Source organism: Capricornis sumatraensis, chromosome 7 (genome assembly GCF_032405125.1).
Source record: "Capricornis sumatraensis isolate serow.1 chromosome 7, serow.2, whole genome shotgun sequence".
NCBI classification, from domain to species: Eukaryota; Metazoa; Chordata; class Mammalia; order Artiodactyla; family Bovidae; genus Capricornis; species Capricornis sumatraensis.
The window spans coordinates 27643764-27783192 of record NC_091075.1 but is presented as its reverse complement, the minus strand read 5'-3'; the positions used below and the strand labels follow the sequence as shown (position 1 = coordinate 27783192).

The following is a 139429-nucleotide window of genomic DNA, read 5'->3' as shown; positions in this document are numbered from 1 at the left end:
AAGATGTTTGTTTATATACTACATTTCTAGTCTTGGGCTACTATTAATATTAATACATAAGCATTGGACTCTGATACTAGAAAAATCATCCATAATCAGAATTTAGGCAATTTCAATTCAACACTACCCCAAACTCTGATAGAAAATCAACAATAATAAACAAACTGAATTTTAACATCTGAGCTACTTCTTGCAATGTACTGTGTTCAATAATATAGGACTATTGAAAAAACCATTTGTTAAACAAATGTCATAAGTTAGGAATAATTTTTCTTTTATGAGGAGGTGAGCCTTTTTCTAATAGTCCAACTTACGAGTCAGAAAGGAATTACTGCTGCTAGTTCCTTTCTATTCACTGCTAATTGTGAATGATATTAACAACGTTTCCCAATGTTGAACTTTTGGTATTTTTAAAATAAACCACTCTAGGGCCATGCTGACCTGCCTCTTGAGAAATCTATATGCAGGTCAGGAAGCAATAGTCAGAACTGGACATGGAACAACTGACTGGTTCCAAATAGGAAAAGGAGTACGTCAAGGCTGTGTATTGTCACCCTGCTTATTTAACTTCTATGCAGAGTACATCATGAGAAACACTGGGCTGGAAGAAGCACAAGCTGGAATCAAGACTGCTGGGAGAAATATCAGTAACCTCAGACATGCAGATGACACCATCCTTATGGCAGAAAGTGAAGAAGAACTAAAGAGCCTCTTGATGAAAGTGAAAGGCGAGTTGAAAAAGTTGGCTTAAAACTCAACATTCAGAAAACTAAGATCATGGCATCTGGACCCATCACTTCATGGCAAACAGATGGGGAACTAGTGGTGGAAATAGTGGCTGACTTTATTTTGGGGGGCTCCAAAATCACTGCAGATGGAGATTGTGGCCATGAAATTAAAAGACACTTACTCCTTGGAAGGAAAGTTATGACCAACCTAGACAGCATATTCAAAACCAGAGACATTACTTTGTCAACGAAGGTCCGTCTTGTCAAGGCTATGGTTTTTCCAGTGGTCATGTATGGATGTGAGAGTTGGACTATAAAGAAAGCTGAGCACCGAAGAATTGATGCTTTTGAACTGTGGTATTGGAGCAGACTCTTGAGAGTCCCTTGGACTGCAAGGAGATCCAACCAGTCCATCCTAAAGGAGATCAGTCCTGAGTGTTCACTGGAAGGAATGATGTTGAAGCTGAAACTCCAATACTTTGGCCACCTGATGTGAAGAGCTGACTCATTTGAAAAGATCCTGATGCTGGGAAAGATTGAGGGCAGGAGGAGAAGGGGATGACAGAGGATTAGATGGTTGGATGGAATCACTAATTCAATGGACATGATCTTGGGTAAATTCCGGGAGTTGGTGATGGACAGGGAGGCCTGGCGTGCTGCAGTTCATGGGGTCGCAGAGAGTCAGACATGACTGAGTGACTGAACTGAACTGAAGGCCATGCTATATTCTTCTTCCAGTGTATTGCTGAATTCTACCTAGCAATTAGCCAATCTTTTGTTTAGAATGTTTGCTGTGATAGTCAAAACAAAAAATATTCTTATAAATTTTGTGTGTGTGCATGCATGCATACAATACTAACACATACCACACTTACTGTGTGTCAGGAATCATTCTAAACACTTCAGTTATAGTAACTTACTTAATTTTCACAGTAACTATTTGAGGTAGCTATTATTGATATCCTCCCTTTTTTTTCTGAGGTAGATATTGATATCCTTCCTTTTTTTTTTTTTAAAATAAAAACTAAGACTCTGGGAGTTGTACTCACTGGAATGAGACAGAACAGTTGTAACAAATGTCATCATTCAAATACAACAGAGGTTTCTTCTACATGTAAGTGTCTGAAGTGTGTGTTTTCAACCAGCAGATGACTTCACTTTACTTGGTGATTCACAGGCCCTTGATCCTTCCATTTTGTGGCTCTACCATCGTCGAGGTTTCACTGTTAACTTCACCTTCCTGGAAAGAGAGGAAAAAGTAAAAGTGGAAGAAAGTATTAACTTCCAATAGCTGCTATAGTAAATTACCACAAACTTAACTGGCTTAAGCCAACACATATTTAAATTCTTAAAATTCCAGGGCTGAGGTCCAAAATAGATCTCCTTGGGCTAAAACCAAGGTGTTGGCAGGGCTTCACTTCTTTGGAGGCTTTAGGGGGGAATCTGTTTCCTTGCTTTTTCCAACCTCTAGGGGGTACCCACACTCCCTGGCTCATGACTCCCTCTGTCTTTAAAGCCAGCAGGGGCTGGTTGAGTCTCTCTTGTAACATCACCGATACTGACTCTTCAGCTTCCCCCTCTTCCACTGTTAAGGATCCTATGGTTACACAGAACCTGTCTGCTATCCAGGTTATCCAAGATAATCTTAAGGTCAATTGATTAGCAATTTAATTCCCCTTTACCATGTAACACCATAGGTTCCAGGGATTAGGATCTCTGGGGGAACATTATTCTGCTTCCACAGGGAGGGGGCATCTACTTCATGTCTTGGTCTTGAAATGGGAATTGTCACTTCTAGTCACCTTCAATGGTTGAGAATTAGTCTAGCTGAAAGGAGGCTGAGAAAATCATTAAGCAGGAATCGTATTTCCAGCTACAACTATATTCTGTGGTGGACAGTTAACTCTGACACAAAAGTGACTGGTTTAAAGTGTAGCTGGAATCTATTTGCTTAACCACTAGGCACTACTACTATGTATCAAGACTATGCTCCTTCATTAAATTCATTTCAAAGCTTGCTCTCTCTCTCTTTTTCCTGTCAGGGAGAGGGTGCAATAGCATTGTAGATTCCTTTTCCCTGCAAACTTAAGTAAAATATGGGCTTCCCTGGTGGCTCAGAGGGTAAAGAATCTGCCTGCAGTGTAGGAGATGTGGGTTCGATCCCTTGGTCAGGAAGATCCTCTGGAGGAGGAAATGGCAACCCACTACAGTATTCTGCCTGGAGAATTCCATGGACAGAAGAGCCTGGTGGGCTATAGCCCATGGGGTCACAAAGAGTCAGACACAACTTAGTGAGTAATACTTTCACACTTTAGTAAAATTCACCTATCAGACCATGTTGGTTTGGTGTCTTGGGAGTGGTAGTCCTTTGACAATTATATTTCTTCTGTGATAACTGGTCAGATTATATTTTCTGTATTTCAGAGAATCAATGTAATACAGCACATTAACAAAAGCAAGGACAAAAATCACACCATTATTTCAATCAATGCAGAAAAAAATTTAACATAATTCAACACCTTTTCATGATCAAAACATTCAACAAGCAAGGTATTCACGGAAAGCTACCTCAACATAACAAGCCATATGTGAAAAGCCCATAGCTAACATGGAATTCAACAAGGGAAAGACTGACAGCTTTTCCTTGAAGATCAGGACCAAGGCAAAGATGTCCATTCTCACTATTTCTATTCAACACAGTCTTGGAAATTCTAACCAGAGCAATCCAGACAAGAAATAAAAGGTATACAAATTGGAAAAGAATAAAGGGACAAATATAATTAAAATGATTTATTTGCAGATGATATGATCTTATATGTAAAAAACCTTAAAGATTCCACATACAAAAAAATCCCTATTAGAACTAACAAATTCAGCAAAGTTGAAGGTGCAAAATCAACACTTAAAAATCAGTTGCATTCTGATACACTATAATGACCAAATCAAAAAGAAAATTAAGGGAAAAAAAATCCCACATCCTATAGCATTAGAAAGGATAAAGTACTTAGAAAAAAAATTAACCAAGGAAGTGAAAGACTTATACACTGAAAGCTAAAAGACAATGCTAGGAGAGATTAAAGAAGAAAGGAAAAAATGGAAAGACATTCCACATGCACTGACTGAAAGACAATAATGTTAAACTGTCTGTACTACTCAAAGAGACCAACAGATTCAGTGCAATCTCTATCAAACTCTCAATGACACTACTTATAGAAATAGAAGAAAAACTGTAAAATTCATATGGAATTTTAAAGGACCCTGAATAACCAGAACAATCTTAAAAAACAAAAAAAAGGCAGCTAGCAAGCCTCACAGTCTTTGATTTCAAAACATATTACAAAGCAACAACAGTTAAGAGAGTAATACTGGCAAAAAGATAGGCATACAGACCAATAGAAAAGAATAGAGGGTCCAGAAACAAACTCTTGCATACACGGCCAAATGATTTTCAACAAAGGCGCTGAGACTGCAATGGGAAGAGGACAGTCTGTTCAACAAATGATGCTGGGAAAACCAGATATTCATATGCAAAGGTATGAAGTTACCTTATACTTTATAAAAAATTAACTCATTTGATTAAAGACCTAAACGTGAGACCTAAAACTATTAAGCTCCTAGAAGAAAACAGGGGAAAAACTTAAGAACATTCAATTCAGCAGTGATTTCTTGGATATGATACCTAAAACACAGGCAATAAAATTAAAGATAAATGGAACTCCATCAAATTTTAGAACTCCATGGCACAAGAAACAACACAGTGAAAACGCAACCTATGGGGTGAGAGAAAATATTTCCAAATCATGTATTTGATAAGGGATTAATATCTAGAAAATGTAAGGAAATTTTATAACTCAATGATAGAAAACAAACCAATTTTAAAATAAGCAAAGGACTTGATTAGACATTTCTCCAAATAAAATTTTACAAATGGCCAATAAATGTGTGAAAAAATGTTCAACATCACTAATCATTAGAGATGATCACAATGAGATATCCCTTCATACCCATCAGGATGGCCACTATCAGAAGAACAGAAAATAAGTTTTGGTGAGATACAGAGAAGTTGGAATGCTCACACATTGTTGATGGGAATGTAAAATGGTATGCCTATCATGGAAAATAGTATAGATTCCTCAAAAAATGGAATTAACATACAATTCACTAATCCCATTTGTGGGCATATATGGAAAAGAAATGAAAGCAGGATTTAAAGAGACAGATGTACACTCATGTTCATCACAGCATTATTCAAAATAGCCAAGAGGTGGAAGCAATCCAAATATTCATGAACAGATGAATGATAAAGAAAATGTATTACAATGGAATACTGTGCAGCCCAAGAAAGAAATTCTGTCACATACTATAACTTGCATGAACCTTGAGGACATTATGCTAAGTGAAGTAACCAGTCATAAAAGGACAATATTGTATGACTCTACCATATGAAGTACCTAAAGTAGTCAAATAATAGAAAGATAGTTACCAAGGACTGGTTGGAAGGAGGAAGGGAAATTAGTGAGTATAGAGTTTCAGTGTTGCATGATGAATATGTTCTAGAAAGCTGTTCCCAACAATGTGACTGTACTGGGTTGGCCAAAAAGCTCACTAGGGTTTTTCTATATAATCTCACTAAACTGTACTCTTAAATTCGATGTTATGTGTTTATCATAACAAAAACCTAAAGTGGAAAATATATGACTTGAACAGCATAGTTAACAAACTTCATAAATTGAGCGTTCCCTCATTTTTAGTTCTCTACAAAGAATCTGTGTAAAATAAGTATTTGCTTTTGGTATGTCTCACAGATATGCCCATAAAACATTTGGTCCTAGATTTTATAATACTAAATCAAATTATTTAGAATTATAAAATTCTTTAGGGTACTAAATATTTTTTGGTGATTTTAATTTTTGTAAGCCGTTTCACATAAACTTTCATATGTACTGACACAAAGTAATTTATAATTCCCATCTGTTTACAATTTAATATCTCCATCATTTCTATATTGTCTCATCTCCTTAAAGTTTTCTTCTTTAAAAGACCATTATTTTTTTAAAAGAATGGTTGCCTTCAGCCTCTTAACTATATGTTTGTTTTACTTTTAATGCTGATTTTATCTTGTTTCCCTCTTTCAACTTTGAATTTTATTCTGTTCTTTTATAACTTAAATTAAATGCATGGCTCAATAATGCTAGTCCTTCTTCTCCTAACTTAATGGGCTATAAAGTGTCCTCTAAACTGTTTTACTAAATTCCACAAGTTTTAATACACATTGTTTCATTAAATTTACTTTTAAATATTTTCTAATTTTTTCTTCTGCAACCCATAAGCTGTTTTGATATGCCTTTTCAAAAAAAATTTCCCCAACATATGCTTTTTAAACTTGTTGTATTTTTTTAATGATTTATAATTTAATTGCATTGTGATCAAATAATATGATAGGCAAAAATGATCCACAAAAATTTTCTTGTGGGTAGCTTTGAGGGTTAGCATATGGTCAATTTTATAAATGTTCCATGTGACTTGAAAATAATGTGAATTTTTAAGTTGTTAGACACACAGGTATATCCATTAAACCAAGCTTGTTAATTGTGTTGTTCAAATCTTACATATCCCATCTAATTTTTCTCTTCATGCTTATTTTCTAACTATTATGGTAGATGATGTGGTTCTGTGGTCTTTGTGATTTTGTTCACTTTGATTCATGTATTTTGAAATGATGTGCAAATGTAGTTTAGAATTTTACAATTAAGTTATAAGAAACTATCTCCAATATTGTTTTTTATGGTTCTAGGTTGCAAGCCTTTCCTCTTGTCCCACAAGTTTATTTTCTACTTTTATTGTTATTAGAGAAGTTGCCTATATTATTTTTACTTTTGAAATTACTTTCCTTTGTGATTTAACAGATACTTTTATGAATATCCCTTATGCACTGGAAAACTTTTCACCTATAGAACTGGATATATATCAATTATATCTCCTATTAATTCTAGCATTTACATCTTCGTAAATTTATCCTTTGTCCACCTGAGCTATCATGTATTGAAAAGAATGAATTAACTTCTCCTTAGACTACTGCATTTCTTAATATTTCATATAATTCTCAGTTTTCTTTCAATGAATTTGAATATTATGCTACCTGGTGCACAGATATTCATAACTATGATATCTTCACTAAGGATTACAGTCTTGAACACTACAACATGCCTTTCTTTTGCCTGTTTCACTGCAAAGTGTTGAATCTTCCCCCAATGTTAAAGCTGTGACTTCTGTCTTCCTTTTTATTATTAGCCTGATATGCTTCTATTTTAACATTGCTGAGTAAACTTACTTAAATACAGCATAAGTTTAGGTTTTGAGTTTTTAAAATCTAATCTGAGTGACTTTAGACTCTATCTGGTGATAGGACAGACAGATATTGTCTTGTGTGGTCCCTGTTTTATGTTAGTACTGTTTTTTCAATGTTTCCTAAAGGAATTCTGATTTCCATACTTTGATAAATGTTCGTTCTAATAATTTAGAAAGTTTGAATATTTAGAATCTTACCTAATTCACAATCCTTAAAGCAAAGCCTAAAACAAAGGGTTATACATTATTCCTTTTGGGGGCCAGGCAATGTCAAAAAGGAAGAGAGAGAAATGAAGAAAATGAGACAAGAAATGAAGGGATGTAATTACGAGAAGGTATTATCAAGTTAGCTGCTGTTTGGTTTCAAACCAGTTGACTGCTCAACCCTAAGGGATAGGCTAAATGGGATAACATTCCCATTTTACAAATGAGGATTCTTGAGACCTAGAAAGGTTAAATAACTTGCCCAGAGTCACGCAACTATCATGTGGCAGTGGGGAGATTTAAACCAACTCTTTCCACTAACTGTACTATCTCTTGATTCTGTCACTGGTTCTCCCCTTCCTATTTAAGTGCCTACTATATGTGTCTAGCAAGAAGCCAAGAAACCAGAGATAAACATCTCTATGCTAACTGCAAGAAATTTCAATGAGCATTCTAGAACACTGCTGTCATTAATTCTAATCCCTGCCATTCTTTTTTCTTATTAATTCACTTTTTACAACAGTTGTCTGTACTATTCTTGGCACTGTATGGACAATTCTTGCCTTCTATCTATATCATCTCAGTGACCTTTCCCAGCTACAAGGTGAAATAATGTATCATTTTACCTTCTGATTATAATTGGTGGGTTTCATAATTGTTCATTCACCTCCTAAAGTATTCCTAAAAAGAATCTTCAGAATTGCTTCCTTTTGGCTTTCCCAAGTATTTTAAAATTCTCCACAGTGCAAACACTCTGATCTCTGGAGAAACAGTCTCAACAATGTCCTTCCCCTTAAAAAGGAGCTTGCTTTATAAAGATCATGCATTTTTAAAGAAATGAAATGAGAAAGCAGCCACGATGGCAGAGTAGAAAGACCCTGCGTTCACCTCTTTTTAGGAGCACACCAAAATCACATCTGCAGAACAATCACTGATGAAAAAGACTGGAAGTTACCAGAACTAAAAACATCAAGAAGGAACCACAAGAGGAGCAGGAGGGGCAGATTCACAATATAATCAAATCCCATACCCCCCAGGTGGGTGACCCACAAACTGGGGAATAATTAGGCTGTATAAGTTCTCACACAGGACAGTTCTGAGCCCCATATCAGACTCCTCAGCCTGGAGTCCTGCACTGGGAAGATGAGTTCCCTGAACGTCTGGCTTTGAAGAATGAGCAGGGCATACAGTCAAGAGCCCTGTAGGACTGGGGGAAATAGAGACTTTACTCCTAAAAGGCACATACAAAGTCTTAAGCACACAGGGACCCAGAGGAAAAGCAGCAATTTGATGGGAGCCTGGGCCAGACCAACCTGCTGGTTTCAGACAGCCTCCTGGAGAGGCAGGGGTGGCTGTGGCTCACACTGGGGGCACAGACACTTGTTGATGGACATGCTGGGGAACATCCAGCCTGGTGAACACTCTTGCTGTTGACAGTTAACATCTCATTAGCACCAAGACCATCAGACCTATCCAATAGCCTGTGGACTTCAGGTCAAACAGCAAACTGCAGGGACACAGCCCCAGCCATCACACATAGGCTACCTAGAGAACAGTGAGCCCAAGCCTCTGGACTCACCTCTAGACACTGCCCAGCCCACCAGAGGGCCAAGACAAATCAAAATCAAACAAACAAAAAAACCCAATCAAAAATGTACATATTATCTAAATAAACACGTCTCCAAAGAAGATATACAATGGCCAATAGGCATGTGAAGAGATGTTCACATTGCTAATTATTAGAGAAAAGCAAATCAAAACTACAATAAGTTTTCACCTCACATCAGGCAAAATGGCCATCATCAAAAAGTCAACAAACAGTGGAGAGCATGTAGAGAAAAGAGAACCCTTCTACACTGTAGCTGGGAATGTAAACTGGTGCAACCCACTATGGAGAACAGTATGGAGGTTTCTTAAAAAACTAAAAAGAGTTACCTTAGAACTCACCAATCACACTCCTGGGCACACTTCCAGAAAAGATGAAAACTCTTAATTCAAAAAGATACATGCACTCCAGTATTTGCTGCAGCACTATTTACAATAGCCGAGACATGCAAGCAACCTAAATGACAACCGACAAATGAACAGATAAAGAAAATGTGGTGTGTATGTGTATATATATATATACACACACAATGGAATGTTAAAAAAGAATGAAATAATGCCATTTCTAACAACACTGATGGACCCAGAGATTACCATACTAAGTCAAGTAAATCAGATAAAGACATGTACCACATCACTTATATGTGAAATCTAAAGTTATACAAATGAATTTATTTACGAAACAGAAACAGACACACAGACACAGAAAGCAAACTTAAGTTACCAAAGGGCAAAGTGGAGGATGAGATACATTAGGAATTTGAGATTAACAGATACACACTACTGCATACAAAATAGATAAACAAGGACTTACTATGTAGCATAGGGAACAATATTCAATATCTTCTAATCACCTATAGTGGAAAAGAACCTGAAAAAGAATAAATATATATTTTATAAATATAGTGTGTATGCATAACCAGATCACCTTGTGATACACCCAAAATCTTGTAAATCAACTAAACTTCAATAAAAATAAACTTTTAAAAATTAAAAAAAAAGAATGAGAAAATCCTACTATTTCAGCAGACATATCTCCTTTTGATGCATTTAAGTACTAACTAAATTACCCACCTTTACTATGTTCCAATACAAGTGACTTTAATATTACTTAAGTTTTTAAATAAAGTACCTCAGATAAACTAAAACAATTTTGAGAACACAGTAAAATAAGAAAAAATTACAATTATTTAAAGAAAAACAAAATTTTAAATACCTCAGAAATTAGTCATTTCTAATTGTCATCTTCACCTTCTTGTCATCAGCAATCCAAATTAGATATGGACTTGGAGTGAACAGAATTGTATCTACCCAAAAGATATGTTCAAGTCCTAATATGTGGTACCTGTGGATGTGAACTTATTTGAAATCAGTTTTTGTAGATAAAATCAAGCTAAAATGAAGTCACAGTGGATAATGGTGAACACTAATCCAATCACTGGTATCCTTAAAAGGACACAACACAAGCACAAAAGAGAGGGCAGAAGTCCATGTGAGGACAAAGATTTAGGTGATGCAGTTTTAAGCCAAGGAACGCCAAGGATTGCTGGCAAGCACCAACAGCTAGAAGCAGCCAGGAAGGAATCTTACTCTGAGGGAGTATGAGCCGACCAACACCCTGATTCTGGACTATCAGTCTCCAGAACTATAAAGAGTACATTTCTTTTGTTTTGAGAATAAACTTCTGTTGTTTTTAAATAAACTACTGTTGTTTTTAAATAAACTACTGTTGTTTGCAGCCCTGGAAATAACATAGGGCTTATATAATTAGTGAAAATTAAACTACATGGTGCTTGTAATGACCTTTCCCCACTTTTCAGTATCAAACTGAGCCTTATTCCATATGGAATGATTTAAATTATAAGCCTAACATTCCATGCTACTAACCATACTTACTCAGAAAAACCTGTAACTTTGAAAAACACAACTTAAGACACAAGCTCTGTTCTTCTACAACTGTGGGGGCTTTTCTTTATTTACATACGTTTCTCAGAGACCTTTAAATGGGTTACTGTAATAGAGTACTAAGAATAAAGCAACAAGAGTCAGTGGACGTCAATATTAAATTCAGTGAATTTTCGATCAAATATGTATATAATCTGAGATGCCAGTAAGTAAAAAAAAACCAGAAACTTAATTTATCCAAACTTAGTTAACTAAGGCTTCTGAATGTTACTTTAGCTGTGACAAAGAATAATCACGTTAAATATAACTGCTCTACATTTACTGGCAGGAACTAAGACATCAACTAGCTCCACCATCTCTTGCCAATGCCCTCATATAAACGTTTAGTTATAGATATTTACATTTTATGAAATTTAAATTCCTTACTGTTTTTCAGCACATTCACACAAATAATATAGATATGGCAACTCAATCCTATCATCAATAACAGAATTATATATGATGTGGACAGACAGATATATATACAATTATATGCATATTTTCATACATGCTTATATTATTTACAGAAACATACTTACATTAGCTTAAATATTATTATATAATAGACAGATGCACATATAAAGTTAACTTTATTCGCTTAAGAACCAACATTATTTTAAAGAAGCACATATGGAAAGAAAAGGATAGCTGCTAAGGGCTACTTTTTTAAGAACGGTTTCTTTTTAAATTTGGGTAATGACAAAAATGGACCCGTCTATGCCTTTTCTAAAAGTAAGTTTATGTATTTATATTCAATTGGGCTGGGTCTTCACCGCTACGTGTGGGCTTTCTCTAGTTGCTGTGCATGGGTTTCTCCTTGCAGCGGCTCCTCTTCTGGAGCACGGGCTCTAGAGCACGGAGGCTTCAGCAGCTGCAGCTCAGCGCTCTGGAGCACAGGCACAGTCGTTACAGCTCATGTGGTTAGTTACCCCACGGCATGTGGAATTTTCTCAGACCAGAGATTGAACCCGTGTCCCCTGCACTGGAAGGTGGATTCTTAAGCACTGGACCACCAGGGAAATCCATCAAAAGCTTTTTAAAATAATCTAGCCTGAAAAACAGGTTTCCCTGGTGGCTGAAAAATTAATTTTGTAATCAAAATAATTTACCATCATTATTTAAATTAAGAAATTATATTAAAGTCTTAAGTCCTCAGTGCTTGCCTTAGAACCACAAAGGGCATCACACACACACAAAAGGACAGAGATGGATCCACATTCCAAAAGACATCAATGTTTGAATTTATCAATCAAACCCAGGAATTCTGGAATGGGTTGCCTTTTCCTTCTCCAGAGGATCTTCCTGACCCAGGGACTGAACTCATGTCTTCTGCATTGGCAGGTGGATTCTTTACCACTGAGCCACCACAGAAGCCCCTTATCAATCCAATACTTCTTTCTTCCTAAAATCACTATATTCCTTTGAAATAATTAAAGTGAATATAAAAGCTGTAAATAGAAGGTAACTTCCCATTCAGAAAATTCTGTTAGATTTAAAGGAGATTTAGGATACTTGCCTCCACAAATAAGCAGGCAATAAATCAGAAAGACACTGATATAAACATATAGTAATAAAACTGGAAGGTCAGAAGGCACATTCTGAAGAACACAATCTTGTAAATAAAAGAATATAGATTTACTAATAGGGTAATATTCTCAAGTAATGCTTGTTTGAGGCTTAGAAAATTATATTTTATTTTACATATTTAACTCATGCAAAATTAAAAAAATGCTTTCTTATGAGTACTTATCACTTAATTCAAAAAGTTTTAAAAAATTCACAACAGAAATAAAATGAAATTTCCTTCCAATTCAAATATTCTATGAAACATCTCACTTTCTCCTGATTTTTCCTTAAAACTAAGGAAAAAAAAAAAAAGATGATATTAGTGTGGCACAGAGTTCACTGTAGATTCAGTGCTGTTTTCTTTATCCTGCTTTTCTTCTTCATGTGTTGAATCTAGTTCATGCCTATTTTCCTCCTCACTGGAATCACTGTTTAATCCACCTTCAACTCTGGCGAATTTCTTGTCATGTGAACAACTTTCACAGGCTTGGTCTGTGGGAACAGCTCCTTTCCTCTGGGGTAAAATAGTGAAAAATGCTTCTTGCCAGTCTCTTGTCTCCAGGTATTCCAGAATAATCTCAAACACTGCAACAAAGACAAACTCTGTATGTTTCTTAGCCTAGCTCATCACAGTGCTGTATACTTTAAAATACATTGCTTTTGTGTTAAGAGTGCTAGTATGTCCTAATAACTACTTTGTTCTTATTACTTTCTTCTCTTGTATTAGCTGTCACAGCTATGTCCCAAGGCTCTCAAGGCTGCTACTTTGTAGCTTTTCCTCATATCCTTTCTTAAGCCCTCAGAAGTTTACCATTTTCCATTGTCAATTATAATTACTAGACAGAGGACCCCTCTTTTGTTTCCTTCTTATTCTTTATTCCTTCCGTATCTTTATCCTTTATATGCTAACAACCCCCCCCAAAAAAAAGTTGGGGGGGGGCTAACATTAATCTAAATTTCTTCTAGCTTTCCACTCACTCTGGGGAGTGTCTTGCCTTCTTTTTTTTTTTTAAATACTGTCCCTCCAAGTTCCTCTCACTTTAACACATTGATGAAAGGGTAAATTTGCATTACTTTATGATAGAAAAGGAATCCATTATATATCAAAAGTCTTGGAAGAGGTTCATTCCTTGAATCAATAAATTCATTTCTATAACTCCCTAGAGCCTGCTACAGAGAAATTTTTAAAACCCAATTAATAGTTGTGTACTAACAAAAATCTCTACTGAAAAAAATTTCAAAAAGCAAAACTCCAGGCAAAGACTTAAGTCTGAGGATATCTATTATAATATTTACAATAGTAAAAAGAAAAACATGTCAACAACTGAAGAATGGCTGTATTATTGTATTGATATATTCAGATGAAGAAAAAATTACACAGCCATTAACAGTGATTCAATAAATATAAATGGAGGGAAAACACCCCACATTTATAACATTTTATGTAATAGAGTAAGAATTCAATTATATAATAAAGGATATGTATGCATAGAAAAAGAACTTGGAGAAACACCAAAAACTTACTATGAAGTATTTCAGGGTAGTGAATAACACCTACTTATTTTTCTTTACACATTTTTATACCTTCAGAACTTTCTAAAATATGCATGTATCAAACAAATCATAAATGACTACATTTTAATTTTCCAAAGGTATATATTTTCTATTTTTACAAAATGTAAAAAGGAGGTTATTTTTTCACAATGTTCACTCAGGTAAATTTTTAGCTTATAAGCTTATAGCTTACCATGATTAACTGCCAAAACTTTTCTACTATTCATCTTCACAAAATTCCCAAGGGGAAGCTGTGCATGATCAATTCCATGATCTGATGCTTGTTTATACGTGAGTCCCTAAAACAAAGACATCATCACCTGGACTAGAACATTACATTATTTAAAGTTAAACTCTATGATAGAATAGATAATTTTTAGGAAAGACTTTAGTTCAGAGAATATAATCTGAATTTGTGTGTGTATATTTAACAGCTAATTTGAAAACATTCTCTTGATAATCAACATAGTCAGAATGTTGCTGGTATTTATTTTAACCAAACGAGGAAACCAAAGACATTATGCTGTCTATCCTGTCACAAAGTTTGTCAGTGGCAGAATCAAAGGAAAAACCTGGCTCATGCCTCCTGACTCAAGCAGCTTCTCATCACTCCACACTGCCTTTTTCTCAGCTTAAAGTATTCAAACTGAATTCTTATAGAAGCATCATCACTCTTCTCATGAATCTGAAAGAGAACTGTTTCAATTATATAGCACTAAGAGGCACAAGTGGCAAAAACTGATGAGATAAAAACCTGAATGAAAAAAATTTCCTATTGTCTATAAATTTTATTTTTTCATTTCTGTCAATTAAAAGAATGCTGAATTATGAAAAAAAACAAAAAACAAAAAAACCCAAAAAATCCCAAACCCAACCTTAGCATGGTAGCATGGGAGAATAAAAAGCTTTAGAAAGAAAATCAACTTAAATCCTGTCTTAGGACTTTGTTTTAATGAAATGTAAATATTTTAGAAATTCTATTAATGTTGCACTTAATTTATGTGTGAGAAACACAAAAGTAAGCAAATAATATAACTTTCAGTGGAATAATACTTATTGGATGCATGAATTTTAACTTAAAAAAAAAAAGAATGCTGAGTATGAATTTTCTTCTCAAAATTAAAATCCTTAAAGCCTGGGTCTAATCAGGACTAAAAGAGCCCAAAGACATAACACAGGAGGAAAAAGAGCTAAATTTCTCAACTAACAATTTGCATTTTCAAAAAATAATTATTCATTTATTGGCCACTCCATGTTGCACAGCTTGTGGGATCTGATAGTTCCCCAAACACAGATTAAACCCAGGCCCTTGGAAGCAAGAGCACAGAGTCCTAACCACAGGATTGCCAGAGGAATTACCAATAGTCTGCATATTTTAGAGGCCAATATTTGATAACAGATCAAGTCAGGTCTTTTTGAAAACAAAATTGTTTTAGTTCAGAGAAACATACAACATCAAAGAAAAAAACTGGTTCTACAGAAATAAGAAAATAGACTTTTTCTAAGAAAAAAATAAAAAGGCTAAAGATCATTCTGATAAAATTCCCTACGATGCTATAGAGCTGTACTGTCCAACTGTAGCCACATGTGACTACCTAAACTTATTATACTTTTTAAAAACTCAATTTCTCAATCATACTATGTACAACTCCTGCTCAACCAGCTAATGGGTTACCATACTGCAACACGATGATATAAATACTTCCAACAATGCATAAAATTTTCCTGCACAGTGGTGCTATATGAGAATAATGAATTACTGTGCATTATTCAGCTGACATTTTAGCAGATACTTAACTAAATAAGTTGAGCACAATGCAACATAGCTGGAAAAATACAAAATAATGTTTTCTTTTAGAAATTGTATTTCTGTAATTTTTCATTTGAATGAGGGTAAGGAGGTGGGAAGAGACAAAAGTACAAATTAAAGAGGACAGATAACACATCCCATATAATCACATATTTGAAAATGGGCATGAGTTTACCAATTTGGATATAAATTTTGGTATAATATAAATTTTACCAGCAGCCTAGAAATTGATTAGCAAAAGCAGCATTTATCAATACAGAAAATCATTTAAGCACATGGGCTCCAGAGCAATCTGGAGTTTCAAGTGTCTACTATTATTATTGATTTTAGATTTAATTTTTATGTGCCTCTGGTTCCTCATCTGTAGACTGTGCATACTAACAGCACTGACTTCACTGGGTTGCCATAAGGATAAAGCAAGCTAACATATGTGAAATGCTTTGCTTGGATAGAAAGGTGACTGAAATACCACTGTACTCAGTAAACACAAGCTCTCAGTATTTACTATCAAGAAAATTAACATTACTATCAAGAACACTGGTACAGTAATTTTTTCAAGTATCAGCAAAAGCAAAAATAAAAACTTAATAGTATGTACCTTGTGATGGTTGTGATCTACTAATCCTCCAATCACATAGGCCTTTGATTCATCTAATTCCTTTAATACATTAGGTGAATCTGATGTAAGATAAATCAGGTCTTCTTTCTGTATGAATTCACTATAGTGCTCTGGTTTGATATGGATATCCTTTAAAACACAAAGAGAAAGATGCTATTAATTAATAGGATTTTGTGAAAATTGGCTAAAAATGATTATTTTCTTTTCCCTAGACAAACCCACCCAAAAAACACACGACAGGAAGTCTGAAAGAATATTATAACAATGTATTATTTAGAACCTATCACTCCAACATCTTTTCACCTCACATCTCAATTATTTAAGTAGCCTCCTGATGCTATTTCCACCTCTAGCCTCAGATCCCTCCAATTTACTTCCTCACATGGCTGGGGGAATCGTTTTCTGAAAACACTACTCTCGATGTTTCATATTTATCTGTAGGTTAAAATTCAAGCTCCTTAACTTAGTAACTCTCACCTCAATATAGCACCAATCTATCTTGCTAACTTCCTGTTCCAACAAAACAAATGCATTTTTGTTATATATTTGCTCACATTGTTCTCCAGCCAAGAATGCCTTCTCCAATTACTTCCTTCTCCATTTATATGAATCATCAAAAAGAAAGGGCTTACAGATTTAATAATTTTCATGTATCTACTTCCACAAAAATAGACATTTGAAATCTTCTTTACCAAAACTATCAGGTCAGAGGTACAAGGCTGAACAACAGTAGGCAGAATTTTGCAAACTACACCAAAAGAAAAAAGGAAGATATATCACAAGGTTTAGATGGCACTTCTCAATAATTTTTGTGGAAATAAAAAAATGAAGCAGGAGACCTCTCACCTGAGTGTATATAGCCTATTGATTAACAAGCAGCCATTTTCTGGAAAATGATATATGACAAATATGATGCCTATGCTTAATAAAGGCCCCAAGAGGAATATGCATAATTAGAAACTTGTGAACTCATATGTCTCTGGAAAACTGGTGGTATAAAATAATAAATTCTATAAGCCATAAAATAACTGAAAGTATGCCTATTCTAACTCATTACAGTATTTCTTAGGAAAACAGGCATGAACATAAAACTTGGTAAATATACTATACTTCAGAACTTATAAAGACTTTTGAAAATGTTTTATACTATAGACAATAAAATTAAAAAAATGCAATCATTACAGGATTAATGAGTGAGACAGGGAAAGTCTGTCACAGTGAGAACTGGCTTGGAGAAAGGGGAAAAGTATAAGAATAACCCACCATTTCTCTGAGTAGAATAAGATTAAGGTTCCTTAGGGATTGGTACTAAAGCCCACCTATTAGTTATCTTTGCAAATGACAGAGTAGTTTAGTTCAACAGAAAAAAAAAAAGTGAGCCACATACGTAATTTGAATCCTTCTAGTAGCCACATTAAAAAATTACAAGGGGCTTCCCTGGTGGTCCCGTGGTTAAGAATCCACCTTGCAATGCAGGGTGTGTAAGTTTGATCCTGGTCTGGGAAGATCCCACATGCTATGGAACAGCTAAGCCCATGCACCATGACTACTGAGCCCCAAAGCTGCAACTACTGAAGCCCTAGTGCCGAGCGCCTGCGCTCTGCAACAGGAGAAGTCACTGCAATGAGAAGCCTGCACACTGCAGCTAGAGAGTAGTCCCCGCTCACCACAACCAGAGAAAGCCCGGGCATGCAACGAAGACCCAGCACAGCCAAAAATAAACAAATAAGACAATTTAAAAAGTGACAAGAAATGCATGAAATTGATTTTAACAATACATTGTATTCAACACAATAGACCTTAAATGTTCCCATTTCAACTTATAATAAATGCGTTTTTTTTTTCCATTTCAAGCAGGTATTTTACATTCTTTCTCTTTTTTGTACTATCTTTGAAATCCAATGTTTATTTGACATTTATAGTACATCTCAAATCAGACCAGTTACACTTCAAGAGTTCAACAGCCATGTGTGGAGAGTGGACACCAGAGGGTATAGAACCGATTTAGAAGAAAACAAGTACATTTCCAAATTTTAGAGTGACTTCACTTTTATAAATAATGTATAGCCAGTTTGCTGGGTTGAGATTGCATATAGACTTTTAAATTCTTTCCTTCTTTAAAAAATATGTTTAAAGTTGGCAGTAAAATAGCAAGTGAGATTTCATGAAAGAAGGTACAAACTATATCTCAAGTCTCTTAGCTTCTCTCCTTGGTAAACTTAGACTTAAGTACAGTGATACACAGGGTTTGGAGCTGCTGACTCATATTTGTTAGCACTATGTAGAACTCAGGTAAAAAATGTAGACCTTTAAGCCTAAAAATACTTTATATTATATGAGTTAATCGATTTTAGTTACCTTCCAGTTGACCCATCCTTTGTCATTTTCATCCATGTTCTTTTTCAGCTGGCCTCCATGACTTGTCAAATAAAACTGATAAAGAGATTGGGAGGCATAGAAAAAGAGACTGAAAGACTATTAAAGTCAATATTTTATTTCCTCACACACTAATTTGAATATCAATAAAACAAAATATTTTCGTTCTGGAAAAAATTTATGACATTAACTTAAAAATTAATTTATGGCTTTAAACATGGCAAGATTTATCTTTGATAGAAATGTGTATTTTTGTGCATCTCCTAACCCACTAACTTCTGTATTCCACCTACATTTTCATTCCGTTTTCTAAGGAGTTATAATCTGCCTCTTGGTTAATGATCACTTTTCTATAAAATTCCTGCTTCCATGTCAAGTTTCCCTTCCCCTTCTTTTGCCACTACTGTTATTTTTTACTAGTCCAAAGTCTTCATAATTTTGCTTTGACCTTAAACCCTGAAACCTATTAGAAATCTAATCAAGGGTGAAAATAGTCTAAAATATGAAAATATAATATTACTATCACTTGATAAAAAGAAAATATGTAACCAAAATTTTAACAAGATTTTCTAGTTTTTAACATCAGTGAGCCAGAGTTAATTTTTAGCTCACTTAGAATTAAAACAATAAGGAAAATGACCCTGCTCTTACAAGCAGTCAATTAGTCTCACATATCACTCCCTCAATCCTTCAAAATTATCAGTGACTCAAAATCCTTTTAAGTAGAGAAAATCTGGCCAACAGGCACAATGGCACGTATCAGCCAGGGGCAGTTCCCCTACTCCCCAGAAAGGAAGGACTGAGAGCTGAGAAACTGGTATGAAAATATGCGTGTGTCCTTTAATGATGATGTTCAACTACACAACAATGAACAGGTCAAGGTGTATAGGACTGATGATGACTGGATACAGTGTGTCTGAAAATAATGTATAAAAACATTTAAAATATTCAATTTTTGTAGAAAAATAGAACATTTTCCCAAAGAGACATTTAGCTCATTAAAAAATATTACCTGTAAGACTCATTCTTGTAAAGAAAATCAGGATTATCTATGCCTTTTCTGAAGGAAGATATAAAAGGAAATTGGAAGTTTGTTTAAATTCCTCAAACATACCTGCACAGGATGCAGTGCTCGTCGATTTTCTGCATAACATCGTTGAATCTGCTTATGAAGTTTTTTAATGTCCTATAAAAGAGTGCAATTTTTAAAGTAATATTTTCAAAATTACCTGTGGCCGTTTCATAATCCGAGTGGAACAGAATAAGGAAGGATAACTAGATAGGTACATTTCTTCTTTGGAAATACAAGTCCTTTCTGATTAATTTCCATTCAATTTCCTAACATTATTTAAATAATTAATATAAGTCAATACTCTGTAAGTGACCCATAATTTCATATTTTGTATCCACTTAAAATATTAAGTTCATGAAAACTTTCACTCTTCTTAGGAGACAACAAAAGAAAAAAATAAAACTCTAAGAGCCATAGTATTAAAATTTTCACAAGTTACAAAAGTTTGGAAAGTAATTAAAACATAGTAGCATTGTTTAAACAACCAAATTTCTCAAACTATTAATTAATCCTCTTAAGCCAATCATATTTTTCCCCCTCCTTTCAGTTAGGATTAATAACAAAACCCCCCACAGCTCTTTACGATTAGTATACAGTTACTGAGTTTCATAACCTATTATAGCACCTGTCTTTCCCTCTGTCTATACATATACATATAAATAAAAGCAACTTATTAGCTATTTAATACTTTAATATAGGGCCACAGATTTTGAAAAGCTTAATTTAGGAAGCATTTTTTAAGGAAAAATTAAAAAAACATTTTTTTTAATCTAAAAGTTTTTTTCTGGCCACTCTGTGCAGCATGTGGGATCTTAGCTCCCAAGCAGGGATCAAACCTGTACCCCCCACATTGGAAGTGAGGCGTTTTAACCACTGGACCACCAGGCAAGTCCCAACTTAGGATGCATTAAAGCTGGTTTGGTGGTGCTGACTTCTCTTAGCTTTTGCTTGTCTGTAAAGCTTTTGATTCTCTGCTGAATCTGAATGAGAGCCTTACTGGGTGGAATACACATTCCTAAACTCTAACAACAGAAGATGAGAAAGAGAAATCAAGGAAACAGTCCCATTTACCATCTCATCAAAAACAATAAAATACCAGGAATTAACCTACCCAAGGAGGGAAAAGACCTGGATGCAGAAAACGAGAAGATACTGATGACTGAAATCAAAGATGTGTGACACAAACAGATGGAGAGATAATATACCATGTTCTTTGACTGGAAGAATCCATACTGTGAAAATGACTACACTCCCCAAAGTAATCTACAAATTCAATGCAATCCCTATTGAATTATCAATGGCATTTGCCACAGAATTAGAACCAAAAAACTTTACAGTTTGCATGGAAAAACAAAAGATCCTGGAGAGCCAAAACAATCTTGAGAAGGAAAAACACAGCTGGTGGAATCAGGCTCCCTGACTTCAGGTTATACTACAAAGCTACAGTCATCAAAACAGTATGGCACTGGCACATAGACAGACATAGTGATCAATGGAATGGGACAGAAAGCCCAGAAATAAACCCATGCACCTATCATCAACTCATCTATGATGAAGGAAGCAAGAGTGCATGATGGAGAGAAGACAATCCCTTCCATATGTGGTTCTGGGAAAACTGAATAGCTATAAGAAAAAGAATGAAATAAAACACTTCCAAAAAACATACACAAAAATAAACTCAAAATGGATTAAACAGCTAAATGTAAGGCTAGGTAGTATAAAACTCCGAGAGGAAAATATTGACAGAACACTCTTTGACATAAATCACAGCAAGATCTTTTCCAATCCACCTCCTAAAGTAATGAAAATAGAAACAAAAATAAACAAACAGGACCTAATTAAACTTAAACGCTTTTGCACAGCAAAGGAAACCATAAACAAAAAAGGCAGCCCTCAGAATGGGAGAAAATATTTGCAAAAGAAGCAATTGACAAGGGATTAATCTCAAAAAAAAAACAGAACAGCTCTTGCAGCTCAATATCAAAACAAACTACTCAAAAGATGGGCAGAAGATCTAAACAGACATTTCTCCAGAGAAGACATATAGATGGCAAAAAACACATGAAAAGATGCTCAACATCACTAATTATTAGAGAAATGCAAATCAAAACTACAATGAGGTATCATCTCACACCTGTCAGAATGGCCATCATCAAAAAAATCTACAAACAATAAACGCTGAAGACGATGTAGAGAAAAAGAAATCCTCCTACACTGTTGGTGGGAACATAAACTGGAATAGCTACTATGGAGAACAGTATGGAGGTTCCTTAAAAAACTAAAAATAGAATTACCATATGATCCAGCAATCCCATTCCTGGGCATACATTCAGAGAAAACCATAATTCAAAAATATACATATATCCCAATGTTCACTGCAGCACTATTTACAATTTACAATAGGACATGCGAGCAACAGAAATATACATCAACAGATGAATGAATAAAGATGTGGTACATACATACAATAGAATGTTACTCAGCCATAAAAGGAAAGAAATTGGGTCTTTTGTAGTGATGTGGATGAACCTAGAGTCTGTCATACAGAGTGAAGTAAGAAAAAGAGAAAAACAAGTATTACATATTAATGCATATATAAGGAATCTAGAAAAATGGCACTGGTGAACCTATTTGCAGGGCAGGAATAGAAGACACAGATATGAAAAACGGACTTGTGGACACAGCGGGAAGGAGAGCGTGAAACTGAGAGAGTGGCACTCACATACATATACGACCACGTGTGAAACGGGTACCTGGTGGGACGCTGTCGTGTAAACACAAGGGGCTCAGCCCGGTGTTCTGTGATGACCTAGACAGGCGGATGGACGGTTCAAGAGGGAGGGGATACACATATACATATAGCTGACTCACACTGCTGTACACTAGAAACTAATACAACATTTTAAAGCAATTATACTCCAGTTAAGAAAAAAAAGAAGCACAGTATATTTATATAATGGAATACTACTCAGCCATAAAAAAGAAATCATGCTATTTACAGCAGCATGGATGGACTTGGAGAGACTATCATACTAAGTGAAGTGAGTCAGACAGAAAGACAAATGCGTGTCGCTTCCATGTGAATCTAAAAATATGGCATAAATGGACCTGTCCACAAAACAGAAACAGACTGACAGAGAATAGACTTGTTCTTGCCAAGGGGTGAGAGAGAGACAACTGGGAATCTGGGATTTAGCAGATGCAAACTACTACACACAGAATGGATAACAACAAGGTACAACTGTATAGCACAGCTAACCATATTCAGTATCTTGTAATAAATCATAATGGAAAAGAATATGAGAAAGGATAAATGTGTATATATATACATATATATATAAATGCATAACTGAGTCACTTTACAACAGAAACTAACACAACACTGTAAATCAACTATACTTCAATAAAATAGTTTAACAAACACACACACAAGAAACCAACAAAATAGCCTAGAGATGGAAGCAACATAAATGTCCACTGACAACAGATGAATGAATAAGCAAAAAGTGGTTTATATATACACTAAAATAGTATTCAACCTTAAAACATAAGGGAATTCTGACACACACAATGCAGGGGCTTCCTAAGTGGCACAATGGTGAAGGATCCGCCAGTCAATGTGGGAGACATGGGCTCCATCCTTGGGTCAGGAAGATCCCCTGGAGTAAGAAATGGCCACCCACTCCATTATTCTTGCCTGAGAAATCCCATGGACAGAGGAGCCTGGTGGGCTATAGTCCAGGGGTTACAGAGAGTTAGACATGAATGAACAACTGAGCACAGCACAGTGAAGACATAATGCTCAGTGAGAAAAAATCTGTCACAAAAGTAGGATTCCACTTATATAAGATACACAGAGTAGACAAAATCATAGAGACAGAAAGTAGAATGGCCATGCCAAGGGATGTGGGAAGGGGAATGGAAATGGTTGTTCAATGGGTATAGAGTTTTAGTTTTGCAAGATGGAAAAGAGTTCTGGAGATTGGCTGCACAACATAAGTGTACTTAGCACTACTGAACTGTATACTTAAAAGTGGTTAAGATGGTAAACTTTGTTATGCACATTAAAAACCACAATTAAAAAGAAAAAAAGATGCATTTTAGTACATAAATTATATCAAAGTAATATTACATATTAAAGCAAGAGTTATTCAACCTAGTTCAGCTACAGGATTTTTCTGACAATGATTCATGATACCTTTAATACCATCAAGCTGTCAAAACTGCAGTCAATGATAAGGCGGAGTGGGCTGTGAACAACATCTCTTCGAATACGTTTTCTGTCACTTCCATCTGAATTTGACTCAGGTTGACACTGTCGCTCTAATTGCTTTCTCTTGCGTTTTTCCTTCCGCTTTTGTCTAAAATTAGTAATTGAAAGCAACTTTTTATTATTTGGATATTTACAAAACTCTTCTAAACAAAGAAAAAATTATTTTAAAATCAGTAGGCTAAATCATAAAAAACTGCCACTTCTATGGATCAAAAATTGTCAAATACCAGAAATTTTAGATAGTCTAAAAGTTTTACATAATAAATGAGTCTGCAAAAGCAAAATTTTTTTACACAGATCTGAACTATAAGTTCATTTATTATTGGTAGCATGTTATATGGGACTTCCCTGGTAACTCAGCTGGTAAAGAATCCACCTGCAATGTGGGAGACCTGGGTTCAAGGTTCGATCCCTGGGTTGGGAAGATCCCCTGAAAGAAGACAGCATGGCAACCCACTCTAGTATTCTTGTCTGGAAAATTCCAATGTCAGAGGAGCCTGGTGGGCTATAGTTCATGGGTTCACAAAGAGTCAGATACAACCTGAGTGACTAAGTACAGCACAGCACACAGCCCATTATATGTACTTAGAAGACTTTTAAAATACTGAGTTTGAGAGTTGTAAAAAATTTTACTTTTATCATTTCCCTACATGATTTTCAAGCAACAATTATAACCATATATAAAAAAAGTAAAATTGTTATTCAACATAGATTCAGACATCCTAGCCATAGCAGGCAGAAAGAAAAAGAAATAAAATGAATCCAAATTGGAAATGTAAACTGTCATTGCAGATAACACAATGTTGTATACAAAAAATCCCAAGGATGCTAAAAGAAAATAACGAGCTCAACAATGAATTTGGCAAAGTTGTAGAATACAAAATTAATACACAGAAACCGATTGCATTTCTACACAACAAAACATCAAAAAGAGAAATTAAGGAAATAGTCCCATTTTACCATCTCATCAAAAGAATAAAATGCCAGGAATAAACCAACCTAAGGAGACAAAAGACCTAAACTCTGAAAACTATAAAACACTGATGAAAGAAATTGAAGATTACACAAACAGATACAAAGATATACCATGTTCTTGGATTAGAAGAATTAATATTGTGAAAATGACCATATTATGCAAGCAATCTATAGATTCAGTGCAATTTCTATCAAAATATCAATGGCATTTCTCACAGAACTAGAACAAAATTTTTTGAATCTTGTATGGAAACACAGAAGACCCTGAATAGCCAAAATAATCCTGAGAAAAAAGAATGAAGCTGGAGGAATCATCTTCCCTGACTTCAGACTATACTACAAAGCTATAGTCATCAATACAGCATCACACTGGCACAAAAATAGAGGCACATACATCAATGAAACAGACAGAAAACCCAGAAACATATCGATTAATATCAATTAATCTATGACAAAGGAAGAAAAGAGTACAGGAAGAAAGACAGTCTCTTCAGTAAGTGGTCTTGGGAAAACAGAATAGCTACAAGGAAAACAATGAAACTAGAACACTCCCTAACACCATATACAAAAATAAACTCAAAATGGATTAAAGACCTAAATGTAAGGCCAGACACTATAAAAAAATATAGGCAGAATACTCTGATATACATCACAGCAAAATCTTTTCTGATCCATCTCCCAGAGTAACAAAAGTAAAAACAAAAATAAACTTAAAAGCTTTGCACAGAAAAAGAAACCATCAACAAAATTAAAATACAACATATGGGCAGGGAGTAAATATTTGCAAATGATGTAACTAACAAGGATTTGCTTCCAAAATAAATAAAAAGCTCATACAGCTTAATATTAAAACAAAACAACCCAAATGAAAATTGAGCAGAAGACCTAAACAGACATTTCTCCAAAGAAAACATACAGATGGCCAATAGGCACATGAAAAGGAGCTCAATGTTGCTTTGGAGAAATGCAAATCAAAACTACAATGAACTATCATATCACCTCACACCAGTCAGTATGGCCATCATCAAAATGTCTATGAATAACAACTGCTGGAGAGGATGAAGAGAAAAGCAAGCCCTCCTACATTGTTGTTGAGAATGTGAATTTGTGCAGCCACTACAGAAAACAGTATAGAGATTCCTTAAAAAACTGAAAATAGAGTTACCATATGGTCCAGCAATCCCACTCCTGGGCATATAGCCAGAGAAAACTCTAATTAAAAAAGATACATACACCCCCAACATTCACAGAAGCACTGTTTACAAAAACCAACACACAGAAGGATCTAAATGTTCGCTGACAAATGAATGGAGAAAGAAGATGTGGTATATATACACAATGCAATGTTACTCAGCTATAAGCAAGAATGAAATAATGCCATTTGCAGCAGCATGGATGGATCTAGAGATTATCATAATAAGTGAAGTAACTCAGACAAATATGATATCACTTACATGTGGAATCTAAAAAAAGTGATATAAATAAAGTTATTTACAAAACAGCAGTAGACACACAGACACAGAAAAGAAACTTATGGTTACAAGAGTGGATAGTAAGGGAGTGGGAAGATAGGAGTTTGGGATTAACATACACATTCTGTGCTCAGTCACTTTAGCTGTGTCCAACTCACTGCAACCCTAAAGACTATAGTCTGCCAGGCTCCTCTGTCCATGGGATTCTCCAGGCAAGAATACTGGAGTGGGTTGCCATGTCCTTCTCCAGGGGATCTTCCCAACCCAGGGATCAAACCCGTGTCTTTCACATGTTCTGCATTGGGAGGCGGGTTCTTTACCACTAGCACCACCAACAAGGACCTACTGTATCACACAAGGAACTATATTCAATGTTTTATAATCATCTATAAGATGATTATAAAAGAATCTGAAAAAGTATGTATGTATATGCATATATGGGGCTTCCCTGGTGGCTCAGATGGGAAAGAATCTGTCTGCAATATGGGAGACCCAAGTTTGACCCCTGGGTCGGGAAGCTCCCCTGGAGAAGAAAACGGCAATTCACTCCAGTACTCTCGCCTGGAGAATTCCATTGACGGAGGAGCATGGCAGACTACAGTCCATGGGGTCGCACAGTTGGATACAACTGAGCAACTAACATTTTCACTTTCATATATATATAAATATATATGACTGAGTCACTTTCCTGTACACCTAAAACTAACACAACATTGTGAATTAACTATGAAAAATAAACTGTTAGTTGCTCAGTCGTGTCTGATTCTTTGTGACCCCATGGACTGCAGTGCGCCAGGCTCCTCTGTCTGTGGAATTCCTCCAGTCAAGAATACTAGAGTGGGTAGCCATTCCCTTCTCCAAGGGATCTTCCTAACCCAGGGATCAAGCCCAGGTTTCCTGCATTGCAGGCGGATTCTTTACCCTCTGAGCTACTAGGGAAGCCCATAAAAATAAAATGAAGAAAAAAGTGTTAGTCACTCAGTAGTGCCTGACTCTTTGCAACCCCAAGGACTGCAGCCCACCAGCCTCCTCTGTCCATGGAATTCCCCGGGCAAGAACACTGGAGTGGGACCCAATCCCTTCTCCAGGGAATCTTCCCAACCCAGGGATCAAACCCAGGTCTCTCACATTGCAGGCAGATTCTTTATCACCTGAGCCACCAGGGAAGCCCTTCAATAAAAATAAAAGTTCTTTTTTAAGAAAAGGCTGCTCCCTTTTTTTTTTTAAGTAAAATTATGAAAAAAAAAAAAAAACTCAGGTTTTTCTCTCATCTACATCAACAACTGATTTTCTAATAAATTTTGTCCTTCTACAATAACAGCTTAAGCCTAACTGCTCTTACCAAAACCTGCAATAGTTCTAGCAAAATCAATGTTAGGCCCAAATTTGACCTTTCTGAGATGATTATTTTTGTTCCATATCTAGGACATGGATGCTAACTATATTCTTTTTATAAACTGGTTACTTTAGAAATTGGGGTGCTACTCACGATAGGTGTGGGTGAGAAAAGTGTATTGTGTAAATTCAGCAACACTGCTAAAAAAAAAAACAACTTAAAACAGTTTTAGTAGCCAACTGACAAACTGAGCTAACAATATGTACAGTCCCAATTTAATTAACATAATTACTACTGCATAATTATGTAACTGCATAATTACTATACTGAAGGTCCAACATTCCATATCTCTAAATAGGGGTAGAATATATGCATTTTGATACATACTTGCGGAGTTCTCGTTGTTCTTCCCATTGTCTCTGTTTCATTAGCTTCTTCATTTGCCGTTTAGATATTGGTTGAAACTTTTCACTTAATCCTGGCTTCTGATTTTCCTCTCCATCTTCACTTAAGTTTTGCTGTCTTTCAACATTACAAGTCTCACTAAATGCTGGCAACATTTCAGATGACATTATTTGATGCCTCTGAAAAATTGAGAAGCAACTCTGGCGTGAACAGATGATTTACAACCAAAAAAAAAAGACCAAAGGATGTGATTAAAATGAAACCATATTAGTAATGAAAAAAGTGCAAATTTAGGCAATCAATCGTCATTTACTGGCAAAGATCATTTGATGAAATTGGATATTTTCATACACTATTGGCAGCATAGCACAATTTTTTCAGAAGGCTATGTTTGAAGAGATTTAAAATGTTGATACTCTTTCTTACAATAATTTATTTCCTTAGAATTCCTGTAAATTAATTAGAAATATAAACAAAATTAATGGAAAAGAATACATGTATTACTGCTATTTTTAACAATAAAAAGTTAGAATGTCACCAAATGGGGACTAAATATAAATTACAGTTCACCTATAACACTGGATTGGAATACTAAGCAGCCAAGAAAAATGTTTCTCAATACTATTTAGCAATAAAGGGAAATAATTGTTAAATAAGAAAATCAAAACAAAAAATGCTCAATTTTGTTTATATATATATATATACACACACACACATATATACACACGTTTTAATTCTGACCCACCCATGACTTTTTGCATTTTTCAAATATAATGAAAATATAGTTTTATAAAAGAAAAATGTATTATTTTTTTAAAGAGATGGAAAGCACATTTTTGTACTTGTCTTTAATACTGTCACACAGGAAAAATGCTAATTTCACTATCTGGGTGGACACTCAACAATTGGTTTTTGACAAAAGGTATGCTATACATTTCTAAATTTTGAACAGTACAGAAAACAAATTGAGTTGCCCCCCAACATATTTCATTATAAATATGTAATTATAAATTTTTCACTTAAGTCACAGCTGAAAAACAAAATATGTAAACTGACTCTCTAATCAGCTGTGGAATACTCAGGGCCATCTAAAACATCTTACTTAGATTTAACCACCCACATCTTTAAGGGTCTTCTCTGGTAGTTCAGTTGGTATAGAATCTGCCTGCAGTGTAGGAGACCCAGGTTTGATCTGTGTGTCAGGAAGAGCCCCTGGAGAAGGAAATGGCAACCCACTCCAGCATTCTTGCCTGGAAACTAAAGTCCCACGGACAGAGGATTCTGGTGGGCCACAGTCCATGGGGGCACAAGAGTCAGACATGACTTAGCAACTAAACCACAACCCACATCTTTACATCCACTGTCTAGAGCTAAACTTGCCTTTAGAGCAGGGAAAATGATAAAAATACTGAAATATCTTTTCTCTTTAATTATTAACACCAAAGCTTAAGAATGTGTTCTTTATCCCTATCAAAGACTAAGCATGAAGTCTGCAAATATTCTATCAGTCTTACACAAAAATGGGTAATTCTTCCCTTTCACAGAGATAGCTAACAAGTCTGTGCAGAGAAGCCAACATCTAAAAGGAAAAAGAACAACTGCCACAATTCAGAGACTGGAAAGAAAAAAACGTCACAGAACATAATTTGAGCAGCGGTTTTATTATATGGTTCTTGCCTTCTTTAAACATGCAATGATGTAATAGGACATATGGGGTGCCTAAGAAAAGTTAGAAAGTTTACCAAATTTTGACTGCAAGACAAGAAATTTTAAGATGTATGATTTAGGGTCCAGAGCAAAGCCCTGACATTTTACTACACTGAAAAATTACTAAGAGGGGAAAGAATCATCTAGGAATACAAGTAAGAGTTCACAAGTTTTCTTTATGCCACCAACCAAACACTTTTTTCCGCTGGATCATAGAAAAAACAAGAGAGTTCCAGAAAAACATCTATTTCTGCTTTATTGACTATGCCAAAGCCTTTGACTGTGTGGATCACAATAAACTGTGGAAAATTCTGAAAGAGATGGGAATACCAGACCACCTGACCTGCCTCTTGAGAAACCTGTATGCAGGTCAGGAAGCAGCAGTTAGAACTGGACATGGAACAACAGACTGGTTCCAAATAGGAAAAGGAGTACGTCAAGGCTGTATACTCTCACCCTGGTTATTTAACTTCTGTGCAGAGTACATCATGAGAAACGCTGGGCTGGAGGAAGCACAAGCTGGAATCAAGATTGCTGGGAGAAATATCAATAACCTCAGATATGCAGATGACACCACCCTTATGGCAAAAAGTAAAGAAGAACTAAAAAGCCTCTTGATGAAAGTGAAAGAGGAGAGTGAAAAAGTTGGCTTAAAGCTCGACATTCAAAAAATGAAGATCATGGGCATCCAGCCCCATCACTTCATGGGAAATAGATGGGGAAACAATAGCTGACTTTATTTTTCTGGGCTCCAAAATCACTGCAGATGGTGACTGGAGCCATGAAATTAAAAGACGCTTACTCCTTGGAAGGAAAGTTATGACCAATCTAGATAGCAGAGACATTACTTTGCCAACAAAGGTCCATCTAGTCAAGGCTATGGTTTTTCCAGTGGTCATGTATGGATGTGAGAGTTGGACTATAAAGCTAGCTGAGTGCCGAAGAATTGATGCTTTTGAACTGTGGTGTTGGAGAAGACTCTTGAGAGTCCCTTGGACTGCAAGGAGATCCAACCAGTCCATCCTAAAGGAAATCAGTCCTGGGTGTTCACTGGAAGGACTGATGCTAAAGCTGAAACTCCAATACTTTGGCCACCTGATTCGAAGAGCTGACTCATTGGAAAAGACTTTGATGCTGGGAAAGACTGAGGGCAGGAGGAGGGGGATGACAGAGGATGAGATGGTTGGATGGCATCGCTGATTCAATGGACATGGGTTTGGGTGAACTCCAGGAGTTGGTGACGGACAGGGAGGCCTGGCGTGCTGCGGTTCATGGGGTCACAAAGAGTCGGACACAACTGAGCGAGTGAACTGAACTGAAACATTTCTTTTAAGGGAGATCATCTCCTAGAAATGACAACTCAACTTTGACTCTCCACTGAAAACTCCACTCGGCAGGGCTAGCTAACATCTGCTTTTGCCCAACATTACATTGGCAACACTAACATAGTGCCGAGCACTTAGTAGATGCTTATTATGTATAGGTAGAACAAATAAATGAGTGAATATGATATTATAAAGGACTTCTAAGAGTAATGAAAATTGTAACATCAAACACTTATTCATTCTTACTATACTTAATACAAGGTTATTATCTAATTTACTCTTAAAAAACCCTGCGGGGTAGTCATATATGCCTACTTTGCAGAGGAAGAGGTACAAAGATTACTTGCCCAAAGTTACAAAGCTATTCTACAATTCCTAAGAAACAAGGCACCTACAGCAAACGTTGCACAAAACAGGTCTTCAAAATACTCATTGAATGAAATAATGGAGCAAAGATTCAAGCCCACATCCAACTCTACTGTGTTCTAGAAATCCAAAGTCTTATTTAGAAAACGGGAATTTCCAAACAATATTAAAGAGCTGTGTTGCTTTCACCCACCTGCTGTTGAAAGGCTCGGAGAAGACCTGTGTCACCAAAAGATAACGGAGGGGAAAAACCCTTTGGTTCTACTTGTATACCAATGCACCAAAAAAAAAAAAAAATCAGGAAACTTCCTAGGGATCACTGCCGAAAGTCTATGTCTGTGACATCCTGCCTTCCAAGCTTGCAACACATGACAATGGCAGATAAAATATTAAAAGGGGAAACAAAAAAAGTATACCCTTTCTCGAAATCAAAATTAAGAACAAGGTCTGCTGTGTAAAGACAGCTGAGAGTTTTCCTATCTTTAAAGAGAAAAATAATAATACAAGACAGAGGATGGGAGACAGATGGAAGGCAATTTAAGATGAACCCTTAAATTGGTGTTAGGGGTGAGTTTCCTCTTTCCAAGAAAAAAGCATAACAACAGGTAAAATTAAAGATAGCTTATACAAAGTTGACTACTTGGGGGAAACAGACACCAGCCTCTTGGCTACAACCTAGGCCCAGCTATGAGGTGACATATGAATGTACAATAATATGACTGAAATTCTCAACCACATATATAGGCTCTGCTATTGGCCTGAAGCACTGAAAAGGGTCATGGGGTGGAAGAAACCACAAAATCAGTAGTAGACAGAGGCAGTTTGGAAAGGAAAGCTATAATTCCATTCCAAATGAGTCTGCAAAGCAAAATTATAAAAGGACAGGAAATGAGGGGGAAAAAAGAGTTAATGAAGAATAATAACCATAAAAACAAAAATTGAGAAATTGATACACAAAAACGGGCATAAAAATAGCAAAACAAGAATTCATTAAAAAAAAAAAAGCCAATTTGGAAACCAGGAAGTGAAGTCATAAAAATTTCAACATATGAGGCAAACTCCAGATTACTTGGAGTCTAAGAGGTAATTGATGAATTAGAAGACAACCTCACAATCTGATTCAGAGTTCAGACAGAAAAATAAAACGAAAAAAATCGTATGTCTGAGCATTTAAAAAATGTAACAGCTTGAGAGAAACATAGGCCAAAAAGGTAACTGGAGGTAAATGTAGAACCTTGAGTGCATTCATTAACTTTTTTTAATCTAGAAAATAAGGTTACTATTCAATTTAAGAAACAGGAGACAGAGGGAACACAGTAAGCCTGAAAAGATAAGAAAAATTTTAAACATACATTGTGATTCCTAGGATCACTTTTATTTCCTTCCCCAAAATAAACACATGAATAAAAATTAGCAATGAATATATCCAACACAATATAGAAAACATAAGCTAAACCTGCCCATTAAGCTAAATGTGCGGGCTTCCCAGGTGGCGCTAGTGGTTAAAAAAAAAAAAAAAAAAAACACCTGCCGGCCAATGCACGTGGGTTCCATCCCTGGGTCAGGAAGATTCCTTGGAGGAGTGCATGGCAACCTACTCCAGTATCCTTGCCTGGAGAATCCTCGCACAGAGGAAACTGGGCTACAGTCCACAGGGTCGCAAACTGTCAGACACAACTGAAGCGACTTGCCATGGAGGAACACAAGCCAAACGTGCGGCCTTTAAGGCACAATTAAAAATCAGAGGAAACAAATTGCTTTCTTCATGAAATTGATTAATATTGTAGGAGAGAATATTTCTATCATCAGTGGCATCGTTTTTCACTAGTTTCCTACGATGGTCAAAAGAGCAAGTGTTGACTGGCTCTAGACTGAAAATTTTTAATATAACAAAGTACAGCAAAGTTTTACAACTCATGCACACCAGGGGGAGCTTTCGCGTTTCCCAAGAAGTCCAAGTTAAATTTAATTTGCTTATCACTGCATACCAATATTTTTTAAAAGCCTATCAAATACAAAGGTCATGAGCTTGTCAAAATCATTATCACTGCTATTTTAAAAGTTATTTCCAATTAAGAAAAAGGAATGTAGTAAAAGAAAATTTTTTAAAGCTCTGAATAAGCTAGATACATTGCAGGGAATGATGCAATGATCAAGCATCAAATGATGCTAGATTGAGATCCTTTCATTACGGCTTTCAACACACTTTACAAACACATGTACCAACTCCTGCTGCCTGTAACATACAGTAAGCATTTAACTATGCACTAGTTTGTTCAGATTAACCTGTTAAGTAAAATATAAACACCATGGCAGATTTGCATTCTTCCCTCACATGCAGTGCTATTCACAGCACACTTTAATTCATTCACCAGGTTCAACCAACTTTGTAGCAATTACAGAAATAATTGTGCCAAATTTAGTTTACTTGAGCACTGAATTGTTTTAAATGGTTCATTTAGTTAGATATAGATTATCTAGTGGTTTTATGAAACTAACTATGGATAAAGATGACTAAGGCAATTTTGTGTGGGATAGATAGATTAAAAAAATTGTATCTCTATTATCCTTGTATTTCCACTTCTTACCACAACTCCTGGCAGGGAGAATACACATCATGAGTTGTGACTGGCCGAAAGTTAAAAAAAACAACTCACAGCTTTATTGATTGGGCTAAAGTCTTAATAATTTATAACATAGTCTCCTTTTCAGAAACATCCAAAGGAATGTCGAAATAACCGGAGAACGGAATTAAATGACCTAACGGTGGTAAAGAAGGAATACCCTTTTTTAAAACGCGCGGGCCAGATTTGCAATAACGATCAGTTCAGCTGTGAGGTCCCTTAGGCAGAGGCCTGGGCCATGATGGGGAAAGGCGGAGGATTTATAACAAACAAAAAAAGCGAGAAATATGCCGTTGCTATCCTCTGTGTATCTCTAGAAAAATTCCTGAATTTAAACACAAAATGTTTCAGGGAAATTCGGTAACACCTCGGAATTCTTAAAACAGTCCTCAGCTCACCACGGTGGGGCCTACCAGCACCTGCGGCAACTTTCCCCTGGCCTCTTCCCACATTTCACAGCGCTGAGAGACATCAGCCCTCGTAGGAAAAATGAGGAAAATGAGGGAAAACGAGGTTTAAAGACGAAAAGCGACTTGCCCACGGTCTCTTGCCAATAACTGGCACAACCACAACTCGTTTTCCGGCCTTTCAGAATCCAAATTTCCCTCTCCTTTCATTCTTGGGTAGCGAACACACTTCACATACTAGGACCCGTATCTTGACCCCCAAACAGAAGTCGACAGCAAGAGGTCCTATACTAGTGAGCAGAGCCGAGCCCGACTCTCGCCTCCATGTCACACACGCGCGCGGACGCACTCCAGAGGCGGGGTTAATTTGCAGCCGACGAATCAGAAAGCTGTTTGGCGAGCCGAAGGGGCGCGCTCTCTCTGACGTCACTTCCTTCCGGAGCTGGTCTTTGCTACCATTTTCCATTATCCCACTTACCTCTTCCCCGGAAGCCCTATTCCTAGTGGAAGGCGGGATCGGCACGCGCTCCTTTTGCTCCCGGATTATATCAAAAGGTAGACGAGCGCAAGCCTCCGCGCCAAGAAACTTACCGAACAGAGGAGTTGTCGGGGAATCTGATAACCTTTCAGAAAGCTTTTTGTAGTGGTGTTTACCACTCTAGAAGGTCCTCTTTCGGAAACTTCAACTCCCAGAGGCAGAGCCGGTAGCTACACGTAGAAGGCTACGGAGGTTACGTCTTTCGTCAGCCCACTGCGCCAATTCCGGACCCGCAGTGGGAGAAAGGGGCGGGGTTTGTGTGGGGCGGGGTCTGGTGTTAGGTTTTCTGGAGTGGGAGGTGTTTGAGTAATAATACCTGTTTTTCCAATTCAAGGCAGGCATACACCTGCAGGCATTTATTCATATGTCCTCGTGGGCGTGGAGAGGGATGTTAAAACATTCCTACTCTTAAAAATGGCCAACACGAATAAAGGGCTTATAATTCTTCCATGTTTGAGATGAGAGGAAAGCATCTCTTGCCTGAATTATTTGTATTTCTAATACAGGAGGTTTTCAGTATCACATAATTTTACACAACTCAAGTGGAAAATTAGATTTTAAAAGTGAGTCAAGCTCCCAATAAGAGGTAATTAAATCTAGAATGTTTACGCCTTTTCTTCCATATAACCATAAGTCTTACTCTCCATTCATTCCTTGAGCTATTTTTCATATACTGTTTTGTAAGACATCGGGTGACGTTTCATTGTTTATAATGCCTGACTTTACTATGTAACCTTTTTGATATATATATAGATCAAGTCACCTAAGGGAGAGCTGTAACATAATCCGGTTGATGGTCATTTTCTATTTAGTTTTTAATTTGGTCCTACTTCTAATAAGTGATTATTGCAGAATTCGAAGATAAGAGTGATGTTTGAATCAGTGAATAGAAGACTGCCGTCTCAGTATGGAAAGAACTCTGGAGTGATTTATACTTGATATTTGAAAACATTCTAACATGTTTAAAGGTTTCTGTGAATAGGAAATTCCAGACTTGACTTTTCTGAAAGAATTAAAATGTCTGTAAATTTAGTTACAAAACTGAAGTCACTCTTGCTTTAAAGAGTCGAATTTTACTTGAAAAACTGTCACTGCAACATGGTTGTAGGCCACTCTCTGTTTCCTCATTATGTCAAGTCCAAAAGATCTTTTAACTAAGAATTGGCAAGGAAGTCTGGATCCATTTCTGATCTGTTAGTAGGGCATCTTTTTTCAGCTACCATATCAGGCCAAAGAGTAGCTGAAGGAGGATTAGTAATTGGATATTTAGCCCTTCACATGTAGGTCATTAAGCTCAGGCTGGCATAGTGATGTGCCAGAACTTTCAACAGCTGTTCAGTTGCCCCTCAGGGATCTGTTTTGTGAATAATAATATATTTTTCAGAGCTAATACCTGATACCCTTATTAAAACAAAAATTTTAAGCTACTTAAAAAACCCTCATATGTTTTCTTTTGACATAGCCATTTAACTTTATAGTCATAGGGTGTGAAATTTAAAATGGTTCTAGTATCATCCAAAGAAAGCACTAGCAAAAAATGGACAATTTAACCAAAGATATAGAAAGCATATAGAAAATACAGGGAGGCAAAAACCATAATATGAAACAGTATTATTTTCATTAATTTGTAAAACTCATTTATTTATTTATTTGTTTGTTTTTTTGTCTTAGTATTGTTGATACAAAGATAACTAAATCGTGATCTTTGTTCTTGAGGAATCCTTAGTCTAATGGGAGAGCTGGTGTTAAATATCATACAATATAATGTACTTGAGATGCCTGTACATGGAAGGGAGCAACTAAGTGTTCCTGGAGGTGAGTGACATAGTTTCAGAAGTTGAATAATTTGTTCTATCTTGGAAAGTAAATAGTTCTCCAGATATCAAGATGGAAAAAGTATTTTAAATATTGGCAACAGTGAAAGCAAAGACATGTCATAGTTTGGTACATGACTGATAAGCTGTGGTTAGGATGAGAAAGGAGGAGGAAAGACTGACCCTAAGGGTTTTTCTAATTTAGACAACTGTGTTAGCCCCTCAGTCATGTCTGACTTTTTGTGACCCCAGGGACTGCAGCCTGCCAGGATCCTCTGCCCTTGGGATTTTCCAGGAAAGAATACTGGTGGGTTGCCATTTCCTTTTCCAGGGGATCTTCCCAATGCAGGGATTAAACCTGGGTCTCCTGCATTGCGGGCAGTTTCTTTACCATCTGAGTTCTAATTTGGACAACTGCTACTGCTGCTGCTAAGTCGCTTCAGTCGTATCCGACTCTGTGTGACCCGATAGACGGCAGCCCATCAGGCTCCACCGTCCCTGGGATTCTCCTGGCAAGAACACTGGAGCAGGTTGCCATTTCCTTCTCCAATGCATGAAAGTGAAAAGTCAAAGTGAAGTCGCTCAGTCATATCCGACTCTTAGCGACCCCATGGACTGCAGCCTACCAGGCTCCTCCGTCCATGGGATTTTCCAGACAAGAGTATTGGAGTGGGGTGCCATTGCCTTCTCCAATTTGGACAACTGTAGGAATGTAATTCTGTTAACTGGATCATTTGGCAAATAGTAGAAGAAAATTAGGCTTTTAAAAAATTAGTTTGGTTTTGAATATATGGGTTCTGGGGAGCCTGCAGAACATCTAAGTAGAAACAGATCTAGAAATTATCAGCACATATTTGGTATTTTAAGCCCACATCAGAGGTTGAAATCAGAGATGCTAGACCATAGTTTACAAACCTATAATGTCTATTATGACTGGAAGGTAAATGGCACAAGCTATCTAGAAGAAAAGTGCCACAAACCTGACAGCATGGTCTCTGTTTAATCAGGGAACAAGTTCCAAGTAGTGGGACTAATGCCATCAGAGCTCAATTTTTTAAGAGCAGCCAGAGGTCTGGTTTTCTATGTGAAATCTTATTTTTAAGTGTTTGTAACTTATTTTGTTTGTTTTTAAGTACTAAGCAAAGCATATCTTGGACCACATTTAGACAGCAGCCAGTTTGTTAAATTGGACTGTAGATCACGGGTCCCTAACCCTCAGGGCCATGGACCGATTAGGAACCAGGCCGCACAGCAGGAGGTGAACGGTGGTAGCAAACAAAGCTTCATGTATGGCTCCCAATGGCTCACATTACTACCTGAACCAATTCCCCCTCGGCCCCTCTCTCACCACCACCATCCATGGAAAAATGGTCTTCCACAAAGCTGGTCTTTGGTGCCAAATAGGTTGGAGACTGCTGCTGTAGATTGTAGAGAAGAGGGCTACAGGTAAAATCAGAATGTTAGGACACAAATATGGTAATAAATAAAGTGATTAGCTCCTCCAAAATGCTTGGCCTGAAAACATAGGGCAGTCATCACAAATTATTTTAAGCCTAGTTCTGATGTTTTATATGTATGAGAGTACTCTTCAGCAGGTTGGGGAGGTATGGGAATAGAGTTACACTTGTAGGTATATTAATTTGAGGCTAAGCAAAAAAAAAAAAGCCTAATTTATTTTAAATGACATGAAAGGTATCTAAAAGGCAGAATCAACCTATCATCTGTAATCATTTCAACTTGCATTTGGATTGCCTTCAAAAATATAGAAAAGGCTTGTAAAAATGTTTTTAAAAATACCTTATCCCCCACCATCCTGAGTAACATGAATATTGAAGACTCTAGGAAGATGACTGGAGACAGTGTAGTCTGAATCTCCTCATAAAACCTCTAGGACAGTAATTCCAAGAACAAATCATGGCTACAACAAGAAAGAATCCTTTTAAAGTTCAAAATGTGAACAGGTGGGAGCAAACCTCCAACTTAATATCAGAATCTGCGTAAGAGGAAATAGTGGGAAGACAACAGAGTAGCTAAAGGCCATGAGAACCTCTGACTGCCAACAGGTATTCACTGACAAGCAAGCGAGATCAATATGAAATTAGCAGAACTGACACTCTAATTTCAGAGTGAATACAGACGGATGAGCAGGAAGGTCTGAAGGTGCTCATGGGATGGGGGGTGGGGGAGAGGAGGCGGTCTATAAATTCTCAAAACTTAATAAACCTGAGCTCCCTTCATGGAAAAGAGCCCAACACTAAGGGGAAACTTCTGGGAGTAGAATTCCAAATTAGACAGATTAGAGACATTATAAGCAGAGAAAAAAGGTCCAGATGACAGTGGGAGAAGAGAAGACAGAGCTAAGAAACGACCAGGGTATGAAAGTATCATTTTATGAAAACATCAGAAAAGGAAGCTCTGGAAGCTAGAAAATCTATTCTACACACACCTGTCTCTTTATAGAATAGCTTATTTAAACTAAAAGTGTGCCATGAAAAGAATTATAATTCTATGTAAAGCTGTTATAATAAAAATATGAAACAGCAAAAAAGATGAAAACTGTAACACTATATTTCAAAACAAGGGAAATTGTTTAAATGGTAGAAGATAGAACAACATAAACCAGAAAAACTCAGAAATAATGTGATTGGAGAAAAGATTTGAAGGGGAGTAACAGAACTCAGAAAATATGAAATATAAAAAGTACATAACATACTGAAAGTGCATGCAAACATAGGAAGAAAAGGAAATAGAAGCAAAACTATTCTCAGGTGACATGATTGTCTATGAAAAACATCCCCAAAAAACAAAAACTACTCATGGAATTAATAATTGATTATAGCAAGGTCACAAGTGACAAGGTTAATTTAGGAAAGTTCCTGTCTACCATCGATGAACAATTGGAACTTAAAATTCAAGAAAACATTAGCACCAAAAACAAAGGTATGCATCTAACAAAATATACAGGATCTATATGAGTGAAACTACAAAACTCTGATGAAAGAAAGATCTAAATAAATATAAGATTCTGAGTACATGGATTAAAAGATGCTATTGTAGGGACAAGCTCAGGTCTTGCTTCCACATACCATTTTTCAATAAAAGGGACCAGAGCTCCTTGGAGAAAGGGCTGACTCTAGGATTGGGATAAAAACATACAAGATGAGCCTGGAGCATTTTATAGGACCAGAAATGAAGGAAATGCTTGAACACACACACACATACAAAGATGGGATATGTCAAAGGAATGTAGGAGCCAACTGAATGAGCTCCCGATGGCTAAAGCTGGAACAATTATAGAAATAAATTTAAAAGTCATATTGGATTATAACCCCCAATATAAAATAAATAGTTGTGCTTATGCTGCTATAGATCATAAATAAATAGGGAAGAAGAGAGAAATCTCTCATGCAGAGAAACTCCAAATAATTTATAAAGATACTCCATCCTCAAAGAGGAGGAATATAACTCCTTAATCTTTAGGTATGCACTGCCCATAGCACTTCCTTCCAGAAAGTACAGTATGGAAGAGGTTTAAAAAAGGTAACTTTACAGTGGAGAAGTTTGACAACATTTGTCAGCCAGGTGACCAAGGTCAACATCAACAGTGATAAATCATACCTTTGATATAGTGTGATGAAAATGGCACCTCTATGGTTTTCCTCCAAACCTAGAAGCCCATGCGTAATAAGAAAAAATATTCCATAAAACTAATAAAGGAGCATTTTATAAAACACCTGGCCTGATCCTGCAAAACACATCAAAGCTGTCAATGCCATCAAAAATGGGGAAAATTATTATATGTGGAATCTAAAAAAGGAAGGGGGCAAAGGAACTTACCTATAAAATAGAAAGAGTTACAGATACAGAAAACAAATGTATGGTTACTGGGGGGTGAGGGGGACAGGGATAAACTGGAGGATTGGGATTGACATACACACTACTATATATAAAGTAGGTAACTAACAAGGACCAGCTGTGTAGCACAGGGACCTCAACTCAGCACTCTGTAATGGTCTATTTGGGAAGAGAATCTGAAAAAGAGTGGATATATGTGTAACAGACTCACTTTGCTATGCACTGGAAACTAACACAACATTGTAAATACTATAGGCCCATAAATTTTTATTTAACTGAAGAAAATTAGAGAAACTAATAGCTAAGAAACGCCTAAAGGTACATGACAACTAATTTTAATGTAACCTGGATAGAATCTTGGAATAGAAAAAAGCATTAGATTGGAAATCTGAATACAGTATGGATTTCAGTTACTATATCAATTATTAATAAATACACCACATTAGTGTAAGATATTAATAATGACAACTGGGTACAGTGTATATGGGAAATCTCTGAAATGTCTTAGTAAATAAAATGATTCTGATCAAAATTTAAGCTTTGTTTTCTTTACAATAGTTCACTGAAAGAAAGCCATCAGTTTTCTTCCTAAATGCTAGAAATTCGGTTTTGTGCCACCAAAAATAAAGTTAGACTCCTCTTAGTTTGAGTATTATTGACCCACAAGGAGTTTTTGGTTGTCAAATACATGTGTGTGGAGTTGTGGGAGGTAGAGGTGAAGTTTGTTTAATAACTCCCATTATGCAAAAAATGATTATCCTTTTTTGCAGGTCTTAGATTCCATATATTTCAAAGCTGTCTTCTTTATTCTTCTTAAGGAAAAGCATTTTCCTTAGTGCATTTTTCTTTTATTAAAGAGAATTCTTAAACAATACCTTTAAAAATAGTGTATGTATTCTCATATAATTTTTGCTTAGTATAAAAGAGAGCATTACTTTATGAGAATACAGTCTCTAAATTAGGACTGGAATTGACATAGACACATTACTTTATATAAAATAGTTAGCTAATAAGGACCTACTGTATAGAACAGAGAATTCTACTCAATAATCCGTAAAGGTCTATATGGGAGAAAGATCTAAAAAAGAGTAGATATGTGTATATGTGTAACTGATTCACTTTGATGTACACCTGAAATTAACACAACATTGTAAATCAACTCTGCTCCAATAAAAATTAAAAAACAGACAAATTGAGAAAGTGTTAACTGACAAAAGTCAAAGACAAAAACTGCAGTCCTGTCTCAGTATCTGTGTGGGATTGGTTCCAGGATCCCCATGGTCAGCAAACTCTGTAGATGTTCAAGTCCCTTACAGTTGTCCCTCCTGGGTATCCCCTGGTTCCTCATCTGCTGATGCAAAGGGTGGACTGTATTCCTTACCTATCAAAATATTTTTTGCAGGATTCCTTGAGAATGCTAATTTCCTCATTGAATTGAAAATACTAGTAGAATTTATTATGACCGCTTAGGGATAACTTGAAGAGTCCCTCTAAAAAGTTTTTCATTAGTGTCTTGCTTCTTTCTAGGACAGAGTAAAGTGTTGTGACATCACAATGCCTTTCTTCCCTCCATAGATAGCTATCATACATATTGACTTAACTATGTCTAGAAGCGTAATACATTTCCTTCCAGCCTTTAGTGGGGTAAAGTTCATTCATCTTCTAATCTAGGAAATGAGTTAACTCCTAGCAACCTCTGACACTTAATAGAAACACAACTGTACTTTGGAATTAGTCCAGTTCAGTTCAGTTCAGTTGCTCAGTCGTGTCCAACTCTTTGCGACCCCATGAATTAGCACGCCAGGCCTCCCTGTCCATTACCAACACCTAGAGATCACTCAAACTCACGTCCATCGAGTCAGTGATGCCATCCAGCCATCTCATCCTCTGTCGTCCCCTTCTCCTCCTGCCCTCAATCCCTCCCAGCATCAGAGTCTTTTCCAGTGAGTCAACTCTTCGCATGAGGTGGCCAAAGTTACTGGAGTTTCAGCTTTAGCATCATTCCTTCCAAAGAACACTCAGGGCTGATCACCTGTAGAATGGACTGATTGGATCTCTTTGCAATCCAAGCGACTCTCAAGAGTCTTCTCCAACACCACAGTTCAAAAGCATCAATTCTTCGGCCGTCTTTATTTCATAGTCTCTTATTATCACTACCAAATAGAATAGCAAATATTCCATAGTGCCATGTACTTACCAATGAATTTAATTGCAATGCTGCTGCTGCTGCTGCTAAGTCGCTTCAGTTGTGTCCGACTCTTTGCGACCCCATAGATGGCAGCCCACCAGGTTCCGCCGTCCCTGGGATTCTCCAGGCAAGACCACTGGACTGGGTTGCCATTTCCTTCTCCAATGCATGAAAGTGAAAAGTGAAAGTGAAGTCACTCTATTACTTGATTGTGACCTGACTAGCACAGATCATTTTTTTTCCTGGGACCATCTGTTCAGCCTGGAAATTCTAACCACAGCAATTAAGCTACCTGTTAGCCTCCACACAAAAGTGTGATGGATTTATTAAAAGACAGTCTGAATTGATAATTCTTTGTCATACCTAATAAATCAATTTTCTACCTCCTATCTCTAATATTATTTAAGTAAAGGAGGATATTGGATCTAGGTTTCAATGTTTGTTTTTCTATGATCCTTAAATCATTTTACTAAATTAATCTAAATGTCATTTTGCTAACATGTGAAATAATGGTTGTTAGGTTATACTACAAAAAGTTCAGTGCTTGGCATAGTGTATTAACCTAGTAATTGTACCATAGATGGCAAGCTCTTATTTTTGTATCGTGCTGTGCTTTTCTGTATTGCTTCACATGCTGTGTAAATAGCTGATTTACACGTGATAAGATTTGGAGGTATTTCCCACATTATTGTAAAATGTCACTTTGCTTGGTCAACAGAGTAACCAAGGAGAATGCCTCTCCTTTGGTACACAGAATTCACTGGATATGAAAACGCTTTGGCATTCTTATTTTATCTCTGAAACTATCTTAAGAAGTCTTTCAAATATCTTTGTAAAAAGTTAAGGATGATGGTTGTTATTACCAACAGAAGTAGCCTTATTTGAACATCCTATATTTAAATGACTACTTAATACAGAGACTCATAGGTGCTTTCTAGTGGAAAGCAAATGCTCAAATGAAACAGATTTTGTTAGGCAGTAGTGATATGCTTTTTATTGGTTAGACTCTGGTAAACACCTGAAGACGAATAGTACTTTAACCAAATAGACACGTATCGTGCACCACATAGTCAAACCACAAGCATGTAGCTGTAAACCTCAAATGAAAACAAAAGGCAGTTCTCATAGAATTTAAAATAGTCCTTAATCTAAGCAAAAAAATATGTAAAGTTTAAGTGACTATAGTGGCTTCATATCACTATGTATGCAATAAAGAAATTGTGGGACTACATTGAAATCTATTCAAATGTAAAGCAATAAAGCACTTTCATGTTATCTTGTATTTATAATACCTACCATTCATAAAAACTTATATTTCTTCAACAGTTATTTTTCTAAGAGGACAACTTATTATTTTCTATTTACCCCAGGACAACTTATTATTTATAACTTTAAAGTGAAAATAATAACCAAATATTTTATTTTTGTATAGGTATTTTAGCCATAATTTATATATAAAACATGATAGCAAATGAAGTTTTAATCTCAATAGAGGATAAATACAAATGATCTTCACATTTCAGTTGTTTGTAAAAAATATACATATTTCAAAAGGAAGTATGCTTAACTTTGAGATTTTATATTTTAGATTTCATCTTGTGGCCCTGTTTATCAAGTTGACTATCTCTTACCTGTGTTGTCTAGAAGATTTAAGCTTAAGGTTAGGATTCTAGAAAAGGGTTTGGAGAGAGATGGGGTTAGATATAAGAACCTGTTATGCTTAAACATGGCCATACTGCTGCTGTTTAGTTGCTAAGTCATGTCTGATTCTGTGACCCTATAGACTGTAGCCCATCAGGCTCCTCTGTCCATGAAATTTCCCAGGCAAGAATGGGTTGCCATTTCCTTCTCCAGGGGATCTTTCTGACCCAGGTCTCCGGCTTGGCCAAGAGGTGAATTCTTTACCATTGAGCCAGCAGGGAAGCCCCAAACATGGCCATAAGTATTTTCAATTTTCTTTGAAAAATCCCTTTACCAACACATTTGCCAAAGCATCCCCACATGGTTTGCAAATCACCTCATTTTAGTAGGTTTTATTCATAGCAAGTTTCTCTTGCAGAAGTTTACAAGAGCAGAGCTGGTTTAGTTAGTGTGGTCTTAGCCATTCTAGGGTATTCACTTTAATTCTAGAGAAGTGTCCTAATGAATTTTCTGTTGCAAAAGTAGTAAGGACTGGAATCCCCTTTCTGAATTTCTGCCTAGAACTGGGATTCAGAAAGCGCAGGGAACTGCAGCCAGCCAGTCTGAGGATCCAGACAATTGTTTATTGTCATAGCTATAGCTAGAGGTCTGCTATGATAAACTCAGTTGCCTGCTAGTGTGTTAATGGCAGACAATGCTGATTCACACATAAGAAGAATCATCTAGTTTTCGGAAATGAATATTGTATCTATTCTAACATTATTTTGAAGTGATTGGTGGTGGTACAAGTTAAAATTTTAAAATTCAAATTCTAAAATTCAGAGTGATTTTTTAACAATAGCATACACATGGTATAAAAAATTTCAGATAACCATACAAGAGAATAAAATTCCATCAAGTTTACCTGAGTTCTCAAATCCTCACCACCCTCTCACATCAAATGATAAATGTGAAGACAGGCATTTAATGGTATGGACATGTTGATGATTATGTGCTGAGCAGAAAAGTATCATCCTCAGTTTTCCTTGATTGCCCCTCTATGCTTCTGAATTTACAAGATGGTAATTGGTTTAGTTTAGCTCTCAAAAGTGAAAATTTTCTTGATTTTTCTCATTGAGTAAAAAAGTAAAAGAGTGAGAGACTGAAAACTATAGCCCACCTAAGTTTAATCATTAATAGTGAGCCCTTCTGTGAACTTAGGTCCTGATTTTGGAGTTTGGAGTCTGACCTTTCTCCCAAAGATAAACATTGTTGCAGGTTCTGAGAAGGGTCACTCCCTTGCTGCCATTGAAAGAGTCCACTTCTCAGTGACTTCTAGTTGGGAACTGAATGCATTAAAGGATAGCTTAACCAATATGATTCTTCTTGCTGTGCTTTTTCTCTGCTTCATTTCCTCATATTCAGCTTCTGTTAAAGGTAAGTTTGTGTTGCCTTCTGCTAAACTTTAATTTTAATCGTTGAGGGGGAAAAGTGTTTGTATGTGTAATGAAAGAATTCTTAACTAAGTGATCTTCAAATCCATGTAACTTTAGAATGCTGGTGAAGGCATGACTGGATTGGAATGAAAACTAAGTTAGAATTCCTACATACATTAAGAAAACAGAGGCTCCTTTCAGTTTCAGTCCTTCAGACTAGCATGCTTCTTGCTTCATTCTCTCATTCATGGTTTATTTTTAAAAGGGAGAAAAAAGATGCCAGCTATTGTTACCTGGTGCTGCTGGTCACTCAATGAATACAGCTACTTCATTTGAATTGTAAAAGTAGATTTTAAAAAAAGAGTTCTTAAATTTCCTTCTAGTTGCCTAGCAATGTGACATCAAAAAGAATTAGACTCAATGAAAAAGGCATTTTATTTATCAAAGGATTATGAATGAAATGGTAAAGCCTGTATTTAATTCTATCATCATTCAAAAAAGATAAGATTATCATAGTTGATGGATTATAGAAAATAAAACTACATGACATAGATTTAAGAGATAACATTTATCTTTGGAAAAATAGTGTTGCTCATTATAGTTTCTATTTTAAGATAATATTGATTTAAAAACATACAAATTGCTAACTTTCAGAGCAAACAAACTTTTCAGTAACGATTTCAAAAAGCTGTATGAAATATATTAATATGTAATCTTGTTTTAAATCAGCTAATTTATGCATGCCTTGAATTTCTAAATATTGCACCTGTAAAATGATCGCTTTTTAGAATCTCTTAAGAGGACTCTCCATCAAAGTCAGTTGACCTATTATAAAACAGCATGATAGTGTCCAATTTTAATAACTGTGTACGCTAAGCAATTGATATAAAACAATTCACTTGTAAGCTTCTAAAATCCTCTTGAGATAACTGTGACTTTTTCTTTTTAATACGGTAAAGTTTGTCTCAAAATTTTTTCCATGAAAAATTTCCACATGAGGAAAAGAGACAGTTTTTTGCTATTGGAACAATAAATGTCGGGGGGGGGGGCCTAAATTATTTCACCTAAGCAAATTGCACTTCAGATTCTTAAACTAAAGATTATACGTATATTTATATGCCTATATATATTTACCATTTTCTAAAATGTTTGGTAAAGATATAGCCCTTACTTTCATGAAAGAAAATTTTAAAGAGAAGAAATAAAGGTTTGTAAATTATATCTGAGAGAGAATTGTGAAACAGCTTGCATTTCTGCTAAATATTCATAATATGACCAATTTATGCACCATGAGATCAAACCTAATACCATGATTATTTTGAGAAAAATGATTGAGCTATTGTGGGCTTCTCTTTTTTCCTTTTCCTACATGGAATATTGGATAACTTGATGTTTTCAAATATATGCATTTGTAAAGATTTAAATACACACATATACACATACAGAAATGACATACAGGAAAATATGACTGAGAACATAATAGATAGCTACAGTTTGTTGTAAGTTCAGTGACAAATCCAGAAGTTTAGAAACTGAAGCTTATACAATTTAGGCTCCATTTTTGAGGAAAAAAAATCTGCATTTTCACAAAAAATATTTTACTTTCACAAATATTACTGAAAAAAGATATGACATGTATGCATAACACTAGGGTCCCCTTCTAAGATCTTGGAAAAGGCCTGGGCAAGTGGGGGCTGCAAAGCTTAAGTGTTATTAGTGTTGTGATATAATCTACTTGTGCCAAATATCGTGAATAAAAAATATAGGACTTGGCAACTTTCTCTTTCCCAGATGGGGTAACTTCTTATATTATGGTGCTTTGTTCACTCAGTTGTGTCCGATTCTTTGCTAATTGACTGTAGTTCACCAGGCACCTCTGTCCATGGGATTTCCCAGGCAAGGATACTGGAGTGGGGTGCCATTACCTTTTCCAGGAGATCTTCCCAGCCTAGGAATTGAACTCTAGGCTCTTGTACCTCCTGCACTGGCAGGTGGATTTTTTACCAGTAGCGCCACCTGGGAAGCCGTGTATTACAGTATATTGGTTTAATCATAGATTCCTTGTCCTTTGAAATGATTGACATTTAATAAGCAAACAAGTTGTGAAGAGTTTACTTTAAAATCAGGCCATTATAAATTTGGGATGTTATGCATCACTTCAAAACTCATCTCAGAGTTAATTATCAATGCAATTATTTAGCAAATCTCCAGATCTCGGTGGATGTTGAGAGCAGATTGGACTGTAAAGAGAATGGAGAAGGAGTTAGTATAGAGAAGAGATATGCTGACTCAATGTCTGGGAGGCTCATGTATCCTCTACTTTTTCTAAATCATATTATGTAATGGTGGGTCTATTCTCACTGCCTTCTTTGGGTTTTCTTCATAATGCTTTTCCTTTCAATAATCCACCCATACATACACTTTCTACTTTATCTTGTTACCTCCAAACCTGAACTGTTCCTTCACACCAGTCTTTCTTTCATTTCCTGGCCTGACTGTACTTTTCAGTCCGTTCACAACAAACATCTTCCATTTTTTCCCTCCCTTATCCTCATCCTACTCTTTTCCTTCCAGCCTTCTGGGTTTCTGTTGGATTCCTAAGTCCCCTTATCTTTCATCCTTATCATCCCTGCAGGTCTCTTCAAGCCTCACCTTTACTAGCTTATTTCTATTTTGTCTTTTTGCTTAAGTCAATTAACTATTATATTGATCTGAGTTTAATAAAAGAATACTTTAAGATTTTTTTTTAAGTTCAAAATTAAAAGCTTTTTTCCTTTTGTGGTAGTAAAAAAAATCCCTCAAAGGAACACATTGAAACGGTACAGACTCCTTTGGGAGCTAAAAATTGATTTGCTCATTTAATCTACCATCAAGTCCTGTTGCCCTTCTGCATACTCTACAGAGCAACACCCAAAGACAGAAATTTAGTCCAGATATATAAATGGAACATGCCCCCACTTGCTGGTATTGCCGGATCTCTGAGTAACATAAACAAAGAAAAACTTATCGAAGAGGAAAGGACAGCCGGGACAACACTTCAGCATCATCCACTTATTTAAAGGATGTATCTTTAAATCCTTTTTAGGATGTATCTCCTATTGAAAGAGGTAGGAAAAGTTGTAGAACAAAGCCATTCTTTCCTCTACTTTATCACTTCCAAGTCATCGTCGGGAACTGAAATATATTGTCCCTTTTCACATTCTTTTGACCAGTCAAGTAAAAACAAACAAACAAAAAAACCCAACATGATAGTTTGGAAGGCTTTGGCATTAAAGAGAAACTTGTCAGAGTTATTTTCATCAGAAGCCACTTCAGGTTGCCACAAAACTTGAATTTTAGTATATTCCGACATCAAATTCTGCATTGTATCTGCTACATTGAATTAAATGTGGAGTCAGCTTTTCTCACCTGCCCTATATTGCTTACCTATCAGAATTGCTGTGAGGGTTAGATAAGGCAAGAAGTATTTCCTTTTTGCCCTTTGTGGAGTTTGATAGGTGTCATAAAAAAGAAGGCCTCTTTGACCAAAATATCTTCCTGATCAGAAAGCTGGTGTTTGAACCTGCTGCAGTATCCCCAGTTTGGGGAGGCTGGAGGGACTTACAGACTTTGTATCCTTCAAGGTTTTTCCTGCCTTTGTCTGCTTCCTTATTTCATACCTGAGGTTCTGCCTGACTTGGTGTTTGGACACAGCTTGATATCGTGTACACGTTTGGGTAACCACTCCATTGCTTCCTTCTGGCTTTTCTGTTAAAGATTTTCCTATTAAAATCCTCATCCTCTTTCATTGAAGTTTTGTCAGATCGTGTAACTTCACCACCCAAAACTTTTCAATAGTTTTTCATCTCACTCAGTCGAATTCTGCTGCTGCTAAGTCGCTTCAGTCATGTCTGACTCTGTGCGACCCCATAGACGGCAGCCCACCAGGCTCCCCCGTCCCTGGGATTCTCCAGGCAAGAACACTGGAGTGGGTTGCCATTTCCTTCTCCAATGCATGAAAGTGAAAAGTGAAAGTGAAGTTGCTCAGTCGTGTTGACTCTTAGTGACCCCATGGACTGCAGCCTACCAGGCTCCTCCATCCATGGGATTTTCCAGGCAAGAGTGCTGGAGTGGGGTGCCATTGCCTTCTCTGAGTCGAATTCTAAGTCTATGCAAATACCTTCCCCCTTCACCTACCATCTCCCAGCCACTCATGGGTGCCTATTTGACCTCATCTTTTCCAGCTTTTTCTTTTACCCAATCCCAGAGTCTTTGGCCTCTGTTATTCCTCCATTACCCCTCTGGGAACTCTCCTCAGGGTCTTTGAACTTGTTCTCCCTTCTGTGGTGGTGAGAAATGGGAGGAAGGGGGGGTGGGGAGTGCCTTCTCTGCAGACATCCAACCGACTAGCCTAAAGTCCTTGCCCAGAATATTACCTTCTCAATAAAGACTTTCCCCTCAGTTCAGTCAGTTCAGTTCAGTTCAGTCGCTCAGTCGTGTCCGACTCTTTGCGACCCCATGAATCGCAGCACGCCAGGCCTGCATCCTCATTTCCTTTCCTATTTCATTTTTCTCCATTTGCACTTCTAATATTCTTTATAATTTACTTATGTACTTGCTTTTTTTATTGCCCATCCCCCCTCATTTAAATGTAAATGCCACAAAGGTAGACATGTTGTCTGCTTGTTAACTGGTATAGCCCCAAAACCTAGAAAAGTGCTGACTACCCAGGAGGTGCTCAGTACATCCTTGTTGAATGAATGAATGAATTCCTAGCTCACTCCCCAGAAATGGAAGAGGTCAACCTAAAGGTTTATATGTGTATAGTGTAGGTAAGAACATGGTCTCTGGATCCAGACAGGGTGTTAGAGGCTTCACCACTAATTTCCTGAGTGATCTTGGGTAAATTGTATAATCTCTGTGTCTCTTGATTTCCTCATCTATAAAATCAGTCTAATAATAGTACCTACCCCATTAGATTTTTGTGAGGATTAAATAATACGTATGAAAGACTTAGAACAGATAGTAAGGAGGTTTTCTTAGTTTTTGACTTTTCAAGTAATTTTACTTCCTTTCTCAGTTGCTTCCCTTCTCTCCTAGTCATCTTGGCCTCCTTTTCTGTCCCTTCCCCATATGCATATTTCTTGCGGGGGGGAAAAAGAAACATGGTTGCCTGTTATAGTTAACTAGTCAATTCTGCCCTGTTAGCCCTGAGGAAAAAGGCCTACTGGAATCTTTTTTTTACTCTCTCCTGAGAGCTATGAATAGAAGATATATTAAAAGACTTCATATGACTTCAGTTCATCTTTGGGAAAGACTGGATGCTACTATTTTATGTTTTCTTGGGGTTAAGATATACCAACTGGAAAGTATATGAACTCTTCCATATATCTTTTTTTTTTTTTTTTTGGTTATGATGCTGACTTGTATACTATTTGACATTAAACTTTAAATTGTCCCTTCCAAATTAAAACCTGTGCTGGATTTTATGTAGGAAAACATCATTTTATTCAGGAACAGCTAATTTAAATTTACATATGTGTTGCCTGCAAATGTACTTTCATACTGAAAATTTGCTACTTTAATTAATAGGATAAATTACCTTGAAGGGATATTGTTTAAATGTTCAAAATATCCAATGTAAGGGACTACCATCTAACTGCTAAAATTTCTTTGGCTTTGACCTGTTGTATTTTAAATATGTTAATTGCAAGTTATCAAGCAATCTCTGGCTGAACTTCTACTTCAAATCAAATTTTATTATTTTATTTAAAGAAAGCTGGGCAGGGAGAGGGGAAGAAATAATATACATATGAGTTAAAGCAATACAATGATATTTATTTTAAAATATTCTATAGTTCAACCAAGGCAGTATTTAGATAATCGGATTATTATTTAAAGATACAAATTAAGTTTTCTGAAACGGAAGCTTATTTCTTTGTTAGTTGTTGTTTTTGTTGTTTAACCAATAATTTCAGCAGATGAAGAAGTAGAATCATGTTTCACTTAGCAAAGATTTACTCCCGTTAACAAATATAAGCTCCCACTGGGTACCACTGTGCTGGAGAAGGAATGCATTGATGGCAAGATAGCATAGTCCCTGGCCTGCTGGGTGCCTTACAACTAAGACTTGACTTGCATCACTGTCTTTTTTACAGGTCACACAACTGGTCTCTCATTAAATAATGACCGACTATACAAACTCACATACTCCACTGAAGTTTTTCTCGATCGGGGCAAAGGAAACCTCCAAGACAGTGTGGGCTACCGAATTTCATCCAATGTGGATGTCGTCTTACTGTGGAGGAGTCCTGATGGTGATGATAACCAACTGATCCAAATTACAGTGGGTATTTTCTACCAGAGAGATGCAAAGATTAGATGTTAGCAAAGCCTTTGAGAAGTGTACCATTCAATAGCACTTGTTTGTGCTGTTGGCCATATGTTCATTGAATATTATCCATCAATAAAATAAGTAGATATACAGTTTTGAAGTTTTTGCTAATCAAAAATTATCTGATCTTTCCAAATTATTGAAGCAGGCAAATGAAGGTGTCTACTGATAACTGAAGTATTATGTTCAGTTCTATATGTCATTTTTGTTGTTGTTCAGTAGCTCAATTGTGTCTGACTGTGATCCCATGGACTGAAGCATGCCAGGCTGTTAATATGTTGTGTTAATAGGTACAATAAATTAGAATCCATTTGAAATGTTCTGCATGTAAGGAGTGTAGAATCCATGTCATATGAAAAGCAATTGAGACCACTAGTCGTGTCTGACTCTGTGCGACCCCATAGACAGTAGCCCACCAGGCTCCCCCGTCCCTGGGATTCTCCAGGCAAGAACACTGGAGTGGGTTGCCATTTCCTTCTCCAATGCGTGAAAGTGAAGTTGTGTCCAACTCTTAGCGACCCTATTGACTGCAGCCTACCAGGCTCCTCCGCCCATGGGGTTTTCCAGGCAAGAGTACTGATCTAGCTTTCCTGAGTTCCTTGATCAGATAGGTGGAATCACCAATGAGGGAGTAACATATTCTGCTTTCTTCCTGAGGACAGAACCAGGTGCTTCCCTGAATGGCAGTGTTTGGTCAGTTATGATGCTTTAGATTTATGTGTTGACAAAGAAGGTCAAATTATATGGCCTTTGGGGTCTCTTTGGACTTTAATATATGATTCCACATTTGCTTTTCAAGGACCTAAAAGCAATAGATTTCTTTAGTAAAGTCAGTTCTCCTTCTACATGTCAAGCAGGCACTAGGACCAAGATTTTCCTCATTGTAACTGATAAGTAGTTGGCAATATACTTTATAATGAGGTGTTGTTGCAATACATTTATCAAGCGATCTTTGCTTCTTTGGTTGTCTCCAATAGCTGTGTGTATTTTCCGAGTTGGATCAAAACTTTATCATCCACCTCCCCATTTCTCAGTAGAACAGTATTCTGCAGAAAACATTCTGTACCTCTTTGTTCAGCAATCAGATTGTTAATGCTTTATTTTGTATGTATAGATGATGTACAAAGGGGCCGGATACCTTTCAAACAAATGGTACAGAAAGTGAAGCGAACAGGCAGACAGCAACAGTTCAAAACAAATGAAGAGAGTGAAAACGACATTAAAGAGCCATATTCCAGCCACAGTGACTATAAACCTGAAGTCACGGATTCCTTTAATGTCAGTATTTTTACCTAATTCAAAAACCTAATTTTTGAATACTTTCTCCTTTCTTTTAAAGATGATGGCTAGGTACTGTGACTCATGTGTTGAATGACAGAAGAAATTATGGCCAACTCTGTTTATTGCTTTACCATTTTATTTTCTAGGAAGCTCTGGTGGAAACAGGTATAGGAAGTTTTTCTAATAGGTTTCTTTCCGTGATTCCAGATGAAAGATGTAAATGTTGAAAATGTCAATCAACAGAGAGGAGAGAAGAGCATTTTCAAAGGAAAAAAGTCATCTCAAATCATAAGAAAGGAAAACTTGGAAGCAATGCAAAGACCTGTGCTCCTTCATCTAATTCATGGAAAGGTAAAAGAGATTTTTGGAGTTCCATGTCTTTTTTTCCCCCAACTTCATCTTTTTCTTCCTTAGGTAGATATTAATATCATTTTAGGTGATCATGGTGTCACTACTTTTGTGAATAATGGAGTTTTTTTTTAAAAGAACTAATAAATGGAAGTCACAAATTAAATGTTTCTTAAGTAAATCAAGGCACTGGATTCACTTATATTATCTAGCCATTTATGTTCCCTATTTTTATGAAAAATCTTTATAGTAGAATCAAGTATTTGTTTATTGATGAGAGGCAGTATTAAAAGGTACATTCCTTATTAAATTAGAAAGGATTAAAAAGCTACTATAACACAATAGGTCATCATAAATGAATGGATAAATTCAGGAAAGTAGGCAAATTATAAAAATGAAATGATCTAAATTAGATAAGTGATATGCATTTGTCATAAGAATATCAATAACTGGCTCAAGTACAAAACTGCAGCTTTTGAAGGGACATGGCATTTCTAAGATAGAGTTGATTAAAAAAAATCATTTAGAGATTAAAGTTATGACTTTGAAAAGCATTTTATATACTAAAGTAATGAATGAGCACTATATGTTGGAAATTTGCTCTGAAAATTCTGTAAATATGATTACTTACAATTTGAATCTCATCTCTTAAAACTGTCTTTTGGATGTTTGGAACTGAAACACAATTGTGATCTGTGAATTTTCAGGCATTAAATATATGGGTTTATGAACAGTATAGATGTTATATTGACATGTTAAAACATACTATAGTAGTAAAGATGAAAGCTTACTTTCAGGAATTATTGTAGAAAAAAAGAAAGGGATCAGTAAAACTTCAAATCTCTAAAATTTCTCTAGATCAAAAATTTCCAGATTCAAACTAAAAATGAAAACAAATACTTTAAAATACAAATTTAAGACATGTAATATGTTGCTATTCCTGATGCTCATTTTTAGTAAAGTACTAAAAAAGGGATTCTCAAGAAGGATTATTGTATCATCACTCTCTTACAACCAAATATGAATCACCATTTCAGGAATGCTTCTCTCTCTTCTCTACTTGTGAAAATATTAATACTTATTATGCTTCAAGCTTTGCTTACAGGCCTTTTCTTTTGTAACATTCACACCCTTTTAACCAGCTGGAAATAACTATCCCTCTTTAGAATCTTCTTAGCACATTATAGCTCACTCAGAACCCTTATCACTTTCCTTTTGGCCATTTGTGTTCATTGCTACATGAACATTTGTGTTCATTGCTAGGTTTTGGTGAAGAAAATTGTTCTTCCTCTTTATATTCCAGCCCTTCTACTCTCTTCCTGAGCAAAGCAGTCAGAACCAAGTCTTGCACTGACTGATTCGGTGTTCTGGAAGCCTTTCCCAAACGCTGTGCTTCCCTGAGCCTACCCAGGTATTGCTAGTGGTAAAGAACCTGCCTGTCAATGCAGGAGACATAAGAGATGTGGGTTCGATCCCTGTGTCGGGAAGATCCTCTGGAGGAGGACATGGCAATCCACTCCAGTATTCTTGCGTGGGTAATTTCATGGACAGAGGAGCCTGACAGGCTACAGTCCATGGGGGTCACAAAAGAGTCAGATACAATTTAGCTAGAACATATTTAATGCTTAATACCTGCACTGACCGAAGGTATTACATGAATTCTCTCTTTTATCTCCATAACAGCCCTGGGAAGCAGGTGCTGCTTTTTCATCCTCTTGTAATAGATGAGGAAATCAAAGTTAAGAGAAGGAAAGAAACTTGCCTAGGGTCACACAATTAGCAAGTGGTGGAGCTGGGATTTAAAAGAGAGGGTCTGTGTGGAAACTTCTGTGTTTTTACTGTCTTTTCTAGCTGGAAAGTATTTGGGGGAAAAAACATGTCTCTGGTTGCTTTGTAGTCTTCTTGTCATTCTTCACTGTATGTATTAACTCAGTTGATTTTCATATGGCCCAACTTTGTAAACAACAGGAAATACTGTTATTTTTTCTTTGGCATTCCATTGTGGCAACATGCTTGAGCCATAACATATTAATTGCATTTATAATCTAAGTGTGAAATGTTAGTCACTCAGGTGTGTCCAATTCTTTGTGACCCCATGGATTGTAGCCCACCAGGCTCCTCTGTCAATGGAATTCTCCAGGCAAGAATCCTGGAGTGCGTAGCCATTCCCTTCTCAAGGGGTTCTTCTCAATCCAGGGATCAAACCCAAGTCTTCCACTTTGCAGGTGATTCTCTACCATCTGAGCCATCAGGGAAGCCCAAACCAGTCAGTGCTAAAGGAAATCAACCTTTCCTTTCATTGAAAGGAAATCCTCCTTTCATTGAAAGGATGCTGAAGCTGAAGCTCCAATACTTTGGCTAAACCACAGCCAATCATTTTATAGCCCTGTGGGCGGCAGTTGAGTACAAAGTCTTTGGTTACACATAGAGAAGGACTCAGTGCCTCCCTGTACAAAGGCTGGGATGGAGCTGCCACATCATTATTTCAGTGACCCCAACGTGTCATTTCTGCAGGAGCTGTTTCTTATGGTGATTTACTGTAGTCACAAGTTAAAGTACATTGTGGTATCTTTCATTTATATGATAAAGTACTTGTTGGAAAAAACATGACCCTGGAGATAAAGAAGCCACGTGGAATTTTTAGCCACTTCACTGTCAGAAATATCATTATTTTAACTATCACATCATCTTACTATGGGAGAAATTATGAAAGGAAAGTCTGTACTGCTGATTAGCAGTTTTCTCAGAGAGTATTTTCTATCCCAGATTGAATTTAAGTTTTACTCCCTGAAATTTCTGTGATCTCAAGGTTTCTCACCAGCATGTATTTTTGTCTTCTCAGAGTCCAAATTTACATTATAAAAGATATCCCATGAAAATACTTAGATGCATGTTTATTGCACATATGTTTTTTTCATCTCCCCCTACTTAAATGTTTGGGTACGACTCTAATTTATGTACGAATTAAGTTGGAAACATGACAGTTTTCTACTTAAGATTGACATGCAAAAGATGCCTCGTTACCACATGGATTCTTTTTTGGCCTGAAATGCTAATCCAATTAACTGAAATATTACCAGGTTTCTATTTCTGGTTTTCATTCAGTATTGACTGAATTAATCATGTGACTGCTGAGTCTGCCCTTCAATTTTGTTGTCCCTAGGCATTGATTAAAAGACGCTTACTCCTTGGAAGAAAAGTTATGACCAACCTAGAAAGCATATTCAAAAGCAGGGACATTACTTTGCCGACTAAGGTCTGTCTAGTCAAGGCTATGGTTTTTCCTGTGGTCATGTGTGGATGTGAGAGTTGGACTGTGAAGAAGGCTGAGTGCCGAAGAATTGATGCTTTTGAACTGTGGTGTTGGAGAAGACTCTTGAGAGTCCCCTGGACTCCAAGGGGACCCAAGCAGTCCATTCTGAAGGAGATCAACCCTGGGATTTCTTTGGAGGGAATGATGCTGAAGCTGAAACTCTAGTACTTTGGCCACCTCATGCGAAGAGTTGACTCATTGGAAAAGACTCTGATGCTGGGAGGGATTGGGGGCAGTAGGAGAAGGGAACGACTGAGGATGAGATGGCTGGATGGCATCACGGACTCGATGGATGTGAGTCTGAGTGAACTCCGGGAGCTGGTGATGGACAGGGAGGCCTGGCGTGCTGCGATTCATGGGGTCGCAAAGAGTCGGACATGACTGAGCGACTGAACTGAACTGAACTGAACTGAGGCATTGATTTGCTCTCTGAATCTGGCAGCGTGGCTCCTGTGAAAGTGAAAGTGAAAGTGAAGTCACTCAGTCGTGTCCGACTCTTTGCGACCCCATGGATAGTAGCCTGCACCAAGCTCCTCCATCCATGGGATTTTCAAGGGAAGAAGTACTGGAGTGGGTTGCCATTTCCTTCTCCAGGGAATCTTCCCAACCCAGGGATCGAACCCAAGTCTCTCACATTGTAGACAGACGCTTTACTGTCTGAGCCCCAACCTCCAAAAGAAAAATGACACCTTGAAAGCCTCCTAACTCTTTGTGTATTTCTTCACTTGTCCGTTTTACAAGGCACCATTTCCTAGCTATGCTCTTTCTTAGGTACATATGAAAGAGACATACATAGCTTCAGCTAAGCTGACCAAAGAAAGTGACTAATCTCTGTTTGCTGTGATCCTTTTTGTTTAGTTTTGCTCTTTGGCTGGTTAATGAAGTTTTGCTTTCTCTTTTTCATAATGAATGTATAAATTGAAGGAATGTATAGAAGCATTTTTTTCTTTAAAAAATATGAATAATCCCTACTGATTTCTAGGGAAAATTGGCCCTCAAAATTTGGCCAGAAGAAGCACTGCATCTCCTTCATCACAACCCACCCTTATTCCTCTGTGTTTAGTTTCCTTGGGTTGACGGCTTACTTTGTGACTATGCCGCTCAGGGACTGTGAATTTAGATAAGAGTCCTGTGCTCTTGGATATTCAGAGCTCATTTCAGAACTGAATGAAGTAATCAGATTTATGGCCTGAGTATAATAAAACTCACTCAGTTCCTGTTGTGAAATAATGAATTTAAGATTGTGTCAGCCTCATGGATTAAACTTCAAAGTTCTGACTTTATTATTTCTTAATTACCAAAAGTCCACTTTATTCTGACAGTTTTTACATTTAGCTAGCAGGGACACAAGTGCTGTCTTCCCGCTGGGTCTCAGTGGTCTGCATAGGTCTCAGTGGTCTGCAACTGAAGGGAGGGAATTTAGGTCCCAAAGGTTAGCAGGCATACGAAAGGAAAAAGAGGCTTGTCACCTTTTCTAGTTCTATGGAGACAATAAAAACTAATAGGAGGAATGAAAAAGAACTTTCTCTCTCACACTTTGTGTCAGCCTGCCAGGAAAAAGTCTGTCATATCATTTTCTTAGGGATATAGCAGTCAAGATCAGACGAAGGAGTAGGAGGAGAGTATTTAACCTTATATATTAAGATTAAATCTGTCAACTGGGTTTCTGAAATTTTAGGGAAAACTTTATAAGCAATTCAGGCATGTTTTATAGCTTGGAAGCAAACTGAGGGCACTGATCTGATGGTAGTACAAGTATTTTTCCTCCTTAATGGATCCTCTCACTTTCTGAGGTATTTAAGGCTCAGGCCAAAAATGTCCCAGACCGTAGGCATGTGCGTTTTGCTAACAGTGAGCCCTTCTGACTGTGTATGGGCTCAAGAAATCCAGTTAGGATCCTTTAATAGTCCTGATATTTGGAGATTAAGTTCTCCCAAATATTTGCAAGGAAAGTTACACTCTAATTCCTCAAAGGTAAGAAAACCTAGTTTACAAAATAGAACATCAGAAACTCAACCTTGGTTCTGAGAAATTGTCAGTGATTTGTTTGAGAATATGATACCGAGGATTTCCAGACGTTGAGGTCACTATTCCAGTTCCCTTTTAACCTGGACAAACACAATCCCAACATTTATAGGTTCATGCAGTGTAATGACTAAAATTGATTGCCAGATAAAGTACCCAGTAAATCTGTCCCTAGGCCGAATAATATGTATAAAATAAAAATAGAAAATTTGAGGTACTTGTTTGAATTATCAGGCAAAGTATTTTCATCTAAGGTATGAGGGAGTTTTCATGTACACTAAATTGTTCAGATTGGTATTAATTGAATTTATTGCATAATGACTAAGCTTTCAGTTTTACTTGAGAAGTCATGGTTGGTTTTAAAGAGAAATAGGAAGGCGTTCAGGATATTTCTGGTAGACATGCGTCTATAATTACCATAAACCTTGGGAATTTTTATAGGGAAGCTATATCCATCCTTTCCATTTCTAAATCATGTGATGTGTTTGAAGTCAGGGTAAAAAATGACAGCCTGCTTTCCAGAAAATTCTGTGTATTTTTATCCTTGTTTCTTAAACGTGAGCTAAATGGTCGAAATGGTATGAGACAGTTATCGTCTCTGTGCCTGTAAATGTCAAGGATGAAACAAAGCTAAGATAAACCATTTACTATTGCAGCCAAATCACAGTCCCCTTCCTCATTCTAGCCTTTTTCCTGCTTTCTGAAGAGAAACTCAAAGCAGTGCCTGTGGCAGGCCATGCTGTGTTAGCACCGTAAACCTCAAATCTTCCAACCTTCTGTGTCTTCTCATACCCAAGGCCAACAGGAATGCTCTGGAGGGCCAAAGAACAGCCTTGTGGAATTTTGTCCATGGGCATTTTGGCCACGTGTGGGCCCTTATCATAGCCCTTAGAGGCCATGCTGTCTCCGGATTCTCAAGCATGGTGATTGCCATTCTCTACAAGAATCTATTTCTATGATGTTACTTTGAAACTTGATTGGTTTTTTAAAAATTCTGTTTATACATTTTTGACTGTGATGAAGACTTGATTTTTGTCTTCGCTGCGCTGAGTGGGAATTCTCTAGCTTCAGGGGCTGCTCTTCCCTGAGGTGCAGGTTCCTCATTGTGGCGGCTTCTCTTGTTGCAGAGCATGGGTTTTAAGCGCATAGGTTTCAATAGTTGTCTCGTGTGAGCTCAGTAGTTGTGGCACTCCAGCTTAGTTATTCTGCGGCATGTGGGATCTTCTTGGACCAGGAATCAAACCCATGTCCCCTGCATTGGCAGGCAGGTTCTTAACCACTGGACCACCAGGGAAGTCCAAACATTGGTTAATTTTTGTTCCATGCAGAATTACAGGTAGGGAATATGTTGACATGCTTGAAGAGAATGTTCCTGATTTCTCTTTCTTGGGCAATCCTTGTTTTCACAGAAACCCCATCCTGTATCCTTTTTTTTTCCTTTTCTATGTTATTCCCATCATAGCCAAAGCCTTCATTATCAGCCTCCCGAAATGTCATATTTTGGTGGTCTAGCTTTTTGAAATGTAAATGGCTTCTTTTCACAAAAAAAGAAGTCCCAGCTTTGAACTAACAGATCTCTTTCTGCCAGGATTGATGGGGGCGAGAATCTAACCTTTCCTGCTATTTATTTAACCAAGTCTCATAAATGACCCATTTCTGCTCTATTTATGTTTGTTCTTTTTTCGCCTAGATCAAAGAGTTCTACTCATATAAAAATGAACCAGCAGCTATAGAAAATCTCAAGAGAGGCCTGGCTAGCCTATTTCAGATGCAGTTAAGCTCTGGAACTACCAATGAGGTACTCAGTAATATTATTAAGCATCTAGAATCTTATTTGTTAACATAGTTACTAAAATTGTTTATATGGGTTTCTATTTGGAGAAATTCAGTAAAAAAAAAAAAAAATTTACTCCTATGGTAATGATTAGAAAAGGTGAGTTGGATAGTTGTCTCATTTACATATGAAACAAATCATCCTTTACCCTAATTTGTATTTGAATACAGGGGAAAGGAAATTAGAATCACCTATACTAAGGAGACCTATAGAATGACTGAATGATCAATTCAGTTCAGTTCAGTCGCTCAGTCATTTCTGACTCTTTGTGACCCCCTGGACTGCAGCACACCAGGCTTCCCTGTCCATCACCAACTCCTGGAGCTTACTCAAACTCATGCCCGTTAAGTTGGTGATGCCATCCAACCATCTCATCCTCTGTCATCCCCTTCTCCTCCTGCCTTCAATCTTTCCCAGCATCAGGGTCTTTTCAAATGGTCCGTTCTTCGCATCAAGTGGCCAAAGTATTGCCGTTTCAGCATCAGCATCAGTCCTTCCAATGAATATTCAGGACTGATTTCCTTTAGGATGGACTGGTTGGATCTCCTTGCAGTCCAAGGGACTCTCAAGAGTCTTCTCTGACACCACACTTCAAAAGCATCAAATCTTCGGTGCTCAGCTTTCTTTATAGTCCAACTGTCACATCCATACATGACTACTGGAAAAGCCTTAGGTCTGAGTAGACAGACCTTTTTTGGCAAAATAGTGTCTCTGCTTTTTAATATGCTGTCTAGATTGGTCATAACTTTTCTTTAAAGGAACGAGTGTCTTTTAATTTCATTGCTGAATTATAGGGACCCCAAAAACCTTGGAGAACATTCCAGTGACCTCACTGTGCATCCCTATGCCATAGGAAGGTTATAAAAATAAAGACTCCCTGGATTCACTGCAGAGATTCTGGTTCAGTAGATTAGCATCTGTATTTTAATAATTTTCTCAGCTAATGTAGGTACAGTCAGTTTGAGAAACTACTAGTCTATATGAACCCTGCCATTTAATAGATGAAAACAAAGGCCAAATGACAGAAGTTTAGTGGCTCCCCAAGTATTATATCTAAAGCAGAGCTGAGTCCAAGTTTTCTTGTCTAAATTCAGCCAGTTCATGAGCTGGTAAGAAAATCTGATGGCAAGGCTGGGCCAAGAGAATGCTAGTTAGCTTGCTGAAAAGACTGAGGGTAGAAAGACTGGCTTGTAGAGCCCAAAGGGATGCCTCAGAGAAGCTATACAGAGTCAATATTGAGATGTATACTGTGATGTGCCTTACGGTAGGCTGAATTAATGCTGCAGGTTTTAAAGGACTTAGCTCATCAAAGCATGTGTGTGTTTGCATGTATATACACACACACACACACAGCCTACACATAGTATTAAAAGTCAGCTCCCCTCACCCCATAATTATCCATCTGAGAGATTTTGATTGTGACTAGGTCATTTTTGGGGTTTCCAAAATCACTGTAGATGGTGACTGCAGCCATGAAATTAAAAGACTTTTGCTCCTTGGAAGAAAAGTTATGACCAATCTAGACAACATATTAAAAAGCAGAGATATCACTTTGCCCACTGGGTCTGCCTAGTCAAAGCAACGATTTTTCCAGTTGTCATGTATGGATGTGAGAGTTGGGCTATAAAGAAAGCTGAGCGTCAAAGAATTGATGCTTTTGAACTGTGGAGTTGGAGAAGACTCTTGAGAGTCCCTTGGACTGCAAGGAGATCCAACCAGTCCATCCTAAAGGAAATCAGTCCTGAATATTCATTGGAAGGACTGATGCTGATGCTGAAACTTCAATACTTTGGCTTGATGTGAGGAACTGATTCGTTTGAAAAAACCCTGATAATGGGAAAGATTGAAGGCGGGAGGAGAAGGGGATGACAGAGGATGAGCTGGTTGGATGGCATCACCGACTCAATGGACATGAGTCTGAGTAAGCTCCAGGAATTGGTGATGGACAGGGAAGCCTGGTGTACTGCAGTCCATGGGGTTGCAAAGAGTTGAACGTGACTGAGCAACTGAACTGAACTGAACTGAAGCCATTTGTCCAATTCCTATTAGACATTAGACAGAAGTAGGAAATCATTTATTATTCCTGGGGCAATAAGAATGTGCTCATAAGACTCAAAGAGGATGGAAAGGAATCCACATGCTGCGGGAAACACTGAATTCTTCTGTCTTCCTATCTTGTCAGAGAAAGGAGTCCTGCATGATGTATTAGAACCCCAATTTTTAAGCTACTTGCCACTGGAATTCAAATGGTTCATGTGAGAATCCCATCTGAAACATTGTATTTTGGCTTTTCTTTTTAGGCAGACATCTCTGGAGATTGTAAAGTGACCTACCAGGCTCACCAAGACAAAGTGACCAAAATTAAGGCTTTGGATTCATGCAAAATAGAGAGGGCTGGATTTACGACCCCACATCAGGTATGCTCGCTATCACTTTCTTTGAGGCAACCAAGTTCTTTTTGTAGAGACGATTCAGCAATAATAGGTGAATAAAGCAGCAATATAATTTGGGAACACTTGCAATTTTTAGTTTAGGGTATAGTATTATATAATATCAGACGAATGGATTTATTTTAATATACTGTAGGTTTGTGTGTTGAAGGAATATGAAGGGAGCGTTCTTGTGAAGATGAAAAGATAATTTGCTATTTGGCTTGATTCAAAGATAAAAAAGCTAATTGCTTGTTACAACCACATTTATTTATTTAGGTCTTGGGTGTCACTTCGAAAGCCACATCTGTCACTACCTATAAGATAGAGGACAGCTTTGTTGTAGCTGTGCTCTCAGAAGAGATACATGCTTTGAGGCTGAATTTTCTACAATCAATAGCAGGCAAAATAGTATCAAGGTAAGATAATGCTTAAATTTTCTTTACTGTTCTTTAATGTATTATTAAAATTTTAAAATATATATGCCTATATATACATGCACATGAATTAATATATTTATTGCTTCCTCATTTTGACTGTGAGCTCCTTTAGAACAATGATTATGTCTTGTTCATCTTTATTTTTCATATTATCTATAATAGTATGTGGCATGAAATAAATACTTAATGTTTTAAAATAAGACTTCATTAAAAATAGTTTATTAAATAGAATTTAAATTTAAAAAAGGCAAACACTTTGATTCATTCTTATTTATTTTCTGATTTCTCTATCAAATGCTTTTAATGTTTAGATTTAAAAAGTGGCATTTGTCTGTTCTCTCCTCAAGATTATTTTTTGTCATTATTGTTAATAAACACAAAATGTTCCATTGTAAAGTGATATGTCAGGATTTTTGCTGCAATTTATAGTACTTACATAATCAAAACTGTTATTTCAATTTGAGAAAATTTCTCTGGTCACAATAGTTCTCACAGGCTAAAGGACTAGAATTTCAAATCTAAGAGTATGTCTTACTTTCAGATTTTAATTTAGAATAACACATCCTAGCATTAAATGTAAGTTATATCTTCTGCTATTATTTCTCAAATATTTCTTCTGAAGTAACCCTAATGTCAGAGGTAAATGGTTAAAATCTTGGTAGAAATGCCTCAAACCACAAATGCTTGAAATTTTATTGAAGTCTCCTCTGGATTAGAACCTTGCATTCTACTTGGTACTCCATCCATCTTGTTTTCATATAAAACTAATATTTTAAATTTAGGTTTATCAGGATTCCATTGTTCTATAACACACCACTCCAAACTTAGTAGTATAAAAAGCAGCAATCACTCTATTATTTTCTCTCATAATCGTGATGCTTGCCTTGATCCTGCTAGGCATGCCTTGCTTGGTGTGTGCTGTGCAGTTGCAGAGCTGATTCACAGGCTGCTCCCTCACCTATCTAGAGTCTGGGCTGGAGATTCACATTAGGCTCCTCATGCATCTCTCTTTATCTCCATGTGGCCTCTCAACATGGTAGCTTCAGTAGCCAGACTTCTTACACAGTATGTGCTGCTAGCATGCCAGATGAAAGCTGAATTCCCTATTGTGACTTATTGTTGGTCAGCCACCCTGTCGTGTCTGACTCTTTGTGACCCCATTGATTGCAGCCACCCAGTCGTGTCTGACTCTTTGTGACCCCATTGATTGCAGTACACCAGGCCTCTCTGTCCCTCACCATCTCCTGAAGTTTGCCCAAGTTCATGTCCATTGCATCAGTGATGCCATTCAGCCATCTCATCCTCTGATGCCCTCTTCGCCTTCTGCCCTCAATCTTTTGCAGCATCAGGGACTTTAGTGATGAGTCAGCTGTTCATATCAGATGACAAAAATACTGGAGTTTCAGCTTCAGCATCTATCTTTCCAATGAGTATTTCGGGTTGATTTCTCTTAAGACTGACTGGTTTGGTCTTGCAATCTAAGGGACTCTCAAGAGTCTTCTCCAACATAAAAGGACTTAGCCTTACAAGCCATATATTGAAACTTCTACTGTTCTCCACAAGTCCTGGCAGTCACAGAGTCCTGCCCAGGTTTGAGGAGAGGGCTGTAGACTCCACCTTTTGAAGGGAGAGAAGCAAGCTACTGAAAGAGCATATCAGATTATTGAGGCCATATTTGGAAAACAAGATTTCCTAATTGTCTTAGTAAGTGACGTGTGGTTGTCCTGAAGATATCATTTTTCAGAGAGCTGGGCTAAAGCCCAAAGAGGTGACATCATATATCTTGCTCAGCATCCAAGCAAATTTTCTTTCCTGTAGTCTCTTGTCATAATATTTTGAAATCCCAGGCTTAAACTTTCAAAGCTTTGAATAAAATTGTTGCTCCAGAAAAGTTTCGTAATTATCTTGAGATTTCTGTTACTGCTGGAGATCTCTCAGTTTGAAAGACATGGCCTTATAGAATTTGAATACATTAGTATCTTGTTTGCCCAAAGAATGACAATTAATCACTTGTTCACTCAAAAGGAGGCCGCTGATGTGATATTTCTCTTCCTTGGTTATGCAGGCAGAAACTGGAGCTGAAAACCACGGAAGCAAGCCTGGGACTGAAGCCGGGAAAGCAGGTTGCAGCCATCATTAAAGCAGTTGATTCGAAGTACACGGCCATTCCCATTGTGGGCCAGGTCTTCCAGAGCAAGTGCAAAGGATGCCCTTCTGTAAGTGTGAGCCACAGCGCTGTGTGGCCAAATCATGGAATAATCATGGCCTACAATTCTGTTTTCCTTTCTCCAATGGAAGCTTCAGTTAATTTATAAGGAAAGTTTACACAGAACTTCCAGCCACCACTGAGTTATAATGGCAGTAGCCTAATAATATGCCATAATAATTAACAAATGACTACCACATCCACTTAGTTCAAATAAAAAATGTTATGACTTGAAGGCAGCTTCCTCAAAGCAGACCTCAGAATGCAGTGGGGATAAGCCTGATGAAGTTAGGGGAAGCATACAGCATTGAGAGCATAGACAGTGGCCTGAATCCTGAAAGTTCTGCCTCTCAGGAGTAATATGTCTAGACTTCCCAGGTGGCTCAGTGGGTAAAGAATCCACCTGCAATACAGAAGATGCAAGAGATATGAGTTGGATCACTGGGTCGGGAAGATCCCCTGGACGAAGACATGGCAACCTACTCCAGTATTCATGCCTGGGAAATCCCATGGACAGAGAAGCCTGGTGGACAAAAGTCCATGGGGTTGCAAAGAGTAGGACACAACTGAAATAACTGAGCACACACACAGTACTATGTCCACAGGTGAAATGTTTTACTGAGCTCAGTGTTCTGAGAGCTGCTAGGAGGACTAGAAATGGATACCAAGCTCTTCACCTAAATCAGGAATACTTATTTACTACACACCCCCACCTCCACTACTGTTATAGCCAGAAATGAGCACACCCCCAAGGCTAAGTGTGTGTGTGTGTCTGTGTGTGTGCAGGTGTGAGTGTATCCGTATGTATTTGTAAGTGTGTGTGTAATATTTTTAATCTAATAAAGAATAATTTCTTTTGTTGCATAAATCAGTTGTGATGTATAGCCACAGATATGACTCTGGGTTCCAGCATTTCCTAATACTTAACCCTTGGCTTCAGGCTCTGTTTGTAGCTACCATAAGATGCTTTTCCCTTGGCCATTATTAGTGTTCAAAAAAGTGGAATCATCAAGAGCTAATACCAGAATTTGCTTAAAGTGTAAGGCACCAATTCCTTATTAGTTTCTCAAATATATCAAAATTGAGTGAAGGGGAAAACAAAATGAGACAAAACTAATTGTTCTAAAACCTTGTTTCTTCTTTTTTCCCCACAAATTATCTAATGTTCCAGTGTCATTTTCTGATGTCATATGAGATGGAAATTATTTAGAAAGGTGACTAATGAAATCAGTGATCTTTTCTTATTCTGTTAATTTCTCTCCCCATAGTTATCAAATATTATGAGCCATCTAAGATTTCTCAAAACTATTTCTCCATTATTATAGGAAAGGTTTATGTCTTTGGTTTGCTTATTCAATGTCAGTGTAATGTCACCATTGCAACTCTTTAAAGAAAAAAATTCTGACTTAACACTTAACACTGATGTGATCTCTGCCCTCAGAAACAATGTGGTAAATCTAGCGAAGTACAACTGGACTATTTTTTTGACTATCCTCTTAATATTAGATAACCAGAAGGGATTTGAAAAGAGCAAAATATGTATCTGTTGTTATTGGGAGGAATGAATAATTTAAAAACTGGTAGCATGTAGATTATGCAGAGTTAAGAGTTCAGTTCAGTTCAGTTCAGTCTCTCAGTCATGTCCGACTCTTTGCAACCCCATGAATCGCAGCACGCCAGGCCTCCCTGTCCATCACCAACTCCCGGAGTTCACTCAGACTCACATCCATCGAGTCAGTGATGCCATCCAGCCATCTCATCCTCTGTCGTCCCCTTCTCCGGTCACTAATGGGATTTAATGCATTTTTTTTTACAACTAGGGGAGAAGTGGTAAACTATGAAAAATAAGGTTTTGAACTTTTTTCTAAGCCAAAAGATGTTATTGATTAGAACTATTTACTATTTTTAAAACCACAGAGGCATAACAGTACTGTATATGAGGATTACCTTTATCTAAATGCCACTCTACTTAACACGGAAATATGAAATGAACAGTTCAGATCTCTGCAAGATGTTTTACTATTACTAGTATTTCATCCAAACCATAAAATAAAGAGAATAGGCAGATCAAATTATTATAAAAACTGGTTTTCAATAAGGTTTCAGTTAATAAGAAATATGACACAATTCTTGAGCAGTTCTGATGATTTTTCCCAACAGAATAGCCTGTTGTTAATGAAAATTCAACATAATTTCACTATGGTAGTCAAAGCCTCGCATCAGATGTAATTCCCTTGTGTAACCATGGAATGACCTATATGGCCGGAATCTTGAGGTCATTTGAGCTAAGTTCTAATCGACAGAAAGCGTCCTCTTGAGAGGACTTGTGCACTGGTCAGCAGGCCTCTGTATTTGCCTCTGAGAGTCACAGAAATGTGACAGGGGCAGGGGCAATCAGATATATGGAGGTAAGATACAAAGAGCTTCTTTTGCTTGTCGGATACAAGGAAAATTTTATTTCTGGAGAGAACATTCTTTATAAACACAGATGTTCAGAATTATGAGTGTGGTCTGGGCCTGTGGCCGTGTTTTGCAGCTCTCAGAGCATTGGCAGTCCATCAGAAAACACCTGCAGCCTGACAACCTCTCCAAGGCTGAGGCTGTCAGAAGCTTCCTGGCCTTCATCAAGCACCTCAGGATGGCAAAGAAAGAAGAGATCCTCCAAATTCTAAAGGCAGAAAACAAGGAAGTACTGTAAGTTCCCTGAACATTTCCTGGGGTTGTCTATAAGAAAGTGTTTCTGGATTGCTGTTTATTAAGCAGGTAAAGATCCCTTTTTAATCGGCTGCCTCACCTTCAAATCAGTTGTTTTGCTATTTCACATTTGCATTGAACAGTTATACCTCAGTGCAGTAACTCAATGGTTAATTGGCCAGAAATGCAAGTTTTCAGCAGTGACTCAGAGTGAACATTTTATTTTGAACATTTTGTTCATGAGTGTAAATCAGGTCTAGATTGGTACATAGATAGGGGGAGGGTAGAACTTTGATGTGATACCACAGTGCAGGTGCTGCACACTCTGCTGAAATTGTGTTCCCAGAGCTATTAATTGACACTCAGAAAGAGTTCAGAATTGATTATGAAAACAAACAAAAAAAACACAGTATGATTTTTTCTATTAAAAATGATCTTTCATTAAAGATACAGTGATGATCCTCATAGAAGCCTTGTTTTGAAGAGAAAATTGAGAACTGAGATAAACAGCCAAAAGAATCCAGAGAAAAGAAATATGTACATATTTGAGTATTCAGTGGAAGAGTGCCTTATTTTGCATCCACAATAAAGAGAGTTGACAATTCTCAAACTTACATTGTAAATACCAATACAAATACACTTTCTAAATAGAAGTGTTTTGGTCTGTAAAACAAAATTTATCTGCAACTACAAACTCAACTGTTTAACACTAATTATCCTAATTGATGACATAGAACATGGCTCAGTTAGTTTGACAAACAGTGGAAACTAGCCATTAATAGTCAAAAGTATAAAATGGCCAAGTTACACCCCTTCCCACAAACACGCAACACACACAGCAACAGTCAGTGGTCACTGAGTTCAAAGGACTTGATTACTCAAGAATAAGAAAATTTAGCTTTTTTCCTGAGAAGATTGTTTATTCTTGATTGTACTGTTATTGACTTGACTTCGGGGATTAAAATATTAATATGAATTCCATATGACTACTAGTTAGTTGGATACCATCTTCAAAAATAAGCATTTAAACTGAGTTAAATATATGCAAAATTATAAATTCTCAGACTCTGTTTTAATCATACAACTTAAGGATATATTTTAGAGTAACTTATCTTTTTGTCAAAAAAAATTACTGACAAAAACAGTGCAAAATTTGGCTGTTAACTTAGAACAGAGATTACACTAAACCTTAGACTTATTTGCATCCTAAAAATCTTATGCTGGCAATAATTTGTATGATGGCATGATGCATTTTCTGAACCAGGTTATTTAGCTAATATTTTCAATATTGTATCATATCATAGGAAATAGACATGTAACATTGTACAGTAGAAAAGATATTCTGTTCAGTTCAGTTAAGTTGCTCAGTCGTGTCCGACTCTTTGCGACCCCATGAATCGCAGCATGCCAGGCCTCCCTGTCCATCACCAACTCCCAGAGTTTACTCAAACTCATGTCCATTGAGTTGGTGATGCTATCCAGCCATCTCATCCTCTGTCGTCCCCTTCTCCTCCTGCCCCCAATCCTTCCCAGCATCAGAGTCGTTTCCAGTGAGTCAACTCTGCTCTTGAGGTAGCCAGAGTACTGGAGTTTCAGCTTTAGCATCAGTCCTTCCAATGAACACCCAGGACTGATCTCCTTTAGGATGGTTGGACCTCCTTGCAGTCCAAGGGACTCTCAAGAGTCTTCTCCAACACCACAGTTCAAAAGCATTAATTCTTTGGTGCTCAGCTTTCTTCACAGTCCAACTCGCACATCCATACATGACCACTGGAAAAACTACATAGCCTTGACTAGACAGACATTTGTTGGCAAAGTAATGTCTCTGCCTTTTAATATGCTATCTAGGTTGGTCATAACTTTTCTTCCAAGGAGTAAGCATCTTTTAATTTCATGGCAGCAGTAACCATCTGCAGTAATTTTGGAGCCCTCCATCTAGTCAAGGCTATGGTTTTTCCTGTGATCATATATGGATGTGAGGGTTGGACTGTGAAGAAGGCTGAGTGCCGAAGAATTGATGTTTTTGAACTGTGGTGTTGGAGAAGACTCTTGAGAGTCTCTTGGACTGCAAGGAGATCCAACCAGTCCATTCTAAAGGAGATCAGCCCTGGGATTTCCTTGGAAGGAATGATGCTAAAGCTGAAGCTCCAGTACTTTGGCCACCTCATGCGAAGAGTTGACTCATTGGAAAAGACTCTGATGCTGGGAGGGATTGGGGGCAGGAGGAGAAGGGGATGACCAAGGATGAGATGGCTGGATGGCATCACAGACTCAATGGACGTGAGTCTGAGTGAACTCTGGGAGATGGTGATGGACAGGGAGGCCTGGCATGCTGCGACTCATGGGGTCTCAAAGAGTGGGACACGACTGAACGACTGAACTGACTGACTGACTGACACTGTTTCCACTGTTTCCCCATCTATTTCCCATGAAGTGATGGGACTGGATGCCATGATCTTCGTTTTCTGAATGTTGAGCTTTAAGCCAACTTTTTCACTCTCCACTTTCACTTTTATCAAGAGGCTTTTTAGTTCCTCTTCACTTTCTGACATATGGGTGGTGTCATCTGCATATCTGAGATGATTGATATTTCACCCAGCAATCTTGAAAAGATATTCAGTTCAGTTCAGTCACTCAGTCATGTCTGACTCTTTGTGACCCCATGAATTGCAGCACAACAGGCCTCCCTGTCCATCACCATCTCCCAGAGTTCACTCAAACTCATTACCATCGAGTCAGTGATGCCATTCAGCCATCTCATCCTCTATCGTCCCCTTCTCCTCCTGCCCCCAATCCCTCCCAGCATCAGAGTCTTTTCCAATGAGTCAACTCTTCGCATGAGGTGGCAAAAGTACTGGAGTTTCAGCTTTAGGATCAGTCCTTCCAAAGAAATCCCAGGGCTGATCTCCTTTAGAATGGACTGGTTGGATCTCCTTGCAATCCAAGGGACTCTCAAGAGTCTTCTCCAACACCACAGTTCAGAAGCATCAATTCTTCAGCACTCAACTTTCTTCACAGTCCAACTCTCACATCCATATATGACCACTGGAAAAACCATAGCCTTGACTAGACGGACCTTTGTTGGCAATATTACATATAAGTTTCCTTAAATATATTCCAAACTTACATGACCTTGAAAATCATTTTGTAGGATTAGTGTTACATGAAAACACTTTAGAAAACACTGTAATTAAGACCCATGTATTCCAGAGTCAGAAAAAACTGAGTTCCAATCCTAGCTCTATTTTTACCAGCTATGGGACCTTGAACAAATGATTTGATATCTCTGAGTTTGTTTCCTTATGTATAGGGAGAATATTAGTATTAAACTGACAGAGATGTTAGGTGAGCTGATGGTATTAATAACAGCATATATTTATTGAGCATTTACAATGTGCCAAGCACTATTCTAAGTGTTTTACATAGATCATGTGATTTAATCCTCTTGACAACCCTAAAATAACTGCTCTTTATAGCCCCATGTTACAGATGAAGAAGTTAAAGCAAAAAGAGGTTCCATTCAATTCAGTCACTCAGTCGTGTCCAACTCTTTGTGACCCCATGGACTGCTGCATGCCAGGCTTCCCTGTCGTTTACTAACTACCAGAGCTTGCTCAAACTCGTGTCCATTGAGTTGGTGATGCCATCAACCATCCAACCATCTCATTCTCTATCATCCCCTTCTCTTCCTGCCTTCAATCTTTCCCAGCATCAGGGTCTTTTCCATTGAGTCAGCTCTTCGCATCAGGTGGCCAAATTATTGGAGTTTCAGCTTCAGCATCAGTCCTTCCAATGAACATGCAGGAGTGATTTCTTTAGGATGGACTGGTTGGATCTCCTTGCAGTCCAAGGAACTCTCAAGAGTCTTCTCCAACGCCACAGTTCAAAAGCATCAATTCTTTGGTGCTCAGCTTCCTTTATGGTCCAACTCTCACATATGTACATGACTACTGGAAAAGCCATAGCTTTGACTAGATGGACCTTTGTTGGCAAAGTAATGTCTCTGCTTTTTAATGTGCTGTCTAGGTTGGTCATGTTTCCTTCCAAGGAGCAAGCGTCTTTTAATTTCATGGCTGCAGTCACCATCTGCAGTGATTTTGGAGCCCAAGAAAATAAAATCTGTCACTTTTTCCACTGCTTCCCCATCTGTTTGCCATGAAGTGATGGGGCCGGATGCCATGATCTCAGTTTTTTGAATGTTGAGTTTTAAGCCAACTTTTTCCACTCTCCTCTTTCACTTTCATCAAGAGGCTCTTTAGTTCTTCACTGTCTGCCATAAGGGTGGTGTCATCTGCATATCTGAGGTTATTGATATTTCTCCCAGCAATCTTGATTCCAGCTTGTGCTTCCTCCAGCCCAGCATTTCTCATGATGTATCTGCATATAAGTTAAATAAGCATGGTGACAATATACAGCCTTGATGTACTCCTTTCCCAATTTGGAAAAGAGGTTGCATACCTAAAATAGCTAGTAGAGTGTTTGCAATAATAACACTTAAGAAGTATTATCTCTCTCTCAGTCTGCTCCATTCCATGAGGTTTTGTTAAGCCCAAAATGGTATAGTACAAGAATATCTTTTTAAAAATATGTGTATATATATATATATATATAATGCATTAAATACATGTATGTATTTGTTATGTAGATGTGGAGTGAAATATATACAGACATCTTATGTTCATTAGTATAGCAACTAGTTTCAGAAATATTATCATCCCAAGTCTCAACCAATCAGAGATTCTTGATGAGTAGACTATGTACCTAGCACTTTCCTGTAGAAGTTTCACTCTACTCACAACTAATTGTTGTGATTGAACTTCAACTATGCTTGTGTGCATGCTAAATCGCTTGTTATGTCTGATGCTTTGTGATTCTGTGGACCATAGCCCACCAGGCTCCTCTGTCCATGGGATTCTCCAGGCGGAAAAACTGGGGTGGGTTGCCATGCCCTCCTCCAGAGGATCTTCCTGACCCAAGGGTCAAACCCGCCTCTCTTACCTCTCCTGCATTGGCAGGCAGCTTCTTTAGCACTAGCACCACCTGGGAAGTCCGAACTTGAACTGTACCATGGTGCTTTTTATTTTTAAAAAAAATGAGCAGAAATTTCTCTCTTGGATATAAATGAAAGTTAAAAGAATGTCCCATCTTTCCACTGAATGATACTACCTTAGTTATGCATTTAAGAAATGTATATAGTTACAAAGCTAATTAGAAAAAGAATTGATTTGGGAGACCATAGCTTGTATATATTAATTATGGAGAAAAGAATTTTAACCTAATTTGTGATATTATTTATATAATTTTATTTACAAGCCTCCAAATTATATTTGGCTTAGGGTAAAACAGTAAAATTAATCTGTATATTCTGAGGGTACATTGAGTGAGAAAGAAGGGAGTTAAGAGAGAGGCTTAAAATAAAATGGGGTAGTGTCTTTCAGAGAAAGCCATCACTTTTTTTTGTTTAAGTAAAAAATTTTCACTTCTTTAGGAAACTCAAACCAATGGGGTCTATGAATGGTAGCAATTCAAAATAATTTATTAAGCACCCTAAAGATTGATATCTATGACTGTGTTTTCTGTTGTAGACCCCAGCTAGTGGATGCTGTCACCTCTGCTCAAACACCAGACTCATTAGATGCCATTTTGGACTTTCTGGATTTCAAAAGCGCTGAGAGCGTTATCCTCCAGGAAAGGTTTCTCTATGCCTGTGCATTTGCCTCACATCCCGATGAAGAACTCCTGAGAGCCCTCATTGTAAGTCAGATGGACACTGCCAAAATTAAAGCTCTCAGCTGATCTTCAGAATCTAAGCAGTAATTAAAAGTTGCCAGCATCAAAATAAAGGCTGAAACTAGATCTTCTGATTATTCATATTCAAATTCTATTAGACTGTTTTCTTTCATTAATCATTAATTGTACAGTAGATTATTTCACAAAGTAGAATATTTCACATAGTGTCTTCTTTGCAATTCCTCTAGATAACTTAAGCTATGTCTTATGGAAATTTAAAGATTATATTCACCTATCATGTAATGTGACATAGGACAAAATTTCAATTTCTGTCTTGGTTATACTTCACAATTTGACTTTAAAAGATTTATTTTGACTTCAAAAATCTTCATGCTATTTAATGTACAGTACATTGTATAACATATACTCATTATATGTTATATATTGGGTTGGCCAAAAAGTTCCTTTGGGATTTTCAATACATTATTACTGAAAAACCCCAATGAACCTTCACCAAAGCAATACATATCATTCTTCTGATACTGAAAAATTATATTGGAAGCAAAAGCTAGAGTTCTCTTGGACCCAAGGTTTAAAAACAGAAAGTGTACTTATTCACTTATGATTTAGGGGAATAATTCATAATCTTTTTGGAAAATAGGCTTGTTTGAAAATCTGATAGCATTAGTGAAGTCCCTCATTACCCACACATACAATTTTACAGACCATTTTTTTGATTTACTGATGCAGTGAATATAATCCATAAACCTCTCAGGAATACACAGATCTATGTTAAAAATACCTGGAAAGACTTTACCAGTCTTCAGTTCAAAGCTAGATAGTGAATTTATGTGTCCCCAAAGCAAAATTCAGAGTTCGCAATCTAGAAATATGGAAACAGTTTCTTTAGGCTTTGGCTACTTTTGTTTCTTACTGAAAAATATTCCATGAAAATGTTACATGTTTTGGTAATCTGTTTTGTCCCTGTTTGGCTAATAGAGTAAGTTCAAAGGTTCTTTTGGAAGCAATGACATCAGAGAATCTGTTATGATCATCATCGGGGCCCTTGTCAGGAAGCTGTGTCAGAATGAAGGCTGCAAACTGAAAGTAAGTGCAAATCCAATCTCAGTCACTTTATACATAGCTCCAAACCATCCTATTTAACACTTGCGTGCTCACAACTGGTGTTCCCAATTCCTCTCACCCTACTCTGTTTTCACTACTTGCATGGCAATTATTGCTGTTGAACATACTTTATAATTCAGTTAATTATTACATGGATTATTTATTCTGTCTCCCACTGAAATATAAGTTCACTGAAGAAATGGATCTTTGTTTATTCCTCACCACTTGCTTAAAATGGTGCCTGGTACATAGGTAAAGTTCAATAAACGCTCGCTGAAAGTGAATAGTCCAAGAATCCCCCATCAAGAAATATTTATTGTGTACCCACTGTGTACTGTACTCAATTTTGAATGATGTATATACGTATATATGGTAAAGTTCTTGTTCTTCGATAGTAGACTCTAAGGCTACCTCCTTGAGCAGACTATTATCTATAGTAAGTATGGTTTGCAGTTTTTGAGTTTTTATGGGAGAAATTTAGTTACTTCTAACTACTTTAGAACTTTGTATTTTATTTTTAATTTAATTTCCTCAAAGCTTCTCCACTTGCCTGAGTGGACTATCAATTTTAACATCTTCCTCATTAAATTATGACAAAACACTCACTTTTAAGCACAACTAAATATGGAAAATCTAAATGAATTAATATTGAACTCAACTCATCTTTCTGTAAGGTAAACAGGTTAAAGATGTTAAACACATACAAATATAATCTTTTTTCCAATCCATGTTTATTATATAACTAGCTTTCAGTCAGCATTTTACTTTTATTTCTGTTTCCTATTAATATGTGTTTTTGCTTACATTTTGATCTCACTGCATCCTAATTTCTTTTCTCCCCCAAATTTATATTTGGAAAAAAATTCAGACCTATGGAAAAGTTGTGAGAATAGCACAATTCCATGAATATTTGTATACCTGATTCATCTAAATTTGACAGTTGTTAATGTATTACCCTATTTGAATTGTCTTATTTCATTTTATATTATTTTGGTTGAACCCTTTGAGAGTAAGTTGCATGCATCTGACCCCTAAAGACTTTTACTTCTCATTACTTGAAGGCCATTGCATCTAAGCTTTTACAATGGACAAAATACATGTATTTATATTTATTAAATTGTGAGTTCATACTGCTACCTCTAATTCTAATCCAGTTCTACAGGATTCTTTCTCTCCTTCCATCATTCCATAATTATATCTTCCTTCTCCCACATTGAGAACCTTGGTTCTCAAGAACATTGATTCATTTGCTCAGTCCTAAAGCATGCACAAAATAGCTTTGGAATTGTTACATGAATATCACTACAAAAAACAAATTATCTTAAGTAAAGTTCAAGACTTCACAATATTTTTGTCTTTAGAATATATTACACGAAAGGTATATAATCAGAGTACTATGCTAAAACATTACTTGGGTTAATTCTTTTTTATTTTCTTTCATTCATTTATGTTATTAATCTGATATTTATTCATGTTCATTAGATTTTGTTTCAATTCAATTTTAGCATCCTTACATCTTATTTCATCTGTAACTTCATCTTATTTCTTGAATATATGAAATAGGAACATGATTTGAAAGTCAAAACTTGATTTTAAAAATATTCTCAAAGAGGTCTCATTCCCTTTCCTACCCTTCCACCCATTCTTACCTACTTTTTCTACGTAAGTGATATAATTAGTTTTGTGTTCTCTTTCCTGTTTCTTTTTGCAACAGTAAGCAGGTGTACACACACATTCTTATTCCTTTTTTCTTACACAAACTATAAACTTCTGTATATCTTATTGTTTCCACTTAACAACATATTCTGGAAATCAACCCATACTGGTTCACAGAGATCTTTCTCCTTCCTTTTACAGCTGCCTAGTACTCCGTTGTGTGTTAAACTGAGGCACCACGGTTCATTCTCCCATGTATGGTCATTAAGTGATGTCCACTGTTTTTGCTCTTTACAAATAATATTTAAATGGATAATCTTGGGCACATTTTCTCTTATTTTTGGAGCTATAGCTTCAGGGCTAGGGTCCTGGATCAAAATGCAGATCTGTTAGATTTTTCCAAATTATCTTCCATGGGAATTGTAACATTTTAGGTTCCCACTAGGATGCCTATTTCCCAATAGGCTCAATAACAATGTATGTTATCAAACTTTTGGGGTTTTAGAGTTCAGTCTGATAGTTGAGAGATAGGACTTCTTTATTACATTTAAACTTCAGCATCTTCATTCTATTTGAGGGTCACTACCCCCCATTTCTCCCGTGTGTGTGTGTGTGTGTGTGTGTGTGTGTGTGTGTGTACCTGAAGCCTACATATGACACTGAAGCCCCTAAAACATACTTAGTAACAAAGGTAAAATAGAGCCTATTTCTAATTTACTTTTCCATTAAACTATTAACTTATTAGTTAATAGTTTCAAGGTCAGAAAACAAAAGGCCTTTCCTGATTAAAGAATATGTTTGCAAAGTACCTGCTACACAGAAGGCATTCAAGAAAGGTTTTTTGAACAGTATGTTAGCATTAATGAAATTTGGAATTGAGTGGAAATGAGCACTCTTTAAATAGTTAGAACAAGACCTTACAGTTGAGTCCTAGGTGCTTTCACCATAGTTAATACAAAAGAAAAGGTGAATGCCACCAGTTAGGCACCTTCTAACCATTATTTTAGAATTTCAATGAATGGGCAATTCTAGGAATAATCGATTACAAGGGAATTTAAAAAATGATTTTATACAGTCAGGATGTGTTTAAAAGTAAATATGCCCATTGTTAATTATACTCATTGCTTCTTGCAGATATGTTAATATATGCATTTAAAAAATAACAACAGTACCTTTATCAAGCTGTACTTTTTCATTTTCATTGTGTGCCTCAGTCAAGCAACCAGTGCAAAATCTATAAAACTTGAGGCTGTTGTCTTGGACACAAGAGTGAAGCCAGTCTTACCCAAGCTTTGTTTCATGTGTGGTTACACATATGTCTGACGTAGGATGTGTTCTTTTAGGGAGTGGTAGAAGCCAAGAAGTTAATCTTGGCAGGACTTGAAAAAGCAGGGAAAAAAGAGGACATCATGATGTACCTGCTGGCTCTGAAAAATGCCCGGCTTCCAGAAGGCATCCCGCTCCTTCTAAAGTACACAGAGACGGGAGAAGGGCCCATCAGCCACCTTGCCGCCACCGCACTCCAGAGATACGATGTCCCTTTCATAACTGATGAGGTAAGTTCTCCAAGAATATTTGCAACCTTCACAAAAGGGAAACAAAAGCACGCCTAATCATGCTGCTGCTGCTGCTGCTAAGTCGCTTCAGTCGTGTCCGACTCTGTGAGACCCCATAGATGGCAGCCTACCAGGCTCCCCCATCCCTGGGATTCAACTGGCAAGAACACTGGAGTGGGCTGCAAACTTCTCTGAAGTCACCCTATTTCCTGCCCCAAACTAAGAATCTCTTTTTCCTGTTTAGAAATAACTTCAATTGGATTTAAGTCAGTTCTGAAGTAGCCTCACATTGTGAGTAGATATTGTCCTATATCCTGAAGCATAAATATTGAAGCACCTTCTTTTACTTAAAGAAACAAATTCTTCTCTGAAATATCGTTATTTCCCTGGTGGCTCAGATGGTAAAGAATCTGCCTGCAATGCAGGAGACCCAGGTTTGATCCTTGGGTAGGGAAGATCCCCCTGGAGAAGGAAATGGCTAACCACTCCAGTATTGTTGCCTGGGAAATCTCGTAGACAAGAGGAACCTGATGGGTTACAGTCCATGGGGTCGCAGAATCAGATATGACTGAGCAATTAACACGCATAGACACACACACATACACACACACACACATACACACACACACACATGTTTTAAGATGCTCTTAAATTGTTTGACATGGGAATAACCTGGCTTAAGTGTGACCATTCAGGAAGCCATCCAAATTAAAATTTTTTTTAGGACAGAGAATGTTTACAAAGTATAAGATAAACTGCCTGCTCAAAATGATGTTCTAAGTTTGCAGCTACGTTGTTGATAGCCTGTGAAGTGTGATAATTAGGGTCATGAGTGTTTGAGACAGACAGACTTAGAGAGAGATTCTGGCTCAGTCTCTTCTTAGTTGTTTTTGTTTTGATGAGTTTCTTAATTCCTATGTATTTGAGAACAAGGTCAACATTTGAGAGAGAGAACAAGGCAGAGGGGAGTAGAATTGAAAGAAATATTTATAAATACCTAGTACAGAACCCCTATTGTTAGGTGATGCTAGTGACTAATGAAATTAGTTGTTGCCACAGGATGTAATTATTTTGATGAATTTTCTTCAGTATTAACATTTTGTAAAAAAGATTAAAAAAAAGAAGAAAATCCTCTATTATAACCTATGGCCTTTGGATGATAATGATGTATCAGTGTCAGTTCAGTTCAGTTCAGTTCAGTTGCTCAGTCGTGTCCGACTCTTTGCGACCCCATGAATCGCAGCACGCCAGGCATCCCTGGTTCATCAAATGTAATACACATACCACTGAGATGCAGGATGTTGACAGAGGGGAGGTTGTGTGGAAGGGGGAGTGGGAAGGGATGGAGATCAGAAGGTATATAGGAACACTATACCTGCAGCTCTGGAGAAGGCAATGGCACCCCACTCCAGTACTCTTGCCTGGAAAATCCCATGGATGGAGGAGCCTGGTGGGCTGCAGTCCATGGGGTCGCTAAGAGTCAGACACAACTGAGAGACTTCACTTTCACTTTTCACTTTCATGCATTGGAGAAGAAAATGGCAACCCACTCGAGTGTTTTTGCCTGGAGAATCCCAGAGATGGGAGAGCCTGGTGGGCTGCCGTCTATGGGATCACACAGAGTCAGACACGACTGAAGCGACTTAGCAGCAGCAGCAGCAGCATACCTGCAGCTCAGTTTTTCTGTGAACCTAAGATTTCTCTAAAAAATAGTCTATTAATTTTAAAAAGATGGAAAATTCTGAGGCACTTCATTGTAAGGAATATAGGTTCATCTAGTCATCTCTTTCCAGAGGCCCTTTGCCTATAGCAGTAGTACCTTTGAAAAATCTGTGTTTCCTAGGTAATACTATGATATGCTGCATAGCAATCAAGACTCAGAAATCTCAGTTTCTCACATCTCAGCTTCTCATCCACGCTATGGCTAATCCATGCTAAGGGAAAATGTGGCCATGAACTCACTATAGTAGTAGACTAAAGAGCGGGATAAGATATATCAGCTCTTAACTGCCTCAGCCCAGAAGTCACCCACAGAAATTCTGCTTACGGTCTGTTAGCCAGAACTATGGCCCCACCCTAAGTGCAAAGAAATGTGGGAAATGTAGAGGCACGTGTCTATCTTTATGAGCATGAACTCTTCCTGCCACGGTATCAATTCATGAAATGAGATGTGAGCTAACCAAGCTTGAACATCTTGTCTACAGGTAAAGAAGACTATGAACAGGATATACCACCAGAATCGTAAAATACATGAAAAAACTGTGCGTACTACTGCAGCAGCCATCATTTTAAAAAACAATCCATCCTACATGGAAGTAAAAAACATCCTGCTCTCTATTGGGGAACTTCCCAAAGAAATGAATAAATACATGCTCTCCATTGTCCAAGACATCCTACGTTTTGAAATGCCTGCAAGGTAGGGAACAGCGCCCCTCTCTCTGCTTATCTGAGCTTGCTTGTGTAATGATGTGATACACATGTGGCTGATAATAATGGTGTGGTCTTTATGCTGGGTTATGTTGCGTAAAACCAAAGAGTTTGCCAAATTTCCCATAAGAGAAGTATTTAGCAGGCCAGATTAAACTTTGCCTTGGCACTATGATTTGGAACTCTGGATATAGTTTTTTTCACTCTAGGTATTCTGTTCGGTCTGATAATATCATATTGCCAAGTGCTAGTGAGGTTTTAAAATCCAACTACATTTTCAGTAGGACTGAAATCTTCTCTCGGCCGGACTTCATCCCTGGAGCAAAGCAGAAGAGAGCTAATCACTCACTCATATGCAGTCCCTCTGAATACTTGAGGACTGCTCTTTACCTTTTCTTCTCTATGCTAAAATCATATCACCTAGTGATTCTGGGGTGAACCCTGTAAGGAAACATTCTTCTTCTGCCTCTCAATAATGTTCTACATCAGACCTAGGTATGGATTTCTTTGGTAGATTATTTTCTTTTTTTGCTGTGCTGTTTAAATTTTATTATTACTGATGCAATTAATGTTAAGTAGTCAGGAATGGCAATATCTCAACACTAATTAGATAAGTAAATAAGATAGAGAAAAAAAAAGTGAAAGTCTCTTGGTCGTATCCAACTCTTTGGGACCCCATGTACTATACAGTCCGTGGAATTCTCCAGGCCAGAATACTAGAGTGGGTAGCCTTTGCCTTCTCCAGGGGATCTTCCCAACCCAGGGATCAAACCCAGGTATCCCAGGTCTCCCATATTGCGGGCAGATTCTTTACCAGCTGAGCTACCAGGAAGCCCAAGGATACTGAAGTCCATAGCCTCTCCCTTAGATGGGTAAGGCTTACTTAGAAAAAGACACTCAAGCTTCCCAGAGGGCGCTAGTGGTAAAGAACCTGCCTGCCAATGCAGATGAAAGAGTCCCTGGATTGGGAAAATCCCCTGGAGAAGGGCATGGCAACCCACTCCAGTGTTCTTGCCTGCAGAATTCCATGGACAGAGGAGCCTGGTGTGCTATAGTCCATAGGGTTGCAAAGAGTCAGACACGACTGAAGTAACTTGGCACACACATTGCGTTTCACTGAGATGTTTCTTTTCTTTTTTATGGCCATGCTGAGTGGTTTGTGAGATCTTAGTTTCCTGACCAGGGATCGAACCTGTGTCCCTTATGGTGGAAGCTCGTGAAGTCCTAACTGTTGCACCACCAGAGAAGTCCCTTGTGAAGTGTCCCTTTAATTGAACATTAGACAACACTAGAGGGTATAGGAAGACATTTAAAGAAAGATTGGGCAGCCTCTCCAGTTTGGTACAATTTTCCTTAAAAGTATATACTATTTGACAGTAGAACCACAGTGATTCAAAGAACATGCTGTTTTCCACTTCTGAGTTGTGTCCATCACTCAGCTTCAACTATATCATAGTTGGGTGTCCTCACCTTGCTGTCATTTTGATACCAAACTAAACTTCAGATATCTGAGGAATGAAGGGGAAAACCCTCATCCTGATGCTGACACTCCAGCTGGCACCTCCCTAGTCTTGGTGTGGCATGAGGAAAATTTGGCCCCTTCTTTTTTCCACTGAGGATTTGGGTTCCTTCCAAATATGACTTGGGAAACAACCACCACAATGCAGCTTTTTCCTTTTTTGTGTTACAGCAAAATTGTCCGTCAAGTTCTGAAGGAAATGGTTGCTCATAATTATGATCGTTTCTCCAAGACTGGGTCCTCCTCTGCATATACTGGCTATGTAGAACGTACGTAACCCAGAAAGGGGCTCTCCCTCCCTGCCCCATGCCCTGCTCAGTGTTGCTGTGACTGTTGTTAAATTTGCGGATTTTTTTTGTTGGTGTCATTAGGGACTTCCCATTCGGCATCTACCTACAGCCTTGACATTCTTTACTCTGGTTCTGGCATTCTAAGGAGAAGTAACCTGAACATCTTTCAGTATATTGAGAAAACTCCTCTTCATGGTATCCAGGTATCTCATTTTTCATTAATTTTGCTTATTTGACTATGTAAGCAGTTAGTGTGAAGTAGGATAAAATATATACTAATGATAACACTGCTGCTGCTGCTGCTGCTGCTAAGTCACTTCAGTCGTGTCTGACTCTGTGCAACCCCATAGACGGCAGCCCACCAGGCTCCCCCGTCCCTGGGATTCTCCAGGCAAGAACACTGGAGTGGGTATGATAACACTATAGAATGTGTAAATTAATCATGGACCTATCATGTCATCCTGATTCCATCATCTGCAAGAGGCTGTGTGGTTTATGGTCCCAGAGAGTTTCAAATATGCAAACATCCATATTTTTTCAAAGGTACACATGTTCACAAGATTGAAATCATGCCAGTATTTCTCACATATGTTTTGCAAAAATATTTTATTTTTACTCATAGATATATATATATTCCTTGGAGCTCCAGATATTTAATTCTAGAATGTATTTCCTTCTCTTGGTGTTTCTATGGAGAGACTGATTCCTCATAATGAAAGCTCTCATAATAGAATATGGTTCTCCAAAGAGTTGATCTAATTTTTCTAATACTTCTAAGACAGAAAAGAATAAAGTGTAGGCATTTGACAACTGGCTGACTTCCATCCCTTTAGTTTTACCCCAAATTTGGTGACGATCTTTAAAGGCTTCCTAATTTCAAAATATACTCTCTTTTTACTTTTTATGCATATGAAAACTACAATCTTCTCAATAAGCTAATTTTATCTTTAGAAATGATTCAGTGTTCTATAAACTTGAGTTCTTATCAATATTGTGTTACTACACTGTTTAACAAGACTCTAGTCAGAAACCATGCCTCTGTCCTGAGGAATCACCATCTGTTTTCTGATATGCGCTCTGAAATGCCAAACGCCCATGGCTAGGGCCCTGGGTGTGGAGGACAGAGAATATGTAGGATTCCTGTGTCTGGTAGAGCTCAGGGTGTGAGCCTGCTCTCGATGTTCCACGTCTCTTCTTTTACTGGAAAAGGTTTTATGTGGAAGGTTGTGAGTCATGGCTTAGAGAGTTGCACACCCTCTCATAGCACAGACTTGGGCCAACTGTGCCGACATCTCTCCACTTCGTTTTTAGGGGCTCCCTGAGACAGGCAATCCACTATGTATGACAATTCTGCAGAGACTGTGTCTCTAGGATGACGCCATTAAATGGAAAGTTCATGCTTTGCAGTCAGACAGAAGAGGTTTGAGACCTATCTCTACCATCTGAGTGTTTTTTCAGGCTTCATCTACAAACTGGATACAATCACATGTACCTCCAAGTGTGGCTGTGAGAATTAAATGAAGAAAACAAAGAAGAAAGAAGAAAACAAACTCATACTCAGGCACAGAGCTGTTTTTGTTTTATTTTTTGTTTACTTTTTGTAGATGCAGGCAACTTTTGGAACCCCAGGAAAGTTGTAGGTGTAGCTTACCCTCTAGTACAGAACAGGCAGGGAACTAATGTCATGAATGCTATATCCGTTTTCCCTAGGTGGTCATTGAAGCCCAAGGACTGGAGGCATTAATTGCAGCCACTCCTGATGAGGGGGAAGAGAACCTTGACTCCTATGCTGGCTTGTCAGCTCTCCTCTTTGATGTTCAGCTCAGACCTGTCACTTTTTTCAACGGATACAGTGATTTGATGTCCAAAATGCTGTCAGCCTCTAGTGACCCTATGAGTGTGGTGAAAGGACTTCTTCTGCTAATAGATCATTCCCAGGTAATTCAGTCTGCACGTGAATACTGAATATACTAGTCACATTTTGTACACATGGAGGATACAAGATAAAGTTCCACTCACCTTGGAGCTAACATTCTAAGCATCCGACCCTCTTGGCATTATTGTCCTTTCTCCTTACCTACAGGAAAATGGGTTTTCTTTTGCCTGTATTATCTGATTAAGATGTCTTCTCACTGTCGAGGCAAAAGAGGCACTACTCAATGTGAGTGTAATATAATGTCATTGTATCTCAGTAAAACTAAAAGCGGGGGAAGGAAACTGATGTGAACAGAAAAAACTATGGAGAAAATAACTTAGGATTCAACAGAGGACAGGTGGCCTTATTTCTTTCACTTGGCTTTCTTGGGTACTAAGATGATATTTTTTTCTGAACACAAGCACTGAACTACAAGCTTCATAAGTTACTGATGACATTTAACATGACGACATTAGTACAGATTCAAGTAGTGCGTCCTCCCTACCATATCAGTAGAGGCACAAGCAAGCACTGACACCAACCACATTTAATGGACACTCTTTGCCCCACATTCTCATCTTCACAGAACCTTACAACGGTCCATTCATTGTTAAAGAATAAGAGTACTTTCATTCACTTGACCTGCATTCTTCAGAATAGTTTTCAATTTTCTTCACTCCTAAATCTTACATTACTGTACTAAGATATGACAATAGTATATTCTGTGTGGTAAGATTTAGGTGATGAGGTCACTGTAGGGTGGGAGTGGTCTGCCTCATGGAATTTTCTCAGAAACAGAAGAGGGTTAATCTGAATAACCTTTGAGTTTCACTGTGTTTGTTGTTTAATTTTTTTTTCTTTAATGACTTGACATTTCCTGTCTTACTAAGCATAGCAATATAAAAATGGAATATTTGCTAAAAAGAGGATCTTATGAAAAATCCTTAAAGTGATCACTTGCACTCTAACTTGTATTTTTGAGTTGAAGAAGAATGAGGAGATTGGATTAAAATGTACAGACTATAGGACTTGCTGGGGAAGTTTGCTTTTGTGGTTTATTCAGAAGTAATAGCCTAGGTTTGACTTTTGCCTCCACTAGTTTCCTTCTGGAATGGGCAAATTTAACTCAGATAACCATTATATCTACTACTGTGGGCAAGAATCCCTTAGAAGATATGGAGTAGCCATCATAGTCAACAAGAGTCCAAAATGCAGTACTTGGATGCAATCTCAAAAACGACAGAATGATCTCTGTTCGTTTCCAAGGCAAACCATTCAATATCACAGTAATCCAAGTCTATGCCCCGACCAGTACTGCTGAAGAAGTTGAGGTTGAATGGTTCTATGAAGACCTACAAGAGCTTCTAGAACTAACACCCCAAAAAGATGTCCTTTTCATTATAGGGGACTGGAATGCAAAACTAGGAAGTCAAGAGATACCTGGAGTAACAGGCAAATTTGGCCTTGGAATGCAGAATGAAGCAGGGCAAAGGCTAATAGAGTTTTGCCAAGAGAATGCACTGGTCATAGCAAACACCCTCTTCCAACAACACAAGAGAAAACTACATGTGGATATCACCAGATGGTCAATACCAAAATCATATTGATTATATTCTTTGCAGCCAAAGATGGAGAAGCTCTATACAGTCAGCAAAAGCAAGACAGGGAGCTGACTGTGGCTCAGATCATGAACTCCTTATTGCCAAATTCAGGCTTAAATTGAAAAAAGTAGGGAAAACGACTAGACCACTCAGGTATGACCTAAATCAAATCTGTTACAATTATACAGTGAAAGTGAGAAATAGATTTAGGGGACTAGATCTGATAGAGTGTCTGATGAACTATGGATGGAGGTTCATGACATTGTACAGGAGACAGGGATCAAGATCACCCCTAAGAAAAATATATGCAAAAAAGCAAAATGGCTGTCTGAGGAGGCCTTACAAATAGCTGTGAAAAGAAGAGAAGCAAAAAGCAAAGAAGAAAAGGAAAGATATACCCATTTGAATGCAGGGTTCCAAAGAACAGCAAGGAGAGATAAGCAAGCCTTCCTCAGTGATCAATGCAAAGAAATAGAGGAAAAAAATAGAGTGGGAAAAACTGGAGATCTCTTCAAGAAAATTAGAGATACCAAGGGAACATTTCATGCAAAGATGGACACAATAAAGGACAAAAATTGTATGGATCTAACAGAAGCAGAAGATATTAAGAAGACGTGGCAAGAATACACAGAAGAACTGTACAAAAAGATTTTCATGACCCAGATAATCACGATGGTGTGATCACTCACCTACAGCCAGATATTCTGGAATGTCAAGTCAAGTGGGCCTTAGGAAGCATCACTACAAACAAAGCTAGTGGAGGTGATGGAATTCCAGTTGAGCTGCTTCAAATCCTGAAAGATGATGCTGTGTAAGTGCTGCACTCAATATGCCAGCAAGTTTGGAAAACTCAGCAGTGGCCTCAGGACTGGAAAAGGTCCATTTTCATTCCAATCCCAAAGAAAGGCAATGCCAAAGAATGTTCAAACTACCGCACAATTGCACTCATCTCACATGCTAGCAAAGTAATGCTCAAAATTCTCCAAGCCAGGCTTCAACAGTACATGAACCATGAACTTCCACATGTTCAAGCTGATTTTCAAAAAGGCAGAGGAACCAGAGATCAAATTGCCAACATCCACTGGGTCACTGAAACAGCATGAGAGTTTCAGAAAAACATCTATTTCTTCTTTATTGACTATGCCAAAGCCTTTGACTGTGTGGATCACAATAAACTGTGGAAAATTCTGAGAGAGATGGGAATACCAGACCACCTGACCTGCATCCTGAGAAATCTGTATGCAGGTCAAGAAGCAAAAGTTAGAACTGGACATGGAACAACAGACTGGTTCCAATTAGGGAAAGGAGTGCGTCAAGGCTGTATATTGTCACCCTGCTTATTTAACTTATATGCAGAGTACATCATGAGAAACACTGGGCTAGATGAAGCACAAACTGGAATCATATTTCTGAGAGAAATATCAATAACCTCAGATATGCAGATGACACCACCCTTATGGCAGACAGTGAAGAAGAACTAAAGAGCCTCTTGATGAAAGTGAAAGAGAAGAGTGAAAAAGTTGGCTTAAAACTCAGCATTCAGAAATGAAGATCATGGCATCTGGTCCCACCACTTCATGGGAAATTGTTGGGGGAGCAGTGGAAACAGTGACAGACTTTAATTTTTGGGGCAAAATAAAATCAAAGTCACTGCAGATGTGACTACAGCTATGAAATAAAAAGATGCTTACTCCTTGGAAGGAAAGTTGTGACCAACCTAGACAGCATATTAAAAAGCAGAGACATTACTTTGCCAACAAAGGTCCGTGTAGTCAAAGCTATGGTTTTTCCAGTAGTCATGTATGGGTGTAAGAGTTGGACTATAAAGAAAGCTGAGCACCGGAGAATTGATGCTTTTGAAGTGTAGTGTTAGAGAAGACTCTTGAGAGTCCCTTAGACAGCAAGGAGATCCAAGCAGTCCATCCTAAAGGAAATCAGACCTGAATATTCATTGGAAGGACTAATGCTAAAGCAGAAACTCCAATTCTTTGTTCACCTGATGTGAAAAACTGACTCATTTGAAAAGACCCTGATGCTCTGAAAGATTGGAGGTGGGAGGAGAGGGGATGACAGAGGATGAGATGGTTGGATGGCATCACTGACTGGATGGACATGAGTTTGAGTAAACTCCCAGAGTTGGAGATGGAGAGGGAAGCCTGGTGTGCTGCATTCCATTGGGTTGCAAAGAGTCGGACACGACTGAGCAACTGAACTGAACTGAATTGAACTGAGTTACCTCCTGTGTACTCTTGGGAAGTTACTTCATAGCTTTATATCAGGAATTCCTACACATAAAGTGAGATATTTGGAACAGATGATTCAATTTTTTATTAGTTTTGTTCTTTGGTGGATAACTTGAGGATTTTGATATGTTGGGTTTTGCTTATGAAATCAAAAATTTTAAGATCTGTAAGTGACCTGAAGTATCAGATTTCCTAAAAATCCACCCAAACGTCATTGGTTGCAACTAGAAATTAATTCCCTTTCTTTATTATTCTTCATTCTTGCCACCTCAAGATTCTCAGATGGCTGTTGTACTTCCAGCACTAATTTCTCATTCCAGGAAGGAAGAGGGAAGGGTAAGGGGCAGCAGAGTCTGACTCTTTTCAAGAACTATCTTACAAGCCTTATCTATTTCTAAAAAAGAAAACCATCTGCAAATGGAAGTCCCTTGTTGTGACCAAAACTGTGTCATATGGCTCTCTCTAGTTGCAAGAGAAGCTGGTAAAAATAGTTTTTTTTGGTGGTTGTACTGACACTCTAAACAAAACTGTGTTTCTGTTACTATGAATGAAAAGAAGGAAACCAGCAATGCCTCTAATACCCCTTAATTCTCAAAATCACACATGAAAAAATGTTCTCAAATTAATCAGAGAACTGCACATCATTACACTGCATATTTCCATTAAAGTACTACCTGTGGGAGATAATCTTTTTTTTTAGTTGGAGGGCTGTGGTGGGTCTTCATTGCTGCACATGGGCTTTCTCTAGGTATGCAGGCTTCTCACTGTGGTGGCTTCTCTTGTTGTGGAGTGCAGCAAAACTAGGCACACAGACTTCAACAGTTGCAGCACGTGGGCTCAGTAGTTGTGGCTCCACAGTGTGTGGGATTTTCCCAGACCAGAGATCAAACCGGTGTCCCCAGCATTGCAAGGTGGATTCTTAACCCCTGGACCACCAGGGAAGTGCTGGGGAAATGCATTCATAATGAAAGAATCTCTGAAGAAGTCCAAAGAGTGCTGAGAAAGTAGTTCACAATTTAAGATGCAGGAATAATAACAGTTCAATATCATCTATACGTACTCACCTTCCCATCAGCAATGCTTAATGTCTAAATCAGATATTAAACTTGATGCAAACATAAATAGTAATCTAGACCAGGGTTGGGAAACAATTTATATAAAGGGGAAAAAGTAAATAGTTCAGACTCTGTGAGACATATGGTCTCTGCCATTGTAAAGTGACAATAGCTATAAATGATATATTAACATATGAGTGCATCAGTGTTCCAATAAAATTTTATTTACAAAAGTTGTCAGTGGGCCAGGTCTGCCTGCAGTCCATAGTTTGCCAAGCCCTGATCTAGATTTCTTTATGGTTTTTCTTTTTTAAAAACAATTTTTTAATTGAAGTATAGCTGATTTAAAATGTGTAAGTTTCTACCAAACAGCAAAGTGATTAAGTTATTGTATTTTTTTTTATTAATTAAGCTAGGGCACCACAGACATATTCTAAGAGAAAGATCTTCACTTAGCTATTAAACATAGCACAGTGACAGTGTATTTTAAGTTGAAGTATTTTGCAGATCTCAATTTATTATAGAAATGAGCTGTTTGAGTCCCTGGCTCTGCAGAGCACTCCAGTAATGCAATTCCAGCTTGAGAGGCACATACCACTCTAGGTCAAGTGCTGACATTGAAGGAAATTTTGGCAGTTGAGGGATGTCACAGCCACCAGGGCAGATGGAATTACTCTGTACTCTCTCTCTCTGTTTTGGCTAATTGGATTACTCTTCAGAGAAGGATGTTTGATAAAGTCAGATTAATAGGGGGATCCTCTTTAGCCAGCAAAGAACATACTTTCCTGAATGGAAGCAATGGGATGAGTTATCAAAACATGGGTGTCTGAGCTATAAGTACCTTTAGTACCAAAAGTAAAAGATCAAAGGGGTCCTATTAGCTACAAATACAAAGCTCCAGTATCTTCTTCTAGTTCATGGGCAAGAATTAAATATGCACTCTGAGTCAAACAGGATGTAAACCTATTGCTGTTTAGTCACTAAATCATGTCTGGCTCTTTTGTGATGCCATGGTCTGTAGCCCACCAGGCTCCTCAGTCCACAGGGTTTCCCAGGCAAGAATACTGGAGTGGTTTGTCATTGCCTACTCCAAGGGATCTTCCTGACCCAGAGATTGAACCCGAGTCTCCTGCATTGGCAGGTGGGTGCTCTACTGCTGAGCCACCAGGGAAGCCCATACATCTGTACTTTATCTTTTTTTTGCCATATTTCTTAGAACAGGCCTCCTTGCACAGTAGGAGACAAGTGAGAGTTATGATTTTGTGATAGTCATGTATGGTAGTAGAAAAGTCTTCCCACTAGAGACCATCTGGATATTCAGTCTAGCTCCACAGGTAGGCTTCAAGCCTCATTTTTCTTTTCAATCTTCAGATATAATGCCAACCATGGAAGATTTGTATGGAAATGAAATGAGATATGAAATATAGAGCTTCAAGGGGCACAACAGATACCCAAAAACCATTCAGTTCAGTTCAGTTCAGTCGCTCAGTCATGTCCAACTCTTTGCGACCCCATGAATCGCAGCACGCCAGGCCTCCCTGTCCATCACCAACTCCCGGAGTTCACTCAGGTTCAAGTTCATTGAGTCAGTGATGCCATCCAGCCATCTCATCCTCGGTCGTCCCCTTCTCCTTCTGCCCCCCAATCCCTCCCAGCATCAAAGTCTTTTCCAATGAGTCAACTCTTCGCATGAGGTGGCCAATGTACTGGAGTTTCAGCTTCAGCATCATTCCTTCCAAAGAAATCCCAGGGCTGATCTCCTTCAGAATGGACTGGTTAGATCTCCTTGCAGTCCAAGGGACTTGCAAGAGTCTTCTCCAACACCACAGTTCAAAAGCATCAATTTTTCAGCGCTCAGCCTTCTTCACAGTCCAACTCTCACATCCATACATGACTACTGGAAAAACCATAGCCTTGACTAGACGGACTTTAGTCGGCAAAGTAATGTCTCTGGTTTTGAATATACTATCTAGGTTGGTCATAACTTTCCTTCCACGGAGTAAGTGTCTTTTAATTTCATGGCTGCAGTCACCATCTGCAGTGATTTTGGAGCCCAAAAAAATAAAGTCTGACACTGTTTCTACTGTTTCCCCATCTATTTCCCATGAAGTGATGGGACCAGATGCCATGATCTTCGTTTCTGAATGTTGAGTTTTAAGCCAACTTTTTCACTCTCCTCTTTCACTTTCATCAGGAGACTCTTTAGTTCCTCTTCACTGTTTGCCATAAGGGTGGTGTCATCTGCATATCTGAGGTTATTGATATTTCTCCCGGCAATCTTGATTCCAGCTTGTGTTAGTCCTACTCATTTTACATCCCTCAAAAATTAGAACCACTGTGTTGTGTGATTTAGTCCCTTTCATGAATAAAAGAGTGGTTTGTCCTTCTACTGGTGTCAGTGGTCTATCCTGAACATATTCCTCTGTGAATATATGTAAGAATTTTTCTTTGATCCCTTTGTGTGAGAGATGGAATCTTCCCAGCAATCCAAGGCTCTCCTCAAAACCCACACTGCAGTGGAAATGCTCTCTCCCCACAAAAGGCACATTGTCTAATAGCCGTGAAATGTTCTTTCCCATGGTGCATGGTGTGTTTTGAGATCCACGTAATGTATGGTCAGTGGGAAAACCAAAGTCTACATCATAGACCTCTGCTGAGTTGGGTGGACTAACAAGATTATAGCTTTCAAATTGGAAACATAGAATATGATGCAAAGAAAGAAATACTTTTGAGGCAGGGCACACAATAGGGCCCATTTGGAAGCAGACACCATCATGGTACAAATGCAGAATTTGTATCTTGGTTCTGTAGTTCATAGGCATGGGTTACAATTTGAACATGATTATTTGGGTTTTTTCAGGATAATTTGTGTTCCTTCATACTAGTTGTGATGCCCGAGACAACCTCTGCATCCTTCCACAATGCCATTTTGTTCTAGACCTAATGTAGCAGTAGATATCCTTAGGGCTGTCTCCTAATGTGTCCCGAGCTCTGTGTCAAGAATCTCATGTTTTCAGCTGAATGTCTTTCAGACCAAAGGTAGTTTCATGCCACAATCAGACTTTTTTAGTAAACCTAGTTCTATGACTGAGATTCTTGCCACTCTTTTTGGAAAGTTGGAGAAAATCCAGGGAGATCAATGACCAACACAATCCTCTCTAGAAATTAAAATTGCAGCATTAATAGTTGATGAAAGCGTGGTTTGTTTGGTCTGAGGAGGGCAGCTACCTAAAGCAGTTAGTCATGCTGCCACTTGCCATGAACCTAAGATTTTTGGAAGAATATAAAAATTAAAAGTACTGAGCCTTTTTCGAAGAACTGTGGTCATTTCCAACATTGTCCCCGGGCAATCTGATTCCAACCCAGCTGAAGAAGTTTTCAGCAAACATCACTTCGTCTAGTGTACACAGAAATTGCAAGGCTTAAAAGGTATATGCTGGCAATAAAACAACGGGCTTCAGACAACTACTAAGTTGCTGAGGATGGACTATGTTTGTACATGATTACTGTCACTCTGGAATATGCTGTGGGGTTCATGTTGATCTTTTTTGTTATATTGATGTCATTCCAAACATCAAACAATAGGGTATTAAGGCTTAGTTAAGTTACCCTGCCTTTCTTTCCCAGCTTTCCTTTCCTAGGCAATTAGTAGAATTTGTATACTGCACCAGCAGTTTTTATCTTTCCTTACATTTGCCAGCAAGATGCAGTTTACTTTATTTGACACAGCACATAACTACAGAAGTGCTAAAGGACTTCTGGAAATCATTTATCCCAGCCCTCATCCCCACCCCAAAGCCAATGCTGGATTTCCGATGGAGATGGCTTCATTTTTCCTAGTCTGGTGGCTCTCAAATTTGGGTACATCAGAATCACATGAGGGCTTGTTAAAACACAGATCCCTGGGCTCAATCGTGGGCACCACCCTCAGAGTTTCTAATTCGGTAGATAGGGAGCTTGCATTCCTAACACGTTCCATAGATGCTCCTGCTACTCATCAGAGAACCACACTTTGAGAACCATATTCCTCCCAAAGTGAGGCAACGATTGAGAGAAAGCACCCTTCTCAACTGACACTTTACTTCTTTATTATTTTGGTTGATTACCCAATGTAGCATTATCAGTAATCTACTTCCAGTGATCAAGATTAGAATGTGTTTCCCAGCCTAGAGAAAGACTTCAACGGTAACACAACTCCAGTGGCATTGCAGGAGGAATGTGCTATTAGAAAAGGGCCGGCTGAATTGTGCTGCCGCTTCTCCTCCCCTCTCCCTTCACCTTCCCCTTTCCCCTCCTCCTCCTTCCCTTTCTCCTTCTGACTATTATTGCATATTTTTGTTTCTAGGAGCTTCAGCTGCAATCTGGACTTAAGGCCAATATGGATGTTCAGGGTGGTCTAGCTATTGATATTACAGGTGCCATGGAGTTTAGTCTGTGGTATCGTGAATCTAAAACCCGAGTGAAAAATCGGTAAGCATATGTACAGTACTCTACGAAAAGAACCACAGATATTTCTTTTTTAATTATATTGGCGTATAGTTGATTTACAGTGTGAATTTCTGCTGTATAGAAAAATGATTCGGTTTTACTGAACATATATATGTTCTTTTTCATATTCTTTTCCATTATGGTTTATCATAGAATATTGAATATAGTTCCCTGTGGTATATAGTAGGACCTGGTTATTTATCCATTCTATATATAATAATTTGCCACTTCTCATAGCAAACTCCCAGTCCTTCCCTTCCCCATCCCTCTCCTCCTTGGCAACCATGAGTCTGTTCTCTATATGCAGAGATATGGTTTTGAAATTCTTTAACCTTCCAACCCCTCGAAATCTATGCTTTCTATCTGTAATCATTAAATCATAGAGTAGGAAGTAACCACGGGAGTCAACCTTACCATAGATCCTTATGACCAGGTAGGTATATAATACAACTTAGAGAAGGATCTTCTTGCTTTTAAAGACATCCATGGACAGCTTGCCCAGTGGGTGAGACATCCATCTTCTCTTGGTATTCCACTTTCGGTTCAGTTTAGTCGCTCAGTCGTGTCCAACTCCTTGTGATCCCATGGACTGCAGCACGCCAGGCTTCCCTGTCCACCACCAACTCCTGGAGCTTGCTCAAACTCATGTCCATCGAGTTGGTGATGCCATCCAACCATCTCATTCTCTGTCATCCCCTTCTCCTGCCTTCAGTCTTTCCCAGAATCAGGGTCTTTTCCAAGGAGTCAGTTCTTCGCATAAGGGGGACAAAGTATTGGAGCTTGAGCATCAGTCCTTCCAATGAATATTCAGGACTGATTTCCTTTAGGATTGACTGGTTTGATCTTCTTGCAGTCCAAGGGACTCTCAAGAGTCTTCTCCAACACCACAGTTTAAAAGCATCCATTCTTCAGTGCTCAGCTTTCTTTATGGTCCAACTCTCACATCCATACATGACTACTGGAAAAACCATAGCTTTAACTAGACAGACCTTTGTTTTGCTTTTTAATATGCTGTCTAGGTTGGTCATAGCTTTTCTTCCAAGGAGCAAGTGTCTTTTAATTTCACGGCTGCAGTCATAAAATAAGCAGGGTAACAAAATATTCCACTTTAGTAGTTGACAATGCTGTCAGAAAACTTTACTTTTAAGCAAATTATTTTAGCTTATCCCTCTAGTTGAGATTTAAAATCTTTCTTCTTTTGCTGTCTTCAGTGGAGAAAAATAAAAAGATGATCACTTTTGTGAAAAATCTAAGTCTTAAATATTCTGAGTCCTTTAAATGTATTTATCAGTGTTCATTTTTCTAAATAGAATTTTCTCAGGTCCTTTAGCTTTTTTAATTGACCCATCAGATCAAATGAAAGCATTTTATTTTGACCTTAAAGCATCTTTGAACTAGCATTATAATCAAAATAATTTTTCTTCTGTTTGTTATAGCATTGAAGAAAAGAAAATGAAATTGATTTTTACATTTTTGGATATTTAAAAATACAGTGGGGCAGAAGTGAGATAGGAGTGCTAAAATTAGATTTTTAAAATCTATTTTGAACGATGGGTGAAAGAATTGAGAAAAATCAAAAGGTAGCACACTTAACATGAAAGATGAGCCTCAGGGTTACTGAAAGGAACCAAAGAATGAGAAATGGGAGAAGCTTTCAGAGGGATAAGCAATGTAATTTAGGGCTTCCCACCAAATCAGTCATTTTTCTTGTCTTTCTGATGTATTTTCTGGATAGAAGTTTTCCCAAATTAAACTGAGTTGAATTATTTGCAGAAGGAAGTCAACGACAGCAATGCCAAAAAAAAAAAAGGAAAAAAAAGCTGGCTTTTTGAAAGGGACACAATATCCCTGATTGTCTGCCAGTGTCCACATTATATCCAATTCACCTTCAGTTTACCATTTGCTCATTTAAAGATGGTCTAAGCCTTTGTTGAGTGTAAGATACGAGAAGGTATGGTAAAGGGTTCAGGGATTTAAATGCTACCACCTCTGACCTACTTTTCACTGGCAATGGCAGCAAGTGTGCTGTGAGTAGGACGGCAAGCATTAGTAGGTCTATCAAAAGAGTGTAGCGTACAACTCAGATTTCATCTGAAGTCTGCAATTAAATTAGAGTGGTCCCAGAGGTAAGCCTTCTACTAGAATTGCTTATCCTCTTCATTTTCCTCCAAGACTTTATCCTACTCAGTCCAGTCTGTCTAGGTGATCATTGGAGAACCTATGATATCTGTCCTTTCTGAGCCATGCAATGTACATGCTATAGGAATTGTTCTTCATGATACTATATATTTAAAAAAAAATATCTTGGCAACCATAGACTTCTGTCACCAAAGACCTTTTAGAGAAAGTAATGAAATGAATTAAAATAACTACATAGAAGCCAAAAGAGAGATCGGTACCAAGAAAATTGTTGTAAACATCAGCTGTCTTCTGGGTAAGCTTAGATTTTAAGATAATCAGGTATTTCTGACTTTCTGAAAGGACCAGATCCCAGGCATCTTTTCCTCTTGGCTCTTGGTATGCCCTTATCAAACATTAATGTCAGATAGACATTTCATTTCCACATTTAGAACTGAAGGCTGGGAGAGGACTCAGAGGTAAGGCAAATTTTCACTGGCCAATTCCTAGAACTATCCAGGCACTGGATAATTCCAACAGAATTCTAAGCAAATTTAGGTCACCTTTCAAGTTATCAATGTCAGAAATTCAGACCCCATGGTCTGTTAGTTCAGCTCAGTTAAATGTGATTCATGGATTATTTTGCTCAATTTTTAGGGTAAGTGTGTTAATAACTGGTGACATCACAGTGGACTCCTCTTTTGTGAAAGCTGGCTTGGAAATTGGTGCAGAAACAGAAGCAGGCTTGGAGTTTATCTCCACGGTGCAGTTTTCTCAGTACCCATTTTTAGTTTGTCTGCAGATGGACAAGGAAGATGTTCCATACAGGTAAGAAACAGGACTTATGGAATGTTCCAGGGACATCAAGAGTTCACCAGGAACTTGCACCCAAATTTGAGCATTCCACAGAAATTAAAGGAAAATGGTAAAACCCAGTGAGACATGAATTTTCTTTAAATGAGTAAAGAATAATTGATAAGACTAAAAGAAAATGTCAGTTTCTAGCAGGCCAAGAAACTATAATGACAAGTTCATTTGATTCTGGAGATAACATCATATTCTAGCCCAGAAATAATTTATCAAGGCAACAAAGAGATTTGATTTAGTGTAAGTTTCCACATAGTTTCAGCAAAAACACTAGATGCATGTTTACTATCAGCTGTTTTCACAGTTTTCTCTTGGATAGAAAGCTCAAAACAGAACATCTGACAATCATTTACCATGGCTTAAAAACCCGAATGAATTCACAAGTTTTATGTAATCCATATAACAGCAACTTGACCTGGTTTAAATTTTGGCTCAAGCTTAAGTGTTGGGGATTTTGAATTTTAAAAAACATGCTTTTATTAGAGTACTTGTGTGTGCATGCTCAGTCTCTCAGTTGTGTTCAACTCTTTGTGACCCCATGAACTATAGCCTGCCAGGCTCCTCTGTCCATGGAATTCTTCAGGCAGGAACACTGGAATGGGTAGACATTGCGTTCTCCTAAGGATCTTCCCAACCCAGAGATCAAACGCAGGTCTTTTACATTACAGGCAGATTCTTTACCATCTGAGCCACCAGGGAAGCTTCCCTGAGGCTATTAAGCAGTTACTAATTTATATTAACTTATGTCTAGAATGGACTTCCCTGGTGGCTCAGATGATAAAGAATCCGCCTGCCAATGCAGTAGACCTGGGTTCAGTCCTTGGGTCAGGAAGAGCCCCTGGAGAAGGGAAAGGCTACCCTCTCTAGTATTCTTGCCTAGAAAATCCAATGGTCAGAGGAGCCTGGCGGGCTACAGTCCGTGGGCTCACAAAGAGTTGGATGTGAATGAACGACTAACACACACACACACACACACACACACACACGTCTAGAATAAACCTCCATTAACACATTAAAAAGAAAATCAACCTTCCAGTGGTCAAAATGCAGTGACCAGGAGCCCAGGCACAAGGCTAACTGATCTGGTTCCACATTTCACTTGGCCCAGAGCTCTGGGGTTGTTTCCCGCTCAGCATTGTTGGCTTAAATCCAGATGGATTTGCTCCTTACTAAAAGGGGTGTACCCCAAAGGCAGGGCCCCTGGAATGAGGGATGGGGGACATAGCAAGGCCTAGAAAACTTAGCAGCATTTCCAAAACTCTGAGAGGCATTTGGTCCTTCATGCCAGAAAAATGAGTGGCAGGACTCTCATATCCCAGGCCTGTGAAGTGTATCTGTTGGTGGGCAACGAAATGGGAAGAAAAAAATCACCCCCTCATGGGAATGAAAGCTTTGGTACTGTCATCCTTTCTCAAATGGCTTTGACTCAGAAGCTTGAAGTGTTCATTCAATAACTGGGCTCTGATGGGTGTGGTGTGACTTTAATATGTGTGTGATTTTGTTATTGTTGTTTTTATGCAGGCAATTTGAGACAAAATATGAAAGGCTGTCCACAGGCAGAGGTTATGTTTCTCGGAAGAGAAAAGAAAGCCTAATAGGAGGATGTGAATTCCCGCTGCACCAAGAGAACTCTGACATGTGCAAGGTGGTGTTTGCTCCTCAACCAGAGAGTAGTTCCAGTGGTTGGTTTTAAAACTGATGGGGGCTGTTTCACTAGACTCCATCTCGCCGGAAGGGATACGATGTGACATGCCTAAGTATTGCTCTCTGAGAGCACAGTGTTTACATATTTACCTGTATTTAAGAGTTTTGTGAAACATGATAAAAAACCTCACATAATTAAGTTTGGGCCTGAATCATTCGATACTACCTACAGTGTCATTCTGAGCCAATCTATGTGATACTTTTAGTAGCATTCAAAGTTTTCCTGCATCTCTCTCAAATTACATTTACTATTGTGAAACTTGTTCTGCCCTAAAAAGAAACTATTAAAAAAAAAAAGGCATACACACTCTTGGGGGAGCACAATTTTGTTTCAAAAATGTTCAATCAGTGTATGAAGTCCTTGGTAAAATCTTACATGGCTTGTCTCTACCAAACATGCCCAGTCAGGAAAGTAGAGCTTTTTGTTGCTGTTTTTAGGGGGCATGAGGGAAAAGGGACATGACTTTTAAAGGCTTCTGTCAACCATGTTCAAGAGTTAATATTTATCTCTTCTATTGTTAGTTTTATTGAGCCTTGAGGTAGGAGGCACACAGAATTGACACGTACCATCTCACCTCTCTGCGGGCCACATAGATTGCTAGAAGAAAGCCTGTCAGTCTTCTGCCTTCTGCCTTACAAAAATGTCAGACTGAGCTTACCAGAATTAGAAATATTAACTTCAGGAACTCCATTTGACTTTTTTTGTGCTGCGTCTCTTTGAGACTTCAGTATGGTCCACTGTCCTTTATAAGGAAGATCCTCAAGTATTCATCATTTTTTTATCTTTCGATCAATTGTTTTGTGGTGGGAGTTCCAATCTGTTGGACTACAATCTACAAAAGCTGGGAGAACTTAATAATACTTTAAGAAACTGATGGATTTGGATTCTAAACTATGAAATCAAGAAAAGAGTGTCTCCATCTGTACAAATTAAAAGAAACATTAAAAGAGACATCTCTTACGCCTCCTGTATTGGCAGGTGGGTTCTTTACTACCGGCAATCAGTACTTTACTCTTTTTACTGTTGAATAACATCCCATTAGATAAATATGCCATTTATCAGTTGATGGACATTTGGATAGTTTTCACCTTTTCATATGTTAACAATTTTCAAGTATTTATTAATAAAACAGACGCATGTATTAGTGACAGGATCCAAACAGATAACAGGTGCTTACTTGTCCATGAAACACACACACACAAAATGGAAGTTTAAGTAGCCCACCATTAGTTGTAAATTTAAGATGAAATGTGATGAAATAAATATGTGGAATTCCTACTGAATTGCTTTTGTCTTCTATTACTTAGTTGTTGTTCAATCGCTAAGTCATGTCCAACTCTTTGTAACCCCATGGACTGCAGCACACCAGGCTTCCGTCTTTACTATCTCCAGGAGTTTGTTCAGACTAGTGTCCATTGAGTCAGTGATGCCATCCAGCCATCCATTACTTTGAGCACCATATTTGTCTGTTACTGTCACTTTCTGAGCACAGATACACATACAACTGAGCCTCTACGGCTCTGCAGAATAGGCCAGGTGCTCTAATGAGTGGTCAGAATCCTTTGGAAAATACACTGCTGAAAACAGCAGCAGTCAGAAGCTCTTAAAAACAAGCTCTAAGCCCAGTTTTTTAAAACTCTGGACCAGCACACTTATTGTGGTACTGAGAAAAGAAAAAAGACTAAAAACCAGGAGGGTTTTGGGGGATACTGGTAGTGGTGGTGGCATTGGCCTTGGAGGAAACATTCTGTAGAGGTACTGTTGTTGCAGCTAAAGCAAGTTGATGCAGAGCACTGAGCTCAAGATGTTGTGGGCTAAGAAACCTTGGCCATGTGAGGCTTGGCCCATCCCAGCTACTTCTGTGATAACAGCCTGTGTGGTGTGTGTGTGTGCGGGCTCAGCAGTGTGCAACTATGCGATCCCATGTACGGTAGCCCGCCAGGTTCCTCTGTCCGTGGGATTTTTCAGGCAAAACTACTGGAGTGGGTTGCCGTGACCTCCTCCAGGGGATCTTCCCGATCCTGGGATTGAACCCACGTCTCTTACCTCTCCTACACTGGCAGGCGGGTTCTTTAGCACTAGTGACCAGTATTTGACTCTTTTTACAGTTGAATAATATTCCATTATATAAATATACCATTTAACAGTTGATGTTCATTTGGGTAGTTTTCACCTTTGGTTATTATGAGTAATTCTGTTATGAACTTTTGTGTACAAATTTTTGTGTGAGCATATGTTTTTATTTCTCTTGGGTATATGCCTCATAGTAGAATTGCTGGGTCAAATAGCAATTCTATGTTTAGACTTTTAAGAATTGCCAAATTGTTTTTCACGTGACTACCCCATTTTACATTTCTACCAGCAGTGTATAAGGTTTCTGATATCTCCCTATCTTCAACAACAATCTTACTGCCCTTTTAAAATTATAGCCATCCTAGTGGATGTGAAGTGGTACTTCACTATTGTTTTGATTTGTGTTTCCCTAATGACTAATGATGTTGAGCATTCTTCAGTGCACTTTCTAGCCACTGCATATTATTATGTTCTTTGGAGATATGTTTATTCAGATCCTTTGCCTTTAAAAAAATTGGATTATTTGTCTTTATTATTGAGTGGTAAGAATTCCTTGTATATTTGGGGTGTAAGTCCCTTGTCAGATAAATAATTTCTGAATATTTTTTCCATTCTGTGTGATGTCTTTTCACTCTCTTGATAATGTTCTTTGAAACACAAGAGTTTTTAATTGTAGTGAAACGCAAGTAATCTATTTTTTCTTTTGTTGCTTGTACTTTTGGTCACATCCAAGAAACCACTGGAAGTCCAAGGTCACAAAGATTTACCCCTATGTTTTCTTCTAAGAGTTTCATAGTTAGCTCTTAATTAAATATTTGATCTAGTTTGAATTAACCTTTATATATGATGTGCAATAGGGGGTCCAAATTCATTCTTTTGTATGTGGACACCTGGTTGTCCCAACAGCATTTGTTGAAAGTATTTTTTTTTCCCCACTAAATTGTCTTCTTTGTTGAAAATCAATTGACTGTAAGTGTAATGGCTCACTTCTGAATTGTCAGTTTTATTCTATTAATCTGCATATTATCTTTATTCCAGTAGGATACTCTTTTGATTGTTGTTGCTTTATAGTAAGTTTTGAAATTGTGACCTGTGAGTCCACCTACTTTGTTCTTTCTCAAGATTGTTGTGGCTATCCTGAGTCCCTTGAGTTTCCGTATGAATTTTAGGATTTAGCTTGTCAATTTCCACAAACACAGCTGGGATTCTGATAAGGATTATATTGAATCTGTGCATCAGTTCAAGAAGTATTACCATCTTAACAATATTATATCTCCTGATCCATGAATGTGAGACACCTTTCCACTTACTGAAATCTTTTAAAATTACTTTCAACGATGTTTTGTAATTTTCAGAGTATAAGTTTTGCACTTCTTTTGTCAAATTTATTCCAAGTGTTCTATTATTTTTGATGCTATTGTGAATGGAATTGTTTTCTTACTTTCATTTTCGAATTTTTCATTGCAAGTGTATAGAAATGCAATTTTTTGTATTTGATCATGTATCCTGCAACCCTGCTGAACTCACTTGTTAGTTCTAATATCTTATGATAGATTCCTAAAGATTTTCTATATAAAAGAGCATATCATCTGTAAATAAAGGCTGTTTTGCTTCTTCCTTTCCAATATAAATTGCTTTAATTTTCTTATTGCTTAAATGCCCTGGCTAGAACTTGGAGCCTGAACATTGAATGGAAGTAGCGAGTGTCGACATAGCAAAGATGGTGGTGCTAGTGATGATGGTGGTGGGGGTGAGAGCAATGAGGGATGATAACCCCAGAACGTGGAAGGAGGGCTCAAATCACTTGGTAAAGCTCCGGTTCTGTTTTCACTAATTACTTTACTTTAAAATTCATAAAAACTTATTTGAAAGCTTAAAACATATTAAAAATAGTCTAAATGTGCTCCTGTACAGCGGAGGAGGGACAGAGTTCAAGATGTCTATCCTGTCATTGGGCTTCCCACGTGTTTCAGCTGGGAAGTTGAAAGTTAAGAGTCTGTTCTGGACTCAGGTTGATCAAATATTCACTGCACTTTCTGCATTAATTTAGTTGTCAATTGAGACAGTGGGGACAGCAGATGGGTGGAACCGGCAGGTTGTGACTTGAAATTCCAGGTCTACAATCTGTTGGTTGAATGATTTGGGGCATATGACTCTATTTGTCCTCTTTAGAATAGGTATGATAATCCTATTTCACTGGGTGGTTTGAAGAATTCCTTGAGATAATGAATGTATATAGTGCTGAGCACACAGTGCTGTGCTTAGTCACTCAGTTGTGTCCGACTCTTTGCAACCCCATGGACTGTAGTCCACCAGGCTCCTCTGTCCATGGGATTTCCCAAGCAGGAATACTGGAGTGGATTGCCATTTCCTTCTCCAGGGGATCTTCCCAACCCAGGGATCAAACCCAGGTCTCCCACATTGCAGGCAGATCCTTTACCGACTGTGCCACCAGAGCACACAGTAGCATCTGATAAATGTTATTTTCCACTTCACTTAATACTGTTTTTAGTATTAGAGATGTCATGACCAATGTTCTTAGTCATCAATGATCAGTTTCAACAAAATAATATTTGTTTATACTTTCTACCTCTACCTTCCAACTAGTGAGATAACACAGTGGTCACACTCCTCTAACTCAATGGCCAGGGTATCTGAGCCTCTCATGTGCGGCATCCAGGAGAGTGGGAAGCAGGGAGGGCGGTTTGGAATAAGACCACTTGATTTCTTTCCCTTTCTTCAGCTACTGCTTAACCAGAATTGGCTTCTCTTGTGTATCAGACTCCTTTACTATCCAGGACTTCTAAACCCCCAAGATGGAGTCAGGTCTGTTTGCAGCTTGAGTGTGCAGACAAGCAGTTCACACTCACAGAGCCTACTGCATGATTGCATATTCTATTTGATGAGGTTATAGAGGAGCATAAAAGTTGATATCAATAAAAAGTCCACCATTGGAGGTACATTAACTAATCATTTACCTTCCATAGTGGGATTAACATTAATCTAGGATGAGTTAGTAATCCTTTGCTACTCTCCTATTAATAAGAGTTTAATTTGTTCACAGTTGACTTGGAACATCACATAAACCTGTATGCTATTTTCATCCTTCTATTTTTACTAAAAAGATTCCTGCCGTAATCTTCTAGGATTACATGTAAAAGTTTGGACCTTCTCTTTCCAGAATAGGCTTTAGATTATATTACCTGATTCCTTTGTTAGTGAAAGTGAGTCACCTCCATTCTGTTTTGGGTTACCTATCCCCACTTTTTTAAACTTCTCCCACTTAATTTGCTTGAAGATCAACCATGTAAACACAGTCAAAAGTAAGATTTCTGTATGAGATGAATTAAATTATTGAGATACGAAGAGATGTTTGTGAGTGAAGATGTTCTAATATATTCCCCAATTATGGAAGAAGACATCAGCTTTCCAATAAAATCAGAGAGGACCTTGGTGAAGCCAAAGCACTTATGGGATGATCAGACAGTTCCCAAGACTTCATTATTTTTACTTCACCAAAGTCTTCCACAGTCTCCCAGTTACCCTCATGATTCATCATTTTATACAGAACCTCTTAGGCACCATGCACTGCTCTAGCCACTTCATAGGTGGCCTAAAATTTCATCCTCAAAATGATCCTATACTGTAGAAACTGTAATTATACACCTTTTCTGTATGGAGAACTGAAGCACAGAGACTCAGGGCCTTGTGTAAGATCTCATAACCAGTAGAGAACACAGGATTAATCCAGCAGTCTCCCTCTAGCGTTCAGGCATGTAATCATTGTCCTCTGCTACCTACCCAGGATTCAATCTGAGCTCCTAAGTCTGGAAGTGAGTTTCCTCTCCACACTCAAATTCAACATTTCATTCCATCTTCAACCACATGACTCTTCACAAGCAGCACCCCTCATGTTCCTGCCACATATACTCTCCAAACACACCAACATCCAGCTGTTCAGTTCCTCGTCTCTCACCCTTCTTTCTGCCCAAACGAATCTCCCCAAGCACAGCTTCCGTCATACTTCCTGTGCATAGAAGCTGCCAATGACTGAGCCACCTGCTTGCAGGTACACTTGGTACGTCTGCCACCCACCTGGGAATTAGAAACGGTGAGCTTCTCAAGCTTAGATCCACACTTGGAGAGGCTTGCCCTAGAAAAAAAAGAAGATATTTAAAGTCATAAGAAGACTCCCAGTCTCTTCTAAAGTTTGCAAACTGTGTGTGTGTGTGTGTTTAGAAAGTGGAGTTGTTGGGTGGGGGAAGGGTTGAAAGCAAGTGTTTGTATTTTAGCAGTGAATATGTATTTCAGCAAATCCCAAGGCACTTCTCATCCCTCAGTCTTCAGGATAATTTTATACAAGTGAAGTGCTAAAATATGAAGTTTCTAAATAAGGTGTTTGCATGTTTTGGGGTAGATGATAGGGAGATATCTGTGTCAAAAGTGTTAAGATTATTCATGACCTTTTATTAGAGGACTTTGTCTCAAGGAAATCATCAGACATGCTTGGAAAGACTTGTGTTCAAAGACGTTCCATGGCAGCATTATTTTCACAGCCCCAAACCATAAGAACTAAGTGCTTAAAATATGAGATGAAGTAAACATGAGATAGGAAATAAGATATAGATGTTAAAAAACATTCCTTTAAAAATACTGGAAGTTAAGGAGGTAGGTTTATAAATGTATGGAAAAAATAGACTGCAAAATAGCATGTAAAGTATCAAATACACTTGTGAGTAATGATATTTGTTTCTGGAGGTATTTTGCTTAGTGATTAAGAATTTTCCTGCTTTTTAGTTTTTAGATTATTTTTACATTTCTAAATTTCGTCCAAAGAACATGTACTATTTTTATAAACAGAAGATATCCCAGTAAGTGGTTTGAGCATTTTTAAGCAAACTGTATAGGAGTGAACTTGAATTTTTCAGTAGCAAATGTGCTATAATTAAGAGGTGTATTGTGGTAGTTTATATTTCTTTTTTTTTGTTAGTAGTTAATATTTCTTGAATGCAACTATAGGCTAGGAGGAATATGCATTATCTCACAATTCTGTCTTTATAATAATCTATAATATGCCACATATTATATGTATATTATAATGTTATCCTATAATGCTCTATCTAGGGTTTGTTTGTGTGGGATATACATATGTGTATAATAAAACCTGTTTTCACTCGCTATCCAGTGGTACTGAAGGTATATAAGCCTTCAGGGATGATTATACTCAAGGGGCAATCTATTGATTGGGGCAGAAAAAATATATGTAAGTTTTTGCTGTGTCTTTGATGACTGTCTTTTCACACCACTTCTGTGTGAATAAACTTCCTGTCAAAGGGCTTGGGCCATGCTACTGCCCGACCTGCCCTTCTCCTTACTGCCCTTCAACAGCTCCCTGCCCTCTGCACAACTGAACTTCTGCTTCACTTTCAGTCTCTTGCTATTGCGCTGGGTTTCTGCTTCTCTTCACACCTAGCCCTCTTTGCACCATGCCTGCCCCATGCTGGGTTGCTGGCATGGATCTCCTTTTTGCAGCCCTTGGCCAGTTTCCTGTTTCAATCTCCATGCCTTCGACAAGGCTTAGACTAAAGAGCTTCATCAGCGTATCAGGCATTCTCACCATGTTTAAAGGCTTCCTGAAATCCTAACCTCTTCGTGAGTCAGAATGCCTGGCATATAGCAGACATTCATTCATTCCTAAAGAACATTAATTCCCTCCATGCTGGAAATACACTAGTGAGATTCTACCCTCTGAGATTCCAGCATATGCTCAACACATACATAAGGCACACCCAACAAATCTCTTTTTTGTTTATTGGAGTATAATTGCTTTCCAATGTTCTGTTAGTTTCTGCTGTACAACAGTGTGAATCAGCTATACGTATACATATATCCCTCTTGAACCTCCCTCCCTTCCACATCCTACCCCTCTAGGTCATCGCAGAGCACTGACCCGAGCTCCTGGTGCTATACAGCAGCTTCCCACTAGCTAGCTATTTTACACATGATGGTGTATGGTGTATACATGTCAATGAACAAATCTTTATAGACCATTCTCATTCTAGATTTTTTCTAGAATCTTTGACCTAACCTACACTAGTCTAAGAACTAGCTTTAAAATTCCTTCTTTAAAAAGTATCTGTTTAAAGGAAAGGAAAATGAAAGTGAAGTCGCTCAGTCGTGTCCGACTCTTTGCGACCCCATGGACTGTAGCCTACCAAGCTCCTTTGTCCATGGAATTTTCCAGGCAATAGTACTGGAGTGGATTGCCATTTCCTTCTCCAGCGGATCTTCCCGACCCAGGGATTGAACCCAGGTCTCTCACATTTACTGTCTGATCCACCAGGGAAGTCCAAAGCACTCCTTATTTAGGATGGTGGTTAAAACAAGTCCCTGAATTATTTGACACTCTTTCCATTGAGAGATGGGACTATGTTTCTGCCCACTGAAATCCGGGCTGTGTGAATGCTTGTCAGATAGAGTAAAAGTGATGCTGTCTCACTCTGAACTAGGCCTTGAGAAATGGGCAGTGTCTGTTCCTGTCTCATTGGATACTCATTTTTGGAACCCAGCCACCATGTTTTGAGGAAGCCCAAGCAGTCCAGGGTTCAATCCCTGGGTTGGGAAGATCCCCTGGAGAAGAAAAAGGCTACCCACTCCAGTATTCTGGCCTAGAGAATTCCATGGACTGTATAGTCCATAGGGTTGCAAAGAGTCAGACACAACAGAGCAATTTTCACTTTCTGATCACTTTTCAAGCTGTCCATGGAGAGGCCCAGCTGAAGAGGAACCGAGGCTCTTGACTGGCTCCAACTGAACTCCCAGCTGACAGCTATTATCAGCTTTCTAGTCATAGGAATGAGCCAGTGTGGAAGTAGATTCTCCCTAGAAGTTGAGCTGCTATGAAAAGCAGAGCCAAACCTTCCATGCTGAGCTCTGCCCAAATTGCAGACTCACAAGTTAAACACATGAGTTTTGTATTTTTTAAGCCACTAAGTTTTAGGGTGGATTGTTATTCAGCAATACACAATGAGAACAATGGTTCTGGACATAGGCAGTGAATCTGCTTTAGGAGGGCTTTGCTAGATGGTTAAATTGCTCTGCATAAGAAATAATAGGAAAATAAGAGGATTCTGAGCCAGCAAGCTAAGGAGCAGAGGATGAAGAGAGGCAGAGGGCTCCAGCCATACAGAGGATGGGTAAAGCATAAATGAACTCAACAGCTAGCAAAATGATCTAGTGCCTATTCGGAACAGGGATGCTAGTGCTCAGGTTAAAGGTGTTTGCTGACACAGCTGGCTGCAGGCATGGGGCATCTGCCAATCTCTGTGCCATTACCGTAAGCATTCAACATAACCCTGCCACATGTATACATTCTCGAGTCTGGAATATTCAGGACAGGATGGGTACACTGCAGTGAAGCTTGGTGGAATAACACAATGCAATTATTAAGGTTTATAGTAACTTCAGTGTTAGAGCTGATCCTTCCTGCCCTGTCTCCAACTGTGTGCCTCATTTATTTTGGTTTTGAAGGGGATGACCACAGATACTTTCCTGGGCCTCAGTGTGAACCCTTGGGGACATTCGTTGTCTAGGTTGCTCTTTGGTGTCAGTGGAGCATCCCATACCTTGGTAGGTGCCCCTCACAATGTTACTTAATAATGAGAGCATGTAGATGCCTTAGATACCTTGATTAAGTGAAATACTCTAGATCCAAGGAAAGACCATATCAGACTCTGACGTCAAGAACCATAAAATAATAAACTCATGTTGTCTGAAGCCACTATTTTCAGTGGCTTAAGCCACTAAGTTTGTGGTTACCACAAGAGAAAAGTAATAAAACCTGGATGTGAAACATTACAATAGAGTGTTTTAAGTTAAAGGAAAGATTTGTTAGAAGACAGAAAAAAAGGAAAATGTCCAAAGCTTGTTTCTTGAGTTAAAAGAAAGACAAAACAATGCACATTTTCTTTGCATTTACTTTTACTGGAAAAAAGAAAAAACAACAACAAAACATTTTTTTTCAAAAGAATCAAAAGACCATTACACAAGATTGCACAATCACTTACAAATACTGTCAATTAAAGGTAAGTAGGCTAGTCTCACAGAGTCCTTGTCTAAGTAGTTTTCTCCGTATGCAATACACTGACAAAGTAATTCTCAGAGCTGTTGGGCTGGATTCACTGTCCCGCTGGGCATGCTCACTGCATTCCATAATTGAATCACATCAGATCTCAAGTAGGAACTCTTCCACCAAGATTTCTATCATGAGAGCAGTTTAAACAGTCACCTTCTTTCCATTTCCCACTGGCTTTTTTCGTAGTCAGAGGTATAGTTCAGCGTTATCCAATGTCTTTCTCCATTTACCACACAATTTACTCTCCTTTGTTTGGGACCTAACTTCCTCAGTCTTCACATTCTTTTCAACCACCACTGTCTTTACTGTACAATAAGCTGAGTTCAGTGTAAATATAGAAACCAACATCTTCAAAGGGGGAGAAAAAGAAAGGACCACCTGCTAGAAAAAGGATACAAGGATGATAGGTAATTTCAGGAAGCCCTGGAAAGGACTTTTTGCCATTAACATTAGCTTGTAAAAACCAAGTATGAAACTTAAAAAAAGAAATCAAATCTGATGTGTGTGTGTTTTATTTTGCACCATTATGAATCAAATACAAATACAACTAATAATATGCTCTAAGTTGCAACATGAAACAAGAATGGTAACAGCTTACAAATGCTGTGAACGTTCAGTTCTCTTCTGAGACATGGGGTGTATCAATACTCCAGTTTTCAGAATCCTCCCCTGGGCCTTGTAATCACACGTGCCACAGATGGACCTGTGTTTTTATTTCCCCCCCAGAGGACCGGAGTCTGCAATTCTCATTAGATTCAAACTCAAGTTACAACTTAGCAAATGCTACATGCTTTATTAATGATTTTATGCACCTGTGAGGTCTACTTAGGACCCAGAAATTAATTAAGAATATAGAAACAATCTCTTGAAAATATATATCATATCTCTACATATACCTCTTTAGGAATTATGTAAAAGCCTAACATATTCTGTGAATTTGATTTTTATAAGTAGTTTTCTAAAACAAACCTACACATAATTTTTCCCCTCAACAGTACTGATAAAATACAGGGCACCTTTTTCTTTCAAGTATTTGGGTAAAATAGCATACCCTGAGAATTTGGGGTGCAAACCTACACCTTGTAAACTGTAGAATGAAACTCCTCAAGCACCACATAGGAAAATGTGTACCGTGATGGTTTTAAAACACAGAGACTATTACTGAATGTGTCTTCTCATGCACATATAATATATACTTATCATGAGATTATAGTCAGTCCACTTAAGAATCAACACTGTCCTGCAGTCCAAAGTATTATTTCAGGTAGCATGAGCATTCAATTTGTAACAAACACAGACTTCCATTTCTATGAAATATGAAAATAATTTAAATGCATTGAATCTCTTTAAGAGGCAAGAATGATGAAATCAAATCTGAAATTAAAAAGATTTATATAGCTATGTATTTCTGAGTGACATAGACATAGGATGGTTTTGAAGTGCATGTTAACATTTAAGATTCATCATAAAGATGTCAAAATGTAATTTGTATTAGCTTATTTGTTCAATCATATCCAGAGAGCCATACACATACAGACATAACAGATGCAGACAGACATACAGAGAGCCAATATGTTAGGTCACTAACTGCATATTTGGGCTTCATTTCATCCTGAGGGCAATTTCAGAGAGTGTTTTTCAAGAAAATACATTCTGGTGAATTAAACTGTTGTACTGGTTACAAATTTGTTCAGTTTTCCAACAACAATTCAAAAGGAGCATATTTAAACCTGACCATTTGACCAACAGGGAAAAAGGGAAAATGGGTCAATATTTCTACACAAAATACCCTGTGGTTCATCTGGAAAACTACATTTTCACATGTAACCCCAAGAAGAGATGGCCAAAGGCAGACTCTGCAATTCTAATTAGATTCAAGCTCCAGGAACCCTATAGGAAATGTTACATGCTTTATTAATGGTTTTGTATTTTTAAACCATAAAAAGGTAGCTTGGTAGCTGAAAGGACACTGTTAGGGTGATGGTTTTATGGGCCAGAAGGTTTCATATACTCCTGGCTTTTTCTACTTAGCTTTGGTTGAATAAGGAAGGACTCAACTACTTCATTCAAATATCAACACAACCTCAAGAAATAAAACAATGATAAGTGAGGATTTAGATTTACCTCATGTTTTTAAACATGTTCCCCTCTATCATTTGAGGTGGTAAATGGCCTAGCAGCTTTGCTTTGTATGGCTTGATGAAATAGAGAACCATGAAATTATCACAGATGATATGGTATTCATAGAACACTACTTTAAAATCCCTTATTTTAACCACTTGGACATTTACTACAACCAAAGCAGCTTCTCAGAGGACGTGGCCTCTCTGATAGGGCCAACAAATGAAAAGTTCTTTTTTTCCTAGTTTACCTCATTGTGAAAATTTGAGGCTCAGATCTGTTAGGGGAAAATAATGATAAATAGTGATAAGTAGATTATGGGATCCCCAGACCCTTGGTAGGTAAGACTCCATCACATTCTCTGGGAAAGGAGATGTCTCTCTTTTTGGAGACCTGAAAGTAGTTGACTACTTAACACCAGCACTGGGTTTTCCTAAAAGTCACATGTAGTTTTGAAATAGTCTTGTCAATTCTGGTTCTATCTATGAAATTGTATCTGAGTTTCACAGGATGTGTTCAATACTTGAGATTTCAGTGTTCTGAAAGCATTATAAGTTATTCGAGTACTATGTTTGAGAACTTTAACAGATTCTACATTCTTGTTTCAGTATTAAGTGACCAAGACCCAGAGCATCTCTACTGAATATAAGGAAGGGCTGATGCTGTGAGAGACACTTCCTAGCAATGAAAAATTAAGTTCTGGGGTGAATCTGTTGATGGAGTTGAGTAAGATGACTTCTATAACAAAGGAATAACACTTCCCCCAATTATGGCACAAGGACATCTTTTCCAAATACAGAGACTATTTCATATTTCATGCTCCATATCTCATAGAGGCAGTCTCCTCATTTCGTAGCTCATCAGCCCAATGATTGATAGAATTGTGACCAGAGCTGACTATTCCTGTCTCAAACCCTTCCTTTTACCCAAAAGAACTTCTTTTCAGAATAAGATCCCTTTAAGGAAAGCCCTGAATATGAAATTGAGGTTTTTTTAAAAGAGTACAACTGAGATGGAAGCATAAAACATATCTTCAGTCATGAACAGTATAAAGTTCTGTGGTTTCAAGATGTAATTTTAAGCAAAAATCAATTTTGATGATCATTAAAATAAAAATAAGGCTTTAAAAATTACCAGAATGCTTTATCTTTTAAAAAATAAGTAAATAAGAGGAGATTCCTTTTTGAAAAGCCCAGGAGAACCTTCAAGTTATTCTTTTTAAAAGTAAGAAATATTTCAATGTAACATTTGTTGAATATATAATATATTAACTCACTTATAAATTATGATGAGCTAAATATTTATCTGTTCAATCAGCTCTTCAAAACTTACCATGAACACTCACTAAAATAACCTTCAGAAGTGGGCAACAACTGAGGCAGTATTGAATGTCAATGAAAGATTCTATGATTTGGATTCTCGACATCTCTTAAAACCATAAGGAGCAAGTGATATAAACCTAGATCACTGCTATTGGTGTGGTGATGGCTGGAGAGAATCGGAGCCACCAAATCAGAGTTCACTTTCTGCTCCACTACCCCAAACAGGTCACACTTCAGACTCCAAACAATCTGTGAGAGAGAGGAGTATGCAACTATGGAGGGAATCATTAAAGAAGAATATAATCCTCCACACTCATAGCAAAGCTTGTATTCTAGAGGGAAATAGATATTTTATACCTTTCTGAAACTAAGACCTTAATCTTAAACGCAACCACTGGCTCTCCAGGCTTTCAAACCATTCTATTTTAAGGCAACAAATGGTGTCATGGCATTGTTCCGATGGGAAAGTTAAAACAAGGCACAAAAGTTAAAACCACTGTTTTTCACAATCACATTTGAAATCATGCTAAACCAAATAAAAGGACATGTAAAACATAACCAAGAGAATGACTAGGCGTGGCTGGTCTATGATTCAAAATACAGACCCATCATATTTAAACCCAGACAAATGCTACAACTCTGCCCGCCAGTGCTGATATATTGTAAGAATCTGTAGGGAGATTTGTGACCCAAATGACAGATTTGTTGTTGGTTTACAACAAAACCAGTCCTATTCTGTTGTATGTTTTGACTGAACTACAAGAACATGTAAGAGATGGTTTGCCTAGTCACAAATGCAGGAAGGAAAGATGAAGGGAAAGCTTATATTAAAGTACAAAAGGAAATAGTTTTACATAGGAAAAAAATACATCCATTCAATCAGCAATAACACAAAGTGTCTTAACAGGGTTATTCAGAAAAATATGGAAACTTACACACTTGTTTATAAGAAGCAAAAACTAAGAATAACGTATCTAGGGGAAGTTTTTCCGGTGGTTCTTAGTGTTGTTACAATGAAGCCTTCAGATTTAAGAAGGTTTGTCCATCTTTCTGTCTTGCTCCTATAAACAAACATAGTCAAAGAAAAGACTGTTAGTTCTAAAAGTAAATCGCAGTCTTGAGGAAGCAAGAAAAATGCCAAGATACATTTTATTTAACTATTTGGCTAATTTCTGTGTGAATAATGCTGAAGTTCACATTTTAAAATTGGAGAATGTGTTTCTGAACCTACTAGACATCCTACTGACTTCACGAAATTGCCCCAAATGGAACATCTTTTTGAAACTTGAATTAAATATAGTCAATCCATTCAAAGAGTTAAATATTTAGTTTTACTGAAATCATCCATAACAGAAAATAGTATAACAGATATGTTCTTAAAACATACAAAAATGATATTTTAATTGAAACATTTGAAATTAACATGAGATATTAATTTAGTTAAATGAATAAACTCTATACTCTAAAGTGAATGGTCACCACCTAAATTGTGTGGAATTTCATACTGTGCATTTTGTTTGAAATGAGATATACTGGTTAGAGTCTATAACTTATTTCAATTCATTCTAAAACAAGCACTGATGTGTTCAAAATCTTACTGAAAATTAGCCCTTTCTTTCTGTCAATCTCTCTATATAGTGCATATCTAATAGAACTTTGCCTAAAGAACTTTTTAAAATTAACCTTTGGGAGTTGAAATTTGAACATAATACTATGAAGACAAAAATAGAGTGGCCTACAGGTAATATTTTTTTAGGGATTAGACGACTCTATCATGTGAAAAACAACCTTCAAGTATCAAATAACAGCTATCTAATCAATTATATGCAATCAGAGTAGAGTGGCAAAGGATATTTTAATCCTGCCATCTAGAAACTGACCTGTGTTAAATATATGCTTAAGGAAAAAGAAGTCTATAACATTAATTATAGGTTTAGAGCTCATATGTATACATTTCAAGTTTGTTGATTTTACCCTTCTGTACTTGATATCGAGAAATGACTTTCAAGAGAAAAGGGACTGTTGTGGGTCTGGAAACTTCTCATTTGCTAAAGGTTTTCTACCTTAGGACACACAGAACAGGAAAAGAAAGCATAATTACAAGGGGAGGAGAAAATAGGAGACCAAGAAGAAAAATGTCAACGTGGATCTAAGGACAACTCAGGCTGAGTCCTGTCGTGAAGCAAAGTTTGCAAGGACTCCTTGAGCAGAGAGGGGAGAGAGACAGAGAGAAACAGTGTGAGAGAGAGACAGAGAGAGCGGGAACACCCCAGGATGGGGAGAGCAAGGTGAGGAATGGAGGACAAATCTGTTTCTACCAATTGCTGGGATCATTTTCAGGGACTTGTCTAGATAACATCTTTTCACTCATTTGTGGGATATTGCTTCTGCTAATTGGAGAAGGAAATGGCACCCCATTCCAATATTCTTGCCTGGAAAATCCAATGGATGGAGGAACCCTGTATATTAACTTTAGAGGAACTATGTTTAAAATCTTGAAAGTAATACGGTTGCTCCAATTCCTATTAAGGCTGAAATAATGATTGCCAGTTGAACCTGGCAGAGGGTCATGACGAAGTCAGGGAAGGGAGGGAGTGACTGTACTGTCACCAGGCAGTCTGGCCTGGATGACTTCCCATGATTTTAGGACGGAACCCATGACAGAGTTCAGCCGGGATGTTGGGTCAGACTCTCCCTTGCTCCACACGGGCCTGCACCCAGAGAGAGGGGAAAACCACCACATGCAGCTGGCACCCTATGCCAGGAGCTGTATAACATGCTGAAAAGCGTGGGGATACTAGAGAACCCTGACCACAGCCAACTCCTGTCCCAGGGGGCCAGGCAGCATGCAGAGCTGTGAGCATGACCTCCGGTTTGAAGAAATACTAAGAAATCCTGCATACCGGCCCCTGGTGCTTCCCTGAGAGTATGCAGGATAAAGGGCTGACTTTCTGTCTTGGTGGAGGCCCCAGAGAGATGAGGGGCGTCTAGTCTCCAAGGAAGATTGAACTCTTATGACAGGGCATGGACTGTGTGCCATGTCCTTTGCAGTGATTTTATGATTCAGTCTTCACAATGCTCCTGCAAGGTATCCCCACTTTACCCTTGAGGAAATTGAGGTCCAGAGAGGGTGAATCATTTGTCTGGGGAAGACTTTGAGTCCGGGTGCCTGACTTCAAGGCACACATACCTGGGTTTTAGTCAAAGCCACACAGCTTCCTTTGGACTGAAATGCATGTCCCCATTGGCATTTAGCAGACCCTGCTTTCAAGTGACATTCCACACCTGCTCCCCAACCGCCCCCCCCCCGGGGTTACCTGTCCTCCCCGCCAACACAGATTACCCCACCCCATCCATACAAACACTGACAGCCACAGCCCCTAGAAGTGCTGAAACTATTTCTCTTTGGGATGTACAGTGTTCTAATGACTAATGAGAGCTAATTTTTTAATCAAAAGAGAAACACACATGGAGGCTTAATATATGCTAGACATTGCCAGATTCAGGATCAGTTTCTTACCTTATTCTCTCCCTTTTTCCCAGTTAAGAAAGAGGGACAATTCACAAGGAACTGAGATGTGTAGGGCAGAGAGGGAGGAAGTGGGCAACACATGGCCACTGAGCTCAAAGGGCCTGGATTTCAGCTGGTCTCTTGATCTGGGACAAATTATTTTTTCATTTGTCAAATGGGGATAAGAAAGTACCCACTGGCTTAGAGACAAGCAGCATGATGTTAAATCTTGGTATATAATAAATGAATACACATTAGCTCTTAATTTTCCTTTCTTATTAATTTTATAGAGGTTTGAGGAAAATATAATGACCAAAAAAAAAAAAAAAAACCTGTAGAGAAAAGCACAAAATAATAAGAATGAGGAAAGTTACAATCCAGGAAAGAGAAAGGGAGAAAAGAAATACAAAAAAAAAAAAAGACAAAAGGAAGATAATACAACAGCAGCTATATATAATCATCAGGAGAGGAAGCCACAATCAAGGTAGGAAAAAACAGATATAAATGAACTGATTCAGTAATGTGATCATGGGATGAGCTGAAAATGAAACGTCGAGCGTGTTGCCTGCAGCCTGCCCTCTGACCTCGTGCGCAAGGCTGCCAAGAACACAGGTGAGGGAGCCGCCACAAAGAAATGATCAAAAAACAGAAAGAAAATTCTCAAACAAATGGAAGGGGAGGAAAAGAGGGAAAGTAAGGTGTGGGCCCGACCCCAGGATGGAGGAGCAGAAGGAAGAGTGGGAGAAAAAGAGAAGGGGACTGGGCAGCATTAAGAAAGAGGCAAATGGAAACAGACTCTGCTCTGGGATACTTCAGTTCTGAGTCCCAGTTCTGCCCTAGATGGACACTATGACTTCAGAGGGGTTAGCCTGAATTTTCTCCTGCCATCTTTACATAAGGGGACAGGGTTTGATGATCTAAGGACCCCATGGGGCCCCTTTAGAGAACCCTATGAAAATAGTTTCCCCTGAATCTGCTCCCTTTCTCCTTCCTCTTCAGTTGCTGACGTCTGGGGCTCTACTCAGGAGGTAGAAATAACTCTGAAGAAGTGAGGAGAAAAAGAAAGAACAATGACACAGGAACAGTATATAGCACACTCAGAAATGAAGAAGCAAATGGGTCAAGTATTAAAAAAAGAAAAGACGTTCAAAGGAAACAAAATAATTGCAGTCCGCACTGGGTGGCAGGCATGGTGCCAATGAAAGTTTTCTGTTGTTATTATTACCTGTTTATCTTTATGCCCTTGTAAATGGTATTTAGTATCAAGTCTCAGATACAATTTTACAGCAAAAATACAGCATGTAAGTGGGTGGGCAGGAGAAAGCAGGCGACTGAACATGTTAGGGAAGGAAAAATATAGCTACATGCCTCAAATGACAGAAATCTAAAATAAAAATAATCTCATCAGAAAATAATCTCATCAGAAAAGGCATCAAAGATACTGTGGAGAAGGGACTTCCAAAACGAAACATAACAAACAACAAAGGCCTAAAACAGAAGAGGCCTAACAAAAAAGGAGAGAGTTAGGACGTTTTGAACTGGTATGCCCAGCACACTGGTGTGTCCCAGTGGGTTTCTGTTGTAACTCTCTGGCCACCAGCTGGGAACAATTTGGTCCCTTTATCACCTTGTGTGATGTCGTTGCTAAATACAAATAAAATACATAATATTACTACTTAGCTTCTGAGATGGGTTGTGACCAGGCAAAGATTGAGGAACACTGCAATTTTGTTCACAGGAAGAAGAGAAATAGTAAAGACACACCTATGAAAGCGAAACGAGAGGAAAATTCATACCAGAATAATCCAAGAGGAGCAGCAGCTGGGTATACTCAAATCTATACGGGGGAGAAAGTAAGGCTCCTGGTTACAACGTGCAGCTAAAAATAGATGATGAAATACTTATTATTTGAGCTGGAAGGAATCTTAAAGGTTAAGACAGGATTTGAACACTGGTTTTGCGGTTCTGTGTGTTCAGCTTATGTCTTCCAGCTGGAGTGCAGGCTCCTGGCTTGTATTAATAGGATGGTCACATGTGGGTTCATAGCCTCACCACAGAGTTCACCGTGGCTGATGGAGTGTAAACATGTAATTCATGCTTGTGGAATGAATGAAGGAGTTAGTGTGTTTTATTAAACATTCATTTTACAAAAGTTAAGAGAATCAGAGCAGGTCCGAGGTGTCCTGGGTGCTGGTCCTGGGCTCATTAGGCTCCTCTGCCATCCTTTTTTTGTTTCATGACTCCTACCAACAAACAAACAGCATACTGTGTGGTCCAGGAGCCAGGAGCCAGCCCCTTGGGTCCTGGTTCTCTCCCTCTCTGGGGACCTCAGCAAAACCACTTCTTTCTAAACCCAGTTTTCTTCTCTATGAAATGCTGTGTTTGGATCAAGTCATTTATGTGACTTCTTAGTTGAGAGGGGCACATAAAACCCTACTCTACCTCAAGAAAATACTCTGGAATAAGTCTAGTTTTCAAAGGAAATCTTAAACTGAAACTAGCTTCCAGGCCTTCTCACACTGACTGTTTGTACAAACACCAACAGATGAAGGGGGGTGTACCATGTAATTCTTGCTGTATCTGAACCATGTTTAAATTTTTTCACACAAGGAAAAAAACTATACATTTCCTTTTTTTAAAACCTGACTTTTCTTTGGCAAGTGGTATAGAACTTTCAGGATGCTGAGTCTTGAAGGATTTTAGTTATCATCTGAATTTGGGTAATTAGATTTTCACCTATACACAGAAAGCTAGTAATTAACTCCTCTGTGTGTGCATGTATTTGTGTGAGTATGTGTATTAATTGCTCAGTTGTGTCTGACTCTGTGAAACCCCATGGACTGTAGTCTGCCAGGCTCCTCTGTCGATGGAGTTCTCCAGGCAAGAATCCTGGAGTCAGTTGCCATTCCCTTCTCTAGGGGATCTTCTCAACCCAGGTTGCTGCATTACAGGTAGATTCTTTACCTTCTGAGCCACCAGGGAAGCCCCAGTTATTTCCCTGACTAGCCTTAAATCTTAAAGCCAGCTTTTGCCTTTCTGTCTATCTTTAGGGTTGTGGAGTAAAATAAATGTTAAAGAAAGGAAAAGCTTTCAAAGAAATCACTGTTCAAATCTCTAGTGCAAAAAACTTGGGTTTGTATTTGTGTCTGATGGAAACCACGCCGGCCTAATCTCTCCAGACTCAGCAGACGGGAGAAGGGCCAGAGGCAGCTGCTACAGGACACGGAGCTAGCCTGTGCCACTTCCTCCCTCCTCGGGGCCCTGTCCTCCTTTCCCCTTGCCCTGCGCCTCCACAACTCACACAAAGGCCTCCCAGGATTAGCTGCTCCCAAACAGCCTTAGGTAAACATCCCACCTGTCCAGAAGATGAAAACACTTTTGTCTAGAGGCTACTTCTTTTCTTCTGCAAAGCTGTCTCTAAATTGGGGCCTCTTCCACATGCATATTTCTTTATTTTCTACATTGAACAACAGTTGCATTATTTATCTTTAATCTTTCCCTCCCTTCTTTATTTGTGTTCATTACATACGGCCCATTGCAAATTCTTGGAAAGGAAGAATTCGAATCATCTATTTCTAGATTAGAAGTGAAATGAGGGTTGTGCTTTTACCTGCATTTTTAGAGGAAGATCCAAGGATTATTGAACAGTGGTCTATTGTTTATTTTTCAGTCTAGTAAATATAATACATAGTAAAATCCCTTAATTTGGAAAACTTTTATATTTTGCAACAACTGTTACATGATCTGACATTCACACAAATGTTGAGCAGTAGAAATCATTGACACACAGTTGTCATGAGTCCTAGAGAGTTTGCATGCCCCAGAAAACACAATTGGTGAAAAGATGCTGGCACTCTGATCCTACATCCTAATTTAACACTTTTTCATTTCAGAAAGAAACAATGTTCCTCTCTTTCTTTTCAATACAGAGAAGACAAGAATGGCTTATTTTTTCCATGTAAGCATAGAAAGGGTTCCTCCCCTCTTCCTCTTCTTTCTTAGTTCAATATGCTCTTAGCAAGGTATGAAACCCCTCAGAAGCATTTATGCTGTCAACCCTTCCTCATGTGAAGACTCAGGAGAAGGAGAGGGCAAATCTGTCCGCCCAGTGCCGGCAGCTTCCTGCTGTATCTGAAGGGTGTGTGTGTGTGTTTAGCTTCTCAGTCATGTCCATCTCTTACGACCCCATGGACTGTAGCCCACCAGGCTCCTCCATTCGTGGAATTCTCCAGGCAAGAATACTGCAGTGGGTTGCCATTTCCTTCTCCAGGGGATCTTTCCAAACCAGGGATTGAACCTGCATCTCCCTTTCACCACTGGGCCACCAGGGAAGCCTGTCTGAAGGTTGCCCCTGCCCTATGTGCTTGACCTAAAGTGTCCTGGTTCAGAAAAATCTGGCTCCCCTTCCTATCAAGTTCCTGGACTGTCAGAATCCACATCTACTTCTTTTAGAGAGGGGAACAAGGGGGAGTTGATTCTTTTCTGATGGGAGAGAATGTAGATAGGAAAGGGTGCCTTGTAGGCATTCCCAGCAGAGCATAGTAGATTCACTCTGAACAGACTGGATCAAACACAGCAGCTTCATCCCAGGAGCCACTGCAGCTTGGGAATCTTCCATCCCATAGGGGTCAAGCCATGTTTGTGCGTGTGTGTGTGTGTGTGTGTGTGTGTGTGTGTGTGTGTAAAATACCTTAAAGACTTTGTAAAAACTTTGGACTTGCCTAAACAAAGTATTCTGATTGTCTGAAAGCAAAAACGAGACCTTAAAAATAGGCTCTTTGTATAAGAAACTTCAAGAGAAAGATGTGGGGGACGGACAGAAGCCATTCTGCAGATTTTAGAAAACCTCTTAACAAGAAAATGTCAGCCTTCGACTCTCCTTACTCTGAGGAGCAACCAGAGTAACGGTGTTTCCAAAGATGTCCTGTGCCTCTGTCACTTGGGCTGCAAGGAATAAGGCTCACTCCACAAAATCCAGACCAGGTTTTCACTTCTTCCCCCTGCCAACCTTCACCCAAGGCTAATCCTGATAGATCCCTCCTACTCACTGTGGGAAAAACACTCAGGCAGTTTGAAAAGGTCAAAGGGAAAAGGCCAGCCGTGGGGCTGAGGAGTGGGGAGAGGACACTTCGCAGGAAAATTAGCTCCCTAATAATTTGAATGGGGTTCTATTCTTACGAAAATAGCTCCTCTGCTATAAACCTGCCACTTCAAACACAAAGCATTAGGACTCCTCTTAATCCCTCAAACCTGATTATCAAAGTGATGGTCACTCACCAGCAGCTGCTCCCTTCGGCTTTCTGGTGACCACTCATCATCTGTGTTCCACCACGAAGCTCATGGTGGTGCCGTCAAAGGAGGGGGGTGCGATGATCCGCGGCCCCAGGGGCTGTGAGGTGATGCTGATGACAGGCTTGCCATGCAGCTGGGCAAAGCCCTTGGCCCCCACGAGCTGGGAGGTGGCTGCCGGGACAGAGGAGGAAGAGGAGGCGGGAGACTGACCAGAGGCCATGAAGTAGGGGGCCTCAGTGAATGCTGCAGCTGCCTCTTTGCTGGGGGGCTCTGCTGCCAGTGGGGAGAGCTCACCGCCCCCTGGAGTGCGAGCAATTGGTGTGGGCTGCAGGGCGTTGGCGGGCAGCACCGTGGGCAGAAACCCGGGGTAGATCATGTAAGTGGGTCCATAGGCCCCAGGACTCAGGGCCAGAGGAGGCACAGGGAGGGACATGGGAGCCACTGCCTGCTGCTGGGAGGTCATTGGCACGTCCACATACTGCCCCGTCTCAGGGTCAAACAGTCTCCGGGTCATGGGCTGTACTGGTGTGTCCACCAGATAGTACTGGCCGGTGGTCACATCCAGGAGCATCTTGCGCTGGGTCTGCTGAGGTGGGGGCTGCTGGAAGGGGTCTGTGGGGACAGGAGCTGGGCCGGCAGGTGCCGGGGCTGGCATGCCTGGAGGGGAGAAGCAGAGGACCTGGGGCTGGGCACTCTGTAGGGTGAAGGGCAGTGGCTGCTGGTGGTAGATAGCAGTGGGGGGATGCTCAGGGCTCTGGGGCCCCGCAGGGGCAGCTACTGTCTCCCGGGGGTGGTCAGGTTTGGTGCGCCAAGCTGGCCGGCTGGTTCCACTGACCTGAGAGCCCTTGGGACTAGTGGGGACCTGACTGCGGGCACTCAGGGGGGGCAAGCTGCAGAGAGTGGCCGTGGCTGAAGAAGCTGGGGGTCCCTCCCTTCCTGCCCCAGGCCTGCCTGGAAGCTCTCCAGCTGCAGAGCTTCCTTTAAGAGGGATGGTCAGGTAATTCTCACAGTCACTATTGCTCTTTTCCAAATTGCTGCCGATTTTCCTGTTGGTCACCTCTTCCAGAGGTGCCCGGGTGGCGGGAGAGATCTTGAGGGACCGCAGTCCCTGCGATTTGATGCCCTTGGCGGCTGCCGAGGGACTCTCTGGAGAAGGGCCTTGCGGGAACTTGCCAGCGACTCCCCCAGTTTTCTGGGTGCTGCTGGCACTCACAGTGAAGACGTTCCGTTGGCTAGGGAGCGGGGGCAGGGGCTGGGTTCTGTCCACATCCTTGTGCACTGGCGGAATATAGAGGGACCGGGGCCGCTCCCTGGCCAAGTTCTCAAAGGCAGCCGCGCGGGCAGACACGCTCTCGGTGCTGGGGTTGGAGTTTCTCCGCTGTAGACGCTCTGGGCCCCCTCTGAGGACCACCCCACCTTTGTTCCCGATGCCCCGTGGCTCCTCCACCTCACCCAGCCGTCTGGCCAACTTGTCGGGGTCAGCAGCCCCGGCCCCTTCCCTCTCCTCGCTGGCGATGAGCGACAGGACGTGGCTGTCGGTCAGCAAAGGCAAGGGGTCACTTTTCCGCTTCCACTCGTTCCTGTTGAAGCTGTACAGCTCTTCCATGGACCTCACGGCCGCCGTCAGCTTCTCCAGGGCATTCCGAGATGTCTTGGGGCCTTTCCCTTCCTCCTTGACCTCCTCCTCCTTGACCTTCTCTGGGGTCCTCTGAGCCTTGGAGACGATCTTGAGCACAGGCAGGTAGGAGCCCTGCTCAGGCTTGTTGGGGGCGATGGTGGCCACCGGCAGCCTGCCAGATGCCCTGTGCACCAAAACTGTCCCTTCTGGCGAGGAGGAGTTCAGGACCCGGCCGCCTCCCTTGCCCGCATTCTCCCTGGGCTCTCGCTCGGTGCTGTCCTCCCTGGGGTTCACCACAGCCTGGCACGTGATCACCATGGGGGACAAGGATCCGGATCCCCCAGTGGCAGGAGCCAGCTGCTTGGGTTTGGGCCCAGTCAGCCCCTGCTCTGGGGTAACGCTGCCCTTGTCACTGCTGTCCCCTGACCCCTTGATTAGTTTCCGGACATCTCTCACCTGATGGAGGGGGCCTTGGGCCTTGGACTTGTCCCTGACGTCTCTCACCTGGAACTGGGGCACTTTTTCCAGGTTGTCCCCCCGGAAGAGCTTCTGCTGGGCCCTGCTGTTGTCCTCAACGGTCTTGAAGAGGTTGGAGGCACTGCCGCTGGCCAGTTTGGGCGTGAGCAACTTGGCAATGTTGAAGTCCGAGCTCGGCTGCTGCACGCTCCCCAGGCGGATCTTGATTTCGGGAGCCTTGGGTCGGATCACTGCCGTGGAGGTGGCCTGAGCAGCAGGGTACTTGGTGGCCTGCTTCCCCGGCTGCTTATCCCTGGGTGTCTGCTGGATGTTGGGGACAAAGAGGCGAGACATGATGGTGGACTTGCTGGCAGAGATCTCCCCCAGGTCAGCCCTCCAGTCACCCCCCTTGGGGAGTTTCAGCTTCCCAACGGGGGCTCTTTCTTCTCGCTTCTCAGCCTCTTTCTCCTTCCAGGACCGGAATGCACTGTTCTGACTGCGGAGGAAGATGCCCTTGACAGTCTCTGAGGCACTCTTTTTAATTTCACACACTTCTGGGAGTCCATCGGCAAAATGACGGCCGGAGCCTGCGTGGCTCTCCCGAGGGGCGCTGGCTTTGAAGATGGGGGATTTAGACCCAGCTACGGCCCCCTCCCCCCCGGCATCGGACATGCTGACCACCGTGTACTCGGAGCCGGCCTCCGAGTGGCGAGAACTCTGCCTCTGCAGGCCCCTCTCGCGCTGCTTCTCAGCCCCGGGCGGAGGGCCCTCCGTCTCCTTGGAGGTGCTGGAGAGGTGATGGTGGGATGTGTCGCTGAGTTCTCCCCTCTCCATTTTGAACTCGTGTTCCCTCTGCATCTTCTTGGAGATGACATTTTTGAGCAGGCTGGAAGCAAACTTGGACTTCTGGGGGCCATCAGCACGGGAGGCCGGCTTGCCGCTCTCGGAGATCTCTGAGCCATCATCCGTGTACACCGACCCAGGGCCCTTGCTGGGGCCTTTGGTGGCCTTGCAGGGCCCCACGGCCAAGCTGGCTTTGCTCTCACTGCGTAAATTCAGAGGCTCGAGAAGGGTGACCACGCGCGGACCCGACTGGACCTGCTTCTGGAAACACAGAGGTGTTTCCACGTGTTTGATCTCGCCCTCGACTTTGCTGACCACGAACTCCAAGGCCTTGGTCTGGGACTTCTTGGATTGGATGTAGAGCTGGTCTGCCGTGGTCCTGGCCCCACCGCCCTTCCTCAGCCCTGCAGCCACTGAGGCCGCGCTGCTCCTCAGGAGGCTCTGTTCCACCCTGGCTCCAACACCTCCACATTTTAAGTCCAGGAAGGTCGACCAGCGCCCAAAGCCGACTTCGGAGAGCACGGAGGACTCCCGGGAGCTGATGTTCAGAGCCTCAAAGTAGGGGTAAGCGAGGCTCCGGAAGGCCCGGGAGGTCAGATTACGCACCTCTTTGTCCGCATCGTCCAGCTCGCTCACGGCACTGGAGGCTCCACTGGAGTAGTCCACCAGCTCCTTCGCCCGGATGGCCCCGCACCGGGTCTGCAGGCGAGCAGGGACGGCGATGAATTTCTTTGCATGGTCCTGAGCCACGGCTGCAGCCGGGTCTTGCTTCAGCGAACTGGAATTGTGGTCAGCAGCTGTAGAGACGCGGAGGCTCATGTCGCCTTCATGCTTGGCAGCATAAATAATGTTTTGCTTTGCACACACGTTGCTAGGCTCATTTATAGCCCGGGAAGTCGGTTTGATTGATAGGAGGATCTGGCTTGCTGCGTTCCCACAGCTGCTGGCGGCAGTGGCTGCTGCTGCCCCTGAAGCCGCCTCCGGGGGCTCGGGCAAGGGCTCCCGCGGGGTGGCCGTGCCAGGCCCCGTGGGTGGGGGAGTGGGGTCACCGTCCGAGGGGCCGCTGCCCACTTCCGTGCTGCTGGTGTCGCCGCCGCCGCCGCCCGCGCTGGGCCGGGTGGGGTCGCTGCTGGTGGGGCTGGGTGTCCGGGTGGCGTTGGTGCTGGGAGTGGTGCTAAGGTAGCAGCTGTTGTCGTCGTCCTCTTCGGTCAGGGTGGTGACATCCTCTGGGGTCTCGTCGCTGCCACCGAAGGAAGCGTAGTCCACAAATGAGTAGATCACGTTGTTGTCCTCGAAATCCCAGCGGGAGGCCAGGCCCACGTCGAAGTCCATGTCCTGCTCCACCTCGCTCAGCTGGATCTCGTGGGTGGTGATGTAATGGGCCTCCTGATTTCTGGGGGGGTCCCGGCTGCCCTGAGACTTGGCAATAATGTCTCTGCACTCTGTGGCATCTGCTTCCCCTCCTCGTCCTCCTGCTTTTTCCCCTTCTTCTCTCTTGAGCTGGCAGCTCAGCACATTCTCACCACTGTCACTCTCGAAGCCTAAGGATGAGGACGAGGTGGCCAGAGCCCCTGTGGACGTGGTGGTGCCATCCATCTTGGACAGGCCGCCTTCTTCTGCTCCGTCCACCGGGGAGGAGGAAGAGGAGGAAGAGAAGGGGTTGCTGCCCTCATCGGTACCGGAGAGCTGGGATCTGCAGAGTTCCAAGGGGCCAGAATTATTCAGTGGGGCTGGAGCTTCGCGCTCTTGACTGCTGACTTCGTCTTGGGCTTTCTCCCGGGGACTCTTCGAGCCCCTCTGATCCCCCTGGCGCTGCTCCCGAGTGAGTCTCATGGTCCGGGGACTGTCCCTTGGGACTCCAGCTGAAGCGCACATCTCCACATATTTTGCTTCTCGCAGGGAGGAGGCTGATGGCTTGGGAAGCGGCTGCAGCTGCTGCTTTAGCTCCTGGCTATCTTGAGCTCCGCTCACCCCGTCCCCCACCTCCTTGGATCTGGCCTGCAGATTCAGTTCAGGAGGGGTGCCTTCCATTCTGAGCCCTCGCCTAGGTGTCAGCGACAGGAAGAGACAGTGGTGAGCGACGGGACTGTCCTGGGTCCCTCCCTGGCCCTGGAGGGGCTGCAGAGTAGCCCGAAGCAGGGTCCCACGTGCCTGGACTGGCCCCAAGGCTGCAGGCACCCTTGCCACTGCCGTCACCACCTCCCAGTTCTTCAGCCCCTGTGGCGGGGCCCAGGCCAACCTGAGGGAGGTAGGAAGGCTCCTGGGTGGGGTGGCAGAGGTGGTCTGTGGCCAGGGGGCTGCTGCTCTGGCCGAGACTGTGGCCAGCTTCCAGCAGCCAAGCTGTTCTGTCCAGTTGTTGGCCTGACGCTGTCGGCAGCTAGGAGTCTGAATGCCATCGACCACGGAAGAAGCAGCATCTGTAGGTCGACTCCGGGACTTCCAGAAATGAAAGGAAAGCATGTGCTGTTTCTTGTGAAGCCTTGTCCCTTTCCTGGATGGGGTAAGAGTGGGTCACGTCATTCCAGAAATATTTTTAGTGTCCATTCCCCAGTCATACTGAAACCACACTTGAGGGAAGAGAGAAGCGGCTCTGAGATAAAGAGAGAATGTGGGAGGTAGAGAAGACGTGTGGGTTCTAGTTGAAATCAGCCAAATGTCCTATGTAATCTATTACGGGGATGTCTAGCAAGTACGAAATTATTCTTTACTCACTGCCGTCTTTCATTCCCAAGTCTGATTAAATGTGCCCCCCCACCTTGTTCTTAAATAAATCTGAATTCAGCAGTGCATTTCAAATCAATTAAGGACAGCCCAGAAAAACTTCAGAATCTCCTTTGGACATATGGCAGCTTTATGTTTGCCTGAAAATCTATGCCTTTTCTTTCTCTTTCATCTTAAATCAGTTGAGTTCTGGTAATACCACCTTTTGTAGGAATAAAACACTCTATCCCTCCTTCCCCAAAGTTCCACTTTATGAAACATAATCTGTTTGTTTAAAAATAGGAAGAACTCCTCTAGCCCTTACTGTTGACTAAAGTGTAAAAGGGCATTTTCAGAGACTTGAAACTTAACACTTGAAATAAACTTTTAATTAGAGTCACTAAAAAGCACCACGTGGTTCCAAAATGACACTACTTCAAATCCCTACAATCTCAAAAAGTTCCCTAAACTTCCAAAACCATGGCGAGACAATAAACCTCCAATTATATATATAGCCTGAGCCGCAGCCTCACGATTCAGTTACACTGGCTGGATTCCAGACCTGCAGGGCACTGACTGAGAAGGCACGGGAGAACAGCGAATACACTTACCCTTCACGAGTGCAGTGCGGCTGGCAGGGAGGCCCAGAGAGGAAATGTGGCCCACTGGCATGCCCCATGGCACCGAAGCCAGAAGCCTAGGTCGCTGGCTCTGAGATCCTTTCATCTCAAACAATCCAGGAGTTGTGCCAGTGTATTTGCCAGGCAACCCCAGATGGCGGTTCTGTGCTGGCCATCCTCAGAGCAGATCCCTTGGGTCTATCAGTGGAGAATCACAACTCTTGGTTTGGTGAGATCTGGCTCCCATCACCTGCCAGGCCCAGTTCCACCACTATACATAGTCTATGTGTCACTTATGCCGATTGAATAAAGCACTATTTTAAACATTCACATTTGTGGGAAACAAAAATAACACCATCAACCATCCCCTTCCAACATGAAGGCCACCCCCGCACTGAAAAATGTTCCTTCCTCTGGCTGGGCGTGGGGGGAGGTATGGAGTGGGAGCCCCTAGCAACTGAGGCATCCACCTTCTCATCCTTGGGATGTGGAAAGTGCAGCCCTGCCATTCTCCCGGGACAAGTCTCTCCTGCCCACATCACTGCCATTGAAAACACGACATACAGAAGGCTGGAAATATCAAGTATCACAATGTGGATAGAGAGCCAGAATGCTAGAGGCAGAGAGTAGAAGAGAAAAGGAAATAGAAGCAGAGAGGGAGAGAATGAAAGAACAAAAAAGTGAGAGAGAAAGCAGGGACTTGCTAAATTTGTGATCAAATTTTTGATTATGGAGAGCCAGGTGTAATGGCACAAAATCCTAGATTCTTAATGATAAAAAAATTGTGAATCGCAATAGTTATAACTAAGAGTTACATAGTGTTTACTGTGTGTGAGGCATTATCTGAGGCACTTTTGGATGTGTCTGTATTTATTTATTTAATTCTCATTACAGCTTGGTAAGTTAGGTACAATAATTGTAGTGAATTTACAGGCAGAAAAGCTGAAGCACAGAGATGTTAAGAAATTATAGTGAAGTCGTTCAGTCGTATCCGACTCTTTGCAACCCCATGGACTGTAGCCTACCAGGCTTCTCCGTCCATGGAATTTTTCAGGCTAAGAGTGCTGGAGTGGGTTGCCATTTCCTTCTCCAGGGGGTCTTCCTGACCCAGGGATCAAACCCCGGTCTCCAGCATTGTAGGCAGACGCTTTACCCTCTGAGCCACCAGGGAAGCCCAAGAAATTATAGAGCAGAATTCAAACCCAGGCTGTCTGGTTCTAGAGCTCGCCCCTTCACCATGTTGCTACACTGCCTTGCTGACTTCCATACTCAAATACTCTCTGCTATACACAGACGCCCAATTAGACTGGAGCAGGATGTCCTAGGCTCCTTCATCTGAATGACCACAAAATAAGCCATGTAACCATTTCTTGGTTTTGTTTTGTTTATATCATCAGCCTGTGTTCACATTATGTATTCAGAGATTAAGGAACATGAGCCTATAAATAAAATATATTTGTCTCCTCCAGGCAAGCAGAATACTTCCAAAGCCCCATTTTAATTTTGCTTTGAAGCCTGGGATGAGACACCCCGAATACTACCTCAAACACTGTGGGCCATACACACTCCTCAGCTGATTAGAAAACAGAGTTTCTGCCCATCAAGGCAATTATACTTCAACTAGAAATGTTTCCAGCACTTTCCATATGGCCCTGTCTGTCATGACAACTCAACAGATTTTAGCAGTTTTGCCTTGCAGTTGGCAAAGCACAGAATTGAAAGGTCAGATGCCCTGGATGTAGGTTAAGCATAATTATTCAATGTCCTGAGTTCTAGAAGCTTACTTCCAGAGTTTCGCTTCTTCCAGAGAGTAAACCCTAGCCCAAACTCCCCACAAAGAGAGAAGATTAACCTAAAACAGGCACTTACCTCCAAATACCTGTGTGGCTCCTTTTCTCTATTCTAAGTCAATGCCAGCATAGGAAAAAAATTTGTAGAAAAAAAAAAAAATGGCCTTTTTCAAGTGAGGTCAATTTCCAACAAGTAGAGTTTAATTCAAACCACAAGTTCTATTTAAAAATCAAAAAAGCAGAAAATTTGGAGTAGGAAGACTCTATTAAAAAATTTTTTTTAAAAGAAACTCATAAATGGAAAAACAAGGACCAATCATAAAAGAGTAAAGAGTAAAGTAAGACTAAAGCACCAAGCTTCTGCTTCCTGGCATTTCCAGAGCTCTAGATTAGTATATGCTACTGTGAAATAATTTCAGTTTTGATGAGATAATTTTTCATCATTCATTAGCCATAGAGCCATTTATTCCTAACATGACTACAGTCATTTTTTTTTTTTTACAGATGAACTCAGTGATTGCCTACCTGATCTCAGCTCTTGAGCAATTAGCAGTGACTAATATCACCAGCATTAACCCATGCTAAGCAGGCATACTTGCTAGACTAGGCAAGGTATACTCAGTAGATAACTTTATATGGGAATTCAAAGAGCAACAAAGGAAATGACTCATGTCATTATATTTATCTCTGAAGAGAAAGTTTCTTAGCATTCCCTGAAAGTCTTATGCGATGTATCACAGTGAAGAAAACTTTAACATGATTAAAGAATGATGTCCAGGCTATCCACCAACCAGTGAAAGGGGATCGTTATATTTCAGGCCTCTGACAGTGGCATAGTACGATAGACAAATACCTCATTCAAAAGCAAAACAGTTATCCAATGTAGACTACAAGACCAGAAATGAAGAGACAGGTTTAAACTCTGACTCAAACTAGACAAAGTGTTTTTCAAACATGGGCATTTTCAGGATTCTCGAAGGTGAAATAGGGGAGAGTCAGTTTTTGATTACTTTAAATTTGGAGTAAGTCTTCCCATTGCGTTTAAGTTGTGGTGCTGGAGAAGACTCTTGAGAGTCTGTTGGACTCCAAGGAGATCAAATCAGTCAATCCTAAATGGAATCAACCCTGAATATTCATTGGAAGGACTGATTCTGAAGCTGAAGCTCCACTATTTCGGACACCTGATGTAAAGGGTCGATTCATTGGAGAAGATTCTGATGCTGGGAAAGATTGAAGGCAGGAGGAGAGGGGGGTGACAGAGGATGAGATGATTGGATACATCACATTCATTCAACTCAATGAATATGAATTTGAGCAAACTCTGGGAGATAGTGGAGGATGGAGGAGCCTGGCATGCTGCAGTCCATGGCGTTGCAAAAAGTCAGACACAACTTAGTGACTGAACAATAACAAAGGCTTCCCCAAAACACCTGCACACCTATTTGCACACACTGATGTGAAAGAGGCTTTTCTGTTGGCCACTGCTTAATGTCCAGAGTGTGGCCAGCTGTTTTCCCTCCTAGCCAAGGCTGACACACCTAAGAATTACATCTGAAAGAAAGCATCGTTTTTGTTTGGTTGGTTGGTTGGTTTTTTGGCTGGTGGTGCCAAAGAGTGAAGACAGGTAACCTGGATGACTTCTTACAACTACTAAGTGTTGGAGCCCTGGCTACCTGGGTCTGAGAGACTCAGACCCACATTCAGTTGATGATTGAGCTTTCAGTTCATGAGGTGGAGGTCACAGGCTCTTTTCCAGTGCTGGCCAGTAGGCTGTTCCACAGCCTCCACCAGCTGCCTGCGCATGGGAGCAGCTGGTCACCATGGAGTCCAAGGAAACGGAGTGGCAGGATTAGTGTAAAACTATCTCTGTGAATAGAAAACAGTATGTCCCATGAGGATGAATAAGTAGCACTCTCTTCTTGTGCAAAGAAGAGCACGTTATCATAGAAGTGAGCCATGCACATCGGAGATGCAACCTCTTAGCTATGCCCTTAAAACTTGGAAGGACAGAAAGGGGCAGTTCATCACCAGAAATAAAATATTCATAGACACTCAAGCCTGCACACAGAGGGCAGAGGTGGTGCAGAAAGTCCTTCACTTCTCCCCTTGAGTCAGGCTGTGTATCTGGGGTTGCTCCTCATATGTCCATCCCCACCCCACCACTCTTCTGGGTTTCCTAGACATTTTGCATCCCCCACCCTTGCCCCAGACCCATGCCCTTTCTTCTTCCTTTTGACCCCTGACAATAGTTTCCATCTTGTTTTCTCTTGAGGGAGTACTGGAGTTTTTGTTGTTTCAGATCTTACGGGATAAAGAAAAATTGTCCCTTCTACATCAACCTCAAAGTGAAACATTGACAGGACAAATAAGTCTTCCTCTGTGGAATACGGACCACTTTGAAGAGCCTAACTGTCAATGTTTGTCCATCTCACCCAAGTCTGTCTGTTATCCTAGACTGTAGGAGGCGGAGGGCTGAGAAGGGTGCTGCTAAGGTTGCCTCCTTGGTCTGAGAAAGCAGGTCAGGGAAGAGGCCTCCTTAGGGTTTCACAAGTTAAAGTAAGTTTTTTCCAGTTGGTAATGAAACAGAGTTTACATCATCAGTCAGCTCAGCTGCCTGTCTATGGAATAACATGAAAAACTTATTTCTAAGACTTTAGAAAGAAAGCTTGTTTTGCCTTTTAATTCTTGATATTGCATTGCGAGGGCTAAAAATCATGTTCCTGTTTTGTATTACTTTGGTAAATATTTTTTCTCCCTGCATTTCTGATTTCAGACTGAAGTGATTTCAAACAGGAGCCTCTATAGATACACTCAGTATTTTATTTTTCAGCTTTCTATTTTCTATGAATACTTGAAATCATTATGAAAATTAAGATCTCATTTCTTTCTTTACTCCAAATCTGTTCAAAACTCAAGTACTGAGATGCAAACTAAGCAACTTTTGAGAAAATAATGTGACAGCTTCTGTCTATCACATGTAATACGACTATTAGGGTTCAATAATATATATACAGGAATGTTTATTGCAATGTGTTTTGATAGCAAAACAAATTGGAAATCATATAAATATCAACCAGTAGAGGACGATTGATTGATTACAGAGCACACATACTCTGACTCATTGCACAGACACTAAATACATAGACATACGTTCCAATCTTTGAAGAATTGCCATGAAAAGTCAATTACAGAATAAAAATGTACGAGTATGAATCTGTTTCAAATATAATAATCAAACTCACTTAGTGAGCATAGTTCATGTAGTTCATAGTTGAATCAACCAAAAAATAGATAGAAGCATAACACCAAACTAACATTGTTTTTGTATATGTAGGGAGATAAGATTGAACAATTATGATTAAATCTTCGTTCATGCAGCTCAGTATTGTTTGAACTGTTACAACAATTACGTTTTTCTTGTATAATTAAAAAAAAAATTATTTTGGAAATCTTCACTTCTCTATAAACATTCCTTGAGCCCAAGCAGCTTAGTGTGGAAACAAAGACAACTCAGGCTGCAGTAGACCAAAGAGACTTTTCAGTTTTACTTCCTCATTTGACTTAACGAATTGACTGATTTAAATTTTGGTCGTGCTGGGTCTTCATTGCTGTGCGTCAGCTTTCTCTGTTTGTGGTGAACGGGGGCTACTCCCTGTTGCCGTGCACAGGCTTCTCGTTGCGGAGGCTTCTCCCGTCGTGGAGCCTGGGCTCTATCTAGGCACGTGGGTCTCAGCAGTTGCATCACGAGGGCCCAGCAGGTGCAGCGTGCAGGCTCCAGGCTGTGAGAGCTCCGGTAGTTGTGGCACGTGGGCTTTAATTGCTCCACAGCCTGTGGGATCATCCCGAAGCAGGGATCAAACGCATGTGCCCTGCATGTGCGTTGGCAGGCAGGTTCTCATCCACTGAGCCACCAGCGAAGTCCTTACTTCCTTATTTTATTAACGTAGGAAACGAAGTTCAGAGACTGTAAGAGACTTGCCCAAGGTCACATAGCGATGAGCAGCAGAGAAAGAGTGGAATCCATTTCTCCTGACTCCAAATTCAGGGCTTGTTCCTGTGTTGCTTGAACTTTGTCCTCAAAGTAACCAAAGGGAATAGGAAACCAAGTCACATTCTCAAACAACTGGAGTATGTTCCCTAAGAGTAAATAATTTTATTGTGGGGTTATGTTTTACCTTCAAAATCAGTGTTGGTTAGATAAACAAACCATAGCCACATGCAACAATATAGATGTACCTCACAAATGTAATGTTAAAAAAAGCTAGATGTAAAGAGAATATACTAGATGATTCTATTCATTTAAAAATCGGAAACAGGACAAATTGAATCACTGGTGTTGGAAGTCAGTCTGGATGGTGGTGACCCTTAGGGGACAGTGTCAGAGAAAGGCCAGTGAGGATCTGGAGTGCAGTAACTTCTGTTTTTCAGTCCACATGCTGATCACAGGGATGTGTTTACTTTGTGAAACTATATTGAGCTGTACTCTTATGATTGTTCACTTTTCTGTACACATTTTATACAATATATTCATTAAAAATTTAAAAAATTATTTTACTTTTATTTTTGGGCCACACCCTTGGCATGTGGGATCTTAGTTTGCTGACCAGAGATTGAACACACACCTCTCTTTACTGGATGTGCAGTCTTAACCACTGGACCACCAGGGAGGTCCTATGTTCATCAAAAAATTGATGTGATGTTTACAACCAGAGTGTACTCATATATAATTTCATGTATGTATTTTCAAATGTTGAAAAAAATGGTGATAGTTTGTCAAAACATGCATTATTTGTCCCTTCACATACCCCTTATCAAACTCCAGGGTGTCTCCAGAGGCATGGGCACCCAGGTATTGATGAGAAGTGAGGCATCATGGGCATCTCTGGCTGCAGGAGGGAGTCAGGATATTTTAGGCCAAGCAACAGAGTGTTCCAAAGCTTGGGCACTGCAGTTACACTGCCTGAGTTTGAATAATGGCTCCATCTCTCCTAGCAGCACAACTGAGGACAAGTAATTTAACATCCCTTTACTCCAATAGGGTACATGTCAATAGAGCTGTGAGAATCAAACTGGATAATCCACTTAAAGCACTTAGCACAGGGCCTGGCCTGTTGAAGGCATGGGATAGATGTTAATTATTGCCAAATCTTGTTAAGCTGTGTGGGAATGTTAACCCTTCCCTACCTACATGTGTATCTCTCATGTCCACCTCCAACCAGAACACCACATACTGCTATAAACATATCAATTCAGTTAAGTCACTCAGTCATGTCCGACTCTTTGTGACCACATGAATCACAGCACGCCAGGCCTCCCTGTCCATCACCAACTCCTGGAGTCCACCCAAACCCACGTCCATCGAGTCCGTGATACCATCCAACCATCTCATCCTCTGTCGTCCCCTTCTCCTCCTGCCCTCAATCTTTCCCAGCATCAGGGTCTTTTCAAATGAGTCAGCTCTTCACATCAGGTGGCCAAAGTATTGGAGTTTCAGCTTCAACATCAATCCTTCCAATGAACACCCAGGACTGATCTCCTTTAGGATGGAATGGTTGGATCTCCTTGCAGTCCAAGGGACTCTCAAGAGTCTTCTCCAACACCACAGTTCCAAAGCATCAATTTTTCGATGCTCAGCTTTCTTTATAGTCCAACTCTCACATCCATACATGACCACTGGAAAAACCATAGCCTTGACTAGATGGACCTTTGTTGGCAAAGTAATGTCTCTGCTTTTTAATATGCTGTCTAGGTTGGTCATAACTTTCCTTCCAAGGAGCAAGAAACTTTTAATTTCTTGGCTGCAATCACCATCTGCAATGATTTTGGAACTCCCCAAAATAATGTCAGCCACTGTTTCCACTGTTTCCCCATCTATTTCCCATGAAGTGATGAGACCAGATGCCATGATCTTAGTTTTCTGAATGTTGAGCTTTAAGCCTACTTTTTCACTCTCCTCTTTCACTTTCATCAAGAGGCTCTTTAGTTCTTCTTCACTTTCTACCATAAGGGTGGTGTCATTTGCATATCTGAGGTTATTGATATTTCTCCTGGCAATCTTGATTCCAGCTTGTGTTTCTTCCAGCCCAGTGTTTCTCATGATGTACTCTGCATATAAGTTAAATAAGCAGGGTGACAATACACAGCCTTGACGTACTCCTTTTCCTATTTGGAACCAGTCTGTTGTTCCATGTCCAGTTCTAACTGTTGCTTCCTGCATACAGGTTTCTCAAGAGGCAGGTCAGGTGATCTGGTATTCCCATCTCTTTCAGAATTTTCCATAGTTTATTGTGATCCACATAGTCAAAGGCTTTGGCATAGTCAATAAAGCAGAAATAGATGTTCTTCTGGAACTCTCTTGCTTTTTCCATGATCCAGCGGATGTTGGCAATTTGATCTCTGGTTCCTCTGCCTTTTTGAAAACCAGCTTGAACATCTGGAAGTTCACGGTTCATGTATTGCTGAAGCCTGGCTTGGAGAATTTTGAGCATTACTTTGCTAGTGTGTGAGATGAGTGCAATTGTGCAGTAGTTTGAGCATTCTTTGGCATTGCCTTTCTTTGGGATTGGAATGAAAACTGACCTTTTCCAGTCCTGTGGCCACTGCTGAGTTTTCCAAATTTGCTGGCATATTGATGAAGCACTTTCACAGCATCATCTTTCAGGATTTGAAACAGCTCAACTGGAATTCCATCACCTCCACTAGCTTTGTTTGTAGTGTGGCTTCCTAAGGCCCACTTGACTTCACATTCCAGGATGTCTGGCTCTAGGTGAGTGATCACACCATGGTGATTATCTGGGTCATGAAGATCTTTTTTGTACAGTTCTTCTGTGTATTCTTGCCACCTCTTCTTAATATCTTCTGCTTCTGTTAGGTCCATACCATTTCTGTCCTTTATTGTACCCATCTTTGCATGAAATATTCCCTTGGTATCTCTAATTTTCTTGAAGAGATCTCTAGTCTTTCCCATTCTATTGTTTTCCTCTATTTCTTTGCACTGATTACTGAGGAAGGCTTTCTTATTTTTCCTTGCTGTTCTTTGGAACTCTACATTCAAATGGGTATATCTTTCCTTTTCTCCTTTGCTTTTCGCTTCTCTTCTTTTCACAGCTGTTTGTTAGGCCTCCTCAGACAGCCATTTTGCTTTTTTGTATTTCTTTTTCTTGGGGATGGTCTTGATTTCTGTCTCCTGTACAATGTCACGAACCTACATCCATAGTTCATCAAGCACTCTATCTATCAGATCTAGTCCCTTAAATCTATTTCTCATTTCCACTGTATAATCATAAGGGATTTGATTTAGGTCATACCTGAATGGTCTAGTGGTTTTTTCCACTTTTTTCAAGTTAAGTCTGAATTTGGCAAAAAGAAGTTCATGATCTAAGCCACAATCAACTCCCAGTCTTGTTTTTGCTGACTGTATAGAGCTCCTCCATCTTTGGCTGCAAAGAATATAATCAATCTGATTTCAGGGTCGACCATCTGGTGATGTCCACATATCAGATGCTCAGTATTCCTGAACTGAATCCAATGCTTCCCCTTGGTCTATAGGAGAAAGTCCAATATCCTAGTTTTCATTTAAGATTGTTCCTCTTTTCATCCCCATCTGTTTTCCAGCTTCAGTTTCTTTACTCTTCCATATTAACCTCCTGTCCCAATCATACAAGTCTACAACCATTCCCAGCTACGCCTTACACTTTTGTATCTCAGAATCTTTCATTGCTTATGTAAACTTGCACTGTCCCCACTTCCCAAACATCCTTCCTGCTCTTCCATACCTTCTATAATTTAACAGTTTTTTAAGACCCAGATTAAATTGATCTCCTATAGCAATGCTTCTAATCTTTTCTGTTTTACAAAACCCTTTGCAAATTTGACAATTGCAATTTGACAGTTTCTCTCTTTTAGGAAAAAAAAATATGTGCATTCATAGAAACAAACTATCTGATTCTGGGGGTTTGTGATCCCCCTGAACCCTGGTCCAGCCTTCAACCTGTGGTCCTTGGACTCCAACACCATTACAAAGTGACTCTTGTTCTCAATACCCATAGCAATCACTATCTGAACTAATAAATGGTCCCTTCTTTTGACATTTATTTTCACTTTCTTGCATGTTTTTTCTCATACTCAGAATGCAATTTTTTTAAGGAGGAAGGATTTGTCACACATATCTGTTTGCCCTCAATGACTAGGCAATATGCCTTATATATAGTGAGTCCGCAGTAAAAATGTGTGGACTAACTGTTCACTTATCATCTGCTATTATTATCCTCTTCTTAGGTGATCTCATCCTGGCCCATGGTCTTAAATGCTCTACATTTGGGACTTCCCTTGTGGTCCAGTGGTTAAGAATCTGCCTTCCAATGCAAGGGATGTGGGTTTGATCCCACATGCCACGGAGCAACTAGGCCTGTGCACCCTAACTAGAGAATCCAACCCACATGCTGCAACTAAGACCTGAGGCAGCCAAAAATAAAAATAAATAAATGAGTTACATTTGTTGGAGCCTGTCAGTATTATGCCTTCAGCTGAGACATCATCCCTAAATTCCAGATTCATATACCCCGAAGGCTCCTTGAATGTCCAATAGGCATCACAGATGTAAAATATCAAGAAGGGAACTCGTGGTTGTTCACACCACCCTTCCCTTTCCCCAGATATTTCCATCCCAGGGTTTCCCATCTCAGTGGTGGTACTTCCATCAGTTGAGAGCTGGGCCCTCCCTTTTACTCTGTTCATCTCTGCCCATTCTTATAGCATTAGTCACTCAGTAGTGTCCGCCTCTTTGTGACCCCATGGACTGTAACCATCAGGCTCCTCTGTCCATGGAGTTCTCCAGGCAAGAATGCTGGAGTGGGTTGCCATTTCCTCCTCCAGGGGATCTTCCTGACCCAGGAATTGAACCCATGTCTATTCATGTCGCCTGCACTGAAGGCGGATTATTTACCGCTGAGCCACCAGGGAAGCCCATTAATCAGCTATACTCTAATATCAAATAAAAACTGAAAACATAAAGTGGGCCTCAGAATGACCATGGACCCCATTACTTTGTATATTCCATTTTATTCCGATCCAGTTACCTTTATAAAATGTATGTCTGTAGTTATGGCTCATCTTTTCCATCAGAATTTAAACACTCTGCAGGCAGGGGTCATGTCTAACTTGTTTGTTGCTTCAAACCCAACATCTTGGAAAATATAAGCTCCACAAGGGCATAGATTTTCTTTTCTCTTTTACTTTTTTATTCTCTAATATTGTCCCTGGTGCCTAAAAAGTTCCTGCCACATAGTAAGCACACAACAAATCTCTGCTGAATGAAGAGTAGGGACTCAGTAAATGCTGTTTTGTCTACATTATTGAATCAATCAATCAATCGGATTAATTATTACTTCAGGGTAATTGGAGAAAAGCTAGTGACATTATTTAGGGGAAAAATCCTCCTTAAATAAATAGCTAAAAATGATTTATAATAAATTTATCAGAGCACTATGATATCTGGGTATTATTAATACATCGTTTTTAAACAGTTGCATCCAAAGTCCTTAGA

General features: G+C 39.3%; 3 protein-coding genes across 3 annotated transcripts; 1 reads left to right on the top strand and 2 right to left on the bottom strand.

The window, feature by feature from the left end:
• Positions 1-12589: 12589 nt before the first annotated feature.
• Positions 12590-35421, bottom strand: TRMT10A (tRNA methyltransferase 10A). Its single transcript, XM_068975483.1, has 8 exons — positions 35308-35421; positions 28270-28466; positions 24025-24187; positions 19869-19940; positions 18737-18811; positions 16358-16507; positions 14143-14248; positions 12590-12980 (listed from the first exon to the last, which is right to left on the bottom strand). The coding sequence occupies exons 2-8, from the start codon at positions 28452-28454 to the stop codon at positions 12715-12717; spliced, it is 1017 nt and encodes a 338-aa protein (XP_068831584.1). The 5' UTR covers positions 28455-28466; positions 35308-35421; the 3' UTR covers positions 12590-12714.
• A 10632-nt stretch (positions 35422-46053) lies between these two features.
• MTTP (microsomal triglyceride transfer protein) lies at positions 46054-103046 on the top strand. The gene is made up of 18 exons (XM_068974786.1): positions 46054-46168; positions 52305-52492; positions 54029-54172; positions 61198-61305; positions 63642-63758; positions 64050-64189; positions 66276-66426; positions 68953-69110; positions 74696-74864; positions 75840-75947; positions 78965-79177; positions 81382-81593; positions 83295-83392; positions 83495-83616; positions 85124-85351; positions 94573-94697; positions 97491-97661; positions 99222-103046. The coding sequence occupies exons 1-18, from the start codon at positions 46108-46110 to the stop codon at positions 99391-99393; spliced, it is 2685 nt and encodes an 894-aa protein (XP_068830887.1). The 5' UTR covers positions 46054-46107; the 3' UTR covers positions 99394-103046.
• Positions 103047-121880: 18834 nt separating this feature from the next.
• On the bottom strand, positions 121881-127235 carry C7H4orf54 (chromosome 7 C4orf54 homolog). The gene has a single exon (XM_068974848.1). It carries the CDS (start codon positions 127233-127235, stop codon positions 121881-121883), a length of 5355 nt encoding a protein of 1784 aa, XP_068830949.1.
• Positions 127236-139429: the final 12194 nt, after the last annotated feature.

What these genes read in the sequence shown, in the direction of transcription:
- MTTP (XM_068974786.1), top strand. Translation starts at nt 46,108, where the DNA reads ATGATTCTTCTTGCTGTGCTTTTTCTCTGCTTCATTTCCTCATATTCA. An exon ending in GATTTACGACCCCACATCAG is followed by an intron (nt 63,759 to 64,049) that starts GTATGCTCGCTA and finishes TTATTTATTTAG; the next exon opens with GTCTTGGGTGTCACTTCGAA. An exon ending in ATATACTGGCTATGTAGAAC is followed by an intron (nt 83,393 to 83,494) that starts GTACGTAACCCA and finishes TGGTGTCATTAG; the next exon opens with GGACTTCCCATTCGGCATCT.
- C7H4orf54 (XM_068974848.1), bottom strand. Translation starts at nt 127,235, where the DNA reads ATGCTTTCCTTTCATTTCTGGAAGTCCCGGAGTCGACCTACAGATGCT.
- TRMT10A (XM_068975483.1), bottom strand. Translation starts at nt 28,454, where the DNA reads ATGTCATCTGAAATGTTGCCAGCATTTAGTGAGACTTGTAATGTTGAA. An exon ending in GAACAACGAGAACTCCGCAA is followed by an intron (nt 24,188 to 28,269) that starts GTATGTATCAAA and finishes TACTAATTTTAG; the next exon opens with ACAAAAGCGGAAGGAAAAAC. An exon ending in AGTTTTGGCAGTTAATCATG is followed by an intron (nt 12,981 to 14,142) that starts GTAAGCTATAAG and finishes TCTTTGTTGCAG; the next exon opens with TGTTTGAGATTATTCTGGAA.